This window comes from Vipera ursinii (assembly GCF_947247035.1).
Source record: "Vipera ursinii genome assembly, chromosome: 1".
Lineage (NCBI taxonomy): Eukaryota > Metazoa > Chordata > Lepidosauria > Squamata > Viperidae > Vipera > Vipera ursinii.
In genome coordinates this window covers 7,362,369-7,483,468 of record NC_139512.1, presented here as the reverse complement: position 1 = coordinate 7,483,468, position 121,100 = coordinate 7,362,369, and the positions used below count along the sequence as shown (strand labels likewise).

The window sequence follows — 121,100 nt, the reverse complement described above, 5'->3', positions numbered from 1 at the left end:
AAAGGAGATAACCTAATTTTGACAAAAATGAGGTCGACAAAAGTAAGAGGAACGAAATGAATCCTGCAGCGAGTTGTCCCATTCCGCTCCTTAGTGTGATATATGGATCCCACCACGATGAAGTTTTTCCTTAAGTTATATCTGGTTACAAATGATTATAGAGTCACTTGCTTTGTGATAAGAGCCGCAGTATCAATTTGAAAAAAATATAACAAAGAAAAATACTGTTGTGCTTTCCAGGTTCCCGACAATGCTCCTTATTAGTTTAGATTATTAGATCTTGACCTTCCTTCTGAGATCTGTTTGAAATCCTTATGCATGACTGCAAATGGAATTTCTGCCACGAAATCCAGCCAGCTCCCAGTCTTTCTCCAGAATTAGCAGGTGACCATCCTGGATCGCTTCTCTTTGGCGACCGTTTTGGCAAGACTTAACCCCGACATTTTTCTCAATGATTTTACTGTCCTTCAGCTTCCAAGACCTCATGAGATACAAAGTAAGCTGAACAGAATGCTCTGTTTTCACCCACGGATGTAAAAGAAATCAACCACTGATTCATTTTAGCTGAAATGCCTGGAATTTGCCGGTGCCTCTTCTTTAACCCTAAAATTTTAGGGTGCGCCAAAACACAATCATTGATGGATGTTCCATTTAATGACAGTGCAGAGCTGATATACAGGTAGTCCTGGACTTACGACCACAGTTGAGCCCAAAATTTCTGTGGATAAGCAAGACAGTGGTTATGTGAGTTTTGCACCATTTTATGACCTTCCTCACCACAGTTGTTAAGTGAATCACTGCAGCTGTTAAGTTAGTAACACGGTTGTAAACTGTATCTGGCTTCCCCATGGGCTTTGCTGGTCAGAAGGTCGCAAAAGGGGATCATGTGACCCCGGGACACTGCAACTGTCATAAGTACGAGTCAGTTGCCAAGCGTCTGAATTTTGATCACGTGACCCTGGGGAGGCTGCAACAGTCGCAAGTGCGAAAAAACAGTCATAAATAACTTTTTTCAGTGCCGTTGTAACTTTGAGTGGTCACTAAACAAACGGTTTTATCGCGAGGACTACCTGTAATGATCTGGTTAAACTTTGGGGCTTGGTCTAGGCCCGGGGTAGGCAACCTTGGCTCTTTTACGACTCGTGGACTTCAACTCCCAGAATTCCTGAGCCAGCATGGCTCAGCTTGGAAACCTCTCCCTTTCCCCTCAGCATGGCTGGCTCAGGAATTCTGGGAGTTGAAGTCCACGAGTCATAAAAGAGCGAAGGTTGCCTACCCCTGCCCCAGCCAGCCAGGAATTCTGGGAGTTGAAGTCCACGAGTCATAAAAGAGCCAAGGTTGCCTACCCCTGGCCTAGAGAGACTTGGGTTCAAGTCTTCTCTTGATCGTGGAGTTCATGGGCTGATTCCGGACCAATCTCCTACCTTATATGGATGTTGTTTTGAGGAAGGAAATGATGAGGGCACCACTTTTGAGATTTCATGGATCCGTACTATAATATGTTATTAGTCTTGTAATAGAGGAGGCAGGCAAGGGATAACAAAATTGTGCTTCCCCCCCCCACCTCCAGCCAAATGTCTTGTGGGAACAGTTCCAAAAGTCTGTTTCTCCATATTGTGTATTTTTTTAATTACGCTGTTTAAAAACAAGTTTTTACATATTTTTATAAGCTCTTGAGAAGTTTATTATCCTGGAAGTCAGGAAATGAATAATGTGCAATAAATTGCAATAACTTAGTGAGATAATAGGGTATGCTACTGAGTTTTGGATGTGTTTCATTCACAACTGCTATCTAAAAGGGCATCTTCACGAAAACACGGAATCATCAAAGCGGAAGAACTAGAGAGGCCTTTTAACCCAACCCCAAGTGGGAACTTGTAGACCTTCCCAGGTAAATGGCTTTGTTTAATATCTCCAGTAATGGACCCACCCACCCCCACGATACCCTGAGGCAGGTTACACCGCTTCATAGTATTCATAGTCAGAAAGTTCCTCCTTATTTTGAGGTTAAATCCACATCTCTGCGGCCCTGGGGCAACACTTTGAGGGTTATAAAGATAATAATAATAAAATTGAGAGGGACCTTGGAGGTCATCTAGTCCAACCCCCTGCTCAGGCAAGAAACCTTATGCCATTTCAGACAAATGGCTGTCCAGTCTCTTCTTAAAAACTTCCAGTGTTGGGGCATTCGCAACTTCTGGAGGCAGGTTGTTCCACTGGTTAATTGTTCTCACAAATTTCTCTGTCAGGAAATTTCTCCTTATTTCTAGGTTGCTTCTCTCCTTGATTAGTTTCCATCTGCTGTTTCTTGTCCTGCCTTCAGGCGCTTTGGAGAATAGCTTGACTCCCTCTTCATTGTGGCAGCCCCTGAGATATCGGAAGACTGCTATCATGTCCCCCCTCATCCTTCTCTTCATTAAACTAGACATACCCAATTCCAGCAGCCATTTCAACCTCCAGTCCCTTAATCATCTTTGTTGCTCTTCTCTGTACTCTTTCTAGAGTCTCAACATCTTTTTTACATTGTGGTGATCAAAACTGGATGCCGTATTCCAAGTGGGGCCTTACAAAGGCATTGTAAGAAAAAGACTGTGATCCTATTTTGCCTGCACCTTCTCTTCTTTAGGCCAAAGAGACCCTATTTAAGAAAGCAGGAGATAGTTCTAGTCTTGCCTCAGGCATGAATATTGGCTGGGTGAATTTCAGCCAATCACCTGGAGATTGTGAGTTCTAGTTCCATCCTAGACATGAAAGCCAGCTGGGTGACTTTGGTCCAATCACCTGGAGACTGTGAGTTCTAGTCCTGTCTTAGGCGTGAAAGCTGTTCCAGTCCCCCTCTCTCAGCCCAACTCACCTCATAGGGTTTTTGTTGTTGTGAGGAAAAATAGGAGGCGGAAGGAATATTAGGCATGTTCAACGTTAGGAATATTGAGGTATTTATAAAAATAATCAAAACTGGATAGCCCCTCACTATCTTCATTGCTCTTTTCGGCACTCTTAAAATTCCTCAGCACCCCTCTTGCATTGGGGGTGTCCCAAACTGGACACAGTATTCCAGGGACAGACTGATCAGTGCAACCAAGAACAGGACCATCCCTTCCCATGACTCGAGTCTACGGTATTGGTGAAGCGTGGAATTGCATTGGCTGTTTTGGCAGCTGCAGCACACTCCTGGCTCACACTTAATTTGTAGCCCATCGGGACATCTGATCTGAGGTAGAAAGAAGTTGCAAATTTGCGTCTCCATGCAAGAAACTGGAGAGCAAAGTAGCGGTGTTGACCCTGTTCAAGTTTTCCAGAAGCATCTGACTGGCTCCTGATGAAAGAGACACCCAGTTCAGGTCACTGAGGTTCCCCATGTGCCCTGTGTGTGGTCTCCTTTGAGGGATCTGACTTGGCCGCTGTTAAAAACAGGACTTTGCTTAAAGTGGACATTTGGTTGGCTCAGCTCAGCGAGGCATCTCCAAACTTCTGAAATGGTTACGTTCGCATGCAAAAATAGATGGGAGAATGGGAAATAGTGGGAAAGGTTGAAGATGTGGGTTGTTCTGCAGAGAAGGAAGGAAAATAGGACGGTTGTATAGTCGCCTTGTCTTTTGTAGCATCAGCACGTCAGTTTGAAAAAGGTCTTCCTGGTGCTATAAAATGGTCCAGCTGCCAGCAGGCACAACCGTTCAAAGAACCTCTGTGTAGCTCTTAAAGGGATGCTTGTTGTGTGTGTTTGGAGAAGGGAAGCCGTGACTATCAAGGTGACAAGAATAGTAGGAATGTAAGACAGGCTGTTTTTACGTGCACCTTTCCATCTAGATGTCCTGGGAATGCAACTCCCAGAATCCCACTGGGCTGGAGGGCACCCGGTTGGAGAAAACGCTAAAACGTTACAGAAAATAATACAATAGCAAAGTTGGAAGGGACCTTGGAGGTCATCTAGCCCAACCCCCTGCTCAAACAGGAAACCCTATACCATTTCAGAAAAAATGATTGTCTAATTTCTTCTTAAAAGCCTCCAGTGTTGGAGCATCCAACCTCTGAGGCATTAACCACCATTTATACAGGGCATCATGAAGAAACTTTAAAAATTGGAAACATGCGGTGCCATGCCAAAAAACAAACAAAAATGAGGCCTGGTGGAAAAAGTGGAATGTTATTTGTTTTTTCTCCAAGTATTAAAGGATTGCTGGAAAGCCCTGTCTCCTTAAATCTTGAAAGTACGACTTTTTGTAAAAAGGGAGGAAATGTTGTGGCTGCATTCTGTTATAGCCCTTAGCCGGAGACAGGAAGATGCAATATTGCTGCTCGAGTTGCCAAATGCTGACTCCATCTTTGCTCCTGTTCTCTGAGACATATTTTGGAGAAGAAGAAAAAAGACCACTCCAGATTAAAGTGTACTGTGCATAAGTTCCAAATTTAATTTGCTGAATATCTGTGGGCCAAGCTGAGGATAAAACCTTGTGGAAACGGTTAAACCTTATCCTCTAATATGTTCCAAGCTCTTTTCCTTAGAAAATTACTTTGATGATTTAACTCCAGTGGACACCCACAATTTTGAGAATTTTTTTTGCAATTCTGAGAATTGCCTTGTATCAGGTTGCTGAAAAATTGGTGACAAAGTTTCCTGTCACTTTGAGGCAGGAAATACATACGGTAGTTGTAATGTAAACCCTAAAATGGTTTGAGGTAATTAAAAACACACACAGACAGACATCCTCCTCCTATCCAGAGAGTAAAATCTGGACCTGGTGTTATGCATAAAATGGCCCAGTCAATTTTATACCATGCCTACTACATGTCATGTTTACACATACACACACACACACACACACACACACACACACACAAATGTTAAGGATGGCTTCCAGCCACCAACTGTTCACCTGTGAATGATATGTCTATTTTATTTTTTATCTTACCTTTATTAGTTTTATAAAGAACTTAAGGTGGTGAATATACCTAGAACTCCTTCGTCTTCCTATTTTCCCTACAACAACCCTGTGAGGTTGGTTGTGTGACTGGCCCAAAGTCACCCAGATGGCTTTCGTGGCTAAGGCGGGACTAGAACTCACAATCTCCTGGTGACTGGCCCAAAGTTACCCAGCCAGTTTTCAGGCCTAAGGTAGGACTAGAACTCTCAGTCTTCTGGTGATTGGCCCAAAGTTACCCAGCCAGTTTTCAGGCCTAAGGCGGGACTAGAACTCTCAGTCTCCTGGTAATTGGCCCAAAGTTACCCAGCCACCTTTCAGGCCTAAGGCAGGACTAGAACTCACAGTCTCCTAGTTTCTAGTCTGGTGCCTTAACCACTAGATCGAACTAGCTGTCCGTGTGGTGTTTTTTTCCAGGCGAGGACCCTGGTGCTGGATTCAAGAAAATGATTATTTATTTATTTATTTGTGTCTTGCTTTTATTGTTTTTATAAATAACTCAAGGTGGCCAAGATATCCAACATACCTTCCTCCTCTTATTTACTCACAACAGCAACCCTCCAGGTGTCCTGCTTGATGCCTTATTGTTGCTGTTGTTGTTAGCTGCGAAGTCGTGTCCGACCCATCGCGACCCTATGGACAACGTTCCTCCAGGCCTTCCTGTCCTCTACCATCTTCTGGAGTCCATTTAAGCTCACGCCTACTGCTTCAGTAACTCCATCCAGCCACCTCATTCTCTGTCATCCCCTTCTTCTATTGCCCTCGATCTTTCCCAGCATTAGGCTCTTCTCCAGTGAGTCCTTCCTTCTCATTAGGTGGCCAAAGTATTTGAGTTTTAGCTTCAGGATCTGGCCTTCTAAAGAGCAGTCAGGATTGATCTCCTCTAGGACTGACCGGTTTGATCGCCTTGCAGTCCAAGGGACTCGCAGGAGTCTTCTCCAGCACCATAGTTCAAAGGCCTCAATTCTTTGGCGCTCAGCCTTTCTTATGGTCCAACTTTCACTGCCATACATTGCAACTGGGAAGACCATAGCCTTGACTATACACACTTTTGTTGACAGGGTGATGTCTCTGCTTTTTAGTTTGCTGTCTAGATTTGCCATGGCTTTCCTCCCCAGGAGCAAGCGTCTTTATTTTCTTGGCTACAGTCCCCATCTGTGGTGATTTTGGAGCCCAGGAAAATAAAATCTGTCACTACCTCCATTTCTTCCCCATCTATTTGCCAGGAATTGAGAGGGCCAGATGCCATGATCTTGGTTTTCTTAATGTTAAGTTTCAACCCAAGTTTTGCACTCTCCTTCTTCACCCGCAACAAGAGGCTCTTTAGTTCTTCTTCACTTTCTGCCATTAGAGTGGTATCATCTGCATATCTTAGGTTGTTGATATTTCTTCCGGCAATCTTAATTCCAACTTTTGATTCATCTAGCCCTGCCTTTCTCATGATGTGCTCTGCATATAAGTTAAATAGGCAGGGCGACAGTATACAGCCTTGCCGGACTCCTTTCCCAATTTTGAACCAATCAGTGGTTCCATGTCCAGTTCTCACTGTTGCTTCTTGACCTGCATATAGGTTTCTCAAGAGACAAATAAGATGGTCTGGTACTCCCATGTCTTTAAGAACTTGCCACAGTTTGTTATGATCCACACAATCAAAGGCTTTAGCATAGTCAATGAAGCAGAAGTAGATGTTTTTCTGGAACTCCCTAGCTTTCTCCATGATCCAGCGTATGTTGGCAATTTGATCTCTAGTTCCTCTGCCTCTTCGAAATCCTGCCTGTACTTCTGGTAGTTCTCGATCCACATACTGCTGAAGTCTAGCTTGTAGGATTTTAAGCATGACTTTACTAGCATGAGAAATGAGTGCAATGGTGCGATAGTTTGAACATTCTTTGGCACTGCCTTTCTTTGGAATTGGAATGTAAACTGATCTTTTCCAATCCTGTGGCCACTGTTGAGTTTTCCAAATTTGCTGGCAAATTGAGTGTAGCACTTTTACTGCACTGTCTTTTAAGATTTTGAATAGCTCAGCTGGAATACTGTCACCTCCACTAGCTTTGTTGTTGCTCAGCTTTTCTAAGGCCCACTTCACTTCACATCTAGGATGTCTGGCTCGAGGTCAGTGACCACCTCATTGTGATTATCAGGGACGTTAAGCTCATTCTTATATAGTTCTTCTGTGTAATTTTGCCACCTCTTCTTAATCTCTTCTGCCTCTGTTAGGTCCCTGCCATTTTGGTCCTTTATCATGCCCATTTTTGCATTAAACGTTCCCTTCATCTCTCCAATTTTCTTGAAAAAATCTCTGGTCCTCCCTATTCTATTGTTTTCTTCTATTTCTTTGCACTGTTCATTTAAGAAGGCAAATTCTAGACAAATTTGGGTCTCTAGTTCATGGCACTACATATACAAAGGAGCTATGATTTAATCATACAGTCAGGGCATTTTTTATTAATTTGTTTTACCTCCCCAGATACCTTTTCCCAAATTCTGCATGATATCAAATTTATGCAATGCAACATAATAGAAGAAGCTTTTGCTACTTGCAACGACACTCTGACCAGCATGCCTACAATTTATTTAACCACAGTTTGCCGAATGTTTCTTGAGAATTCAGATATAACCGTAAGCCACGGCTTGTTTAAAATCAGTTAGCTAAATAGTTTCAGATATTAGACCAGGCTATAAATAACAGTTTACAAATCACAGTTGGCCAGGCACACCCAACACACAAAACTGAAACCAAAGCACCACAGAATGCTTAAGCATTCTTATGTCAAAACCCAACCAGCAATAACAAAATATGATTTTGCATCCAATGTTTTAGATCAGTGTTTCTCAAACCTGACAACTTTCAGATGTGTGGATTCAACTCCCAGAATTTCTGGCTGGCTGGAGAATTCTGGGAGTTGAAGTCCACACATCTGAAAGTTGTCAAGTCTGATAAGACTGGCTGGGGAATTCTGGGGAATTGAAGTCCACACATCTTATGGTTGCCAAGGCTGATAAGGCTGGCTGTGTGTGTGTGTGGGGGGGGGGGAATTCTGGGAATTGAAGTCCACCTCCCTTAGAGTAGCCAAGTTTGAAAAACATTGTTTTAGACTAAACATTTTAAAAAAAACTGAATTAGTTTTGCTTCTGTTTACATTGTTGCTTGATCTTGGTGAGCTGCTGTACCACAAGCTGGAAAGTATTTTAAGGACTTTTGTGGACTGACGGCGCTATCTTGAGGTGTCCTGCTCTGCCTTCTTAACTAAAGTTGGGATGGGAAATTTGCCAGACCCACTCGGCAGACCCCAGTGAAGTTCAACTTCACCTTACGTTCAGACCCTCACAGAACAGATCAGCTAATCAGGAAACAGGATGAGTGAAGTTTCAAGTCTAGGTAAAAGGGTGATGGTTCCCCTCCTGCCTCTTAAGAATGAATCTGGAAGTTATTTTCTACTCCTGAGTTTGTGGTATGAGGTTCCGCAGCGAGCAAGCCGGGCCCAGTAGCTGGTGCTTAGCCTCTGGTCATGTTTTTGCCGAGCACACAGCGTCCCTACAGTGTGAGATCACTTACTTCCTTTATTTTCCTTGGAAAAAGGAACGCATCGCTCTCCTGTTGGGTCAGGGAATGTGCTGATCTCTCTCCTGTGCTGCTATTTGAAAACCGACCCTATCCATACAGAAGCTAGAACAAGCAGACCGTTTGGGAGCCAGTGGTGACTCTGTTCTGATCCAAAAACAGAGCAAAACATGCAGAGTGAAGAAAAAAAAGTGGGTGGCTAGGGAATCCTGGGAGTTGAAGTCCACCCCTCTTAAAGTTGCCAAGTTTGAAAAACACGGCTGGAAATGACTGTTTTTAATTTTCTACGCTGCCCAGGCTCATGGCCATGAGATAGACAGCCCTATAAATCTCATAAAAAACAGACAAATGAGAAACCCAAACGCCAACCCACATTTAAAGTCAGGATCAGATGGCTGGAAAGAAAGAGCAGGCCGAATCTGTTGGAAAATGGGCAGAAAGGGACCTCTGCCATTGTTGGAGGGGGTGGGGTGGGGTGGAACTTGGCTTCTGGTAAGAGACAAGGGGTCCCAAAGGGCCAAAAGTCTGTTTTGCAACCCGGTCAGACGTCCAGCAGTCTGGGGGGTGGGTGGGAGGGCTGGATGAGGCATCAACCGCAACATAAGTGGGCGATGATGGTGTTTGGATCATTACGTCCGAATTCCTCCCCACCTGTTCCCGCTCAGCCTTTCTTGTTCCTACCATTCCCCCCCCTTCTTCTTTTAAACAGCCCTTGAGAGTCAGCAGGACTTGAGCCAGTGTTCTTAAGAAAAAAAGCAATTGTCCTTTTGTTGAAACTGAAGTGAGTCGCAAAGGAAAAAATGTCTAATGTTTTCTGCTAGGCCTCCCCACCAAGTCCTCTGGGTGGACAGCTACGCCTGGAGCAGCCTTGCTGGTGGTAAGAAAGGCACGTCGTGGCAGATCTGCGCTCCGCCGGCTGCAAATTTCATTACAAGAAGCCATTAGGAAAGTGGACCTGGAGAGAAGGCAGAGAACCACCCGCCAAAACAATCCAGCCGCGCCGCCAGGAAGTGTCCCAATCGGCTCCGAAAGTCTTCCAAAATGCTACCCAGATTGCGGGCTTCCTGGATGCCCCCGTTTTGACAATGCAAGAGATTTTGGTCCTTGGAGATTGGCAACCACAACGGAGGCCTGCTGTCTTGACTGGAAATCCAAGTTTCCATCCACAGCATCTGCAGTTCAAAAAGAATCACAGAGTCATAGGTCTGGAAGGGACCCTGGAGGTCTTCTAGTCCAACCCGCTGCCCAAGGTAGGAGTCCTGTTATCAGTGGTGGGATTCAGCCACTTCGCACCAGTTCGGCAGTTTTTGGTTGCCCAGGCCCAGAATGGACTTCTGGAAGCGGCATCCACACAGAGAACCGATTGTTCGCATATTTGAATCCCACCACTGCCTTATATCATCCCAGACAAATGGTTATCCAATCTTTTCTTGAAAATTTCCAGCCATGGAGCATTTACCACTCCAGGAGGGAAGCTATACCATTGATTGATTGTTCTCACTGTCAGAAAATTTCTCCTTATTTCCAAATTGGGTCTCCCTCTGACAAGCTTCCATCCATTACTTCTTGTCCTTTCCCCTGGTGTTTTGGAGAATAAATCAAAACCCTCTTCCCTGTGACAGGCCTTCAAGTTTTAGAAGACGGCTATCAGATCTCTCCTAAGCCTTCTTTTCATTAGGTTAAACATACCTAGTTCCCTTCACCATTCGTCCTATGAATTAGCTCCCAGACCACTGAGTCCTTCAGGAGAAGGGCGGTATATAAATCAAATAAATCAAATAAATAAATAAATAAATAAATATCTTTGCTGCTCTTCTTTGCACTCGGCATTTGTGTGTGTGTGTGTGTGTGTGTGTGTGTGTGTGTGTGTGTTGTGGTGACCAGAACCAGATGCAGTACTCCAAGTGTGGCCTCACTAGCACAGTGTAGAATATTTATCACTTCTCATGATCTTGATGCTAATTAAAAACAACAACAAGGGCATCGTGTTTTATTTTGATTTGTTTCAATAGGTTGAAAGAACGGCCGTTTCCCAATCACTCTGGGCACTTTTGATTATGAAAAAGCTGGTACAATTTTTTAAAAAAGGAAGAAAACAAGGAGAAGTGCATCTGTAAAAGAAGAAGAAGAAGAAGAAGAAGAAGAAGAAGAAGAAGAAGAAGAAGAAGAAGAAGAAGAAGAAGAAGAAGAAGAAGAAGAAGGAGAAGAAGAAATCAAAACCTAACCATTACTTAAAGGGCTCATACCCCTTCTCCCCCTTTCCAAGACCTGGGAAAATAACCACGTTTTCAGCAGGTGTTGGGAAAATTGTGTTTGGAGAGCTACCGTCAGAATGAACACCAGGATTGGGGGTTCTCCCACCTGGTGGCAAAAATTGGGGCAAACCAGCATTTTCTTTTATACTTGAATACTGAGAGTGATAATAGTCTTTATTATGACTGCAGCTTCATTCTCATTCCTGAGACCAACTTTGAACGTTAATTGTTGTAGCACTACAATCAAGTTTCCTCCTCCTCCTCCTCCTCCTCCTCCTCCTCCTCCTCCTCCTCCTCCTCTTCTTCTTCTTCTTCTTCTTCTTCTTCTTCTTCTTCCTCCTCCTCCTCCTCTTCTTCCTCCTCCTCCTCCTCCTCCTCCTCTTCCTCCTCCTCCTCCTCCTCCTCTTCTTCTTCTTCTTCTTCTTCTTCTTCTTCTTCTTCTTCTTCTTCTTCTTCTTCTTCTTCTTCTTCTTCTTCTTCTTCTCCTCCTCCTCCTCCTCCTCCTCCTCCTCCTCCTCCTCCTCCTCCTCCTCTTAGTTCCTGGCTTTTTCTCCTTCTTTCTTTTTGTCTGTTGAAGAATTCTGAGAAGCTTGGAAAGTTGTGTGCTCTTCTCCTTTACTTTGGTTGATCTTTTAAAAAAAGGCATTACTGTACCCAGTAAGGGAATATTTGATCTTAAAACCAAACTATTACCAATAAGGCAACTTTTCTCAGTCTTAAGAGCTTTAAGATGGGTGGACTTCAATTCCCAGAATTCCCCAGCCAGATAGGAACTGAAGTCCACACATCTTAAGGTTCCCGAGATGTGTAAAAGGGTTAAAGCTTTTTGGATTAAAATTTGGTGGCATATGCAAAAAATATTCAAGAAAAGGATAAAGTTCTGTCCGCAACTGTTTTTATTGGGTATTATCACAGATACTACCGTTGTGGACACTAAGTTGATGTTGAATCTAATTACGGCAGCGAGACTTTTAGTAGTGCAATATTGGAAGAAGGAAGAACTGCCGACTATAGAAGAATGGACTTTAAAAGTTTCCAACTTGGCGGAAATGGCAAAGATCTCAGCGTATTTGAAAGACCAATCGCAACAGAGATACATTGTGGAGTGGAGAAGATGGATTGATTATATCCAGAATAAATATGGGACTAAAAAGTTTCACTTAGCATTTGAATAAGTAGTGGAGTTATATGATGTATAATTAGCTTGTAGTTATTTTATTAAGAGTTAAAGTGCGATAGAATTTAATATTTTATTGTTGTTTGCATATTTTAGATTATGTTTGTTTGTATTTTTATACCCTGTATTTAGCTCTGGGAAGTCGGGGAGGGGGGGAGGGGAGGGGAGGGGAGAGTTGGGGAGGTTTGGGGAGAGGGGAGGGGGAGGGGAGGGGTTTTGTATTCAAAAATGTACTGTAAAACTTTACAATTTAAAAAAAAAGGTTCCTGAGATGAAACGCTGCAGTAAGGATTCTTGGATTTCTGAGGCTTTCTTGGGCTCTACTATGGCTGCATTTAGCAACAGGGCCTCACCAAGTCTTTTACGTGTGCCCAGGCAATAATTCAGGCTTTCTAAAGACATATTCAGCACCTCATAATCCAGGTTTAACTCTGCAGCACAACAATCATTCTACAGTATCGTTCGGTTTAGACGGATGCTAAGGTTGGGGATCTCTCTGAATTTTGCTAGCTTTTCTGTAGATCATCTCGTGTCCGGAGAGTCATCTTATACAAGGCAGGTCTTGTATAACTGTCTGCGGGAATGGGATGGTGCCCAGCTTAATTTTCCATCCCTCCTCACCTCCTGGCTGGGATTTTTTTTTCCTTTCAGGAATTTGCACTGGTTTGCTTTGTTACTATGGAAGAAAATCCGGACTGGGTTAGTGCCAAACCGTTGCATTCCAGCTGATGTTGTGATCTTCCCATAGCTTTCTATTCCTGTCCAGATCTGGTTAGTGACAATTTTGCCATGTAAGCCATCAAAGTGTGTCAAAACTCTGTTGATGATCTGGGGAAATTCCAGGACGTTAATTGGGGGGAAAAATGCCTCCCCGCCTTCCCCCAGGGCTAATCCAGATGACCCAAGAGGATGGCGCAATTTATGTAGGAGGAAAGATTTAAATATTAATGGATTTAACAGAAGAGACTATTTGTAGCTCAGGGCTGAAGTGAGGGGTCCTCGGTGCTCTCTGAACTGGGTTGTTTGTCTGCAGACATTTTATGTCCTCAACTAGATGCCCATGGAGAGTCATCCAGGCCATGTTTGTCCCAAAGGTGCTTTTTCAAAAGGCAGCTGGATTTTCTTTGTTTTTCCTTGAAGACGTTTTGCTTCTCATCCAAGAAGCGAACTGAACTGAACTGAAGATGCTTCTTGGATGAGAAGTGAAACATCTTGAAGCAAAAACAAAGGAAGTCCAGTTGCCTTTTGAAAAAAAAGCACCTTTGGGATTACTCAGCTAGGTAACAACATCAATGCTATAGAAGGGTTAATGGGTTTTTTTTGGAAGAGGCGGTGTCACAAGTTACAGAAGCACTTCAAAATTACATATGATATCCACCATTTGGAGAAGTTCGATAAGGGGACATTTTTGTCTTTCTCAGAACATGGGACACAGATACAGACCTACAAAGATTAGACTGCAAAATTGGGGAAGATTTCTACTTTTGGGTTTTGACAAACTAAGAAACTTTAGCTTCCAACGCATGTTATAGGTAGTCGTCAACTTATAACCATTTGTTTAGTGACTTTTCAGACTTACAGTGGCACTGAAAAAAAAGTGACTCACAACTGGTCCTTGCCATCACAGTGCTAGGCTGCATTAACAGAGGGATAGAATCAAGATCACGTGAAGTGTTCATACCACTTTACAAGGCCTTGGTAAGGCCACACTTGGAGTACTGCATCCAGTTTTGGTCACCACGATGTAAAAAAGATGTTGAGACTCTAAAAAGAGTGTAGAGAAGAATAACAAAGAGGATTAGGGAAAACATACGAAGAACGGTTGCAGGAATTGGGTATGTCTAGTTTAATGAGTCCTTCGGGAAAGGGCGGTATATAAATGTAATAAAATAAAAAATAAATAAATAATGAAAAAAGGACTTGGGTGACATGATAGCATTGTTCCAATATCTCAGGGGCTGCCACAAAGGAGACAAGCTATTATCCAAAGCACCTGAAGGCAGGACAAGAAGCAACGGATGGAAACTCATCAAGGAGAGAAGCAACCTAGAACTAAGGAGAAATTCCCTCATAGCGAGAACAATTAACCAGTGGAACAACCTGCCTCCAGAAGTTGTGAGTGCTCCAACACTGGAAGTTTTTAAGAAGAGATTGGACAGTTGTTTATTGGAAATGATATAGGGTTCCAACCTACTCTACTCTACTAAATAATTTTAAATATCTATTCCTACTCATTAGACTATTACATTATTAATGGTTAAGTCAGCTTATGTAACAATAGGCAAACTGCGAAAGTAAACATATAAATGAACACATGGAGTCAAGATTTTGAGATACCCTACCAACTGGGGCTCTTCACAGTAAAATGCTATTATGAATATAAAAAAAAGGTTGTTCAAACTCGATAGAAGGCATTACCAACCTTGCTTATCACTTCCTTGCCATTATAAAAGGCACAGAAACCATTTCTGCTGTTTTCCTAAGCCACCAAGCTGTTAGATGTACATGTAGTCCTCAGGTTATGACCACAGTTGGGACCAGCATTTCCATTGCTAAGCGAGGCGATTGTTACATGAGTCATGCCTAATTTTATGACCTTTTTTGGCCACGGTTCTTAAGCAAATCACTTGTTAAGTGAATTATGTGATCATTCAACGAATCCAGCTTTCCCCCACTGACTTTTCTTTTTGGGAAGGTTGCTATGGCAATTATGTGATGCTGTAACTGTCACAAAGTGACAGCCCAAAGTTACCTTATAGGAGAAAGGGTCAACATAGAAATTTAATGAATAAAATAATAATATAAAATAAAACAACATAAAATAAAAAAATAAATTAAATATAAAATAAAATAAAATAAATAAAGTAAAATAAACACGAGATGCCAAGCTCCTAAATTTTGATTATATGACCCCGGGATATGCTGTGATGATTGCAAGTGTGGGGGCACGGGTTGTAAATTATTTTTTCAATGTCATTGTAACTTGTAACTTCGAGCAGTTGCTAAATGAATGGTAAGTTGAGCCATTACAGATAGTTCTCGAGTTACAACTGTAATGGAGCCTGCCTATTATTGTCGTAAGTCGTAACAGTCATAAAACAAACCTTATTTTACAACATTTTTTGCAGCAGTCATTGACTTGGGCCAATCACCAGGAGACTGTGAGTTCTAGTCCTGGCTTAGCCATGAAAGCCAGTTGGGTGACTTTGGGCCAATCATGAATGAATGAATGAACCTTTATTGTCAAAGTACAACCATGTATACATTGAGATTGGCTGAGCCTCCCTTCGTGCCCCAACCCCCAACTTACAGTGACACAAACCCTCCATCTTATTACACCATGTGAGCTAATTGCACAACACACCGGCCTCGCAAGTCAATCCTGCATAAAGTTTATAAAATTATTTCCCGTTCAAAAGCCTAACAGTCCATGGATAAAAGCTGTTCTTCAGCCTGTTGGTACGGCTCGCTATACTCCTATATCTCCTACCCGATGGTAGGAGAGTAAAGAGATACCATCCAGGGTGTGAATCACCAGGAGACTGAGAGTTCTAGTCCCGCCTTAGGCACGAAAGCCCCTGGGAAACTCTGGGCCAGTCCCTCTTTCTCAGCCCAACCCATCTCACAGGGTTGTTGTGGGGAAAGTAGTAGTAGGAAGATATGCTGGATATGTTTGCCGCGTGGAATTATTTGTAAAAATAATAACAAAGGCAAGATATAAATAAACACAAACAAATATTGTATTCATGGTGTGGTCTGACCATTCAGCACACAGCTAAACTTTCTCTGAACTTGTAAACACCCCCCAAACATCCCCTTCAGCAGATAAGTTTAGCAAGTTACATTACTGTGTCCTTATTGAACTTCATCCCCCACAACCCCACATGTTAAGTGTGGGGGCAGTGCTGTCATCAAGAAAACCAAATGTTTGGTCAGCCTAGTGGTTAAGGCACCTGGCTAAAAAGCAGGAGACTGTGAGTTCTAGTCCTGCCTTAGGCATGAAAGCTGATTGGGTGACCTGGGCCAATCACTGATTGGCATAGATCTGATGTCCCACCCTCATCTCAAAACTACCCTTTTTCAGAATATACAGTAAACTGAAGGTCAACTTCCAGAACAATCCCGTCCATTTCCTGATAGAGCAGCAAACTTCTTGTCCCAAAAATTAAAATAAGAGGAAAGGATGTAGTATATGTTTGCTACCATGAGTTATTTGTAGAAATAAAGGTAGTCCTCAACTTACGACCACAATTGAGACCGACATTTCTCTTGTTAAGTGAGACATTTGTTAAGTGAGCTTTGTCCCATTTCTTGACCTTCCTTGCCACAGTGGTAAGTGAATCACTGCAGTTGTTAAGTTAGTAACATGGTTGCTAAGTTAATCAGGCTCCCCATCGACTTTTTCAGAAGGTCACAGAAGGTCACATGACCTTGGGACACAGCAATGGTCGTAAATACAAACCAGTTGCCAACTCTCTGAATTTTGATTACAAGATGATGGGGATGCTGGAAAGGTCACGTTGAAAGAAAAATCTTCATCGGGGTCTAGTCCAAGCTGGGAATAGACAAAATGGAGACTGCTTTAGAAAGAAGGTTGTAGTTTATGGAAGAGTAAGAGCCAGACTGAAAGATGGCTCTGGGAAAGCTACAGATATCGGTAGTAGTACATGAAGTAGTAGTACTAGTAGGGAGTGGTGGGTTTTTATACCTTCTTGAGCTTTTGTTTGGAGTTGTTCCTGTGGCATGAACTTTGACCTGAGTCTGAGTGTGCTTTTCTGGTATTCTGATGGTGGTGGCTTAATCCTATTATATCCCAAAGGTCACATCCTGCTTCCTTGGGGCTGTGGCTGATGGCTATGTCCTGTGTTGGATTTTTTGGTGTGAGGGATTGTTGATTCTAGGGATCTTTGACTTTCTAATTCAAGCTTCCTGGCTCCAATCTTTCTGACAAGATTAACACATCTGCATTTCTGCAGACCTGGTTTCTGTTTGGGGCGCAGAGACTGTGTGTGTGTGTGTGTGTGTGTGTGTGTGTGTCTGTGTGTTGATTTCTGCCCTTAAGATCCTTTGGGGAAATATATTCTGCCTTTTTAATATTTCCCAAAATATTCCTTTCTCTGGATTCTTCCCACAGTCATAACTGTGAAACACGGTCATAAGTGACATTTTTCAGTGCTGTTGTAACTTTGAATGGTCATTAAATGAACTGTTATAAGCAGAGGACTACCTGTAATGAAGGTGGGATAAAAAATTCTAAAAATAACCCCCCCTTTCTATTCTACAAAGTGCCAATTGCTGAACAACCCCTCCCCCTCCCCCAGCAATGATTTATGATGGAATATGTATTAGTAGAGATCTAATTAACATGGCTTCTTCATGGATCCTTCAGGTAAATGGGTTAAACATCTGGAACAGGTACTCCTTTGCTATGTCAGCCCTTCTGTCACAGGGTTTAAAGTTTCCTGCAAAGTGAAATTGCTTTGCTGCGTCCTACCAAAGGGAAGGGGAAGGGGGAGTGATAGAAAAGGTCGGAGGACAGTCAAAAACTTCTCTTATTTTTTTTTTGCCCCTTGTTGATTTTGGATGTGGTGCAGTGAGGGAAAAAAGGAAAGTACACAGAGAAGAAAATAAAATGAAGGTCTGTTTATGGTCCTTCCAGGCATCTGGGCAGAAAAATTCTGCTTACAATAGTTTCAGTGCGCCCTCTAGTGGAAGAAAGATGAAGGTTGTTGCCTCACCATCCCTGAAAATGTTCACAGGGGGTGGGGACAAAAAAAAGTCAAGATGCAGTCTCCTATTGTGTGGTCACAGCCAACATCTTGACTTTGTTGTCCCATGCTGTGGATACCGCTGAATGCTGAAGTCCATTTTTCACAGGACTTGCAACTGATCCCGCTCCCATTGGGCAAGGAAGACATCAATTAGTCTTGTGAATGACCAACTCCAACTCCCCCCCCCCCCGTGGCCAACTGGAAGCCTTTCTATCAGGCTACAGCAAAAACATCTGGGAAGCAGCTTGATTGAAAAATCACGTCTGATGCAGCTCTCCAAAGTGTATCTGTTCCAGCTTTTTAGAACAATTACTCATTGTCAGAAATTAAAGAGTGGACTAAAATTGCAGGAAGGGTATTCCCAGCTAAATGTTAGGAATGTTTCCTTAATCCTGATGCTGAGACTCCGAAAAGAGTGTAGAAGAGAATAACAAAGATGATTAGGGGACTGGAGGCTAAAACATAGGAAGAACATTTGCATGAATTGGGTATGTCTACTTTTAGGAAAAGAAGGACTAAGTATAACATGAAAGCAGTGTTCCAATATCGGAGGGGCTGCCACAAAGAAGGGGGGTGGAGTCAAGCTATTCCCCAAAGCACCAGAAGGCAGGCTAAGAAGCAACGGATGGAAACTAATCAAGGAGAGAAGCAACCTAGAATTAAGGAGAAATTTCCTGACAGAACAATTAATCAGTGGAACAAGCTGCCTCTAAAAAGCTTTCAATGCTCCAACACTGGAGGCTTTTACAGTAAGAAGAAATTGGACTACCATTTGTCTAGAATGGCATGGGGTCTTCTGCTTGATCAGAGGGTTGGACTAGAAGACCTCCAAGGTCCCTTCCAATTCTGTTGTTCTGCTCTGTTCTGTAGCCAATTATTAAGAAAGGTGGTATGGTTCTTTTCGATGGATACAGAATCATGAAAACTGAAGTAATACAAAAAGATATACAGTACATGAAATAAATCAAGACCTTTAGTTAAGACAATGAGTGGAACTAAAACATTTTATTTCTTGTTCTGATTGAAATCATTTTCCCACTGTGGAACTAGACCCATTTGCAAATGGGGGGAAAAGTGGGTTTTGGCATCACACAGCTTCAGCACCTTAGACAGCAACCTCGGCTTGCTGGCTACAAAAGGGGGAGGGGATATCCTTTACAAAAATTGAATCATTAGCACAATGACAAAATTTGGCCTGGGTGGGTAAAAACAATGCACCACCCCCAGCCATTCCTGCTGAATGAAAAACAAAACAAAACTTACGACATCACTTATACCACACATCTACATAGAGCACTGTTTTTATTTTTATTTATTTTATTTTATTATATTTATATACCACCCTTTCCCGAAGGACTCAGGGCGGTTTACAGGGTGATTAAAACAAAAAATACAAAAGTAAAAAACAGATTAAAAAAAATTATATCTGTCCCTGAACAAATAAAACCCCAGTTAAAATTAAAATTAAAATTCTCAGCCTGGGCCAGAGAGCTCGAAGAGCCAGGTCTTCAGGTCCCGGTGGAACGAACGGAGGTTGGGGGCAGTCCTCAGCTCCACGGGCAGCTGGTTCCAAAGGGCAGGCGCACCCACTGAGAAGGCCCTATCCCTGGGTGTTGTCTCTTACCGGCGGTACCCTGAGAAGACCCTCCCTGTGGGAGCGCACTGGACGAAGGGCAAACTGGGCAACTTTATAATGAATACCCAGAATTCCCCAAGCACCAAACAGGTATCCAATATCAGTGCCCAGAGGCTAGCCAGGTTTTGATAGGTAGGACTCAATCCTACCAATTACACTGATGATGTTACCTAGTTTGGTAATGAAATGTCTGCAAGAAAACCACCAGCTCAGAGAGCACTAAGGATCCCACACATCTGGGGATATTCCAACATGGATCTTGAATAGGGTTGTACTTTCCCTTTCAAGCATAGTGCCCAATTTGGGAGTTAATATCCATCCATCAAGTGTACACAGTGTCAGTATACTCCTATCTTTGTCTAATTTTCTTGGAATCAGTTACAGGTAGGCCTAGACTTACAACCATTTGTTTTAAGAATTCAGAGTTATAACAGGGCTGAAAAAAGTGACACAACCTGTCCTCAAAGTTATGACCATTGCTCCACCAGCACAGTCCAGTGATCACAGTTTGGGCACTTGACAATCTGCTTGCATTTTAATGATTGCAGCGTCTTATGATCATGATTTGCAGCCTTCCCAGACAGCTTCCAACAAGCAAAGTCAATAGGGGAAGTCAGATTTGCTTAATGCCAGTATAATTTGCTTAATGCCTGCAGTAAAAATAAAATTGGATCTGGTCATACAATGAGCCTTGGTGGAGCAGTGGGCTAATGCCTCCTTAAGTAACACCAGCTGCCTGCAATTATTGCAGGTTCGCATCCCACCAGGCTCAAGGTTGACTCAGCCTTCCATCCTTCCCAGGTAGGTAAAATGAGGACCCAGATTGTTGGGGGCAATAAGCTGACTTTGTAATAATGCCGCTTGGGGTGTGTGTGAAAGCCCTAACAAGCAGGCATATACATAGAATGAAGGCTACTGCTAAGCTTGTAAGCCGCCCTGAGTCTTCGGAGAAGGCCGGGATATAAATGTAATAAAAATAAAATAAATAAATAAATAAAGACTCACTTAATGACCACATCACTTAGCAACTGAAATGCCGGTGCCAACTGTGGTCGTAAATCAAAAACTGCCTTATTAACATTTATTTTAATTTTCTTTTTACAACAGAGCAGCGGGAGCAACCATCAAACGTGTATTAAACGTTGATAAGCGTTTCTCAACTTTAGCAAACTTTTAACGTGCTGGCTGTGGAATTCTGGGAGTTGCAGTCCACCTATTTCAGGTGGCCAAAGTTGGGAAACGCAGCTATAAGCGTTCAAACTCTTTAGCCAATCACATTTCAGCTCGTGTCGTTTTGTGTTTTTTTTCTCCTCCCAACCGCGTTTGGTTCTTCAGAGAAGGGGCGTGGCTTCCACGAAGTTTTTTTCTATCTGATGAAATTTCAGCTTCCCGCCGCCGCGTGATCTAGCGCATGCGCGTTGTCGGGCTTCCGTTTCACTGGCCGTTGCGTTGAAAGTCACGGCTTTTATTTTTTTTTCCCCCGTCAATTTGTCGGTCAACTTCTCTGCTAAGTTTAACGTGGCGACAAAGCCAGTAGTAGTAGTAAAGTTGTAGTAAATCCATCTGGCGAGATTCCAAAACCGTTCGGCACGTTGGCTTTTCGCCGTGAAAAATACGTTATGATAGACGAGGAGCGGGGACAAAATAAAGTGGTGCAGAGTTTATTGGCGTGTCGGGAGGATCTCCCTCTATATCGCCTCATACGCACGCTTCCAGGGTTCGCGCGTCCTCATTAGCTGGCCGCGTGTTTACTCTCCCGCTTTTCTCCCTTTTCCGCGTGGATCGATTTCAACCCGCTTCCCTTCGATTCTCGACTTCTATTCTGATTGGTCTCCTGAGGCACCGCCTCCTTCCTAAGTGGGAGTTCGATTGGAGAGTCGGCTTGTGCGTCAATGCCCCGGGGCGGAGCCACAAAGCGTGTCCCTCCCTTTCTCCCTCCCCCTCGTCCCGCTGCTTCTACCTGCGCGGCCGTCACCTCTCCGAGCCTCCCTTCTCCTGCTGCGCTCGACAGCCTTCTCAAGACAGTTGAGTTGGCGCAGGCGCGGAGCGCAAGACGCGTGCGCGCTAAGGGGCTATTCTTTTTTTTTCCCCCCTTCCCTCATCTCGGCTCGCGGCTCTCGGGCGTACGGTCAGCCGCCTCCTCATTGGCTTGTTCCCTTGTTAGAGCGTCTGGCTCGGTCGACGGTTGAGGCCTAAAGTTCTGCGCAGGCGCAGAACGCGACCAAGGCAGTAAGAAGCCTCGCGCTCGTTCTGACGGGCCTGAAGAAAAGAAAAAAAAAGAAGGAAACCCGCCCGCTCGCGGTTGCCAACACCGCCGCCGCCGCCTCTCCTCCTCCGTGAGGGGAACAGAGAAAGAAGGCCGGGAAAGACCTGGAACGGCCGCCGCCATCATGAGCGTGGAAGCGTACGGGCCCAGCTCGCAGACGCTGACTTTCCTCGACACCGAGGAGGCCGAGCTGCTGGGCGCTGACACGCAAGGCTCCGAGTTCGAGTTCACCGACTTCACCTTGCCCAGCCAGACTCAAACGCCGCCCGGGGGAGGCTCCGGTAGCGGAGCAGGCGTCGCCGGGCCGGGCACCCCGGGACTCCCGGGAGGTGGCGTCGGACCAGGCGCGGGGGGCCCGCCTTCCCTCATCGTGCCGGGGCAGCTGGACGCCCAGGTGAGGCCCGCGAAGAGAAGAGCGAACCGTCAGGCTGGGAGGGTGTTTTTTTTTTTAAGTTCAAAGACTTAAGGGTGTCTGTTTGTGTGTGTGTGTGTGGGGGGGAAATGAGTGGGAGGCGAACTTTTTAAGTCCACGTCTTGTATGTGTGGCACTTGGCGCGGGATGAAAAGGCAGCTTGCAGGTCCCCGAGTGGGAGAGTCGAAAAGGCCTGAGTGCTTCTAATAAACTTGGATTCTAGGATTGTTTAAAAATTGCCCGAAGAAGCCATACAGAGCCTCGTAGGAAAGCCTGTAACCGGAAAGCGTCTGCACGCGAGAGAGATTCCTTGTAGGTGTGTACATACTTTGTTTGTTTGTTTGTTTGTTTGTTTATTTATTTATTTATTATTTTTGGGACTTCTATGCCGCCCTATCTCCCAAAGGACTCAGGGCGGCTTACAACAATAAAAAACAACAGTACAAAAATTAAAAAACGAATTAAATAGCCCCAAAATAAATTAACTACAGTTAAAAATTAAAACATATTTAAAAACCCATCATCAATCCAGGTCAGCCTGATGGAAGAGAAAAGTTTTGTTGCTCAAAGTGGCCTTTTCTAGGAAGGAGACAAGATGATGGGGACGTGGACGAAGCGTCTACTCGTTTATCTTCAATATGCATGACGGAATTACAGCGTCTGTGCGTGATACGATTAAATATTATTATTATTATTATTATTATTATTATTATTATTATTATTATTATTATTATTTAGATTTCTATACCGCCCTATTCCCGAAGGACTCAGGGCGGTTTACAGGGCAAGGTTAAAAACAGTTGTTGTTGTTAGTTGCGAAGTCGTGTCCGACCCATCGCGACCCTATGGACAATGTTCCTCCAGGCTTTCCTGTCCTCTGCCATCTTCTGGGCTCCATTTAAGCTCACGCCTACTGCTTCAGTGACTCCATCCAGCCACCTCATTCTCTGTCGTCCCCTTCTTCTATTGCCCTCAATCTTTCCCAGCATTAGGCTCTTCTCCAGTGAGTAAAAAACAGTTAAAACAGTACAAAAATTAAGATAAAATTAAGATTAAAATAGGATTAAATAACAATAGCCCAAATATAAAATTGTGGTGAATTGCTTTCAAACATCGGTAATGTTTATGTTTACTGGTTGTGAGTGTCTGCGTGTTTTGGTTGGGTAACTATTTTTTTTTAATCCCATTTATATCCCGCCCTTCTCCGAAGACTCAGGGCGGCTTACAAGCTTAGCAGTAGCCTTCATTCTATGTATATGCCTGCTTATTAGGGCTTTCGCCCCCCCCTCCCAAGCGGCATTATTACAAAGTCAGCTTAATTGCCCCCAACAATCTGGGTCCTCATTTTACCTACCTGGGAAGGATGGAAGGCTGAGTCAACCTTGAGCCTGGTGGGATGCGAACCTGCACTAATTGTGGGCAGCTGGTGTTACTGTGACTTGACTTCATCAGAAGAAAAGGGCCCAATGGTACCTTGAACCTGTTTGCTGTGCCAGTGACTTTCGAACTTTTTTCAGGCTGCGGAAGTTGCTAAATAATAATAATTAAAAAAACCCTGATTAAGGGGCAAAGCTTGGTGAGAGAAAATTGACTGTGTTCGGGCTATCTGGAATAGTTTGGTTAGATTCTGGAATTATGGCTTTTCAATGAGTCTTTAGTGGCAGCTAAGTTTGATTTGAGGCTGATGTGTGTTGTTAGTCATTCCTCTTCAAGCTGTGATTAATCTGTACCTTTGTACACTTGGAAGTAGAATTGTGTGCACCTGTTTGACAGAAGATTAAATTGAGGTTAGTACTGGTTTCCAAGAAAGCGATTTGAAAATTCTCCGTTTCTGTGACTTTCTTGCATGGTCTTTTAAAAGTTTTTGTAGAGGTGACTTGGTGAATCATCTTTAAGAGCAGAATGTGAGCTGTGTGTGTTACTCTTTAAACTCTTACTGCTTAAAGCAGTAGAAACACAACTGTATGTGTTTGGAAAGTGGAAAAAGATTGTATATGTATTGTGATAAAAGCAGTATTTTATCATTGTGAGGGAAATAGTATAGAGTGTGCTTATTGCCTGGGGTTGACCAAATTTTTAAAAAGGCAGGAGAAAAATCTAATTTTAGAGAAAGGGCAGTAGAATTTCTGCACAAAAGCTCTTCCTAAATCTAGATTAAGGAAAGATTTATCCCTCAGTTAGGGATAAGGTGTTCTATCATAGCAAGTAATGTGGCTAGAACAACATAAGATGGTACTTTAACTTCTGAGTAATTGGGTGAGGCCTAAGGGGGGGGGAAGGTGTATACATGTATAATTAACAGCTTTTCCAAGGAAATGCCACCCTGTTAAAGAGATGATTACTAATCTGCACTTTTGTCTAATACTACTCAGTTTTGCATCTTCGATCAGATTTCCACCAATGTGAGTCTCTAGGTGGTTTAATCATCTTGTTCTGAAGAAGTCATTTGAAAAATTTTGTGAATGTCTCGAAGGATAGAATTCCATTTAGTACATATGTGAGTTTTCAGAATATGCCATACGTTTGTGGTGCTTTTCTAAGAATTTTCTGTAGTTTCATTGCTGTAATGGACATTGCATTATTTTCTTCACCATATTTTATTCCCAAATAGGAATGAAGTAGGAATGACATTCAAAACATAATATGGTTGCTGCTTAATTCCCCAAAAAAGGGTTTTCTTTCAAATATGTTGGAGACTTCAGAGTCAGGAAGAGTGGAGCACATTACTTTTCCTTACCCTTGATTAATTTTCTTTGTCTCTGTTTCATTATTTAAATTTAACCCATAAACCTAAAGGAGTTATATGCGGTTTGTGGAAACACTGTTGCTCTATTAATAAAAAGGGTCTTCAGGTTGGCAATTGGGGAAAGACACTAAGGATAGATGTAGCTTTAAAATGTTAGCAACCCAAGATGTGGTGTTGTACTGTTTCCTGTGAAAAGGAAAACCACCTTTAAGTCTTCATTAAAGTTTTCTTGGCAGTCATGCAGAAGTGGCTTGTCATTGCTTTCTTCCAGGATGTTTGTTTTATTTCCGAGACTTGCCCTAGAGGCCCGAGAGATGCTAGCCAAGCCTGACGCTGCTTAGTTTCTGTGTTGCCTCTCACCAAAACAAGAATGTTTGTGAATTGGATGAAGGTATTATATATATATATATATATATATATATATATATATATATATATATATATATATATATATATATATATGTATATATATTTAGATTGCTAACAAATAATTAAAGGGAGACTGATATGCATTTCAAACTTATTTGTTTTCATTAGTCAGCCATACCCTTCTGAGATTCGAACCTGGGCTAAGTGCACATTAGGCAGTTGTTTTTACCTCTAGGCCACAAGCTGTATCTCACTTTGTTAGCTGAGAAGCAAGGGAGATATGTGTTAAATGCTTGTTAACTATTTAGATTACCTTGCTAGGCACCAAAGTGAGATAGAGCTTGTGGCCTGGAGGTAAAAACAACTGCCTAATGTGCACTTAGCCCAGGTTCGAATCTCAGAAGGGTATGGCTGACTGATGAAAACAAATAAGTTTGAAATGCATATCAGTCTCCCTTTAATTCTTTGTTAGCAATCTAAAAAAAAAATTACACAAATATGAGCTGTCACTGTCACTACTGCCTGTCGATGGCCTTCAGTTAGGCTGAAACAGGAAATAAAGATTTGTCCCATGTTTGGGGCCTAGCAAGGTAATCTAAATAGTTAACAAGCATTTTATTTTTATATATATATGTGTGTGTGTGTGTGTGTGTGTACACACACTACATACATCAATCTTTTTTTTAAAGGATTTTATTGAATTTTATAGGGTTAGAGATAAAATAGGATCGGATTAGGGTTTAGGGTGGAGTTGGGATCAGGCTTGGGGTTGGGATTAGGACAGGGTTGGGATCAACATTGGGGTTATCCCCCAATAACACTTTTATTCTTTAGCAAACGCGCTTGTCCAGGTACGTACAGGTGAAACTCAAAAAATTAGAATATCGTGCAAAAGTTTATTTATTTCAGTAATGCAACTTAAAAAGGGAAACTAATATATGAGATAGACTCATTACATGCAAAGCAAGATAGTTCAAGCCGTGATTTGTCATAATTGTGATGATTATGGCTTACAGCTCATGAAAACCCCAAATCCACAATCTCAGTAAATTAGAATATTGTGAAAAGGTGCAATATTCTAGGCTCAAAGTGTCCCACTCTAATCAGCTAATTAAGCCATAACACCTGCAAAGGGTTCCTGAGCCTTTAAATGGTCTCTCAGTCTGGTTCAGTAGGAATCACAATCATGGGGAAGACTGTTGACCTGACAGTTGTGCAGAAAACCATCATTGACACCCTCCATAAGGAGGGAAAGCCTCAAAAGGTAATTGCAAAAGAAGTTGGATGTTCCCAAAGTGCTGTATCAAAGCACGTTAATAGAAAGTTGTGTGGAAGGGAAAAGTGTGGAAGAAAAAGGTGCACAAGCAGCAGGGATGACCGCAGCCTGGAGAGGATTGTCAGGAAAAGGCCATTCAAAAGTGTTGGGGACTTTCACAAGGAGTGGACTGAGGCTGGAGTCAGTGCATCAAGAGCCACCACACACAGACGGATCCTGGACATGGGCTTCAAATGTCGTATTCCTCTTGTCAAGCTGCTCCTGAACAACAAACAACGTCAGAAGCGTCTTACCTGGGCTAAAGAAAAACAGACCTCCTCTGTTGCTCAGTGGTCCAAAGTCCTCTTTTCTGATGAGAGCAACTTTTGCATCTCATTTGGAAACCAAGGACCCAGAGTCTGGAGGAAGAATGGAGAGGCACACACTGCAAGATGCTTGAAGTCCAGTGTGAAGTTTCCACAGTCTGTATTGATTTGGGGAGCCATGTCATCTGCTGGTGTTGGTCCACTGTGCTTCATTAAGTCCAGGGTCAACGCAGCCGTCTACCAGGAGATTTTGGAGCACTTCATGCTTTCTTCCGTAGATGAGCTTTATGGGGATGCTGACTTCATTTTCCAGCAGGACTTGGCACCTGCCCACACTGCCAAAAGCACCAAAACCTGGTTCAATGACCGTGGGATTACTGTGCTTGATTGGCCAGCAAACCCGCCTGACCTGAACCCCATAGAGAACCTATGGGGCATTGCCAAGAGAAAGATGGGAGACATGACACCGAACAATGCAGAAGAGCTGAAGGCCGCTATTGAAGCATCCTGGTCTTCCATAACACCTCAGCAGTGCCACAGGCTGATAGCTTCCGTGCCACGCCGCATTGAGGCAGTAATTGCTGCAAAAGGGGCCCAAACCAAGTACTGAGTACATATGCATGCTTATACTTTTCAGAGGTCCGATATTGTTCTATGTACACTCCTTGTTTTATTGATTGCATGTAATATTCTAATTTTCTGAGATTGTGGATTTGGGGTTTTCATGAGTTTTCATCACAATTATGACAAATCATGGCTTGAACTATCTTGCTTTGCATGTAATGAGTCTATCTCATATATTAGTTTCCCCTTTTAAGTTGCATCACTGAAATAAATGAACCTTTGCATGATATTCTAATTTTTTGAGTTTCACCTGTATATTCAATTGTCAATAGTTAATATAGTAATAGATAACTGTAGAGAATGTAATAATAATCAAAAACAGTATCAGTTAATCAATACATGTCATTCTTCATCCCAATCTTAATATCTCCACCTACATACAGAATAGCTGAATATGGAAATAATGAGATCCCCCTGCCTGGGCTATCAGAACATTTGAAATGTGGAATTTGATGGAACTTTTTGTCCTCGTTTAAGTAATTTTTCAGTCATTCATTCTGGGAAAGAGATTTTCTCAAAAGATCCTTTTGGAAAAAAGATTTCTGTGAAGAATGAGAATTGGGTTATTTCTGCTTTTGAAAGCCTTCAGTCTTTTCCTGCATTTTTCAATATGAGTATCCCAGAGTAAGCTAGGAATGGTTGGGCCATGAATAATCTGAAATCATTAAAAAAAATTTAGAACCTGGTTACTTTAGGGTGATAAAACATACTGGTGTTTGATTTATCCAGTAACAGCTGTTTCTGTCTGCAAGATTCAGACACTTAAAACTTCTGCTATTTTCTGTACTACATCTGTGTAAGAAACATTGCTTCCACATCTCCTCTGCCTTAACATGGAAAGAATTAAACATATTGTTATATTTGCTGGCTCAGAAAAAATGTGAATGGAAAACCCAACAAGTAAAATACTTGAGCACAAAAATTTCTATTCACCGTATTATGTCTATTCTCTTTTGGTATTCTCCAGAATTGTTCACAACTGGAAAATAGAGTAACTACTTCTGCGGCTTTCTTATACTAAAAGGTTAATATTTATGGTTATTGGTAGGTTGATGTACGTCACTTCACATGCTGAAGCTTTAAGGGATGATTTTGATCAATTGGCTGTGTACTAAAGGCATCTGAGAGATGTAATCCTTTAAAAATCAGATGGGGCAATATTTTTTACAAAAGATATTTTTCTGTGTATGTCTTATTTTAAACTGAAATTACCCTCAATTACATATAATACAAAACTGCAATATGTGTATGAACAAGAAGATATCCTTTGAACTCTAATAACATTGCTCTCCACTCTCCTTACCTAACATAACAGAGAAGGAAAAATAACTTGGTTTTCAAGTTCGCACATTTTTTCTTTTAGGTTTACATAAGATTTAAAAAACTCTTTTAAAGATAATTATGGCTTTTTTAAACAGATGGGGGGAAGCAGGAAGTGTTTATAGCCGCCTGTTCATCACTGTGAAGGAAATAGGCAATCTGTGATTCCAAATCCCATTTTTTGTGTCCTGAAGAGCCCAATCTATTCTACTATTTTGATGAGAAATTCAGACAATCTATAATATGAACCTTAAAATAGGCTTAATTATACATCCAAAAAATGAAAGAAAAAATTCCGGAACGTCCTGTCCACCATGTTTGTTAATATACTATCCAAAAAATGTTAATTGCAGTCTATGATCACCAAAAAGTGTTCATCAGCTATATACAGCAGCACATTGGGAACCTGCTCACCAAAAAACTAGATTTTAGTTTATTATTTGTATGGAAGGAAAAGAGTGAGCCCCATGTTTGAGCAGGTCCCTTCTTGCCCATGCATGTAATTATGGCTTACTTATGTAAATTGTAGTTACATATGCTTACATTTGTATTCCTCAAAATGGATTTGTCAGATTGCTGTGTCTTCTGACTAAAGATTGGACGGGTTTGAGACATAATTTTGAACTTATGAGTTACCTAGTAAAGCAGTGAAATATCACCTATTAAAAGGTATATTTCACAATATTTTAATTGTGTTTTGTGCCTGCAGACTTGTAGCTATTGCAATTACTAGAAACAGAGATGTCATTCTGAATCTCTCCTTTGTCTCCATGTATCTGATTATGTGTACTGTATTTATATCTTAGGACTCCCTGAGTTTTATAGTGTTGTCTCTTAAATTTGCCTGCCCAAGGAGCAATGATGGGTTGCTCTATAAACAGTCTTGCTTCTTGAAAACTTCATATGCTGTGGTGTTTAAGGTGCATATTTGTTTAGAAAATAGGTTGATTCTTTCCTAAGTATGTGTTAACTTGCAGCATTAACTTTTCAGGAATTACTGTTCTCTAACTTATTGTAGTTTTATTCATAATGACATGCTTTTCTCCTAACTTAGTTGAAGTAGTCTGAAAAATATTGGTTAAATTTGGAAACTGCCAGATCTACATAATAATGTATTTGTATTTGACAGCCATTTATTATTGCTGATTTTTAAAACATTTTTTCCTGAACTGAGAGAGCTTTGTGAAAACATTGTACAATTTTCCTTGCTACAGTGTTTTATGCACACGCCAGCTTGTCCAGAATGGTAGTCCATGTTGGTTTAAAAAATTTCAGTAATCACAATGTTTCTTGGGGAAGGTATTAGAAAGTTTAATGGGGGGTGGATTGGAGTTGTATATGTAATAAAATAAAATGATAAAGTTCATGTAATTTGGTACTACTGCTGCAGCATTGGTTCTTAAAATGGTACTGTGCGGTGCTGAGTTTTTTGGCTTTTTTTGAAGAACACATTTAAATGGTTTGCAAGACCATTAAGGAATATATGTAGATTTGATCTTGCCCACCTTAGTGTGACTTCATCTAATTGGCATTTCCAAACAAAATTGGTGACCATCAGTTTTTAAAATTAATAATGCTTATATAGCCTATGTGATACCTAGGCATATGGTAGCCTATAAAGATGATACTAACACTTGTTTAATTTCTTAATGGTAGATAAATATATAGGGAGGGCTTTTGGCATCAAGGATGGCATGTATTGGCTTCACATTCTCTTCCCCCTCCTATAATCCTAGTGGTTGATTGTTTTGATGATTATTCCTTTATTAGCTTGTTGAAATATTGTATTCTCTAAGGCTATAATCCTTTAAAAGATCTGACCCAATCTCTTGTTGAAGGTATAACAAGGTTTTTTTAAATATATAATACTGAGATTCCTCCTTTTAGTGATAGCTACTGTTTATTTGACTTCCAAGACCACCCACTCATTGAATCAGAATGACTTATAAGAGCTGAAAGCAGAAATCAAACCTTTCATTTAAGAATAAGGTGAAACATTGGTAGCAGCCACTTAATTTGAGAGCTATTGAAGGAAATCATTATTACGCACAGGGAAAATTTGTAAAATGAGGAACTTCAGCGTTCCTAAATTGGGGCTTTTCCCCAAGGGTTAACCTTCATGTACTGGGGTGGGAATGGGGGGGGGGGTTAAAGAATTTGGGAAGAGTAAGTCACTATTGTGAACCCTGTAGCCATTGCTTCAGTTCTGTTTATGCTGACTAACCAGATAAAACAAATTAAAGACCAAAATAGAGCACATAGAGAGTATACAATGCTTTAGTAGAATTGGACTCTGAAATGGAATTAGTTAAAGATTGTATGGTGAAGTGGGCTCAAAATATTCAAGAACCAATCTTATTGGATACATGGGAGGTAATTTGAGTTAGAAATGTAAAATTTACCCAGGCTCAGAATTTAAGAGAAAATTTCTATAAAATGTTTTATAGATGGCATTTGGATCCTAAAAAATTGTCTTGCATGTATCCTAATTTACAGCCCAAATGTTGGAGATGTGGTAGCTTGGATGCTACCTATTATCATATATGGTGGACTTGTAGGATCAAAATTTGGTGGAATGTTCAAAAGATTTTTAAGAGAAAGATAAAATTTTCTCCACAATTGTTCTTATTGGGTATTATTATAGATTGTGATACTAAAGAAACTAATTTGATGTTGAACTTGATAACAGCTGCAAGGTTATTGATAGGGCTATATTGGAAGAAGGATAGTTTGCCTACTATTGAAGAATGGACGCTTAAAGTGTCAAATTTAGCAGAAATGGCTAAGATTTCTGCTTACTTGAAGGATCATTCACAAGTAAGATACATTTCGGTTTGGAGAAGATGGATAGATTATATTCAGAATAAATATGGGACTAAAAAGTTTCATTTAGCTTACGAATAGATTTCATATTGTTATTTTTATTAGTAGTTTATTATAGTGAAATTTTTGATTAGTTTAATAATAAGGATGTTATTTGTTTATGTTATTGGTATGTATATTCTAACTTGGTTTGTATTTTTAGTTTAAAGGGAGTTAAAGTGCATTAAGAACTTGGTTACTTACATAGTTGGTTAATGTTAGTTAGATTATGTTTATTTTATTTGTAACCCTGTATTCAACTCTGGAAAGCGAGGGAGGTGGAGGGTGGGGTGGGCTGGGTTTATATTGTAACTTTTATAAAAATTTTAATAAAAAAACATATTGTTTAAAGAATTGCAGATGTTCCCATGCTTGTTTAGCAGGCAAAAGTGTTCCGGTCTACAAAATCTTATGGGTTGATTTCAAAATTTCCAGTGATGCTATATCATTGCTTAGGAAACTTGTGAATTGGGGCTTTCTGGGTAGCCTTGTGACTGGGGTAGATCAAAGCAACAGAATTAGGGAAGAATCTGGTATACTCTATTCCTGTGAATAGAGGAGGATAGATGTTTGAAGAGACACTGGTTTGTTTTTTTTAGGTGACATAGCTCTTAAAGTGTCTTGTGGATACTTTAGGAAAAGGTCTGATTTGAAACTGCTGACAGAAGAGGAAATGCAACAAAGGCAGTAATCAGAAGCAAGCATTACTACTGTACAGAAAACTGTTTTTTCTACTGTTTAAAAAAATAGAGCTTTATTTCTTAAAAGGCCATCGTAGTGTTTATTGAACATAATGAATTAAAGATTCTGTATGTGTGCTTGTAAATTGGCATTGATGTATGATGTATACTTTTTTTAAAAAAGCCTTAAATTGTATGACTTGCTTTTCTTTTAATAAATCACAGTTGCATATGTGATTATTTTTTTTTAACTCCAGGTAAATGGACCAGATGGCATCCTCCAAAATGGGGCAGTGGATGATAATGTGCCTAAAACCAGCCAACTTCTTGCAGAGCTCAATTTTGAAGAAGATGAGGAAGACACTTACTACACCAAGGACCTTCCTGTACATGCCTGCAGGTGAGGTAGTAGAGCCTGGTGTTATGAGAGCAGGGCATCAATTTAATGCACTGGGAAAGCTTTGTCCCTGTGGCTAGTGAATGATTTCCTTTTTCATTTCCCACACCATTTTGCCATTGTAACCTGGAAGTAGTATCTAGTGACTCTCTCCTTAAGCTTCTGGGGTGTATTTATGCCCTCACATAGAATCTTCTGGGATTGAGAATATGATTTTTATCCGTCCATTAAAGGCTTTACAATAGGCTCCTGTTAGGTTATATTAAAATAAATGATCTTGTGTGAGGCCCAGTCCTTTATCAGGCGGGATTGCTGTTGTTATACCATGTTTTATGTAGTTTATATCTGACCCTTTAAGGTGCCTCAGTGCATCAGATCATTTTCTAACACGTTGCTTCTGGCTCTCTAAGAATATTGCACTTATGCTTCCTGCCTCCAGAGGTTGTGAGTGCTCTAACACTGGTGGTTTTTAAGAAGAGATTGGACAACCATTTGTCTGAAATGGTTTCCTGCTTGAGCAAGAGGTTGGACTAGAAGACCTCCAAGGTCCCTTCCCACTCTGTTATTTTCTGAAGCTCAGAAGATTAAATAGGTTTGGTATTATGCCATACTCTTCAGTGTTTAGCTGAATAAGTGGCATTCTCTAACAATGCATTTTGAATGTCTGAACATACTTTATAAGTTGCAGCGCTTACGTTCAGTGTGATGATGTTTGACATTGATCACAAGAGGCTATATTGCCAGAAAGGCCGTGTTGTGATAGCATAAAGTTCAGAAGGTTAGTAATGCCTCTGCCAGCTTCCAGCTTTCAGTGGTATAGTAGTCTTTGATTCTTAGTCAGTTTGTATTGGTGAGTGTCTTTGATTTCCTCTCCTTGAAGTAAAATTGATTTACAGCAATGGTCCCTCCATGTTTTCCTTAGCTATTGTGGCATCCACGACCCGGCTTGCGTTGTTTATTGTAACACCAGCAAGAAGTGGTTCTGCAATGGACGTGGGAATACTTCTGGCAGGTAAATATTCACATTCACAAATAGAACATAATTCACTTCTGTTAAATGCATGAACATAGAAAGCTTTCAGGTGCTATTAATTCAAATAATTGGTCCACTTTCCCTGTTAGCAACTATCCAAAATCTTGGAGGAGAACTTGAGCCAATTGAGCTAGGTCCCTGTTGGGTATAAGTACTTGTAGTCTATTGTTTAATTATGGGACTTCACAGTTTCTGCAAAAATTCAGTCTTACTGGAAACTGCTTTCTACAATGTGGCTTAAACCTTACCAACATTTTAACAGAGCACTTTTTAGAGCTAAGTCCCCATAAGCTGTTTTCTGTTACTTACACAAAAGTCTTTTAGTATTTCATAAAACACAATCCCTTAATGTATTATGAATACAGTATAAGGAAATACAACAATAGCAGTAAGAATCTGTAATGAATACTATTTGACTTAAATAGATGTAGTCCTTGACTTATGACAATTCATTTAGCGACTGAAGTTAAAGTGGCCATTGAAAAAAGTGACATGACTGCTCCTCGTACTTATAACCACTGCGGTGTCCCGTGGTCACTTGATCAAAATTTGGGCAACTGGCATATAGTTACGAAAGTTGCAGCATCTCGAGTCAGGTTGCCATTTGCGGCTTTCTCAGCGGGCTTCTTGACAAGCAAAACCAATGGGGGGAAGCTGGATTTACTTAACTGTGATTCACTTAATGACCATAGCAAAATGGCGGTAAAATTGGGCACGACCCACTTAACAGTTGCCTTGCTTAGTAATAAAATTGCAGACCCATTTGTGATCAAGGCTACCTGTGCCATCAAACAAGTTAAAATTAGCAACTTAACAGACTATGTGCATCATGTCGTAGTCAAGAAACAACACAAAGTAAATAGGTTTTTGCTGCTGTTAAAAGTTCACAGAGATGGGGACCTACCAATTTGTATTAGAACATGGGAATTGTACTGAAAGCCCCTTTTTTCCCTAACACTTATCAAATTGCTGGCACTAGCACTCTTCAGTAGTAGGGGCCTTGTTCTTAAGAGCAAGACTGTTGATAACAAATGCGGATGGCCTGAGTAAGCTGGGTCCAGGCAGTTAATGATTTTAAAGATCAAAAACTGCACTTTGAATTGGGTCTGAAGATACATCAACAACCAATGCAATTAATACTGTATTAACGTCACATGTTTTAGCTGCTAGTTTTCCACGAAAAGCTGAGTCAATTGCATTATGCACTGGCTCACTCTTCCAAAGGGATTTGCGAGTACATTCTGTTAAATAATCTAACTTGAATGGGGCAAGTGCATAAGCACCCAAGGAAAAGTATTATCTCAGGAAGGTTTCACCTGCCATATTTTATTTATTTTCCTTCTTTATTTTTTATAAATAACTCAAGGTGTTGAACACCCACTATACTCCTTCCTGTTCCTGGTTTCCCCACAATAACAACTCTGTGAGGTGGGTTGGTCTGAGAGTTAATGGCCTAAAGTCACTCAGCTGGCTTTCATGGGTAAGGCAGAACATGGAGTATCAGCTGGTTGATATATCTTGCTAGTCAACACTGTCTGCAAGGAAGTCCAGTAAGACCTTCAAATTGTTCCTTGTGTTACCAAGAATGGATAGTTTACCTAACCCCACTATTTATTCACTGCCTTCAGTTAATTTGTAAAAATAATTACCGTATTTTTCAGACCATAAGACACACTTTTTTCCCCAAAAGTGGGGGGGGGGAAATGAGGGTGCGTCTTATGGTCCGAAGGTGATCCGTATGGCCAGCCCCAGCCTCTGCAAGTGGAAAGCAAGGGAGATTGCCAGGAGCACGAATCGGCACGTGCTGAGAAACGCCGATCTCACACTCCTGCAATCTTCCTCGCTCGGTTTCAGCTTCCCTTGCTACAAGAGAAAGCAGGCTGAGACGGAGTGAGGGAGATTGCCAGGAATGTGAATCGGCTGATCTCGCGCTGCTGCAATCTCCCTCGTTTCAGCCTGCTTTCTCTTGTAGCAAGGGAAGCTGAAACCGAGCGAGGCAGATTGCAGGAGCGCGAGATCGGCCGATTCGCATTTCTGGCAATCTCCCTCACTCCGTTTCAGCTTGCTTTCTGCAAGAGAAAGCCGGGCTGCCTCTGCGGGTACTGCTCTAATGCAGAGAGGGAAGGACAAAGAGGGAAGGAAGGAAGGAAGGAAGGAAGGAAGGAAGGAAGGAAGGAAGGAAGGAAGGAAGGAAGGAAGGGACAATGGGAGAGAGAGGGAGAGAGAGAAGGAGAAAGAAATAGGGAGGGAGAGAAAAGGAGAGAGAGAAGAGAAAGAAAGGGAGAGAAAAAGAGGGAGAGGAAAAGAGAGGGAGAGAAAGAAAGGGAGAGAGAAGGAGAAAGAAAGAGGGAGGGAAATAAAGGGAGAGAGAGAAAGGGAGAAAGAGGGAAAGAGAAAAATAGGGAGAGAAAGGGAGAGAGAGAGAAGGAGAAAGGGAGGGAAATAGAGGGGGAGAGAGAGAAAGGGAGAGATAGAGGGAAAAATAGGGAGAGAAAGAGGGAGATGGAGAGAAAGGGAGAGAGAGAGAGGAGAGAAAGAAAGAGGGAGGGGGAGAGAGGGAGAGAAAGAGAAGGAGAGAGAGAAATTAAATTAGTAACATGATTGTTAAGTGAATCTGATTTCCCCACTAACTTTGCTTCTCAGAAGGTTGCAAAAGGCAATCACATGACCCTGGAACAATGTGACCATCATAAATATGAATCGATTGCCAAGCATCCGAATATAAATCACATGACCCTGGGGATGCTGCAAGGGTCATAAGCGTGAAAAATGGTCATAAGTCACTTTTTTCAGTGCCGTCGTAACTTTGAACAGTCACTAAGTGAATCATTGTAAGTCAAGGACTACCTGTACTTTATCATTTTTTTTCCTTTTTTGGGGGGGGGTCAAGTTTTTGACACCTTGCTGGGTGACTGGTGGTCCTCGGACATTGCCTTGTCCTAAAAGTGGTACAATGGATGAAAAGGTTGAAAAGCCCTCTTTTAGTATACCAGTACTATTTGGTTCAGAATTTTTTTTTCTTGTTTGCCTGCTCTAAAAACTGGGTGCGTCTTATGGTCAGGTGCGTCTTATGGTCCGAAAAACACGGTAAGACAGGATATAAAATAAATGCCCTCTTTACTTGAATTCTAGTGAAAAGAAGAAAATCTAGTGAAAAGAAGGACTAGGGGTGCCATGATAGCAGTCTTCCAATATTTGAGAGACTGCCACAAAAGGAGAGGGGGGCCAACCTGTTTTCCAAAGTACCAGAAGGCAAGACAAGAAACAATGGAAACTAATCTAGGAGAGAAGCAACCCAGAACTAAGGAGAAATTTGCTAACCTAACAATCAGTGGAACAGCTTGCCTGCAGAAGTTGTGGGTGCGCCGTCGCTGAAGGCTTTTAAGAGAAGACCGGACAGCTGTTTGTCTGAAATGGTATAGGGTCTAGAAGACCTCCAAGGTCCCTTCCAACTCTGTTATTCCGAATTGAACTTCATTTTGTTTTTCCAATATAAATTAAGTTTTCTGTTTGCATTTGAAAGAAAACTTTCGTTTTGCGATCAAGCATGTATTTTTCTGTCTTTTGTTAGCCACATTGTGAACCATCTTGTGAGAGCCAAGTGCAAAGAAGTGACTCTTCATAAGGATGGTCCTTTGGGCGAGACTGTCTTGGAATGTTACAATTGTGGCTGTCGTAATGTGTTTCTTCTTGGTTTCATCCCGGCAAAAGCTGACTCTGTGGTTGTTTTGTTATGCAGGTAAGAGGATTTTTGTTTTGTAGAAAGAAATTACTTGAACAATGATCACGAGAAACTATTAAGTGTGTGTTTTAATGTACTGAGGTTTTTTTTTTTTTACTGACTAAGACTTTTTGTGTTTGACCAATTTGTTTCTCTCATATCCTGATTGTGCAGGCAGCCTTGTGCCAGCCAGAGCAGCTTAAAGGACATCAATTGGGACAGCTCACAGTGGCAGCCTTTGATTCAGGATCGCTGCTTCCTTTCCTGGCTAGTCAAAATTCCTTCAGAACAGGAACAACTGAGGGCCCGGCAGATCACCGCTCAGCAAATTAACAAACTAGAAGAACTCTGGAAGGTATGTTTGAGAGATTCTGTCCATGGAGAGGAAAAAGGAGCTATAAGATGTCATCTAAGACAGGGGTCCTCCACCTTGGCAACTTTTAAGACTTGTGGACTTCCACACGTCTTAAAGTTGCCAAGGTTGAGGACCCCTCATCTAAGACAAGCAGGTATAGTTGTAGGTAGGTAGATAGATACATAGATAGGTGGGTGGATGGAGAGAGAGAGAGAGTACTGGGTTCAGAATTCAGCTTCCTAAGTATCCTTGGTTTCTTTCTAAATCAAGTTTCTGGACTGTGAAGATGCTGTTGAAGTTTTGAATACTAAAAGCAGAAAGATGGTTGAATAGGAAGACCAGTTGTTGGGGCTTGAAAGCTTTCTCTAGATTCATGCCTTCATCCTAATCAGCAAAAGATATAATTCTGCAAATTGAGCAGAATTTGCACAATTCTGTACAACTCATACAGTACTCTTTCCCATAGTACATAATTAGGATTTCTGGGTGATTTCAATCCAAGGCAGATATGGCTTATATTTGCAGTATCCTTACATTTAGTACTTTAAATGGGCATGCTTGGTATTTCATTGTTTTGTGACCTAAAGTATGTGATAATCCATATATTCATAGTATTTAGTTACCTCACTTTGGAAGGATTCCCATACACCAGCTGGAAAAGTTGGGTTTAGTGTCCTGTTGTCTGTGGTTACAGGAGAACCCATCTGCCACTTTGGAGGACCTGGAAAAGCCTGGTGTTGATGAAGAGCCACAGCATGTCCTCCTTAGATATGAAGATGCTTATCAATACCAGAACATCTTTGGTCCTCTGGTCAAGCTTGAAGCAGACTATGACAAGAAATTGAAGGAATCTCAGGTAAAATGCCCAAAAGGAGGCAGCCACTTGAAATAGTTTGGATTGGTGACACTGAACTGTATGGTCACTTGGGGAGGGGTGATTTAAGTGAGGGTAAGACTTCTGAAAGACTATAATTCATAAGTGTGGGAGGCATTTGAAATATAGTTGATATGAATATTTTGAAGCATTTTCCCCACTAAGGAATGGTGGAAGCTCCACGTATTTTCTGCTTTGAACTGTATTCATAGTTTCATTACTCATTGAGGGCTGGAGTTGGTGTTGGGTACTTACTACTATATTTCTCTGATAAAATTTTTAAGCAGTAAACTAGTTCTTGGGTTGCTAAATTGTGTCCAACTTTTCATGACCCCAATGGACCATAGAATGCCAGGCTTCCCTGTCTCCCAGAATTTGCCCACATTCGTGTTCATTGTATTGATGACACTAACCATCTTATCCTCTGCTGTCCTCTTCTCCTTTTGCCACTATACAGCAGGTTGTTCCAGTTATTTATTGTTCTAACTGTCAGGAAGTTTCTCCTTAGTTCTAGGTTGCTTCTCTCCTTGATTAATTTCCATCCGTTGCTTCTTGTCCTGCCTTCGGGCGCTTTGGAGAATAGCTTGACTCCGTCTTCTTTGTGGCAGCCCCTGAGATATTGGAACACTGCTATCATGTCACCCCTCATCCTTCTCTTCATTAAACTAGACCCACCCAATTCCAGCAACCGTTCCTTATATGTTTTAGCCTCCAGTCCCCTGATCATCTTTTGTTGCTCTTCTCTGTACCCTTTCTAGAGTCTCAACATCTTTTTTACACCGTGGTGACCAAAACTGGATGCCGTATTCCAAGTGTGGCCTTCCGGAGGCATTGTAAAGTGGTATTAATACTTCACATGATCCTGATTCTATCCCTCTGTTAATGCAGCCTAGCACTGTGTTGGCTTTTTTGGCAGCTGCAGCACACTGCTGGCTCATATTTAAGTGATTGCCCACTAGGACTCTGAGATCCCTCTCACAGTTACTACTATTGAGCAAGGTACCACCTATACTATACCTGTGGATTTGGTTTTTCTTGCCTAAGTGTAGAACCTTACTTTTTTCACCACTGAATTTCATTTTGTTAGATAGCGCCCAATATTCAAGTCTGTCAAGATTCTTCTGTATCTTAAGCCTATCTTCTGGAGTGTCAGCTATTCCTGCCAGCTTGGTGTCATCTGCAAATTTGATGAGTTTCCCATCTATCCCCTCGTCCAAATCATTGATGAAGATTTTGAAGAGCACTGGGCCCAGAACAGAGCCCTGGGGCACCCCACTACACACTTCCCTCCAGGTAGATGCAGTTCCATTGAGGACCACATGCTGAGTATGGCCGGTCAGCCAGCTATGAATCACATTTTTCTATCTTACCAAGTAGTAGGTTGTGGTCTACTTTTATCAAATGCCTTACTGAAGTCCAAGTAAATTATATCCACAGCATTCCTCTCGTCCACTAATTTTGTCACCTGGTCAAAGAATGCAATAAGATTTGTCTGGCATGATCTGTTTTTGACAAACCCATGTTGGCTTTTGGAAATGTCAGCTTCTGTAATGCAACCCTATCTGCTTGCACTGGGCATTGTAAATGGTTACATGTTCGTTTCAGCATCATAAATTCATGGGCCTCTATTATACTTTCTACAAATTGTTTTTGTTATAGTTGAGCTGCTTTTGATAAGTGCTTTGTTGGGACAATGGCTCTGTATTCCTTGAAATTTTTCTGAACTATTTTAATTTCTTTTCTATTCTATCTTAAAGTCTCTGGGTACAGACAGAGTGATCTGCTATATACATGTATTGTTCTTCAGTAGAAAGCAAAAGGCATTGCAGCAAATATAATCTGGCAAAAAAGGTGGGCTATTAATAGATTAGATGAGGGCAGTCTGATAATTCCAAAGCTGCATGTGTATTCAGTGCTAATTTCAAAAAGCATTTGCAAATAATTAAGTGAGAAGACAACTAGACGGTGAGTAGGAAAAGAACTTCAGTTGTCTATGAATGAGAAGCAGCTCCACTGAATTAATCAGATTAATCATTCCTCTTAATATTGATGCATTTGAAATCTTCCAGCAAGGACTGAATCGAGCATATTTCTAAAACATCATCAAAGATTACAAACCTGTTTATAGAAGGATTCGCCCAGGAGTGCTGGAATAAAATAGGAGATAAAAGGCCAGAACAGCTTTGATTCTAATTAAAGAATCATAAAATGAAGAATTATCTTTCTTTATTTTAGACTCAAGACAACATTACTGTGAGATGGGATCTTGGTTTGAACAAGAAAAGGATTGCCTACTTCACCTTGCCAAAGACAGATTCAGGTCAGGCTGGAAATTAGCAATATTGATAAGCTTAAAAAGTGAATTGGGTTAATAAAAATCAGTGGGCAGATGAGACTATATACAGTGCTATCTTCAAAAAGTATTAAAATTATTTACTGTGTCCTCAGATATGCGTTTGATGCAAGGCGATGAGATTTGCCTGAGATACAAAGGGGATTTGGCACCACTGTGGAAAGGAATTGGCCATGTGATTAAAGTTCCTGATAGTATCCTTTTTAATTTCACAAGATGGAGGAAGACGCAGAGTGAGAATGCACTAGTTGGCAAATGGATTTATGGCCAGATTTTTATGGTAGAATTATGAATGACGTGTCATTTTCCTGCATTGTCTTAGAACTCTTGATGGTCATACAGGAAATTGAAAAAATACTAAAGTAATATTTCAGTTTTGCCTCCGTTAACATTCAATTCAACTCACCTATAATTCTCTGCCTGGTTACCTTTCCAGGCCCTCAAATAGGGGTAGTATACTGTAAGCCTTCATGTTATTTTGGTTCTATAAGGTTAGGTGTCACTCTGTGTGCAGCAACGAGAGACCCATTTAGAAGATTTTTCTGAAATTGCTGCTTAACAAGCTTTTGTAGATTATGGTGATGAAATCGCAATTGAGTTGAGAAGTAGTGTTGGCGCTCCTGTGGAAGTGACTCACAATTTCCAAGTGGATTTTGTATGGAAATCAACATCCTTTGATAGGTTGGTGCAGTTTTATTTGGGGGGGGGCAGCTCTTGATTTTGCTTTTTGGGGGGAGAGTGAGTGTCAAAGTGTACACTTGTGCCTCTCTCTTTCAGAATGCAGAGTGCCCTAAAAACATTTGCTGTGGATGAAACATCAGTTTCTGGCTACATCTATCACAAACTTCTAGGTCATGAAGTGGAAGATGTCATTATTAAATGTCAGTTGCCAAAGCGCTTCACAGCACAAGGACTTCCGGACCTCAACCATTCTCAGGTTTGTCCTGTTCCACAGCAAACCCAGAAATTGGAATTAAAGTTTCAGGTGTCGGTTTCATAGCCTGTTTGACTTCACAGCCTTCTTTACTTTTACTGTCAGGTGTATGCAGTGAAGACTGTCTTGCAGCGTCCCTTGAGTCTTATCCAGGGGCCCCCTGGCACAGGCAAGACTGTGACATCAGCCACAATTGTGTATCACCTGGCAAGGCAAGGAAATGGGTAAGAGAGAAAAGGACACACTTATCTCACAACCTAGAGGGCAGAAGAGATTTAATTTATGATTAAAGCTCTGTGCTTTGGGATGTGGATGTGATGCTCGTAAAAGGAGATGGGACTTTGAGCATGCAGATGCCATCTCCCGACACCCCGGCAAAACTTGCTAAAGTTTAAATGCTTCTCTCCAGATTCTAGCAACTTTTAAGAGGTCCAGGATGGGCTAAGGCTCATCGCTCAACCATAAATCTGTTATCTTCATTGACTACACTTGTGCTGTCCTTAATAAGAGAGCCAGTTTGGTGTAGCGGTTAAGGTGCTAGCTTAGAAACCAGGAAATTATGAATTCTAGTCCCAGGACAACTTGAATTTTGTACAGCAGACATGTCAAACACAAGGCCCAGGGGTCAGATCTGGCCCGCGAAGTGGTTTCATGTGGCCCACGAAGCCATCCTGTAAACAGTGAGGGAACGGCCCCCACTGCCTTGGCCCCGGCCCATAGACCCTCCTTCTGCCAGAGATCCTCAGATCTGTCCCACTCCTTCCCGGGCACCCTTGATGTGAATGATGTAGAGCTGGCCACACCCACCCAGTAGGCCATACACTAGCCACACCCACCCAGTAGGCCACGCCCACCCAGGCCACACCCACCTGGCCCCCTGAGGGCAACTGCAATGCTGATGCGGCCCTCAATGAAATTGAGTTTGACACCCCTGTTGTACAGCATGATTGTTGGCTGGGTGACTATGGGCCACTCACTCTCTCGGTTCACCTCACAGGGGTGGTTGTTTTGGGGGGAAAATAGGAAGAGGAAGAAGTATTACGTACTTTTGTTGCCTTGTTACTTATAAAGTAACAGAAGGTAGGATAAAAATCTAATATTGGCAGGTCTGGTTTTGTAATCCCTGTTACCCCTTAGTTTGCATTAAAATGATAATTTTGCCAATGCTGTCCTAAATGTAATAAAAAAAATGGTACAGGTTTTGGTTGGATGGAATTGTTTGCTCCCAGTTTTCACCTGATCTTGAGTTCCATGCTGTTTTCAAAGGCCTGTGCTGGTTTGTGCCCCAAGTAACATTGCTGTGGACCAGTTGACAGAAAAAATACATCAGACGGGGCTGAAGGTGGTGCGCCTGTGTGCAAAGAGCCGCGAGGCCATTGATTCGCCTGTCTCTTTCTTAGCACTGCATAACCAAATCAGGAATATGGATAGGTAAGACGTTAATGAAAAATGGTCTCACCGGTAAATTTTTCCTGGCATTTGTTCAGGTGATCATAATTTCATATTTTCCACAACTGTTAAACTTTAGGCATTATGCTACGAGTTCCTTGCTCTAGTTTTGCATTTGTAAAAAGTAATGAATTTCTTTGTATCTGCAGATTAACCTGAGGCAGAAGTTTACATTTATTGTCCAGTCCTGCCTTTTTTTTCCTTATTAAGTGGTTAATGCCTCAGTGGTTTGTTCTGGTTGCCTTTGAACTGAAAGCAGGATGTATGAAACAAGGATAGTTATAACATTTCCTGCACTTACAGCATCCTAAGTAATGCGTATTTCGTTTCCCAGCATGCCAGAGCTCCAGAAACTGCAGCAACTGAAAGATGAGACTGGGGAGCTGTCATCGGCGGATGAGAAGCGCTACCGAGCACTTAAACGAACAGCTGAGCGGGAATTGCTGATGGTAATTGTTTCCTTCTACTTAGCCTACCGTCCTTGTTTCTCACAGGGCTAGTGCTCTGTACTCAAGATTGCTCCGAGGCAGGTAGGTGAGCTGTGTCCTTGTTCATCCTCAGCGCTGCAGAAGCAAAGAGTAATCAGATACTCTTGGATAACAAAATCCTGGTGGGCACAGCGTGAAATGCAAGGAAGCCGTATAATAGCCTGGTACACAGTCAGGAGAGCAGTTGGTAACAGCGTCATACGGACGACAATCCTGAAATTCTGCGCTTTTATCCCCCTTAGAATGCAGATGTCATTTGCTGCACCTGCGTCGGAGCTGGTGACCCAAGGCTTGCAAAAATGCAGTTTCGTTCCATTTTGATTGATGAAAGCACACAAGCCACTGAGCCGGAGTGCATGGTGCCTGTTGTTCTTGGGGCAAAACAGGTAAAGCTGGGGGCTGCTTTAAAAAAAAATAACGTTTTTTTTAAAAAAAAAATTTAAATCTTAAAATTATTCAGTTTTTTAAAATGTTATTACATCAATTAGATTGGCCGAAACAGCTGAACGGTTCACTTAGTAGGGCGATTTGCTTAATACTGTAACAGAAAAGCCATAAAATCGACTGTGACTCACTTCGCCAACCGCCTTGCTTAGCAGCAGAAAACTCTGGTCTCAGTTGTGGACATAAGCCAAGGACTACCTGTAAAACAAAGGTGGATGAAAAGGAACTCTCTTCCTTTTCCCAGTTAACCGCTTGGGAACATGGACCATCCGAAGCTGCTTTCGCTCGTTGCCTTTAGATTGCCAGCTGATATTCAGCATCGGGCGGGGGAGCAGGTGTGTGCGTTGCATTGACCAGATCTCTCTTTGTCTTCTTAGTTGATCCTCGTGGGCGACCATTGCCAGCTGGGCCCCGTCGTAATGTGCAAGAAGGCCGCTAAAGCGGGTCTGTCGCAATCCCTCTTTGAGCGACTGGTGGTGCTGGGCATTCGGCCCATCCGTCTGCAAGTCCAGTACCGCATGCACCCAGCCCTGAGTGCTTTTCCCTCCAACATCTTTTACGAAGGGTCCCTCCAGAATGGTGTCACTGCAGGTAAATGGGGCTTGGATATGTGTGCAGAGGGGATTTAGATTCCAGGGAATTTTGGCGTATCAGCCAGTCTTTAGCATCCAAGAAGCATCTCTTGTCAGTTGTATTGAGCAGCGTTTCTCAGCTGTGCGGGAAATGTTAAGAGGGATGGACACCAGCTGCCTGCAATTAGTGCAGATTCGAGTCCCACCAGGCTCAAGGTTGACTCAGCCTTCCATCCTTCCGAGGTAGGTAAAATGAGGACCCAGATTGTTGGGGGCAATAAGCTGACTTTGTAATAATGCCGCTTGGGGGGCGGGGGAAAGCCCTAATAAGCAGGCATATACATAGAATGAAGGCTATTGCTAAGCACATTGATTTGTGCTTAGATTGTAAGCCGCCCTGAGTCTTCGGAGAAGGGTGGGATATAAATGGGATTAAAATAAAAAAAACTTCAATTCCCAGCATTCCCCAGCCAGCCATGCTGGCTAGGGAATGCTGGGAGTTGAAGTTCATCCTCTTAAAAGTTTCCCCCAGAGTTGAGAAGCACAGTGATTGACTTTGGGACACGGTTGATTATTGGGGGGGGGGTGCTGCTGAGGTACCTCTTTGAGATTGAAAAACCTCCATTTTAATCAGATAAAATAGGGTTCACTGAAGACCTTTATACTGACGAATGAGTCTCATCTTTCCTGCAGCAGACCGTGTCAAGAAGGGGTTTGACTTCCAGTGGCCTCAGCCAGACAAGCCCATGTTTTTCTACGTGACCCAAGGGCAAGAAGAAATTGCAAGTTCTGGCACTTCTTATTTGAACAGGTAAAAAAAAGATCAGTGGCAACCGATACCTGAGAAAGAAGGGGGAGGTTCAGTTGATTTCTTCTGTAGGCCCAGTGAGGCATCTCTCCTTTTAAACTTTATACGGTCCCTTTATCCAAAAACAGGAGAATGTGATTAAATCCATAAATCAAGATTAACATTATTTGGTCTCGTGGTTAAGGTGCTAGATTAGTCAATCAAAGTTCTAGTTCCGCCTTAGCCATGAAAGCTGGCTGGGTGACTTTTAGCCAATCACTAAGAGACTGTGCGTTCTAGTCACGCCTTAGCCCTGAAAGCTGGCTGGGTGACTTTGGGCCAATCACCAGGAGACTGTGAGTTCTAATCCCGCCTTAGCCATGAAAGCTGATTGGGTGACTTTGGGCCAGTCACCAAGAGACTGTGAGTTCTAGTCCCGCCTTAGCCGTGAAAGCTGATTGGGTGACTTTGGGCCAATCATCAGGAGAATGTGAGTTTTAGTCCCACTTTAGGCATGAAAGTCAATGACTTTGGGCCTATTCCTCTCTCTTATTCCACCTTACGTCACAGGGTGGTTTTGGGGAAAATAGGAGGAAAGCATGTTAGATATGTCCACCGCCTTGAGTTACTTACAAAGTGAGGGAAAATGTAATAAGTAAAATCTTGTCCCTTGCTCATTTTAATATTTGGGAAAATGCTTTGCATATTTGAATAAACATACAAACTTTATACGAGCTTAGATAAGAAGAAATTGAGTGTACCCTTCTTTCCTCTCCTGCCTTACAGAACAGAGGCAGCCAATGTGGAGAAAATAACCACGAAGCTACTAAAGGCTGGTGCAAAGCCAGATCAAATTGGTATCATCACACCCTACGAGGGCCAGCGTTCATACTTGGTGCAGTACATGCAGTTTAGTGGGTCTTTGCATACCAAGCTTTATCAGGTATACAGTTGAACCTTTTTTCTTTCTTGATCCTTCATGTTCCCAGGTTTGCAGAAACCCAGTTGGTCTTCGCATCCGTTTCAAAGTATTTCTACTGTATTTACAAATATTTTACTTGAGGTGGCATAGTTAGGAACTTCCAGAAAAAGAAACTTGTCGTAGTTTAACTTCCAACCTAGAGAAGACAGCTACTGAAGTCTGTAATTTTTTATTTGCTTTGGAGAAAGGATTGTGACGTATGGCTTGTAATTTCATCTAGTGCAGGGGTGTCAAACTCAATTTCATTGAGGGCCGCATCAGCATTGCAATTGCCCTCAAGAGGCCAGGTAGGTATGGCCAGGGTGGGCGTGGCCTACTGGGTGGGTGTGGCTAGAGTGCGTATGGCCTGGGTGGGCGTGGCCAGCTCTACATCGTTCGCATCAAGGGTGCCTATGGGGGCCTGGGCAGGAGTGGGACAGATCTGAGGGTCTCTGGCAGGAGGAGGGTCTCTGGGCAAGGGCCAAGGCAGTGGGGGCCGTTCCCTCACTGTTTCCAGGATGGCTTCGCGGGCCGCATGAAACCACTTTGCAGGCCGGATCCGGCCCCCGGGCCTTGTGTTTGACATGTCTGATCTAGTGAGAGAAAACCTGCCCCTCCCCTCCATTTCGGGTTTGTTTATTGAAATAAAACATTTTGCAATGTGTGGGTGCGCTAACTCCCCCCCCCCGTCCCCAAAGGACAAAACGGGATTCCGTTGTGTCTTGAAATACTGAAATTTGCTTTAAGAAGTCATTCTCTCTTCCCTCCCCCCACCCCTTTACAGGAAGTTGAAATCGCTAGTGTTGATGCTTTCCAAGGGCGAGAAAAGGACTTCATTATCCTCTCCTGTGTTAGAGCCAATGAACATCAAGGTATTGGCTTCCTGAACGACCCCCGGCGTCTCAATGTGGCTCTGACCAGAGCAAGGTATTGGACTTTCCAGAATGACACGGGATAGAACCTCTGCTTTCAGAATCGCCTCATTGCGCATTTGGGGTGGAGTCAGAGCCTTCACTGGCTCAGACAGCTATTAACTGTACTTGTACTGCTGTTTTTAAAAAGTGCTAGGGAATTTGTTTTTTTTTTTGTTTTTTTTTTTGAAACTTCAAACGTATTATTTATTTCATTTGATAATTCGTTTTAAATACATCGTTTAGCTAAGAAATGCCGAGAGGCATTTGCAGAATCAAAGATGAAAAGATAAAGATGTGTGATGTTTCTTTGGTTTTCTCCGATGTTTATGGGCCAATGTATAAGAAAAGCTTGTGATTTTTACTTGCCAAATTTATTTGGCCACCCGTCTCGCAATTCAAGGCAGCTCTTGAGCGGCTTACAACAAGATAAAAACACACAAACGTTTGACAATTGCAAATATAAAAACTGATTAAAATGACAAAAAACTTTTTAAAATGAAGTGTTTGGAGGTGAGAGGTAGAGGTACCTTTTTCTATATGTCAGAAGTCTGGGTTGGGATGGCAGATGTGTATTTTTGTAAGTAAATGGTGCCGTGTTGATTGTTGAGAACCTGAATGATTTGAACCCAGTATCAGATTATATGAAAATTAATGCATCTTAGGCCACAAGATTTGAAAAGTTGTATGCATGACGGTTCTTAGTTTCCCAAGGACTGGACATACCAGTAGTATAGAAGACAACCGTATAAAATAAGTTCATTGTAGCACACATCTTTCCTAAAAATAGGCTGTTGCCCTGAGCTAATTCCATCCTCCTACACTTTGCAAGACGATGCAGCCAGGTAAATAAGTCGTAATGGTTAGTCCTTTTAACAAATACATCTGGTCCTCACCTTACAATCATTGGTTCAATGACCTTTCAAAGTTTTGATGGTACTGAGTAAGTGGTGGCTATCACTGGTCCTTGGAATTCTAGCCATCCCAGGACATCTTTTGGTCACTTGATAATGATCTGGGTGCTTGGCAGCTGTCTTGCACTTAAGAGCAGTTGCAATGCCCTGTAACCACATATTCGCCATTTGCAATCTTTCCTGCTGGCTTCCCCGTAAAGTCATTGGGAAAGCCAGCAGGGCAGGTTGCAGGTCACTAAGTAAATCTCCCCCAACCGTGTATCCTTCCCCAGCCCCTCCATGCTCACGCTGGCCTTTGCACAGTTCCTTGGGCTTCCTGGTGCACCTTCCTTGACCCTGACCCTCACCTGCCTCTGCCTCATGTGACCCCATACACCCTCCTTGATCCTTGCCACACCTCCCTCACATACTCTCCTCAACCTTCGCTGTGCCTTCTACGCACACTCCCTCCACCTCCCAGCAGCAGCCACTTAACCTGCCAGGTGGCTTGCTTGTAAATTACATTGGACTTGCAACTTCTTGCCGGCTTCCCCACTGACTTAGGTGTGGGAATCTGGCGGGAAGCTGCTTTGTCTAATGACTGAGGGATTCAGATAACAACGGCAACAGAGGCTGCAGGGATTTCCATCACTAAGCGATGGCGGTCGCGCTTTACGACTGCATTCCCTAGCAATGAGAATTCTGGTCCCCGTGACTGTCAAAAATTGAGAACTACTGCTATAGAAGTCTTACAAATTTGTAAAGTAGCGTACAACCTTTGCCTCCCTCTGAATTCCTTACACTTAAATGGATAAGGTGCGACCTCAGCATAGTTGCTCCTCTTAGAGGCTGCCGAGCTCCAGGTAGGAATGGCCACAATGTGCTGCTTACTGTGGTTTGTGGACCTCACATTTGGCTGATAACCCTCTTGCTTGCCTGTAACAATTTTAAGCTCCCAGACATCACTTCCTGCTTCCTTGTTTGCTTGCTGTCTTCTCTTCCACCTTTTCTTTGGCATGCACACACATTTGTAGGCTTAGGGCCTGGGTGGATTGGGGTTGCGTATGGACATTGGCATGTTCCTAAAAAAATCAGAGTGCGTGGCTGGTTCCAAACTGCTGGAATAGTGGCACGATGCATTTAAGTAAACACTGTAATTTGGGGAATGAACGAACAAGCCCATTTCCTCTAAGGTTTATGGGCTGTAAACTTTGACTGGTCCTTGGGAGAAGGAATAAGCTAAGCCTATCCTTGGGAAACTTTTTTGCCTTGTTGCAGCTGCTTTTCCCAAGCGCAGAAGCAACCTCAGCTGTTTCCCCTAGACAGGAAAAACAGAAAAATAAGTTGAATGGAGTACTTAAGATTTGTGAGTTAAAACAAGATGAAAGACAGGGAGTCCTTGACTTACGATGGCAATTGAACCCCATATTTATGTTGCTAAGCAAGATAAGTGAGTTTTGCTCCATTTTACAACCTTTCTTGTTAAGTAATACACTGCTGTTGTTAAGTTAGTCCCGTGATGGTTAAGTGAACTTGGCTTCCCCATTGATTTTGGCTTGTCAGAAGGTTGCAAAAGGTGACTGCATGACCCCGGGACGCTGCAGCCGTCATAAATGTGAGCCAGTTGTCAAGCATCCAGATTTTGATCACGTGTATGGGGATGTTGCAAGTCGTAATTATGAAAAACGGTCGTAAGTTGCTTGTGTGTGTGTGCCTTTGTAACTTTGAATGGTCGCTAAACGAACGGTTGTAAATCGAGGACAACCTGTACTGTTAATAAATCTGAATAAGTCTCAATTGAATATACAAAGAAAATAGTACGAGAGGCATATAAAAATAACAGAATCAAAGTACATACTAAAACTAGCAGAAACAATACAGCCATTAAATTAAAAACAGCTTGGGTGATCTTTCTGGAAGGCCAAGAAAGGACACTAATGTGGACACTGTGAAGGCATTTTCCATTCACCACACATCAAAGGGTTTTCTCTGCAGTCATCAGCTGCCTGACTTCAAAGAAATACCAAGGGCAATTGATTCAAGAGTGTGTCATCCTTGCAGCGATATTAATAACAAGTAGCTTGAAGTAGGAATGAGTTGGTGAGCAAGTAACCCTTCATAGTGTCTTACTGTTGTCTTTTTTAGATACGGGGTCATTATTGTTGGGAATCCAAAGGCCCTCTCCAAGCAACCTCTCTGGAATCACCTCCTGAATTACTACAAGGAGCAAAAGGTCCTGGTGGAGGGACCATTGAACAATCTCCGTGAGAGCCTCATGCAGTTCAGTAAGCCTAGAAAACTGGTCAACACTATCAATCCGGTAAGCTCCATGCAAAGCAGTCTTCTCTTTTGGGGCTTACACAAAAAAAAAAAAATAGCAACGGGTTTTGGTCTTAGTTGTGTTTGTAAGTCGAGGACTACCCATTTTATTCTAGAGGCCCTTTACGATAATGAATAAACTGCCGTAAGAACTGAATTTGGAGAAAGCGACTAAGAGCCTTGGTGGAGCAGTGGGCTAATGCCTCCTTAAGTAACACCAGCTGCCTGCAATTAGTGCAGGTTCGCATCCCACCAGGCTCAAGGTTGACTCAGCCTTCCATCCTTCCGAGGTAGGTAAAATGAGGACCCAGATTGTTGGGGGCAATTAAGCTGACTTTGTAATAATGCCGCTTGGGGTGTGTGTGTGAAAGCCCTAATAAGCAGGCATATACATAGAATGAAGGCTACTGCTAAGCTTGTAAGCCGCCCTGAGTCTTCGGAGAAGGGCGGGATATAAATGGAATTTAAAAAAAATAATAATAAGAGTAGGACAATATTATCTCTGTATTTATTTTTCCTGTGTGGTGAATTTATTACAAGAGGTAGGGTTGAAAAAGGTGATAGCTAGAATCAGAGTAGGAGTTCATACGCAGCTGCATGGACGATCCCACTGGATTGAAAGTGAGGAATGCATATGAACTCATTATGAAAGTAAACACTGGAAGGTGAACATCTGGAATCAGGTTAAATGTTAAGGCAAAAATAATTTCAACCGGTAGTCTCTGATTGTAAAACTGAGAGCAAACAAGTCAAAGTGACGTAGGCTTATTTTTTTTAGGCTTAAGAATATAGGTAGTCCTCATTTACTGACCACTGTTGGGACTGGCAACTGTCACTAAGTTGCTTGTCTTAAAATGAAAAGTCATGTGACCGTGCCTGACTTAGGACAGCAGTTCTGGCTGTGGTCATTAAGAGAATCACCTGTGATCATTAAGTACAATGTCCCATGAATACGAATTGTGACTTCTAACTGGCTTCACCTTTGACTTTGGCTGTTGAAGGCAACCTGTGAAGATCACAAATGGCCATCCATTTGTAAATACCGGTATGTCCTGGTTGCCAAGTGACTGAATCGCAATCTTGTAACCACAGGAAAGCTGTGATAGCTGTAACTTTAAGGAGGACCGGTCCTAACTCTTTTTTCAGCGCTGTTGTGATTTTGAACAGTCACTGAATGAGTGGTCAAAAAGTGAGGGCTACCTGTTTATAAAAGTTGGAAAGTATGCTGGAGAAATAAGGGAAAGGTGATAATAAATAAGATTATTAAAGAGTGATAATATTTCAGTGACAAAAAAAATAGAATAAGTAATCCTCCTTCCAGTAATAGCATATAGTTGTGAAAATGGGGGTGGGGTTTTTGCTTAGTGACCCAGAGTCACTAAGAGTGAGTGGGAAGCTGTGCAAATTTTCTAAATAAATAACAATCAAACCCTGAGGGGGAAAAAAAACAAGCGGGAAGAGAGAGATCAAGAATACTGAGTCGATAGAATCGCCAGGCGTTAGGCTCAAAGCGAGGGAGTCTCTACCTTTGCTAAAAGTACCATGGACTGCAAGTCACTGAGCCCCAGATCAAATGTGAAGGACGATGCCTCTCTTGTGGTGGTGTCCTTAGACCAGGGGTCTTCAAACCTGGCAACTTTTAAGACTTGTGGACTTCAACTTCCCAGAATTCTTCAGCCAGGGCTGGCTGAGGAATTCTGGGAAGCTGAAATCCACAAGTCTTAAAAGTTGCCAGGTTTGAAGACCCCCTGCCTTAGGCCATGCAGTTAACGAACAAAACTCACACGCACTCCTCCAGTGTCAAGCGACAGGAGAGCAGTTGAAACGTAAAACGCAGCCAAAATCCCTCCAGAGCCACGTGCAGATTTGTGTATTTTGAAATGCACCCTGAAGCTCTGTTCCTACAAGATACACGAGGCCGTACAGAGGAGGGGTACAGACAACCTAAGGCTCACCAGCAATACTGCGCCGACGGCATTTGCTTTTGTACCACCTCACCGGTGCTAGACGTAAGCATGGGCATGTTTCATAATCATCTGCGTGCCCAAAGCAGGATCTAGGCATGTGACCCGGCAACCCTCCAAAGCTTATCAAGTCTGCTGACCGTTATCCCTCCCTATTAATCCACGTGAGGCGCGCAGTGCTACAAAGAAAAGGTCCTGCTCAGTGCTTTTTTTGTAAAAGAAAAAGGTGCCGGAACTCACACATGTCATACAACCCGCCTTGCCTATCCTACAAGGTTCCATCCAAAAACGGTCCCGGAACTCCGTTCTGAGCGTTCTGTGAGAAGAAAAGCCCTGGTCCTGCTAGAACTCTGAAGATGGACACTCAAGGCCCGGGCAGCATGGGTTGCCATCTCCTCTTCCCTTCCCAGTCAAACGGAAAGGGAATGTTTGCAAATGAATGACTGGCGCTAGGCAGCTGAGAAAAGAGGGTTTGCCCCAACACTGGCAACTTTTAAGAGCCATGGGCTTCATTTCCCAGAATTCCCCGGTGTTAAAAGATGCCAAATTTGGGGGGAAACCTGCAGTAGACGTTGGGTTACATCGCACAAATCAAAACTGATCACCTTGAAGCCCAGCAAACTTGATTGAGAAGATTTTAAAACTAGCTGGTCTGGCTTGAAGATGAAAGTCTTGAAATAAGGAACTCGGATAAAACTTGCGCAGGTTAGAAAGAAGCTCTTTTAACGAGGCTTACTAAAATTTAGCTCTGAACGATGGAAATTGCTTATGAGTTAGAGAGCCGATAGATTGAATTCCCCCAATGGGATCTAGCAGTTAAGAAATAGAAAGGCAGAACTGGAATGTGTGTTAAAATAACCGGTCTTGCCCAGAAATCTAAGTAAATAGGGGTAAAGAGAACATCTGGGCTACAACAAGAAGCAAATATAAGCCAGTCTGCTCTTAATATTATTATTATTATTATTATTATTATTATTATTATTATTATTATTATTATTATTATTATTATTTATTAATTAATTAATTAATTTTTTATACTGCCCTTCTCCCGAAGGACTCAGGGTGGTGTACAGGGCAATAAATATCAAAATATAAATACAAAAGTTAAAAAGAGTTAAAAAGAATTAAATAATTATGCCCAATATAATACAATAATAAAACTGTGTTAAAACTAAATCCAACCCCAAACCCATCAGACCAGGCCAGATTGTTCAAATAAATAAGTTTTTAAATTGCACCGGAAGGAGCGAAGGTCTTACACGCACTATATACTAAGGAGAGGTTCTAGGTAGTGTTCTCCAATTTTTTAAAAGATTAAAAAGTACAGATTTTTTCAAACAAACATGAATAGCAGTGAGGAAGAGGTCAAGTGGGTAAAGGTACTCTGGATCTGATTCTAACTTAATTAGAAGACTTGGCTGAAATAAAAAAATATACAAAGAGTGGGGGAAAAAAACCACCATTTAATATATATTAAGGATTGTTAAAGCTGCCCATAATCAGTTGCAAGATTTCATGACAGATGAAACAAGCGGGGGAAAAGACTCAGCTTGGGACGGAGACCCTATAAAAGAACATAATTTACACGATGATGATTCCAGTGGGTGGGGGAAGGAAAGACACCTGAAAGTGCAAATGTGGTTATGCAAAAAGCTTTGTGAAGGTCTCACAGAGAAGGCTGCTGATGCAGGAAGAATAGAAGGACAGGTTACCAGCAAGATTGCTTACCTGAAAGAGTCAACATTGTTTCAAGTAAGCTAAAAATCAGAATTGGCTGAGATTGCCAAAAGGTGCCAAGGACAACCTAAAGAGATTTTTGAGATACTGTATGTTTAAGCTGCTGACAATCCTCAACCACTACAAGCGATTACAAAAAGCAAGATCAAGGACTAGAATTGAACATTGGATGGAAAGAAACAGGCCGTGTTTGTTTTCTTCGAATAAGTTTAAATTTCCAGGCTTGGGTGATTTGTATTCTAAGGCAGTGTTTCTCAACCTTAGCTATTTTAAGATATCTGGACTTCAGCTCCCAGAATTCTCGCTGGGGAGTTGAGAAACACTGTTCTAGGGCATTCTAACCCAGTGGGATATTTTAAAATCAAGGAAATTAAAGCCAACGTTACCATACAGAAACCCTACTTTTGAAAGAGAAAACTCTCATAATTACATAAGCAGGGAGTTAAAATTATATATTTTTTAATCCAAGAAACATTTTACAAGAAATAGAATGTATGTACCTCAAGATTAAACTGTGGAGTGTTGGGGAGGTGTAATTTTCTCCTTAGTAATTCCTTGATTAGGAGACTACTATCTTCTTCTTGATCACTCAACGCAGTGTAGCACAACAAACACAAGGTATGAAAAGGATGACATGACAATACATCAAACACCTCAGAAATAACCAACAGACTGTTACAAACAGATGGCATCGCCGTAGCATGCAAACCAACAAAAGCCCTTGAAAACATCTTCAGTAAATCAAAAGAAGCAGTAGCCCAAGAAGAAAAATAAACAGGGATCATCTGCATCGTACATTGTGAGGACTGTAACAATTGCTATCTAAGACAGACCAGCAGAAGACCAGCAGAGTGCAGTCAGTAGATAGGGCAAAAATTCCACACAGATTCAACCGTAGTTTCAACTGGGAAATTATGAACATCTTGAATAGCTAAATACAAAAATGCTAGGAAGTTCAGGAAGTTTGGCATTCAGACAAATCATTAGACTACACAGAGATAAATAACATTTACGTGCTATTCAAAAGAGACGATTAAAAAAACAACCAAGAATGAAACAAAAATACCAGAATACATCCTGTCCATCAGGGAATACCCAGATAATCTGGGATTAACACCAGAAAAGCAATCAAGCGAAAAACTGTACTTTAATGAAGGAACTGCCAGGGAGAAAATCACATCCCCACCAACATTGGCAGGACAAGCTACCGTATGTAAACAGGGAGTGAATTTACTAGCACTGATGATGCCATCTAGTCGGCTAATGAAACATTTCTAAAAAAAAAAAAAAACCAAGCTCAGAGAGCATCAAGGACTCCACATATTCACACAGATGAATTCGGGCTCCGTGGCTTGGAAGAGCACCTTCCATTTCTGTTATACGATAAGTTTCCGCACAATCAGTACATTGGTTAACAAGTAAACATCTGCCTTAAGCTGATTCAGATCATGAGTCATCTTGCACAAAGCAGCAGGATGCATTTCCCATGTATCTTTACTAGCAAAATTCTAGCCCTTTGCAGAGCTGGGAGGCAAGCTGTATAGCAAGCAGTACATTGTAAATGTGTTCAGCAGTCCTGTAACGAAAGTTGTTTTTGTGTGTTTGTTTCTTTATTAGGCTTATATGCCGCCCATCTCACCTAGAGGCAAGAAGTTAGTCTTCTGTCAGTAGCTATCCCAGATGTTTGTAACAGAGCAAAAATAGTTCTCGTTTCTTCTTCTTCTTCATACATTTTAACTTTGCATTCTGTTTTAGGGAGCCCGGTTTATGACAACGGCTATGTATGATGCCCGTGAAGCTATTATCCCTGGATCAGTTTATGATCGCAGCAGCCAAGGTAAGATGTTTTAGCACTTTCTGTAATCCAGATAAGTGATACGTTGGCTCCTGAGCAAAAAAAAAAAAAAAAAAGCTAAATTCCTAAACTAGCCACAGCCTGCCTTACATTGTTGTGGTTGTTAATTGTTCTGATTTGTTTGGGTTTTTTTTTTAGCGAGGTTGCTTGCGAAGAGCAATTCACCTTTGCCCAGTGGATTCGGGGGGTGGGGATACATGCCATGGATTTTCCATGTGCCATTCCAAATCAAAACCTCAGAGGCAAACAGTCCCTTATCCCATTTTGCGCCAGGAGAAAAGGACCTGGGTAAAGGAAACATAATCGCAGTAGCTATCTTATCTTAAAACCGCTCAACTTTCTCCCCACGTTCTTAGGCCGGCCATCCAACATGTATTTCCAAACACACGATCAGATCGGGATGATCAGTGCTGGGCCCAGCCACGTCACCACCATGAACATTCCTATCCCCTTCAACTTGGTGATGCCGCCCATGCCTCCACCGGGGTACTTCGGACAGGCCAATGGACCGGCTGCAGGTGGGATGTTTGCAGGTGCAAATCATTTTGCTATGTGGCCACTAAGAAAAGGTGTGCAGGGTGGGAGGGGAATGAGGGGGTGGGGAGGGGGAAAAAAAGGATTGCAATTTGCAGCCTGTGGCAGATGTCATTAAGAAGTAGCATGTCTCTAGGCTGGTGTCTGTTCATCTTCTCCAGTATGCATGTGTATATTGGATCAATTGACTGGATTTTTTTTTAAATTCCACTTCAATCTGTGAACACTTGGCAGTATGCGAATACAAAAATTAAATACGAAACAGAAATATAAGAAAAGACAAACGCCATAAAATGAGGTCTCCAGCCTTGTCAAGTTTAATGGCTGGCTGGGGAACTCTGGGAACCAAAGTTCACAAGTCTTAAAAGTTGCCAACGTTGGATACCCCTTCCATAAATCACTGAAGGGCATCGCAACTCCCAATTCCCTCCAAGACGTAGTGGAACAATATGACATGTATGAAATAAAATATATCGTCAATGAAAGAGGTTTACTCCAAAATTGCACCATGCTCCATCAGCAGGCCCTTGTAAATGAGGCAGACTCTTAAATTTCTGGGCATCTGACTTGTTCTGATCTTGCTTATTTTCACAGCCAGAAAGCAACTCCTTTTATGTATTTGTCAAACAGCGGATAAGATTATCGTTGACAATTAGCCTTGAAATTGCCGTATTTGGGAGGGAGGTTAACAGTAGCATATTCTACTTAAGATCTTTGTATGTAACTTTGTTAAGGGGGAAAGGTAGATTTCTAGTTGGGAGTTTCTAGCACAAGGATGGGCAATTAATTTTCCCAAACTGAGACTGTTGTGGAGGGCTGAGCCAATAGGCTGATGAAGGTGCATTGGCATGCACACCTACACATAGGTAAATTTTAAAAAAATAGTTGCCTTCAAAATAAAAGCCATCCACGCGGGATGAACAGGGACAGTCAAAGGGCCAGAGGTGGCCAGGTCTGTTGTAGCATGACTAAGAGTTCCTTCACATTACATGTTTAATAGTTTCACGCGCACAGAATGGGATCTGTCCCAGATGTAGATATCACCTGCCTATTTGGAGGTCCAGTCTTGCCAAACAAAAGTTTTGTGTCTGTCTGTGTGTACAGGTAGCCCTCGACTTACAACAGTTCATTTAGTGACCATTCAGAGTTACAACGGCAGTGGAAAAAAAGTGACTTGGGACTGCTTTTCACACTTAACAACTGTGGCCGCAGCGTCCCCATGGTCACCTGGATCAAAATTCAGGCGCTTGGCAACCCGACTCATACTTAACGACGGTTGCTGCGTCCCTGGATCGCGTGATCACTTTTTTGCAACTGTCTGGCGAGCCGTCGGTGGATTCGCTTAACGGCTGTCTCACTAACGTCAGAGCTGCATTGATTCACTTAGCAACCAGGGCAAGAAACCAGGGCAAAATCTCAGCTAGAACCCAGAAACGTTGGGCTCAACTGGGGTCGGACGTCGAGGACTTGCAGTGTTGAGATTTGGTTGCCCTTGCAGGACGTGGGAACCTGAAAGGCAAAGCTGGCCGTGGGGGGCGACAGAAGAACCGGTTTGGGATCCCGGGGGCCGGCCAGTCGAACCTGCCCAACAGCCAGGCCAGCCAGGATGTGGCCTCCCAGCCTTTCTCGCAGGGCCCTCTGACCCAGGGCTACATCTCCATGAGCCAGCCGTCGCAGATGAGCCAGCCCGGCCTCTCCCAGCCAGAACTGTCACAGGTAACACAAAAGTGTGCTTCTCAGTTGCCGCTTGGGGGGGGGAAGGGATTCTGAGCCGGTTCCTCCGAGACGTAAGCACTCTTTGGGGAGGTGGCGGCACAAGTCTTCTTCGTTGAAGGCCTTTAGAGAGGTTCCCTCGAAAGGCAAAAAAACCATCTTTGCTTCCTGTGGCTGTGTGCGAGAAGTGTTCAGACTATTTACCACCCCCGTGAATGCTAGCTGTCCTCGTAACCTGACGTCTGAAGAGTACAGGATTGGGAGGACTGCCTCAGATTGTCTTGTGCCGAGTCATTAGGAACCTCCTCTGATCAATCGTTCATTTGAGAAATGTATTTACTGTCCGGCACAAGTGAGCTAAAGACTATAAGCCAGTGGTCCTCAACCGTGGCAACTTTTACGACTTGTGGACTTCAACTCCCAGAATTCCTCAGCCAGCTTTGCTGGCTGAGGAATTCTGGGAATTGAAGTCCACAAGTCTTAGAAGTTGCCACGGTTGAGGACCCCTGCTGTAAGGGGTCAGAATTGTGAAATATCCTTCTAGTCATCTGCTAAGCTGGTTCCTAAAACAGTTTTGAATCATCTCTTAGCCGTTTTAATCTCGAATTCTGCCGCTCTTCAGTCGCTTGTTTCCTCATTGTTTCTGTAAAATGGCCACTTGGGAAAAGGAACCTAAGTATGTCTTAGTTTGATCAGTATCTCTCACCTCGTGGCTCAATAGATCTTTCTGCGTGGGGGAAAAAAAAATGCTGATTTGGAATTTTGTTTTGTTTTTTCTCTCTCTCTCTTCAGGATAGTTACCTTGGTGATGAGTTTAAATCTCAGATTGACGTGGCCCTGTCGCAGGATTCAACTTACCAGGGGGAACGTGCATATCAACATGGAGTGACGGGGCTGTCACAGTATTAGAGTGTAAGGTGGTTTAAGGGGCGAAAATAACTTGATAGTTTCATCTCTTGCCTTCTCAGCTGCTCTGAATAGTCAAGCAAGTTGGCAGATTGGTATTTTCCTGGATTGTTTTGCTTCTTTTTGCTTATTTAAGATTGCTAACCTAGGTTGTAATACTCAACTAGAGAAGCTAGAAAGAGGCTGAGGGCTGTGAGAGAATAGCAGAATAATGGAGGTGGGAGGGACCTTGGAGGTCTTCTAGACCAACCCCCTGCTCAGGCAGGAAACCCTATATCATTTCAGAGAAATGGTTGTCCGATCTCTTCTTAAAAACTTCCAGTGATGGGGAGCACCCACAACGTTTTGAGGGAAGCTGTTCCACCGATTGATTGTTCTGTCAGGAAATTTCTCCTCAGTTGTAGATTGGTCCTCTCTTTGGTTAGTTTCCAATTCGCTTTGAGTTTTAGTCCCAAACTCAGGGGAAAAAAATTCCAAGATCACACAAAATTCCATTCCCCTTTTTTTCTTCAGATGAAATGCAACCCCGAGATTAGGTTCTGCTGAGAAAAACATCTTGCTTTTATAATATTTTTGAGATTTGAAAAAACAAAAACAAAATGTCTTTCTCTGTCTCCTAAGTCTCCATTTGGGAATCCCCCTTTGAATACGAATGGGTAAATTTATGTCTAATCAAATGAAGCATTTCGTATGAGGCATCATTCTGTAGTGAAGCTTCCTGTCACAACGTATATTCCATTGGAGCTGGACAGCCAATAAATTGACATAAATAAATAAATAAATATAGACAGTCTTTGAAACATTGAAAACCTTAATAAATGGGCAATTACCAATGTCTGTTGATCAGGCTATCTCAATGGAATTGCCATGGAGAGGCAGTTGCTTTTTCCAAATTAAGTGCAGGCAAGACCCACGTATCAATTGTTTCTATCATTTTGGACGTTTTTTATTAGGTAAAGTCCTTGCCCAGTTCTTTACAACTGTGAAAACAAAGAAACCTTCTACTAACAGCCTAGTTAGTAGATTCACTTCAGCATAGTTTGATTCACATATTTGGGCCTCTTGGAAGAAAAAAAAATCGAGTAATATGAATGCCAGCATATGAGAAAGTGCTACTTTGGAAGTGGTGGCATTGTCTTCTTGGGTTAAGATTTAACTCTAGTTTTACTAATTCATTTATATTAACAATTTATATGTTGTCCCAACCCATTACGGCTCTGGGCAGCGTTATGCCAGTGACAACATATTGTTATGGATCAGTTACGCTCGTTCATTGGAAGTACCTCCCATGAGAAAACTTTTCAGGAATTTAACCCAAACCTTCAGATGTTGATGACATTCTTCTTCTCTCCTTTAGGTTGAAGGAGAAGAGCTAAGCTGACGTGGAGCTTAGTTCAACAGCAATTTATTCAGGGTAATAAAAATAAAATAAAATGGATACCTGTTTTCCACTGCTAAAACTGAAGCGACTCTGTGAGAGCAACAGGAGAGAGAGAGAGGGATAAAAAGAGAGTAACCAACGGAGAGGAGAAAGAAGAGCAAGAGAGCGAAAGAGAAAGAAGAGAGCCCACTGCTAGGTCACTGAGGCAAGGAGACTGACCGGAGAGATGGGAAGAGAAGCACCGGAAGACCCGACTGGCACCTCAACTGGGAGGGAGAACTAACTCGCCCTGGAAGAACTGAGTGGCCAGCGACGTTCCCCGTCCCCTGCCACCAACACACCCACTGGGAAAAGAGAGGAAGGGTCTTAGAAGAATCATTTCGTTCCGTTTGCACTGCGAGCAGGGTTTCACAGTTAGAACAGGTGGGGAGAGGAAAACACCCATCTCAGAGTTGTTCATGTACCAATCTCCGGGTTTTTTGTTTTATTTTGTTGGGAAGGAAGGAAGGAAAGAAGACCTGTTGGCCTTTTTTTTTTTTTTTTTTTTTTTAGGAACAAGCGCACCATCCAAGAGAAAAAAAAAACACGTCCTGAAGCTTGTGGGGAAGCCAGCTGTGACTGGGTACCCGACTCTGAGATGCGTGGGTTTTGCTGTCCAAAAACCTGGCTTTTGAGCCTCGTGCGGCTTCGCCCACAGTCCGAATGGGCTTCTTAACGGCAAGATGGGATGGTTCTTTTTTTTTTTAAAGAAAAAAGAAATTAATTCAAAGAAGCACTGGATATATATTTTTTTTTTTTGAAGTTTTGTCTCCGAAATTTAGTAGTGGACCTGGAGGAAAATCCTTGTTTTGAGATGCTTAAAAAACAACAACAACAACCCCATAAAAGATACACATACACACACATATATATGTATCTATATCTGTATGTTTTAACGCAAGTTAGAATACCGATCTCTTCTGTGTGATTTCAGTCAGTCAAACTCTTCTTCTTGGGGGAGGCGCATCTTTGCAAGGAAGCCGATGCATCCTGCCAGTGCAGTGGAGAAATCAGAATGGTGGTGTCAGTTTTAATTGGTTCCTGCCTGGGCTCTTCTCTGGGCTGTTGGTTTAAGCTGCGTACGCTTTACAAAAGGGAGATGTGTATCTTGTGCCCTTTGGCCCCTGAGAAAGAAGAACGCTGGGATTGACCTGCTTTTTTTTAAAAAATTAGTTGCTGCCGACATTGGGAAAACTGTAGTGGAAACAGGGGATTATATTGGTTTTGAAGTAAAGCTTCTCTGATGATATATTGAGATAGTTTGGGGAGGAAAAGCAGGCAGATATTTTAAGGGTGGCCACTCTGGGGCAAATCCAATCTTTGGCATGGAGGGTATTTTTCTTGACGTTTTATATAGGGAGCTATGGAATGAGCATCAGAAGTTTAAACGAAGCTGGAGACCAGGTGAAGGTGCAAGACCCTCAGTCAGGCTCCTTTGATTTATCATTTCAAATCCCAACTGGAAAAGGACAATTTATTATTATTATTATTATTTTTTAAAAAACCACAAAAAAGTCACCTTGGCTCACCGCAGAAAGCATGCATTTCTGCATTTAAAAATGTGGAGAACGCCTGGCCTGTTAGCCTACAATTGGTTTGATTTTTTTCTCGCCACCAAAGGTGGAATTCCTTTATCCGAGACAAGTTTCACCAATTGCCCAGTTGTGTGATTTTTTTTTTTAAAAAATCATTTTCCAATTAAAGGGCTCTAAGCATCCGTTTTTAACTTTTTGTACATGTTGAGGACTCCCCCACCCTAGCTTTACATGAATGAACTTTAGAGCCCCTACTTTAAAAAAAATAAAAAATTGGACATTTGTAATGTTCATTCCCAATTTTGCCCTACTGCCCTGCCACCCCCCCCAAAAAAAACCCCTCAACGTTATGCAAGAAAGCCTATTTGGCGCCTTTTGCCCGTTTAGCATTCCCTGGGCCTTCCTTTATATTGCAGGTTTTGGAAGGGGGGGGGCACATGCATTGAAAATCTGCAATTGTTTTTATGAATTGAAAAGGTCTCCAGAGTTTAGACTTCTACCATGTGTATGGGAAAGGCCACCTGCCTGCCTGAAATGTGGAATCTTTATTCCAACTGTTGGAGAACTGCTTGTTAATTTCTTTTCTTCTACCATCCCCTTAGCTGTGTCGCTGTGTAGATTTTTGAGCTAGACTAAACGCTTAAACCTCTTTGTGCAATGTGATCCATTAAGTAAATGTAGCTCCCTGCTCCCACTATCTTCCTTACTCCTTCCCCTTCCCTCCTCACATTTCACTAGGTAGCAATGCTTGCCTCTTCGTGATTATTTTTTCCCCTTTTGTAGCGGTTATAAAAATGCTGAGTTTCAATGCAAAACCCCACCAGAACATCAGTGCTAACGCGGTGCTGATTTTTTTTCTGTCTGTTTTAAAACCTGTTTCTCATCAAATTAATAAAAAAAACGCTTGCATTCTGTGCCTGGGGACTCGAAATTCTGATGTTATTAACAAGTATAGCTATAAACCTTTCAGCCAGAACACTTCAATATTATGCACAGACACATTCATCTTACATCTTGTAAATTGTACTGGCTTTTGCTGATTACCCTCTTAAGAAAGATTTAATAGTGTACTGTATTCCTGCAACCAGCACACGGGAGCAAATGAACAAGTTTATCTTGCAATTGTGCTGGAAGCTGGGACAGTATTTCTTTAATCTGTATCAAATGTGGCCACATCTAATCAATTTTTTTTTGTTAACTAGGGACAACTACAGCATATGCCATGCCTCGTTTTATATTTTAAAATCCAATCCAGTCTCATTTCCAGCAAGATGCTTGTCCGTGCTATGTTTTAGGTAAATGTAAAGGTTCCCCCGCACATGCGTGCTAGTCATTTCCGACTCTAGGGGCCGGTGCTCATCTCCGTTTCAAAGCCGAAGAGCCAGCGCTTGTCCGAGGACGTCTCCATGGTCATGTGGCCAGCATGACTAGACGCCAAAGGCGCACAGAACGCTGTTACCTTCCCACCGTAGTGGTCCCTATTTTTCTACTTGCATTTTTACGTACTTTCGAACTGCTAGGTTGGCAGAAGCTGGGACGAGTAACAGGCGCTCACTCTGCTACGCGGCACTCGGGATTCGACCTGCCAAACTGCCGACCTTCTGAGTGACAAGCTCAGCGTCTTAACCCTCTGAGCTATGTTTAGTGGTTTGTAAAAGGTGGTGATTCTGAATCCAAAAACGTACCTCTGCATTTCTTGGTGGCCCTCCACAGCTAGCATTGATATTTCAGACGTATGCTCAGTGTTCCATGCAGAATTAAAATCAGATTATGATGACTGCTAGCTTTAAAAAATGTATGCAGAAGAAGCCCTTGATATGCTGATATCAAATACTAAGGATGTGCCCAACACAGAAAGCTTTGACTTATCAGCTGTATAAGAGCAACTGGTTGGCTAATTTATTAGATTATTTGTCTGGTCTAGCAAATTCTTCCCACATTCTTTTGATAGGCATAGTCCATAGTCTTATTTTAGAAATCAAGCAATTTGGTTTGAACAAACAGCACAAGATTCACAACCATTGTTTGTTTATTTAATCACCAAGATCATTGATAAAAGTTTTTAAATCAATCGTACAAGGATTTAAAATATATTATTTTTGTAAAAACCAATTTTGTTCATTTTGGCCCTAGGAATAATTAACAAATTACTTCGCTTACATTTAAAAGTAGATAAAAAGTAAGAAATAGCCTCCCTGTAAATTCTACACAACTCCAGCTATTTTTGACAAAAGCATTTTGCATCCCACTTGAAGACCCCACAACTAGCCACTCATAAGCAAGGAGATCATGAACTACATGACCACAACTGAACTGGTGACTCAAAGATACAGCAGGGAGAGGTTGGTGAAACAGCAATTGACCAAGGAGAATCTGGTGAATCAACTCACCGACAGCCACACTCATCCACCACCATATCCTCATAATGTCTCAGCACCACATTGTCACTGTTGTCATAGTATAGAACGGAGATTGGGGAAAGGCGGACTGGGACACAGCAAGGCTGAGGGGTCTTTTTGGGGTCAAGCGAATGCACGATGGTTTGCAAGATGGCGTGGTTAGTGCTGTTGAGTTCCTCGGTCAGAGGGAAAGGGCATTCGCCAAGGCAGTAGTTGGCCATGTAACCCTGAGGAGCAATGATCCAATTCCCCCAACCGACTTCAGTGAAGCTGATGTACAACCGGCGGGGTTTGCAAATGTTGCTGGCAGAGACTGGCACATAGTAAGTGCTACGCCTCTTCCTGGGGCTTTTGCACTGCCCGGGAGTGAGGGAAACCACCAACAGTGAAGTGCTGACCATGGAATCAAGACTGGAACATAAGCTGCTCTCGGTCAACGTCGGGAGGCTAATTTCAAGGAACAAGCCCAAATTCATAGATGGAGTCTGCCATTCCTTTGCCACTTTGGTCAGGTTGAAGACAAAGGACTTGTGCAGGTGGACGAAGGATTGCTCCACCAGGAGTTGGCGGCTGTAAGGATGGGTAGACATGCCACGCAAGGTCATCTGGGGAGCCCGATACAGGCTTAACTCAAAGGGATGAACTGAGCTGGAACTCTGGTACTGGTTGTGGCTGAACTGAATCTCCAGCTGGGCCAGCATCAACTGTTCTCCTTCTTCCAGAGCAGAGAAATTAAAATATAGCCGTTTTTGCAGACATATCCAACTCTGGGGCTCTTCTTGGTGGATCAAATGTCCTAGAACGGGTGTAGAAAATCAAAAGCACTTTAGGACCATCAGAATGTTACCAGACAGGAAGCATTTGGGCTAAGGGGAAAAGGGAACAACAATGCCATTCACTAAACATTTAGGACCAGAATTTTATTTATTTTTAGCGCCTTAACATTTGTAATCAGTTTTCTATCTATCCCAGCCTACCACAGAGATGCAAAGTCATTCCTGGGAGGAAGAAGAAAAAAAAAGAAAAAGGAAGAGATCCATTGTAAATATACAGATAATCCTTGTTTAGTGACTGCCTTGTTTATTTATAAAATTTATAGGCCACCCTTCTTACCTCAAGGTAACAATGGTTTAGCAACCATTTGCAGCTACAATGGTGATGAAAAAGCAACAGGAAGGTCAGAAATGGCAATAATATTGACTGCAGGAGGCTGCAATGGCCAGGACTTTGACCACTCATTTAGCACTGTTGCAAGTTTGAACTGGCACAGGGCAAGGTTATCTGTCCTACCAGGTTGGATAAGGTGGGCATGTTCCTAGTCCCTTTTGAGGGGAGCTAGTAAGCTTACCTTTTCCTTGACAACCTACAGTATGAAACACCCACTGTTTTTTTAGCCTTCCATAAAGTTTTGAAGACCTGGCTGGTCCTCCCAACGCTCGGATAAGAGATTATATGACTTGGCCCCAGGCCCAGGTTTTAGTTGCTTCTTCCTCTTTTTAATGTGCTTAGTTTCATAATTTTACCATGATTTTTAAAAATGTTTTTAATTTTGATTGGGAGCCGCCCAAGCCTGATTATAAAATGGGGGGTCTATATAAATGTTTTAAATCAGTAAGTCTGAGGAAACTCCTTAGGCCAAGGGGTCTTGAAACTTGGCCCTTTTATGACTTGTGGACTTCAACTCCCAGAATTCCTCAGCCAGGCACGCGTGCCTGGCTGAGGAATTCTGGGAGTTGAAGTCCACAAGTCATAAAAGGGCCAAGTTTCAAGACCCCCGCCTCAGGCAGAAATACATTTGACTGGCATACCCCAATAGCCCCTACAGCTAAAATAACCTTCAGGTGGTGGTGGGGGGAAACATATGTAAAATAAGGTTTCAAAATGTTGGAAAATTAAAATACTGCCCAGAATTCATGAGCTTGTGAATCTTCAGTCATAGCATGCACCTCTCCTCTGTGCTACACATAAACAGACAAACTTCTACAGTTTTTCCAGGAGGGAGGCAGCTCATCGGATCTCCAGTGGGTGGGATTTCTAAAGTGTGTGTGTGTGGGGGGGGATTCCTGAAAAAGCCCACTTCCAAGATTTAATTTGTGGCAGGCGATCTCACAGCAGGGCTGGCTGGGGAATTCTGGGAGTTGAAGTCCACACCCGTGAAAGCTGCCAAGGTTGAGAAATGCTATCACAGCCACCAGGTATAGTAGCCTTCAACCACCATTGCTTGCCCTGCTACAATTTGTTACCAGCTGCAGCTTGCAAAGGGTTGGACTAGAAGACCTCTGGGGTCCCCCTTCCAGTGCTATGATTCTATGTTCTGTGTCAGGGATTTCAAACTTGGCAACTTTTCAGATTTCTGGACTTCAATTCCCAGAATTCTCCAGTCAGCATGGGGAAGTTGCCAAATTTGGAGGCCCCATTCTATGTACATCACAGGACAATAATCCAACTGGGATGTGACTTAACATGTCAGAGACCTTATTACTCAAGTACAGGTAGTCCTCGACTTATAAGCATTTGGGGTCACATGATCCCCTTTCGCGACCTTCTGGCAAGCACGGCAAGCTCTACTCCGCGAGCTGCATTGGCTGCCAGTTGCCCTCCGGGTGAAATTCAAGGTGCTGGTGATGACCTATAAAACCCTACATGGCTTGGGTCCGGGGTATTTGAGGGAACACTTGCTGCCGGCATCAAACGCCCTTCGCCCAGTGCGCTCCCACAGGGAGGGTCTGCTATGGGTTCCGCCGGTGAGAGATTGCCGGCGGGTGACACCCAGGGATAGGGCCTTCTCAGTGGGAGCGCCTGCCCTCTGGAACCAGCTGCCGGTGGAGCTGAGGACTGCCCCCGACCTCCGATCATTCCGCCGGGGCCTGAAGACCTGGCTTTTTCAGCTCTCGGGCCCAGACTGAGGAAGAATTTTTAATTTGGGGTTTTTTAACTGACTACAGGGTTAATTTAATACTTTTTAATTTGTTCTTAATTTTTGTATTTTGGATTTTTAATTCCCTGTAAACCGCCCTGAGTCCTCAGGGAATAGGGCGGTATATAAATATAACTAAATAAATAAATAAATAAATAAATAAATAAATAAATAAATAAATAATTCCCGCAGATGCTCTAAAGCAGGGGTGGGCAATTATTTTCCCAAGGGGCCACATCCAAAATTGGGACTGTTGTGGAGGGCCGAACTAATATGGCCACCACTACCACAGATCAGACAGGGACAATCAAAGGGCTGGATGTGGTCTGCTCTAAAGGGCATAAACCAGGGGTAGGCAACCTCGGCTCTTTTATGACTCATGGACTTCAACTCCCAGAATTCCTGAGCCAGCCATGCTGAGGGGAAAGGGAGAAGTTTCCAAGCTGAGCCATGCTGGCTCAGGAATTCTGGGAGTTGAAGTCCACGAGTCATAAAAGAGCCAAGGTTGCCTACCCCTGCATCTAGAGGCTTACCACCAAATAAAAGCAACACAATAAAACATTAACATTATAAATATTAATGTTAAAATTGACTTTTAAAAAGATGGCAAGGAAAGGAGGGAGCAAGATGCACCCAGGGAGGAGGTGACTGTGGGGATTTTTTTACTCTTTGGGATCTCAAAATGATAATGTTGGGGGAATAGAGAAATAGTGCCTCTTCCAAGTATGCAATATTTCTCTATATTTTTTAAAAAAATACCTTACTGGTAGGAATCCTATTTGGAAGACTATTTTGAAATGTAGATTAATTCAGTTTAGTTTAATTTTCCATCCCCCTCCCCATTTTCTCCTTCTTGTTAAGTAAAATGGTTCAAAAGATTAGCAATTCGATTGTATTACAAGGCATTATTTTGTCACGTAGAGAAATATATTGTTGTGGGGTGGTTTTTTTTTGTCCACTTCTTCCCCACCCCCACCCTTTGTTTTCCTCTGTGTTAATTCTTTACACAATCGCCCGTTTTTCTTAAATGCCACGGCCGCTTCATTCAACACCCACACAAGTTGCAATCAAGTAAGCATTCGAACTGTAACTTTTCCAAATGCAATCATTTTTTCCCCCCGTACCCAGTAATTTTCTCGGAAATAACTGCTCCAACCCCAACTCAGGAACAGCTGAGATGCTGCCCCGCTATTTCTAAGGGCGATTGACCCTCATTATTTTGCTGGGCATTGATTTTCACGAAGCGCATTGCTCGTCAAGACAAGGAGGAACTAGCCGGAGAGAGAGAGAGAGAGAGAGAGAGAGAGAGAGAGAGAGAGAGAGAGAGAGAGAGAGAGAGAGAGGGAGGGAGGGAGGGAGGGAGGAAGGAAGGAAGGAAGGAAGGAAAGAAAGAAAAAAACGGGGGACATGTAAATTTAATAAATAAGGAGCTATCTTTCTCCAAACGCGCGCCTGGGCTGCCTCTAAATAAAACCTCAGAAAGAAAAGATCCAGCGGTTCCAAGTTGTAGTGATCGTACTCGGGGTTAACCCTGGGTCAGTTTCTGGTTGATCCGTGCACGGATTCGGAGTTGAATGAGATTTAAAACCAAACCAAACCAAAAAAAAAAGATTCACACGTTCCGGCTTAGGAACGAAGACGCATTGCGCGCGCGCGCGCCCTCTCCAAACGCTTCAGCTGCTCCTTGGAGTAAAAAATAAAAGCCGGCGGAGAGTCGAGGAGGAGTTTAAAGCGCGCTCGCACGTTTCGCAAATCCTCTCCGATTCCGGTTGCCCCGATCTTTACCTTGGTCGGGGAATAGCCGAATGACGTTCCCGGGGACTTGAAATTCCTCCACCCAACACGGGTTCCGGGACTCCTTGGACGCCTCGCTTCTTTTCTGGAACATCTTCCAAAGCCAAGGCGGCACCGGGGCGGGCGATCTGGGGCTGGGCCTGGCCTTCAGGCCCAGGGATCTCAGGAGCACCGTTTCCTGGGGGTGCAACGCCGCCCCGACCCCCGGGAAGATCCAGAGCAGCACGCCGAGCCCCACGAGGATTCCCAAGCTCAGAGATCCCATGGGAGAAGCGAGGGTCTTTCTAGTCCGGAGAGGAAAAGCCCGGGGCGCGCTGGTTGCCTAGGCAGGGAAGGACCTTCCTGGGGACTGGAGGGAAGCCGACCTGAGAAAGGGGAGGGGAAGATCCAGCCTTTTGAGCTTTGGAGGTGGGACACCCACCCCCCACCCACCCCACCCCCGTGGTCCAAAGGGCCTCTGGGGAGGAGCAGAAGCGACCCTGAGGCAATAATGGGCAGACCTCCCCCCTCAGCAGGGATGGCTTTCAGGTAAGAGTGGGGAGGAGGCTTCCTCTGATGCCCTCAGGCCACGAGCCACCAACAGATAACTCTTTAGCTACCAAGGTCCATGGAGATTCTCAGTCATCCAGGTCATGGTTATCCCAAGGGTGCTTTTTCAGGAGGCAACTGGACTTGGAAGATGTTTCGCTTCTCATCCAAGAAGCTTCTTCAGCTCTGACCGGGTGGTCAGTCTTTAACTATCAATGTAAAAAAACACACGAAACAAACCTTAATCTTTGAAGATGGGGTTTCGAGTTGGAAGGGACCTTGGAGGTCTTCTAGTCCAACCCCCTGCTCACACCGGAAGCCCTATACTATTTCAGACAAATGGTCCTCCAAGCTCTTTCTTAAAAACCTCCAGTGTTGGAGCACCCACAAGTTCTAGTGGAAAGCCATTCCATGAATTGTTCTCACTGTCAGGAAAATTTCTCTTTAGTTTTAGGTTGATTCCCTCCTTGATTAGGTTGCACCCGTGGCTTCAGAACAAGAAGCAATGGATAGAAACGAATCAGGGAGAGAAACAACCTCAATTAAACCACCATTAACCCATCAATCATAGTACCTATTTAAAAATGCTTTCCGTAGGGTTGGCCCGTGGCTATGTGCTGACACCACATGGGCCCTTTCCTTGGCAAAAAGAGTGTTGGCTGGGACCCTGGTGTTGTCCCAGCCAGTTACAAAAGCAGATTAGGAAAGCATGTAACCAGGATGCAAGGCTTGGATTTAACCTTGGTGCATTACGTCCATGGGGATTCTCAATCATCCAGGTCATGGTTGTCCCAAAGGTGCTTTTTCCAAATGGAAACTGGACTTCCTTGGTTGTTTTTTCTTTGAAACTGTTTCACTTCTCATCCAAGAAGCTTCTTCAGTGCAGAAGAGATGTGAAACTTTTCAAAGAAAAAAAAAACAAACCCTAAGAAAACTTGGTTATTTGAGCTTGCCGGCTTGGACTGAGGGATTGGGATCTTTTTAAATTTTTAGAATGTGTTTTACTTGTTAGGGCTATTATTTAATTTAATTTAAACTTTGCATGTTGTATATTGTATATTGTGTTTTAATTGCCCTGTACACCACCCCGAGTCTTTTGGGAGAAGGGCGGTATATAAATCCAAACAAACAAACAAACAATAAATAATAAATAAATAAATTAAGTAAGTAAGTCCAGATGATTGACAATCTCCGTTTAGACATAATACACCAAGGTTAAAGCCAAGCTTTGCCTCCTGGTCACATGCTTTCCTAACCAAGAGACCCCAATATACGTTTGGGACTTCTTAATTTTCTTTATGGCTTGGCCAGTTTGTGACCAGTGCATCCTGTGAAGAGTCTGGTCTAATGATTAAGGCACCAGGCTAGAAACTGGGAAGCTGTTAGCCCCACCTTAGGCATGAAAGCCAGCTGGGTGACTTTAAACTAGTCCCTTTCTCAGCCCAAACCACCTTACAAGCTTATGGGGAAAATAGGAGCAAAGAGTACCAAGTATGTTTTGCCACCTTGGGTTACCTAATAAAAATAAGGTGGGAGGAAAATGAACCTGGGTCCAGTGTCTGATGTGAAAATAAAGCCTTTAAAATGCTGATGAAACCTTTGAAGAACTTTGAAGCTGGTTTGTTTTTTTGTTTTTGGAAATGCAGAGTGTGCTTGAGGCTGTTGCTTTACTTTGCAAGTTGCTGGCTTCCTGCATTTATCTTTCATTCAGATAATCTTAAAAAGAGATTAGATAGGTTACATTGAGGATCCTGGAGGGATAATAAGATCTTGTGGAAACTTTACACCCTAATAATGCTATGATTGGATTAAGCGTTTGCAAATCGCAGTCCATTTAGATATACAGAACATCATCCTGAAGAAGGAATAATTTACATACGTACAGTTGTGGCAGAAGTGTGCTGCAGTGAACGTTGATTTATTGACTAGCTAGAAGATCATTGCCATTTCTATACAGGCCTTTCTTCCTCTTTTTCACAACAACAACCACAGTAGTTTCTTTACAACCCTGACCTTGCCTGAAGGGGGAAGTACATCCATTTGCATTAGAAAGGCCGTTTTTGCCTTCCATTTAGCTTTTGCTGAACAAGGATTAGAGACATTAACAAATAGAAAGGGTTTAACCCACAGCAGTCCTAATTTTTATATTTCTATTTTTTTTATCATATTGTTAAGCCAAACCTGGCCCTTTTATGACTTGTGGTTTTCAACTCTGGGGATTTCAATTCTGGGAATTGAAGTCAAGTCATAAAAGGCCCAAGTTTGAAGACCCCTGTTATAAGCTGTCCAGAGATGCCCCAGATAACGAAATGGGCGGTATATAAATTAATTAATAATTATTAGTCCTACGGCAGGAAGTGGTAACCTGAGATTGCATCGTAGCTCTCTTGCAATATTGCTTCCAGCTATATTTTTCTTCAAAGGCTTGACATCATGAAAAGTGAAAACTTAACCTCTAAAAATGGATCACCCCAAACTCAAGAGAAAAATAAAGTCTCCCGTTTCATCTGGCCATGTTTATCATTCCTCCCCCCCTCCCCCATCTTTCTAAAAAGAAATTAAAACATCCCTCTGCCCCCAGATGTTCGCCCAAACCGGCCAGTGACTTTCAGAAACTTGGCTGGTGTCTAAATCACATGTAGTTTAAGATTTCAAGTAAGGAAATATTGCATCTGGTCCTCCATTTTCCCCCCTCACAAGTATCCTATGAGGTAAGTTGGAGGAGGAGGGAAGGAGGCAGGTAGCTGAAGTTTCTGCAGCCTCTAGGGTTGAGGACAGATTGCAACGTGCACCTCCCATTTCCTAGTCCAGCATCTTTTCTGATCCACCTCACAGCCTCTGAAAGGAATTCTTGCCCACCTTGATGTCTCCGGAAATGCCATTTTGAGGCCTCCCCCTTTCTGGGGCCATGAATCTTCACATCCCCCTGATGCAACCCGTTCCCATGCAAAAAAAGTGCCCTAGTTATGCACTTCAAAGCCCTTTGCTGCCGTAATCTTGCAGACTGCGAATTTGCTACTCCTCCACCCTTTTTCATCTAATCTATCTTACCTAACCTTTGCAGACATCAAAGTCAGGATTTTTTTTCCATCCTGTGGAAGTCTCACCCCACCCCCAAAAAATCCTGTTAACCTCTGCCCTTGGGGCCCTTGTGTGGTTCTGCCCCCAAAGCGTAGTTGCAGCCAGCTGCACCAGTATTTTGGGTTGGTTGAAGGGGCTGTGGAGGGATGCCAGTTTTGTGGGGTTACAGATGTTCCTACCAAGTCACAGAGCTTATGTGATCTATTGGTGAAGTAAGAATGCTTTTGAAAAGTCTTGTGTTCAGGCATGAAACTCTTTGGGCCACTTCACAGGGCTGATGTGAAGATAAAGGCAGAGCAGGAAAGAACTTTGTGCCTGAGCAGTGTGATATATCCAAGCATCAGCTGGATCCAGCGGCGAAGATGCTCCAGTATGGTAGAAATGAGGAGATCCAGGTTGAAGTCCCTCCTCCAACCTCAGGTGTTCATTGGCTGATTTTGGGACAGTCCCTCCTTCTCATCCAATCAGATGTAGTAGGGAAGAGGGCAGAGGATTCAAATCCTTCTCAAGTACAGGTTAAACTCACACATTCAGCACAGCCTACCTCACAAAACTGTTGCGATAAAACACACACACACACACACACAATCTGCCTTGAGCTCTTTTTAAAAAAAATCTAGGATATGAATCGTCTATGGAGATTCTCAAGTCATCCAGGTCATGGTTGTTCCAAAGGTGCTTTTTCCAAAAGACAACTGGACTTCCTTGGAGCGGTTTTTTCCTTTGAAAATGTCTCGCTTCTCGTCCAAGGAGCTTCTTTAGTTAAGAACTTTAAAACTGAAAAAGCTTCTTTGGATGAGAAGCAACACGCCCCCCCCCAAAGAAATCCAGTTGCCTTTTGGAAAAAAACAAATTTGGGATAGCATGTGAATTGAATAATTGTATCACTTGCAAATGTTGCCTATGATGGGTGCAGAGATGCAGCTTTGGTTGCACCATATTGCACTTGTTTCAGCCTTTGGAAACATTCCAAAATTTTATTCATTTCCCCCCCCCCCCATCATTTTCCAAGTGTAACACTAACATTCTGCCATTTTAACCTCTTAGCAGCCCTGTAATGGGGAGAAACTGGGAGAAATTCCATAGCTGTGGGTAAACAAATGTTCATCTTTAAGCACAACTCAATGCCTTCATGCTGACAAGAGCATTCTGGTGTGAAAGGGGAAATTCTAAATTCTAAGTATGGCTTAAATCACAGCAGATGGCAGCAATTTCATTGGTTGCAAAAAAAAAACCAACCCAAATGTAACTATCTAGGTTAAAAACCTAGCTGTTTGAAGAAAAAAACCCCCAGAAAAGCAATGGTAAACCACTGCTAAAAAACTTTGTATTTTGGCAAGCGTGATCTTAGAGTCTTTCCCTTTTAAAAATCATACTGAACTATATATACTTGATTCATTTTAACTGCGTGTATATTCAGTGGAAGCAGTTAATTCTTGGCCTTGCTGCGCCCACGACTTTTTATCTGTCCCCTTCCTACCTGCCTTTGCATTAAATGTGGGTCATAGCCCGTTATGTATCGGGAGTCCTCGACTTATGACCATAATGGAGCCTGACCATTACAGTTGGAAGTCATGATGACTGTTAACTGAAGCATCCGTGTAATCACCTCAATTACGATCCTTCCATCTCTATACTCTCCCTGATGAGGTCATTAAATGAATGTGTGGGTCATTAAGTGGAGTATGGGGTACCTTGGGGAGGCCTAGTGCAGGCCTTGCTCTGGGCTTCCTCCATCCCCAAAAATCCCGTGCTCCGCTTCCCTTGATCCTTCCCTTTGGCGGTCATCACAGACCCGTTGGGCCTGCTTCTCATGCCACTGGGCCCCATACCCAATTCAATGTGGCTGCCTCAGAAATGGCAGTCACTTTCAGGATCACGTCATGAGGCCCAGCAACGGAACCGCCTGTCCTCCTTCCTTAAGCCCAGCTCTGGAGCTCTTTAAGTTAAGCAAGGGAGAGGGTGTGGGGCCTAGTAGGATGGGAAGCAGGCCCAAGGCCTGTAGGGATCTGGTGTGGGGGGAATAACGGGTAGGCAGGAAGGTGCTGTGTAGCATCTGCTACGGGCAGTTGTAAGAGAAAAGAACTGTGTGAATGCTGCAGTGGCTATTAACATTGGGACCAGCTTTTAAGTCACTTTTTTATTGGGGGGGGTGTCCATTGTAACTTCGATGGTTGCTAACCGACTGGTTGCAAATCAAGGACTATCTGTATGTCTGCATGTAAATTATATATACCTATTATATATAAATGGTGTAATTTACAAAAAAGTAAAAAAAAAGGAATGCGAACTATCTGTCCCTGTTGTTGTTGTTAGCTGCAAAGTCGTGTCCGACCCATCGTGACCCCATGGACGACGTTCCTCCAGGCCTTCCTGTCCTCTACCATCTTCTGGAGTCCATTTAAGCTCACTCCTCCTGCTTCAGTGACTCCATCCAGCCACCTCATTCTCTGCCGTCCCCTTCTTCTCTTGCCCTCAACCTTTCCCAGCATTAGGCTCTTCTCCAGTGAGTCCTTCTTTCTTATCGGTGGCCAAAGGATTTGAGTTTCAACTTCAGGATCTGGCCTTCTAAAGAGCAGTCAGGGTTGATCTCTAGGATTGACCGGTTTGATCGCCTTGCAGTCCAAGGGACTCGCAGTCTTCTTCTCCAGCACCATAGTTCAAAGGCCTCAATTCTTTGGCGCTCGGCCTTTCTTATGGTCCAACTTTCAGAGCCATACATTGCAACTGGGAAGACCATGGCCTTGACTATTCACACTTTTGTTGACAGGTTGATGTCTCTGCTTTTTAGTGTGCTGTCTAGATTTGCCATGGCTTTCCTTCCCAGGAGCAAGTGTCTTTTAATTTCTTGGCTGCAGTCCCCATCTGCAGAGATCTTGGAGCCCAGGAAAATAAAATCTGTCACTACCTCCATTTCTTCCCCATCTATTTGCCAGGAATTGAGAGGGCCGGATGCCATGATCTTGGTTTTCTTAATGTTGAGTTTCAACATTCTATGACACTGGAAGATGAGCCCCTCACTCCCTGGCCTATACTTTTATTTCCTAGAATTCCCTATGGACCTTCTTGAAAGGTAAAATGGCGTAGGTGATTGCAGTCCTGTCTGGAAATGTTCCTCCAGGAACAGCCAGAAGAGGGTGGCCAGGGTCAGCCTCACTCGTTTGCCTTCTAGAAAATGGGCGGGATGAGAAAGGCAAATCTTGGCAGCTTTTTTTTAATGAATCGGCAAGGCCATTTTGTGAGGGGTCTATGACAATTCACCACGGCCAACTTGCTGCGGGACAAAAGTTACACTAATATCGAAGAAATGGTGGAATAGAATCATTAAAAGAAAGGATGGAAAAGGAGGCACAGAATGAAATGTGAATGGCAAAAAATTATTTTTTAATTTTTTAAAAAATAATTAAATAGAATTGTTAAATTGTTCCGCAGTGAGTGGATTATGGCAAGTTGTCCCATTCACTTTGTGAGAGCAGCCACAGCATGCTCCAAATGGTATTTCTCAACCTTGGCAACTTTAAGATGTGTGGACTTCATCTCCCAGATTTCCACAGCCAGTATGACTGGCTGTGGAATTCTGGGAGTTGAAGTCCACACATCTTAAAGTTGCTAAGTTTGAGAAACATTGCTCTAAACCTTCTGGATATAGTAGTTCATTATAAAAAAGTAGATTCTATCTAAGACTGGGATGTCCAGGGAGAAAAGTGCCAAAAATTACAAATGTCCACAATCATGCAATTGAAACCTGTTATATTATGGTTTGGATAAAATAATAAAAAAGGTGGTGGTGGTAGAACTTCAATCACATGATTATAGCCGCCCTGAGTTTTGTGACATATATCTTCCATCACCAGCACACATTTTTCCCTGTTTCTCCATCTTGGCAAGTTTAAAATGTGTGGACTTCAACTCCCAGAATTCCTCAGCCAGCATGGTTAAAAAACACAACCCAACCCAACATTTTAAATGGCACCAAGGAAAAATCACCCAGGAGTGAGATATCAGCTCTGCCTGCTTGCAGTTTCCTGTTCTCTCACATTCCAAGTTATCTCTCAATTTTGAGAGATAGACTGCCTCTGACAAGAGAGGAACCACTCTGCCTGAAATGAACGGTACTGATAAGAGGGGATTCTGGGAATCGGGGGTTGTCCAATGGAAGGACGGGCAAAACTGAAAGTAGACTGGTGCGTCACCCATCATGTAACTATAAATATTTCTATATTTTTTTTTAAAAAACCCTCTTTTCAAACACAATTCAGAAAACATCACCGTCTTGTGAATCCAAGCCTTATTTTATATACAACCTATCCAATACACAGGTTAGACAAAACACCATCACTGCCATTTTCCTCTTCCAACTGTAACCAAGGGCAGGGAAGCAAACAAACAAACATGGTTTAGAAAAGGGATGAAAGTGCCGCAGGGCATTGTGGGATACTCCTTTTCAAGCCCTATTTGCAAGGCTGAAAATTCATCGATTCGCACATGTGCTTTTCACTCTTCCACCATCGCTTTGGCCAGCTGGACATTCTGAAGGGTTTTCCCCCCCACTTATTTCCTCTTAACCAATTAGGAATCCTTAACCCATGGGGGGGGAACAGTTCTGCCTTTTAGGGGGCACCACAGAGAAGGCCCTGCTGGGAAGAAGCCACAGAAAACTATGACAGTTCCTCATCCCCTCCACCCTGGTGGGAGCTTTTCATACTACTAGGCGCTATTGAGCCACCAGAAGGGGGAAGCAGCTACTCTTGTGTGTGAATGCCCTGTTCCAACCTGACCGGGCCAAATGACGCATGGTGGGCCACCTCCTACTTCCAGCGCCATCACTGTTAATGGAAATTCAGCTTGAACTCCCCAACTCCAAGGGGCTTCAAAAAGAAAATGTGTAAAATGCTCCCCAATTAGCGCTTAGTTGTCAACTCCGGGCGGGAAAGTGTGGCAGCTCTGTAATTCTTCGGTTCACCCCTGAACAGGCTGGAGTTTGAATGAAGGGGTCCTGGCAGCTTCGGCTCTGCGCAAGTGTGGTCCCGCGAGTGCCTCTACAACCGCTTGTCTTTCACAACGCCATTCATCAGATGGTTTCTGCAGAGGAGAAACAAAGGGACAACTAGTGGGAACCCCCCCCCCCCAGCTTTTTCTATTCTGTTGGGCCACCAGACCATTGGCCTTGGGTGTGGCTATGCAGATGAGCGGGCGTGGCCCTGCACTCCCCTAATCCAAGCAGTCCTTGACTTACGACCACAGCTGAAACCAGAAAGTCAGTCACTAAGCAATGCAGTTGTTGAGTCATGCCTGATTTAATACCTTTTTCTGCCATCGTCCTAAAGCCAATTTGGCCTCTCCCACTGAGCTGTTTGTTGGAGGCCCCCTTGGAAAGTTGTATGTAGCAATAGCAATAGCACTTAGACTTATATACCGCTTCACAGTGTTTGCAGCCCTCTCTAAGCGGTTTACTGAGTCAGCTTATTGTCTCCCAGCAGTCTTCATTTTGCCAATTTCGGAAGGATGGAAGGCCGAAGTCGACCTTGAGCCGGTGATCACATGACTTTGGGATGCTCCAAATGTCGTAAGTACATGCCCATTGCCAAGTGCCTGAATTTTGATTATAGGACGACTGGAACACTCTGATGGTCGTAAGTGCAAGGAATGGTCATAAGTCACTTTTTTCAGTGCCATATTAATTTCAGTTGTTATATGAATGGTCATAAGTCGAGGACTACCTGTTAATGATGGCAGCTGGGACCAGGAACGCTATAAGTGAGGCAGAGATAAAACACAACCTCATACAACTGTGCTGCTTAGCGATGGCAGTTCCAGCACTTCACGCTGCTGTCCTTAAGCAAATTCCATGCCGTCGTTAAGCGCAACATCCTGTTGCCTGCTACCAGCTTCCCCACTGATTTTGCTTATTGGAAGCTGGCAGTTAAAAGTCTCAAATGGCAATCATGTGACCTCGGGGATGCTATGACTTAAATACATTTGAGGACTGATAGTAAGTCCCATTCATTCAGTGCCACTGTTAAGTCTGAACAGTCACTGAACAAGTGATTGTTAAGCAAGGACTCTCTGTAAGGACTTTATTCCCCAAAAGTGCTTCAGGCCCAGGACAGAAACTAAAACAGGCTTTATTAAATCTGAGATTTAATTACTAAATTAAATAAGTACTTGGCATATATTTTAAAATGCTCCCCCCCTTCTACCACCTCAGCCTCAATATTTTAGAAAGGCGTTTATTTAATCGAAACCTTGCAATAAGATGGTTTTAAAGAAACACATTTCAAATTGTAATGAAACCTTGAACTCATGGATTGCTGATGCTACACAGGACACTGTTTTCAATTTCCTTGCAGATGGCATTTAATGAATGATTATGAATAATGGACACCCCTTCCCCACTTATCTGCACAAGTAATCCTCAACTTCCTGACAGTTAGAACAATTAACCAGTGGAACAACCTGCCTGCAGAAGTTGTGGGTGCCCCCATCACTGGAGGTTTTTAAGAAGACACTGGACCGCCATTTGTCCGAAATCGTATAGGGTTTCCTACCTGAGCAGGGGGTTGGACTAGATGACCTCCAAGATCCCTTCCAACTTTATTATTATTGTTGTTACTACTACTACTACTTTGTAAAAGGTAAAGGTTGCCCCACACATGCATGCTAGTCGTTTCCAACTCTAGGGGCTGGTGCTCATCTCCGTTTCATAGCCGAAGAGCCAGCGCTTGTCCGAGGACGTCTCCGTGGTCATGTGGCCAGCATGAATAAGATGCCAAAGGCGCACGGAACGCTGTTACCTTCCCACCGTAGTGGTCCCTATTTTTCTACTTGCATTTTTACGTGCTTTCGAACTGCTAGGTTGGCAGAAGCTGGGACGAGTAACAGGCGCTCACTCTGTTACGCGGCACTCAGGATTCGACCCTCCAAACTGCCGACCTTCTGATCAACAAGCTCAGTGTCGTAACCCACTGAGCCACTGCGTCCCTACTTTACAACCATTCAGTGACCGCTGGAAATTAGAACAGCACTGAAAAGTGACTTACAACTGTTTTTCACACTCACAACTGTTGCAGCATCCCGATGGTCACAGGATCAAAATTCAGATGCTTGGCAACTGGCATTATGACGGCTGCAGTGTCCCTGGGGTCATGTGATCCCCTTTTGCAACCTTCTGACAAGCAAAGTCAATGGGGAATCCAGATTCACTAAACAACTATGTTACTGAGTTAACAACTGCACTGATTCACTTAACAATTGCGGCAAGAAAGGTTGTTAATGGGGGAAAACCCAATTTAGCAATGGAAATCTTGGGTTCACTTGTGGTCTTGAGTCGAGGGCTACCTATATATCGTAGCTGTACACGTGTATCCATAAATGTAAGTATATAACCGAGTATTTTTTAAAATGGAGATATATATTTATTTCTTACCATTGGTTGGAATGGGTGGATGAGATGTAGCTAATTTGCAATATGTTTAACAGCAGAAGGTTTATTAAATCTAGGAACTGGCGCTATTAGGAAAAGCAACTGATTTGTTGATGATACACCCCAACATCCATCAAACGGGTACCAACATAGAACTAAGCACCCACCTAGAGAGGACCAATCAAGAACTAAGGAGAAACTTCCTAACAGTGAGAACAATTAACCATTGGAACAGCTTGCCTCCAGAAGTCGTGGGCGCTCCATCACTGGAGGCTTTTAAGAGGAGAATGGACAGCCGTCTGTCTGAAATGGAATAGGGTCTCCTGCTTGAGCAGGGGGTTGGACTAGAAGACCTCCAGGGTCCCTTACAACTCTGTTATTGTTATTCTGGTCCCTTGGATGCAGAATCTCCCGCAGGCAGCAGACGGAGAGATAAGGGAAGGGCATTAGTAACATGAATGGAACAGAAGGGAAGTTCATAATTCATAAGGTCCATGCCTGAAATACATAAGGCCTCAATCCAAGGCATGTGCGGTGTATTTGGATCCTGAAATAGCTGTTGATGTACGTCAATTCTGCCTTTCAGGAAAAGCGTAAAGAGGGCTGAGTCTTTGGCTCCGAGTTACAGGCTTTCCACCATTTGGCATTTCTCCTACATGTGCTTAATCCTCTCTGTTGCCCAATTCTCCATTCCATTCTGCAAGTCTGTCTGTGGCTAGGTCACTCAGAGAGATTTCTGCTCATATTATTTTAGGCTTTCCTGCTTAGCCTAATAGACCCAATGACTGGTTTCCCCCAACTGCTTTTATTTACGGCAGAGCGAAATTGAATCTCTGGTTTTTAATTTTGAGGTTGCGCACGGTACTATTAAATTTTACCGTTTTGTTTTTTTAATTACTTTCTGAGTAAGAGATGCCGACAGCATTTGCTTCCCTCTTCACCTGCTCCATTATTTGCAGCAACTCTGTCACTAAAAAAACTTCGCAGGCTGTTTTCTATTAAGTGCCTGCCTGAGAAAGAGAAAGACAAAGGGCACTCGAAACTGATTCTATTCTTGGTCCTCCCTCCAAGAAGTTAAAAGCGTCAAATAAGATTGTGAAGTCCATTGCTCTTAAGTCAGTGTTTCTCAGCCTCAGCAACTTCAAAGCGATGTGGACTTCAATTCCCAGAATTCCCCAGACAGCCTTAAAGTTACAGAGGTTGAAAAACACTATCTTTCTCCCCCTCCCCCCTCAAAAAAAGGGACCTAAAGTATTGGAGGGAATCTGGGCAGAGCTAGATTGTAATTCGCAATGGAAGGGATGCTTTTTATGGAGCTTTATCAGTCTATATAGATTCACTCTTCCTCGCTATTTCTTCTTTCTGTGCAGAAAGAACCGTATTTGCAACTAAGTTTGGAGAACTTTTAGTTGTATTGAACCTGGGGTGTTGCTAAGGGCATTATCTGGAGGAACTGAGAAAGTACTGGCATTCCTGATATTAAGGACAGGATTCAAGTCGTAACTTAGCTGTTTCTGTATGCCACTCAGAAGCAACTGACTGGCCGTTGTTAGGAGGAGGAAACCGAGGGAAAAGAACAGAAACCCATCGCTTCTACACATCCTTACCCTTCCTTCCAAGAGTTGTGGAGATGAAGCTCCCTGCCTGTCTTCTTAGAGGTAGCATCAGCGTCATATTCCCGTACATCCTTCACCTCCTGCACTTCTCCCAGCAAAACCTTGGCCACAAAAAGGACGATGTACTGCCGAGAGGAGAAGGGGAGAACCAATCAGCTGGCTGGATCACAGATTTTCCCATCAGGCTTTTTGGCCTCTTACCTGCTTCAACAGCCTGCCGGATCAACTTAGCCTATGGGGATATCCACTCCCAGATTCAGATCTACATTCAATGGTACGGAGATTCTCTTAGCCTAGCCCAGGGGTAGGCAACCTTGGCTCTTTTATGAGACTCGTGGACTTCAACTCCCAGAATTCCTGAGCCAGCTACGCTGAGGGGAAAGGGAGAGGTTTCCAAGCTGAGCCATGCTGGCTCAGGAATTCTGGGAGTTGAAGTCCATGAGTCATAAAAGAGCCAAGGTTGCCTTCCTCTGGCCTAGCTAATTTCACAGGGCTGAAGCGAGGATAATGTGTGATCCGGAGAAAACTGGATCAAAGGCCAGACACATGTCAGGTTTCTTTCTCTGGGAACAGTAGTTCTATGTAAAACCATGTGAATTTAAAACAACTGACCGATGAAATAAAAACAGTATACTACAGGTAGCCCTCAACTTACAACAATTCTTTTAGTGACTAGTCAAAAGTTACAACGGCACTGAAAAAAAAGTGAGTTAGGACCATTTTTTTCACACTGACGACCGCTATAACATCCCCATGGTCACCTGAACAAAATTTGGATGCTTGGACACTGCTTCATATTTATGATGGTTGCAGTGTCCTGGGATTGTGTTGATCCCCTTTCGAGACCTTCTGACAAGCAAAGTCAAAGGGGAAGCCAGATGCACTTAACAACCAGGTTAACTTAACAAGTGCAGTGATTCACTTAACAACTGTGGCGAGGAAGGTCATAAAATGGGGCAAAAACTCACTTAACAACTGTCTCGCTTGGCAACAGAAATGGGCTCAATTGTGGCTGTAGGTCAAGGACTACCTGTAAAAGGCCCATGAAGAGCACAATTATATTTAATAGGACTACACCACGCACACAAAAGCACACACACAAGCTCTCTCTCAGGACCTTGGAAGCACGCCTTCTCTGTGGCAGTGCCTACCCTCTGGAAAAAGGTTCCCGCCAAAATCTGTGTCATTTAGAACAGCCAAAAAGCCATAAGTTCTTCACCCAGGCTGTAGAGCAGGGCGGGAAACTTATCTATTTCTTGTTAATTTTATAGTACTTTCTTGGTTCACTTCTGTAAGCCACCCCGAATCATTGAGAGTTGGGTAGCATACAAGTTAATAAATATTTTTTTTATTATTACTGGAGTTCAGCAGATGTGTAGGATCTCGGCCCCAAGAGGGGTAAAATGAATATAGAGTTTATAGCAGATATTCTCAATAGTGGTCCCAAAGTGCTGGAACAACTGGCTCCTAATGATGCACCTTGTGCTGGACCAGATTGTAGCTAGCTTAGGAATTAAGAACTGTGTTAGAGCATTTAGCATTTAAAGGGTTAACGCTCTTTGCTTAAGAGATGGCTTCTGGGAAATGTAGTCTAGTTGTTAGTTAGTCCTATATCTTAGCTAGTCAGTGGGAAGAGCCTCAAAGTTTATTACAGGACATCCTGGCTACTGTGCCAGGGTTTTTTGTCATCTCTGCATGAATCCTAGCCACGAGCTCCATATCAGCATGTAACATTTACACAGGATGGGGAAATCCATTATTCTTTTACCTATGCGATGGGTCAAGATTACAACCTGTATTCCAGAAGAACCTCTGCTGTAACCGTGAGTTATTGATTTGAGGATGCCTGAGAATAAAAGTAATTTGCATGATCTATCCACTGAGTTAATTTTTGCCTGTTTCACATGGAACCCAGCAACACTCTCTGCATGGGACAGGACACACCTGATTCCTTTGCTAATAACCTTCCACACAATGGATAAAATGATTATGTTTAGTTGAATTTTTGCATGTTTAGCAGTGACTTTTGTCTGGAAGTCTACTTTGCTGACCTGGATTTATCAATGCAGATAGCTTTGGATGTTATTGCATTTTCTGCTTGTAAATCACTCAGAATCTTTAGAAAGGAGAAGATGTATAAAGCCATGCATATCCCCTCCTTTATTTGAGGAATCAAATTAGTGTGTGTGTGTGTGTGTGTATTTATTTTTTCCTACAACAATCCCTCTGAAGTAGGCTGGACTGAGGCCCCAATTATCTCAGGAGCTTCCCTGGCTGAAGGGAGTTCAAACCTGAGTCTTCCCAATCTTAATCGGCACCTTCACCACTACAAGTAGTCCTCAACTTACAACAATTGAGCCATGGTTGTTAAGCAAATCACTACAGTTGTTAAGTGAATCATCCCAGCACTGACTTTGCTTGTCAGAAGCTCCCTAGGTGTTGTGATTCAGTGTCAGCCTGTGCTCCCAGCAGCTGAGTCTGATGAATCTGAGGAGGAGGAGGAGGGCTTTGGAGAGCCTTTGGTGTCAGAGGGAGGCTCTGATGCACTGCAGGACTCTCAGCCTGGCCCCTCCAGTCATGTTCCTCATGAGGCTCAGCTGTGTGAGTACGAGGTGTTGGACTCAGAAGAGTCACAGCTGAATCTGTTCAGAGACGCTAGAAGCAGAAGGCAATCCAGCAGAGCAGAGCAGAGCAGAGAAAATCAATGAGGCAACTCAGTGAGAGGAGGAGAAGGCAGTGAGAAGCCACGCCTTGGGACTGATAATAAAAGGGGAAGGTGTGGACGGGGCTGGTTGCTGAAGGCAACCATTTGGAGACATTCTAAGGGAATCCTGGTCTGTTCTTGCTAATCTGTTTGACTCGTGTTTGTTAACTCGTTTCATATTTTGAATCATTTATTGAAGGAAATATTCTGTTGCCTTTTTGTTTGAACTATAAATAAATTTGGGTTGGTTTTTTCAGCCTATTGATTGTTTAAAGGAAGAAGGGGTTGTCCCTGACACACAAACAGGGCCGGTCGTAGGCTGGAACAGAACACTAGGAAACATATAAGGAACGGTTGCTAGAATTGGGTATATCTAGTTTAATGAAGAGAAGGACGAGGGGGGACATAATAGCAGTGTTCCAATATCCCAGGCGCTGCCAGAAAGAAGAGTCAAGCTATTCTCCAAAGGACCTGAAGGCAGGAGAAGAAGCAATGGGTGGAAACTAGTCAAGGAGAGAAGCAACTAAGGAGAAATTACCTGACAGTGAGAACAATTAATCAGTGGAACTACCGGCCTCCAGAAGCTGTGAATGCTCCAACACTGGAAATTTTTAAGAAGAGAATGGACAGCCGTTTGTCTGAAATGGTATAGGCTTTTCTGCCTTAGCAGGGGGTTGGACTAGATGACTTCCAAGGTCCCTTCCAACAAGAACATCAATCACCATCACCACCATTACCACCACCATCATCATACCAAGCATCCTGGAATGTTGCAACAGTCATACATATGAGAACTGGTCGTAAGTCACTTTTTTAGTGCTGTTGTAACTTTGAATGGCCATTAAATGAATGGTAATAAGTCAGGGACTACCTGTACTTCACGTTGCTTGGAGCAGAGCTGGTAAATGCTGGACCAGCCACTGACAGGAGCCCTTTACTTACCAGGAACCAATAGATATTCATCAGCGTGAGGATAAACAGCAGCACGTTGAAGAAGAAGTAAAATGGGATATTGGGGACAGACTGGAGGCTGGTGTGGCAGGTCGCATAAAGCACCTTCAAGGGGAACCAGTACAAACGGAACCAGAACCTGGAAAAGGACAGCAGAGTAGCAGAAGCAAATTTAGACCAGGACGGGGACGTCTCTGCACACATGCCTGTTGCTAATTAAAATAAGCAATCTTGCAGGTAAAAGCCTGCCAAGGTGATAGGAGTCCAGGTTTTATTCGGTTAAAAGGCAAGAGGTGGATCAAACCTACATTGCATATGGTGGTTTGCCAAATTTAAGAAGAAAGCTGTAACATTCAGGCAGAGATTTAAACCAGGAGTGTCCAAACCTGAGCAACTTGAAGACTTGTGGACTTCAAGTCTCAGAAATTGCTAGCCAGTCATGCTGGCTAGGGAAATTCTGGGAGTTGAATTTCCACAAGCCTTCAAGTTGCCAAGGTTGGACACCCCTGATTTAAACCATAAAGAGGTTTTAATTTTGGAACAGGACTTAGGTTTTTCTCTGGCTACTATTTATTGAGAGGGGTCGTAGCTTGATCCAAGCGGCCAACGAGCTGAACTTGTGGAGTCAAGATTTCCTTACCTGACCTACCCCGAAGGGCTGACATCAATTATAAAAGCCTATTTTCCTTCATCTCCTTACTATAAAGGCAAAGGTAACAATTTCCCTTGCTCAGTGGTGTCCAATCCTAGGGAACGGTGCTCATCTGTTTCTTAGCCAAGAGAGCCAGTGTTGTCCGAAAATGCTTCTGTAGTTATGAAGTGCACTGAATACGGTTAACTTTTCACCGAACTGGTACCTATTTATCTACTTGCGTTTGCATGCTTTCAAACTGTTAGGTGGGCAGGAGCTGGGACCAGAGTGGGTGGTCACCCTGTTGCATGGCGCTCGGATCTTGAGCCTGGGCTGTCGACTTTCCAGCCCACAAGCCCACTTGTCTTAACCATAAAGCCATCACATCCCCTCCTTGCTGTATACCCCAGCAAATTCCCAGCTTCCTTCTCATGCATTCTCTATTTACTTGGCTTAATTAACGTTCTTGTTTCAACAACCGCTGTTGCATTGTCACGTCTGTGACTTTCTGCTCTATTCTTCTTCCCAAACATTCACAGGCAGGTTTGGGCTTTTGATGGAATTAAAGACTGGTGACAGTTGCAGCTACCAGAAAGCTTTTTCCTTAAGAGCAGTCTATCTTAAAAGGGGCAGAAGATGGGGCCACCATGCTCCACAGAAGAGTCAACAGCCAAATACAGGTAGTCCTTGACTTACAACCATTCATTTAGTGACCATTCAAAGTTACTATAGCACTGAAAAAAAATTGACCGATAACCGTTTTTCACGCTTACAACCATTGCGACATCCCCCTGGTAATAGGATCAAAATTCAGATGCTTGGCAACTGGCTCGTATTTATGACGGTTGCCGTGTCCCAGAGTCACATTATCATCTGCTGCGACCTTCTGACAAGCAGAAGTCAATGGGGAAGCCAGATTCACTTAACAACCGTGTTACTAAGTTAACAACTGGAGTGATTCACTTCAACAACTGTGGCAAGAAAGGGGGTAAAATGGGACAAAACTCACTTAATAACTCTCTTGCCGAGCAACAGAAAATTGGGGTTCAATTGTGGTCGTAAATCAAGGACTACCTGCAATAATTTATTTATTTATTTATTTACTATTGGGACTTATATGCCGCCCTATCTCCTGAAGGACTCAGGGCGGATAACAACAACAACGTACAATAAATACAGAAGTTAAAATAAAAATAAAAATTAAAGGCCCCTGTAGAATAAATAAAAATTAAAATTAAAGAGTTAAAAATTAAAAACATAATTAAAGTCCCTGTCAGTCCAGGTCAGCCAGGTGGAAAAGAGGCCACGGGGAAAGGACTGGAGATCTGGGGCCATTCGAAGCTCAGGGCTGGCACTCCCACAGAGAAGGCCCTCCCCCTGGGGGTCACCAGCCGACATTGTCTAGCCGACGGTACACTGAGGAGGGTACCACATATTCCACTCCAATTCCAGGCTGGGTCCCTGTAGATCTGAGGATCAGCCCTCAAATGAGGGCTGACAGAACCAGACTCACCAACTAAGGCTGAAGGAGACGCAGCCGGCATTAGAAATGGTGTCGTTTAAACGGTGGTAAACACCACCCCGGTACTTGAAGTAAACATTGAGTTTGGTAAACTCCAGCTGGATGTCACTAAAGTCATGAAGGAAGAGTACAAGAATCCCAACGTTGTGGAATCTGTGAGCAAGAGTAAAGCGTCATTATTATCCACGCAAAAGATCCAAGCATTTCAGTTCAGCTGGCCCTGGATGCGAGAGGCACGCTGTTTCTTTTCTTCCTCCAGCGATCCAGATAAAAATCATGTCAGCGCATCTTATTGGACAGGTTTTAAAAAGAACAATATAACTGTTGCAGTGTTGGTCATGCTAGAACTGGCCTCGGCAAATGGGAGTTTTGCATTAGAATACAGGTAGTCCTCGACTTACAACTGATTGGGTTTACTCTGCAAAAAACGCCCACTGAATACAATGAGTTTGCTTAATGACCCTGGTGTCTGCGTAACGACCACACAACATAAGGTCACGAAATTGAAAACACTGTGGGGTAACCTGCTTAATGACAAGCATGCCTTATGACTGTAATTCTGGGCTCAGTTAAGGTTATAAGTTGAGGACTATAGTCTGTCCTGGTTACAAAATGAGGGGATGCCCTACGTCCCTGGTGCAGTCACACCTGGGCAATTAATTGTCTTGATCTCCTCTGAGCTACAATCTTGTTTAAATAAAGGGGGGGCTGGAATTATCTCCCCTATACACGTAGTCCTTGACTTACAACCATTCGTTTAGTGATCATTCAAAGTTACAACAGTACTGGGGGGGGGAAACCGGACCTATGACCATTTTTTCCCCACATTTATGACGGTTGCAGCTTCCCCACGATCACGATCAAAATCCAGACATTTAGCAACAGGCTCATATTTTGGGAAAAATTTGGGCCTCACTTGTGGTTGTAAGTCGAGGTCTACCTGTACTGTGAACATCCTGTGACATCACCGAAGCTCAGCCAATGAAGACAGTCAGCTGGCAGCAGAGCAGCCAATGGATGAAAGCCTTGAGAATTACCTGAAAATATAGGAGAACACGATGAGTGTCAGGGTAACCACGTGGTGAATGAGCATGACGACTGAATCCTTGCGCCAGGCATCCATGTAAAGGGTGGCATAGATAGAATGGGCATAAAAGCCGCCTTGTATCAGGTAGGTGAGTGCAATATCCAAGGGCACCTCCATTCCCTTTTCCCAATCTGGAACACCGGGCAGAAAAAGAAGAAAAGGTGAGGTCCAGACAGCTGCAGCATCCAAAAAGTTCAGAATTACACAACAGAGCAAGGAGCTGAGCTGGCGCGATGGGTGTGAGCAGGCCCGACAGGCTGTCGTTCGACAGCAAAGTCTCCTGTCAGACAATTGCTTTGATCAGGACCAAACAAATAGTTTGCGAATGTAGGTACAGATAGTCCTCAACTTACGACCGATTTGCTGAGTGACCATTCGAAGTTAGGACGGACCTACCTTGGGGCTACTTACAACCTGGATTTGAAGTTCTAACTGTTGCCCCTCACTGAAGTCAGATGACCACACTTTGGTTTTGCTAAAAACCAGCATTTGCTTTTGATTTTTGGCAAAACTGTTGCTAATAGCGAACAATGTGGGTCGCTTAATGACCACTCCTGTCTAAATGACCACGGCAAAAAAGGTAGCAAAATCACATCAATCACAGTCCCGACTGACCCGTTCTACAACTGTGATGATCAGGCTCTGTTTACGGTCATAAGTCAGGGTCTACAGGTAGAAGCTTTTGAGCTTGTCAGACCAGCTAATCCATAAAAGCTGAGTCCAGCATTGTGGTCAAGAGGTCTGCAATTAAGATCTAGTGACAGGAGAGATGAAAATTACAAGAATTCAGTCATATTTTGGATTCTGGGGAGGAAAAAAAATCAATGGATGATGTCACTGTCTGAAAACATAAACCCACAGCTTTTTTAAAGGAAAAAAAACTATTTAAGACAACAACAGATCCCTTATTCACCTCAGAAATGTGTTAGATTTCTTTTTTATGACTTCAGGCAAAGCTTTCTTTACTATTACAATAAATAGTTATTTTAATTCATTATGCAAAGAAACTTATAGTAAGTAATAGGACTCTAGGGAGTATTAGCTTTTAAAATTGATGTCCACAAATTTATTACAGCATCAAACATACAGCATTGGTACTGAGATTATCTTCAGAAATGTCAATTTTATTAATTTGTTTATCAAACTTCTACATTAAATGAATAGTTTTTTCCTGAACAAAGGACATTTGGTTTCATTCCTTTCAGACTCACAGGCCACTTCCAAACTGTACTACAAATCCCATCCTCAACTAAGCAGCCTCATCTCACTGGAAACCTAACATTTCTAGAAGGCGACTCGTATAAAATCCTATATTAACCCTCCTTTGTCTACTCTTAAGCAAAAGAATGGCATTGCCAACTTTAAAAAAAAACACCTTTGTGAAATATTTATCTAATTTGTATCTCTGCAAATCTTTAGCAGTTTACAGTTAAAAAGAGACGGTTGGTTTTTTTTTTTAAAGAAATCAAGCACCTTGCCCTGGCAAAAACGTCACTTTAAAAATGTTTGACCTCCAAAGACTAAATTGCAAACTTTTTTTTTTTTAAAAAAAACACAATTATGTTTCTGCTTCAAAATCTTGCTGCAAAGCGCCTAAAATGAAAGAACTCTCCTGAAGCACGTCAGATGAAATACACAAGGTTTCTGAAGCTATCCTTCCAGATTCCTGGGTTACATTATACGGGGAGGCAGCACTAGGCTCATTTACCATGTAAATGAACCAACATCACATTTGCTAAATCAAGGATGTCCAACCTTGGAACTTTAAGACTCGTGGACTTCAATTCCCAGAATTCCCCAGCCAGCATGGCTGGCTGAGGAATTCTGGGAGTTGAAGTCCACAAGTCTTAAAGTTCCAAGGTTGGACATCCCTGCTCTAAATAAAAGCTTTCCCACCCACCCCCAATATGGCCACAATGCTTACCATACCATAAAAGACCGAAGGTGGATCATGGAAAAAGGGGTATCCAGCAAAGAAGAGCAAGTAAGTGCCATACAACCAGGAGATGCAATAGAAAGACAGTTTCCAGGCACTTTCAGGCATCTTAGCAGCATCCTTGGGGGGTAAGTGACACCACTCAGCGATGGGCTAAAAGAGAGAACAAGATCAGTGGGACCAGGTGATCTCTGATCTTCAACTCTTCATTTACAACTGGGGGCTCCCATTGGCTCCCACCTGAGAGAGCATTACACCTGTTGATATAGGTAAGTCCTCGAGGTCCGACCACAATTGAGCCCAAAATTTCTGTTGCTAAGCAAGACAGTTGCAAAGAGAGCTTTGCCCCATTTTACAACGCTGTTAAGTGAATCACGGCAAGTGCTAAGTTAGTCATGGGGCTGCCCTTGAGGACCACTCGGAGGCTTCAGCTGGTGCAGAATGCAGCCGCACGAGTTGTGTTGGGGGCCTCCCGATACTCCCATGTTACACCTCTGCTCCGTGAGCTGCATTGGCTTCCAGTTGCCCTCCGGGTGAGATTCAAGGTGCTGGTGATGACCTATAAAGCCCTAAATGGCATGGGTCCGGATTACTTACGGGAGCACCTGCTGCCAGCGTCAACTTTCCTTCGTCCAGTGCGCTCCCACAGAGAGGGCCTCCTCAGGGTGCCGCCGGTCAGAGAATGTCGACTGGCGACCCCCAGGGGGAGGGCGTTCTCTGTGGGCATGCCAGACCTTTGGAACCGCCTACCGGTTGAGCTCTGGATGGCTCCCGACCTTCGCTTCTTCTGCCGTGATCTGAAAACTTATTTATTTGAACAAGCCGGCCTGGTCTGATGGGTTGGGGTTTTTTAATATTGATTTTAATTAATTTTATTGTATCGGGCACAATATTTAATTTTTCTTAACTTTTGTATCTTGTATTTTTAATATATTTATTGCCCTGTACACCGCCCTAAGTCCTTCGGGAGAAGGGCGGTATATAAATCAAATTAATAATAATAATAATAATAATAATAATAATAATAATAATAATAATAATAATAATAGTAACACGGTTGTTAAGTGAATCTGGCTTCCCCATTGACTTCTGCTTGTCAGGAGGTTGCAGAAGGGGATCACATAAAACCAGGACACTGCAACCATCATAAATACATGCCGGTTGCCAGGCATCCGAATTCTGATCACATGACCATGCTCGTAAGTGCAAAAAACGGTTATGTGCCAGTTTTTTCAGTGACGTAACGTCAAACTGTTACTAAATCAATGGTTGTAAATCAAAGATTTCCTGCATATCGTAATAATAGCAAAGTCTACGGAGATTCTCAGTCACCCAGGTCACGGTTGTCCCAAAGGGGCTTTTTCAAGAGGCAACTGGATTTTCTTTGTTTTTCTTTGAAGACATTTCGCTTCTCCTCCAAGAAACTTCATCCAGGGCTGAAGCTCATCCAGAGTTGAAGAAACTTCTTGGATGAGAAGCAAAACATCTTCAAAGAAAAACAAGAAAGTCCAGTTGCCTCTTGAAAAAGCCCCTTTGGGACAATAGCAGTGGTAATAAAAGGAATTAATTGTTCCAATCGAAAAGAATCTCTAGATCAGGTTGAACTGTGGAATCCCCGGTGCTCTCACAGCTGTTTGCCTGCAGATGTTTCATTATCTAACTACAGGTAGTCCTCGACTTACAATCACAAGCGAGCCGAAAACGTATGTTGCTAAGTGAGACATTTGCTAAGTGAGTTTTGCCCCATTTTGTGAGCTCTCGTGCCAGAGTTGTTAAGTGAATCGCTGCAGTTAAGTTAGCAACCCGGTTGTTAAGTGAATCTGGCTTCCCCATTGACTTAGCTTGTCAGGTCACAAAAGGCAATCACATGACCGCTCCCACCCCCGGGGGGGGGGCACTGCAAACGTCATAAATACCAATCAGTTGCCAAGTGTCTGAATTTGGATCACGTGATCGTGGGGATGCTGCAAGGGTCGTGTCAAAAGTGGTAGTAAGTCGCTTTTTTCAGTGCCTTTGTAATTTTGAGCGGTCACTAAATGAACTGTTGTAAGTCGAGGACTACCTGTAAGTAGCGCCATCAGCTAACAACCAAGCTCAGAGAGCACCAGGGACTCCAGAGGAATAAATGCCTGTGCTGAATATAAGCAATGCATTCATGCAACAGTTGTTGTTAGCTGCGAAGTCGTGTCCGACCCATCGCGACCCCATGGACAACGTTCCTCCAGGCCTTCCTGTCCTCTACCATCTTCTGGAGTCCATTTAAGCTCACGCCTCCTGCTTCAGTGACTCCATCCAGCCACCTCATTCTCGGTCGTCCCCTTCTTCTCTTGCCCTCAATCTTTCCCAGCATTAGGCTCTTCTCCAGTGAGTCCTTCCTTCTCATTAGGTGGCCAAAGGATTTGAGTTTCAACATGCAACAGTAGCTCAGTTATATTTAACAGGAAACTTTTCCTTATAAAACAGCCTAAGCTCAGGAGGCAGCACGGAGGCAACTTTGATTCAAAAAGACTCAACACAGGGTTGAACCCCAATTCATTCTCGCATGGAAGACACCTGTGGCTTTAGGCTAAACTGGGAAGTAAAAAAAAATCAACCAGGAATATAATATAACCACAAAGCACTTTGTACTTTGGCCAAGAAAATGACACGGATGCTCCCATAGAATTACCAGCAATATTTGCCTTCTTTGAAAAAAAAAACCCCTAAATGCTTAAAATCAGCATGTCTTACCTTGCATGCGTGGAATTATTATTATTTTTTGCCAGTGCAAACAGAATCTGTAGATGTCATTTTATGCCTTAATGATACTGCTTGCACTACCGAAAAAGGAAAGGGGAAAAAATACACAAGCTGAGACATGCTGATTTTATTGCAATTACTGCATTACTTCTATGTTCTCCCAAAAGCTTCTCTTGGAGGTCAGGATCAGAGCAGGCTGCCCCAAATGAAGATTTTTGGACAGTGATCTTACGCCTACAGGAAAGATAGATTAATTAGGATTGCTAGTAGTCCTTGACTTACAACCGTTCACTTAGTGAATATTTGAATTTGCAACACAACTGAAAAAAGTGATCTACAACTGGTCCTCACACTTACAACCACTGCAGCCTTCCCATGGCCATGTGATCCAAAGTCAAGTGCTTGGCAACTGGCATGTATTTATGCCGGCTGCAGCAACCCAGAGTCATTTGATCACCATTTGTAACCTTCCCACCCAGCTTCTGACAAGCCAAGTCAATGGAGGAAACCTGGATTTGCTTAACCATGTTAGTTCACTAACAGCTGCAGTGATTTGCTTAACAATCACAGCAAAACAGATTGCGAAATCGGGCAGAATTCATTTAACAGCTACCTTGCTTAGCAGCAGAAATTCTGGTCCCAATTGTGTTGTAACACATGCGTTGTTAAGTGGAAGACTGCCTGTATATAGGAGATCTCCATCTCTGAACTTTTTCTTTTTAGGACAATTTCCTTTTTCGGCTTAATATGTCACCCATCTCTCCAACGTACGCCCTTTTCGTATTTTATTTAATCCCGGAACTGGCTTTCCGGCAGCCAACAAGCAGTGTGTTGTCTTCATTGCTAATGCTACTCCGCTGCTTTATAATGTTACGTAAAGAATTAAATTGGAATACCAGCTTGGATTATTAGATAAGTGAGAATATATTAAAAAAAGACATTTGCTGCAGGAAGCCTCTGATGCCTTGAAGCGTCTCTGAAATTGCTGGAGCCAATTGTCCAGAATACTGGAACTGGACCAAGAGATTCAAAGCAGGCTTTGCCACAAAGGTCACCGCTCAACTAATCGCCCTGAAGTATTTTGGGAGTGAGAGAGCTGCAATTGGTTATTTACTCTGTTTTGACTGCTTTTGTATTTACAACCCTTTGTTTAGTGACCGTTCGAAGTTACAACGGCACTGAAAAAGTGACACATATCCATTTTTCACACTAATGACCACTGCAGCATCCCTAATGATCAAAATTCAGATGCTTGGCAACTGACTCATATTTATGATGATTGCAGTGTCCCGGAGTCACAACAAAAGTCAATGGGGAAGCCAGATTCATTTAACAACCATCTTAGTAACGTTAACAACTGCAGTGATTTCCCCTAACAACTGTGGCAAGATAGGTTGCAAAATAGGGCAAAACTCACTTAACAACTGCCTCACGTAGCAATATATATTTTGGGCTGAAACTGTGATCATACGTTGAGGACTACCTGGACTATAGGCTATTGTAGAAGAGAGGCCACGACAAGCTGCCGAAATCACACAAAATCTGGCAATCTCAAAAGATTTGGGTCAATTTTGTTTGCCTCAGGTTGTACAAACTGCCAATCTTAATAAAACACATTAATAAAACTCATCAAAATGAGAAAAGCCTTAAAGAAACCTCCTTACTCTAGGAGTTGAGTTTGACCTCGGAAAACCTTTAAACAAACTTCTTTAAACAAGCGTTAGTTGCTTATTAGTGTAATGCAGGGGTCTTCAAACTTGGCCCTTTTATTGACTTGTGGACTTCAACTCCCAGAATTCCTCAGCCAGGAATTCTGGGAGTTGAAGTCCACAAGTCATAAAAGGGCCAAGTTTGAAGACCCCTGGTGTAATACAACTGCTGTGTTTAGGGTTAGGATGGGATATGCATCTAGGCACGCTGTCTTGTATGCACCCCTACCCCAACGTCTTTCTTTTTCTTCGCTTTGTTGTCCCTTTCAATACAAATAATAAAAGGATAGATTTAAAAGCCAGGAGCAATGTTGAACGGATTAATTGTATACAGTAGTCCCAATCCTGTTTACAGAATCCAGAACTTGATAGGAGCTACTGGACTCTCTTTTATGTCAAATATCACCCTTTTTCCAATGCACATTATCTCAGCCTATTAGATGAACAATCACATTCTTTCCCCCAGCCTAAGCAAGACAAGCATTGGGGGGGGGGTTATTTCTCTATCCCCGCTTTGCCCTCCTTTCCAGTTCACCCCATCATCTGGTCCTGCCTTGTTGTAAATTCCTCTCCTGAAGCAAAATGAAAATGTTTACAGGACTGAGAGTGAAACTTGAGGAGCAGGAAATTTTAAAAAAGCAGCCGCATCCCCAGCTGGCTCCCTCTTGCAAGGCTATATTAAGATCCCAGCTGCTTAAGCACAGGGATGGCTACAACCTGAGCATGGCTGAGGTTCATGGTAATTCTCCACCGGTTCATTCAGGTTTTGCTGGTATGTCCCCAAGTCTGCCACGGATCTGAACCAGAATTGTTCCTGTTGCTACAAGAAGATAGCTAAACGGTGCTAAATCGACCGCTTTGCTTAAAGAAAAGAACACCGTTAATTTTGTTTCTACTTGGGAACCGCTTTTGGACTTTGTGCTTGAGCTGGGGAAAAAAATAATTGATTTTGGGTTTTGCTGATTACATTGGTTTGTTATAGAAATGGCTAGTATAGATCAGTGATGGCGAACCTTTTAGAGACCGAGTGCCCAAACTGCAACCCAAAACCTACTTCTTTATCGCAAAGTGCCAACACGGCAATTTAATCCGAATACTGAGGTTTTAGTTTAGAAAAAAAAACAACTCATACATTAACATCTTTTGTCTTAAAAAGAAAAATACAGTATCAAAGCTTTCAATGATACAAACCATTTTTTACTGAAAGGTAAAAGTTTGCCTTTGTTATGCTTTGGAACAATTAACGTGATTTTTGCTGTTGTACGCATGCTGATAATTTGTCTAACCTTGGCTTATACTTTGTAAGTTTGAGAGCAACACGTGCAGCACTCAGGTCATCTGTTAGTCTGTTTCTGGTGTCAGATTTGATATGATTCAAAGCTGAAAACAGCGCGCTCGCTCCAGAAGCTTGTTTTAGCTAGGAAGGGGGCTTGAGAAATGGCTTTTTCCTGCAAAAACATAGCCAAAGAGCGAGGTGTGTGCACCCACAGAGGGCTCAGAGTGCCCCCTCTGGCACGTGTGCCATAGGTTCGCCACCACTGGTATAGATTATTGTATAAAAGTAAAAAGTTGAGGTTTTATGTTACTACCTTCTTCTACTGCACCAACAGCAGTTGGAAGCCAATGCTTCTCATTTTCTTTCCCCCTTTTCCCTACACATTTATCTCTTCCCCTCTTCTTCCCTTATTTTCATTTTTCTTTGTACTTTGCATTTTATATTTTGATAAACTAATAGGATGTTTGAGAAAGCAAGAACATAGCTGAACGGTCTGTAAGGTAAGGATGGATACATACCAAAGGGAAATATCCAAGTCTTTCTGTAGGAGTTTACTACTCTCGGTTAGACAAAAAGAGTACAGGTAGTTCCTGACTTATGACCAGTCACTTAGCACTCAGTGGATCCCCAAGAAGCTACTTATGACCTGGTTCCAAAGTTACCTTCCCACGCAGTCATGGGAACACATTTGGGTGCTTGGCAATGCCCTGCATTAACAGCCGTTTCCAGCACCCTGTGGTTACATGACTGCGATTTATGAAGCTTTTGTCAGAAACTGATGTTTACTTCTGGTTTCCAGCAAAAACCAGCCAATAGCAAACTGTGGATTCACTTAATGACCTCCACAAAAAAGGAAGTGCTCTAACAAATGCCATATAAGGATGACAATGACAGATGAAAGCAAGGAGACCTCATTTCAGAAGAGCAATAGCACGTAAGACCTATATGCCACTTCACAGTGCTTCACAGCACTCTCTAAGCAGTTAATAGAGTCAGCCTACTGCCTACAACAACCTGGGTCCTCATTTTACGGACTTCGGAAGGATGGAAACCTGAGTCAACCTTGAGCCAGTCAGGATCGAACTGCTGGCAGTCGGCAGAATTAGCCTGCAATGCTGCATTCTAACCCCTGCACCACCACGGCTCATAACAGAGTTGGAAAGGACCTTGGAGGTCTTCTAGTCCAATCCCCTGCTCAAACAGGAAACCATATACAGGTAGTCCTCTATTTACAACAGTTCATTTAGTGACCAAACTTACAACAGCACTGGAAAAAGGGACTGATGACCATTTTTCACACTTACGACCACTGCAGCATCCCCATGGTCAAATTTCAGCTCCTTGGTAACTGGCATGTATTTATCACGGTTGCAGCGTCCCAGGGTCATGCGATTCCCTTTTGCGGCCTTCTGACAAGCAAAGTCAATGGGGAAGGCAGATTCACTTAACAACCGTGTTACTAACTTAACAACTCGGGTGATTCACCTAACAACTGTGGGAAGAAAGGTTGTAAAACTCACGTTAACAACTGCCTCACTCAGCAACAGAAATTTAAGGCTCAATTGTGGACGTAAGTCGAGGACTACCTGTACTATTTCAGACAAATGGTTGTCCAGTCTCTTCTTAAAAGTGCTCCGGTATTGGAGCACTTGCTCAACAATTTTATTGGTGACTTCGCATAAGCAACTTGAAACCTTTTCCTGCACAATTAACTTTGAAGGAGGGGGGCATGTGTTGGAAAAACTCAGCTAAGGGATTAAGAAGTTGGGAAGATTAACACTGTTTTATTAAAGTTAGCAAGTTACAATGAGCCAGTGGTCTTCTGCTGGCAAGAACAAGCGGCACCAGAGACTTTTCAACGAAGTTCTTTCATAGAGCTACAGAGACTGAAGATCACCACACCTATATTTTATTTTTATTTAGCATTTATTTATATCGTTCCTTTATCTCCCCCCCCCATAAATGACTCAAGGTGAACATACCTAATGCACCTCTCCCCTCCAATTTTCCCCACAAAAACCCTTTAAGGTGAGTTGGGCTGAGAGACACTGACTGGCCTAAGGTCATCCAGACAGCTTTGATTTGATCATTGGCTATCCATTGTTTAACCCTGATAACAAGCTGTAGGAATCTTGTGTCCCTTTGTCTGGAAAATAACACTGTGTTATGCTAGGTAATCAGACTTTTAAATGTGAATGCAGATCCAACTGATTGTAATTCTAACAATGGGACTCTGCATTTCATTTTGAACAGAGAGTTGTGAAGTACCGATCATCAGTGCTTTGGAAAATGGTATGAAGACACACTGTTTGTGAATCAAAGACCATTCTTTTACTTTTTAATGCTACAACACCAGGTGTAATGTCACGGGGGAACATGGCTTAAGCTATTGTGGCTCAATACACAGATTTTTACAAGCAAAGGTAGAGATATTTAGGGGCTTTCAATGTCCTTGGCATAAGCATTTACAAGGCACATAAAAAAATTAAATTCCCTCCACAGACATCATGGGCATCTTTAGTTAAGCAAGCATTATAGTATTTCTTGACACTGTAGGAGAAATGTGTTAGCGTATAGTGCCCAAAATCCGAAATCTTGTAGCACCTGTTCCAGGTAACAAATTCTATTAAAAGGCTTTGCAGAAATCTTTGCCAAAAATGTGAACAATGCTAACGGACATGTTATCATATTTAGTGGACATGCCAAAAAGCTTAAAAAATTGTATAGAAAGACATATTAATGCAAAGGTTTTTAAAAGTTAAAGTCCAACTGAAATCAGAGGCTTTTCTTTTGGTCCTAATGGACAAGCATCTAGAAAAAAAAGTCATGGAATTTTGTTTTTATATATGTTAACTGTAGCAAGACTATTATAGGCTCAAAACTGGAAAGGCTCAGCGCTACCAACAACGGAGGGATGGCTAATGAAGATGGTGGAACTTGTGGAGATGGTTAAACTAACTTCTGACTAGGGAAAAAAATTATACGTTCTTATGTTTATGGCTGACTAGGAACCCTTATGGACTTGTTGCCTGAAATGGGGAAAAATGCACTCATGATCTGTGGTTTTGATGATTAGAAAAAAAAACCTTAGGGTTGGGATTTGGATTAGAGTTAGGGTAGGGGTAGGCCACCTTGGCTCTTTTATGACTCATGGACTTCAACTCCCAGAATTCCTGAGCCAGCTGGCTCAGGAATTCTGGGAGTTGAAGTCCACGAGTCATAAAAGAGCCAAGGTGGCCTAGCCTTGGGTTAGGGTTAGGATTAGGGTTGGGGTTTTTCCAAATAACATTCTCAATATTTAGCAAACAGCATAATGTCTGGGTTCATGTGTTTAACAAACAATGATAGATAACAGAATTATCATAAACAATATCTTAATTAATCACTCAAAAGCCTTCTTGCTAATATATATTCAAAATTACACATCACATTCCTTTCTCTCTAACTCGTTTTTCTAGCCCAGGGGTAGGCAACCTTGGCTCTTTTATATGACTCATGGACTTCAACTCCCAGAATTCCTGAGCCAGCCATGCTGAGGGAAAAGAGAGGTTTCCAAGCTAAGCCATGCTGGCTCAGGAATTCTGGGAGTTGAGGTCCACGAGTCATAAAAGAGCCAAGGTTGCCTACCCCTGTTCTAGCCATTGATAGAAATTATCCCATGTTCTAAAGTACACTGAGTCTTCTTTCTCTTTAACCTTTAAAGTCAATCTATCCATTTCTGCACACTCTAAAATTTTCTTAAATTAGTACTTCTTCAGCTGGTAAGTTTTCACTTTTCCAATGTTGGGCAAATACAATTCTTGCTGCCATTAGTACGTGTAGTATTAAATATCCCATAATTAGCTCTTATTATTCATAACAAAAATAATTCTCGTTTAAAGTCTATTTGGTTTTTAGTCATTTTCTCCAGCCATAAATGTATTTGAACCCAAAATCTTTTTGCTTTAGGGTATGATGATTGCTATGATTGTTTTTCCAGACTGTTGTAGCATCTCCATGGTCAAGTGATCAAAATTGAAGCACTTGGCAACTGGCATGAATTTATGACGGTTGCATTGTCCTGGGTCATGTGACCAGCATTTGTAACCTTCCCAGCCGGTTTCTGACAAGCAAAATCAATGGAGAAGCCAGATTCACTTAATGACCGCATGATTCACTTAACCACAGTGTTTTGCTTAACGGTGTCAAAAAATTCTGTCTGGGTGAGTTTGGCAATTTTGAGCAAGTAAATTGACACCCCAAGCTGCTGAAAAAAAAGAGAGGCTATAAATCTCATAGACAAACTAACTGTTCACTCCATTTTCTGTGCCAAACATGACAAATCTTGCTTATTTTGGCAACACATCTCTTCAGGAAGGAAGGAAATGTTGAATTTTTATTTTGAATTTATATTGAATTCTATTGAAATTTTATGATCTTTGTGTATTTCTTATCCTTCCTTCAACATAACTGATGGATTCTGAGCATAGAAGGGTTAAATTTGCAAAGTTAGCATTCTTAAGATGGCAGACAAAGGGTGTTTCCAATTCACAGGAATCTTATCACCCCTTAAATTTCTGCACTTGCTTGCAAGAAAGAAGCCATCGAAACCTGCCTCTCCCACTGCAGTCTGGGTTGCCACGGCAACAGAGGTCTTCCTGTGCTTCCGTACTATGCTGGCATCCAAGGGGGAACCCACTGCTGTCATTCCAGTTTGAGAAACCCTATCCTATATTTAAAGGGAGTGAGATTTCTGAGGAAGTTGCACCATGTAGGAGTATCTGGGTTTGTGTGTGGATAGAAAGAAATGACATCCATGGCAGCAAGATGGCTTCCTTTCCCCTGCTGAGAGGCTCACCCTTGTTTCTGCATTTCAGAGGCAAATCAAGGAAGTGTTGGATGTCACACCTAAGTGGACCCAAGTCTTTTGTCTTTGCTCACTCTTTTCTCTCTCAGAAACATTTCTGTACGGCAGGTCAGAGAATGGAGAGTACCCCCCTTCACCACCAGATGGAGTGCCAACCTTTGTCAACAATTTGATGGGACACCACCAAGAGATCTAGAGTTCTGGGCTAAACTAGGAAATATCTTGGGAGATGGTCAAGGGGAAGAACTTCTGTATTATTGCAGGTGAAACAAAGCAGGTTTCGCCCAACAAATCCCCAGGAACTTGGAGATTCACTTTTTAGCTTAGCAAACAATCTTGTGGACTAGAAACCTCTGCACAGATTCATTACTAATTTGACCTGTAACACACATGCTGTCTGGGTCTCTCAACTTCTTTTCCCATTTCCAGAGCCTTGCCCATTTCTCTCAGGAAACAACTTCCCAAAATGTTCCGCAAGCCATTTTCTGCCTTACTTTGAGTCTTTGCAATGGAAAAGAGAAGGTACAAAACTTGTCCAAGTTGTTGCCAATTGTCACTTCAAGAAGGGAAGGCAAGACAAATTCAGATTGCCATTCTTGCAGTCCATTGCTTTATCAGTGGCAGCCACAGATACAAACTTTAAGCAGAGTTAGCTTTGGTTAATATTTGGATGAAAGACCACCAGGAGACCCCAGAATTGGAGGTTAGACTGGGATTTGGGAAAATGTCCCAGAGGGCAGTGGCAAACCTTTTCTATACAGGTAGTCCTCGACTTATTATCACAGTTAAGACCAGAATTTCCATTGCTAATCCAGGCAGTCGTTCAGTTAGTCGTGCCTGATTTTATGACCTTTTTTGCCAAGGTTGTTAAACAAATCACTGTAGTTGATAAGTGAATCATGCGGTTGTTAAAAATGAATCTGGCTTTTCCCATTGACTTTGCTTGTCGGAAGCCAGATGGGAAGGTCGCAAATGGCGATTACGTGACCCTGGGACACTGCAATCGTCATAAAGACCCAGCAGACGCCAATCACCCCAATTTTGATCTCATGACCATGGGGACTGTACAATGGCTGTAAGTGTGAGGAGCAGTTGCAAGTCACTTTTTCCAGTGCTATGGTAACTTCCAACAATTGCTAAATGAATGGCTTTGAGTCAAGGACTATCTGAGCAAATTGCAAGGCCCCAATTCCTGCAATCACTAAGAATCAACCTTTAGTAAAGAGAGACTGCAATTTTTAGAGAAGGGGTCCCCAACCCCTAGGCTAGGGGTAGGCAACCTTGGCTCTTTTATGACTCGTGGACTTCAACTCCCAGAATTCCTGAGCCAGCATGGCTCAGCTTGGAAACCTCTCCTTTTCCCCTCAGCGTGGCTGGCTCAGGAATTCTGGGAGTTGAAGTTCACGAGTCACAAAAGAGCCAAGGTTGACTACCCCTGCCCTAAGCCATGGGCCAGTACTAGTCAGTGGCCTGTTAGGAACCTGGCCACACAGCTAGAGGTGAGCAGCAGGCAAGCAAGCAAAGCTTCATTTGTATTTCCAGCTGCTCCCCAGCACCAGGCCCACCACCTCAGCTACCCCTGGCCTAGTTCTTGCAAAGTCATTTCTGAAGCACGGTTTGGTTTTTCTTAATGCCACCATTTTTTACACGCTGTGCAGGCAGAAAGCAAACTGAAGTAGCCACGAGAAAAAGGTTAACCACAGTGATCACAAAATCATTCCAAACTCCCCCTTGTTACAATGTGTGACATCAGCTCCTTTCTCTGTTAGAGAGAAAAATTCATGTCTGGCTTAGCCAGTGCCTGAGATCTATTAAGTTTATTAGAAAGGCGAGAGCAAAATGAAAACAGCAATTAGCAAATTACTGAGCACGGTCCTGCTGGGTATTTGATCCTTGGAAAAAGTGTTCCTAGACTGTTACATGTTTTGTGCCAGCCCATGGCAGTTCCCCAAATAGGTCATCAGATGGAGCAAAGAGGCTTCTTTGCTCCCCTGCAGCAGCCCCATTGGCGAGAGAGTTTTATGGCTAGGGAGGGGCCGAGACCCCCCATAAATACCTCTGCCCAGGGGCTGCTTCTTTGTTCTAGTTCTGCTTCTCTTTTTCTACTCTCTCTCTTGCATGCATTCTCTATCATACAAGCATGGATGCTTCCATGCCATATAGCTCTTTTTATATAACCTATCGATGAATAAAGCTTCATAATGACTGCATTTCTGCATTCTGCCTATTTCACTTGGAAGCACCTTAACGTCCCATCGATCTCTTGTGAAAGCTGCTTCACATAGACTCCCGGCGTTTTGCTCCCATAGACTAACCCAGCTCTCCTCCTACCACACCTGCACTCTTGTTATTTCACTACTAAGAGGATGGAGGGAAACAAAGTGCAAGTAAGCGAAGTGTGGCATCTCCCCCCTTGCCCCTTGCTGTTTCTCAGCATCCTTTATCACTTTGCACAGAAACTGGAAGGTGATCTTCACAAAACCAGCCACAAAGAGGGAAAAAAAAGAAAAGAAAAAAAAAGCCAGCAATCTACAGTCCAGGGCTATTCGCAAAAAGGGTTTTTTTTTAAATAAGAAAAAAGATTACACTTTTGTTTTTACAAGGGGATATGAGGTTCTAGTCCTTAGGTACAGCTGCACTTAAAACATGAGGTCAGAGAATAAGTTATGCGCAATGCTGGAAGAATGAACGGATACCTTCAGAAGAAGAAGTGATAAAAAAGATACTGGAATGCGCGGAGATGGACAGATTAACTATGAGGCTGAAAGATAAAGAAGAAACTGGAATTTATTCTACAAATGGTTAGAAGAGAGAACCAAAGAGTAGGACTTGATTATGTATTAGCGTTTTATGAACCCAGATCACATGCTGTTTGAAAAACTAACGTATGTATGTAGAGAGAAAAAAAAACAATAAAAAGCTTATAAAAATAAAAAATGAGGTCAGAAAACAAGTACCTTTTCATACCAGTAGAGATTTTTTTATTTAAAAAAATGTGTTACTTGCCATATTTATACATTAAAATAAGTGAGACGATACAGTCTGCTACGCAACCTGCTTATTGGGGTACAATACAGAATGACTTCTTTTAAAGTTCCTTTTCCATGCATCTATTTAAAATCATCATTTTTAAGGCCTTACGTCAGCTTTCAAATCCAGCCTCCATCATGGCTGCTATAACTTGATTCAGTTTTTAACATGAAAAAAGACATAGCCAGAAAACATTGCACATAGAAAATTAGTCCCATAAACTCTCATCCCATCTCGGAGAAAACTAGAGAGGATGTGGTATAAAACCACCTTTGTTTACCACAGACACTTGTAATAAAGGAAGTACTAAACACACCAAACAACTCCATTTGAAAAGGAAGGCCTAGATATTTTAAAAAAATTATTTTAGTAGATGTTTAAAAACACTATCAAGAGAAAGTGCAGGGGAAAAAACCATACAAGTGAATTGCAAGTTGTATAACATTGGATAAAAATGTCAAAGTTTCAAACCCATTATGAAGCCAATATTCAATATTAATCAAAATTCAGAATTAGCCTATAAATGTATTATAAATCTGAATAACTATTAACAAGAGTATCTAGTTTAAAAATTCTATTCTTATTCAATGGATCAAAAAATAGCAAATTTATTAAAGCCCTGTATTAAGAAAAATAAAACTATAGAAAATGTAGAATTATACACCATGAATAATTCCTCAGTTGAAATAATGCAAACTGCTTTTTGCTTTTATTTTTCTTGAAACACTAGGAACTCAGTAATCTTTTAAATAAACTGTTTGCTTCATTAAATTAGTGAAATAAAATAAAAATAAAATAAGGTAACAGTGATATTAGTGGAAAAAAATTATACCACGCAATTATCGTTCAGGATTTTAAATCTTGAGTTTTAGAATTTAAGCTTTTAAAAAAATCATAACATTAGAACTGAACTACCTCAATCTCTTAACATAGTATTGAATCTAAATCAGGGGTAGGAAACCTTGGCTCTTTTATGACTCACTCCCAGAAGCATGGCTGACTCAGGAATTCTGGGAGTTGAAGTCCACGAGTCAAAACAGAACCAAGGTTGCTTACCCCTGATCTAAATCAAATACTATTCCATCCTTGTTTTTACAAAATAAAGACATTTACTTGGTAATGTAAAGCAATTTTCTCTAACATTCCTCCCAAGTAGGTTTCTATTACAGTTGTGCAATTACAGTTCAAATTATTTAGTCCAATAGCTGTCCCTTCTTAAAAAAAGATCATGAAAATACTGGCATCTTTCACATTAATTTGATTTTATGCACATGTACCGATTCTCTCTCTCTCTGGCCAGGACAGGTAACCCTTGACTTGCAACCATTCATTTAGACATCTTTGGGAAGGGTCTATGACAACTTGCCACGGCCAACTTGCTACAGCCAACTCGCTGCAGGACAAGAATTATACTAATATTAAAGAAATAGAGCAGGGGTAGGCAACCTTGGCTCTTTTATGACTCGTGGACTTCAACTCCCAGAATTCCTGAGCCGGCATGGCTCAGCTTGGAAACCTTTCCCTTTCCCCTCAGCATGGCTGGCTCAGGAATTCTGGGAGTTGAAGTCCACAAGTCATAAAAGAGCCAAGGTTGCCTACCCCTCAAACAGAGGAATAAAATCATTAAAGACAGCATGAAAAAGGAGGGGCAGAATGAAATGTGAATGGCAAAAATTAAAATAATTAAATACAATAGTTAAATTGTCCTTCAGCGAGTTGTCCCATGGTGAGTTGTCACATTCCACCTTTTGAAGTTACAACAGCACTGCACAAAATGGCTTTCGACTGTCATAGCATCCCCGCAATTACATGATTAAGACTGGCGTGCTTGGCAACCAGCACATCTTACAGTGTCCTGAGGTCATGCGATTGCCATTTGTGACCTCCTCAGGCGGCTTCTGACAAGCAATAGGGTAGGGGTAGGCAACCTTGGCTCTTTCATGACTTGTGGACTTCAACTCCCAGAATTCCTGAGCCAGCATGGCTCAGCTTGGAAACTTTCCCTTTCCCCTCAGCATGGCTGGCTCAGGAGTTCTGGGAGTTGAATTCCACGAGTCATAAAAGAGCCAAAGTTGCCTACCCCTGCAATAGGGGAAGCTGGATTCATTTAACAACTGCTTAACAAGCATGGCAAAAAGGTCGTTAAATCGGGCACAACTCATTTAACAAACACCTCGTTTAGCACCTGAAATTCTGTTCCGAGTCGTAAGTTGAGGACTCCCCGCACTTTCACACCAATGGTCTCATTGGCTTCCTTTTTTCCAGAAGCAGACAGAAGCTTTCATGATGCTGCTGAACATCTTCTATGACATCAGAGGAGATTAAGCAATAATTCAGCGGCAGAAGCTTCAGTGCCAGCTCTTCTATACTATACCAAAGCGTTTATTTCAAGCATCACTAATCTTATTATACTGAAAGTGACCTATGAGGATTTCAGCTTTCTTTCAAGGCCATATAAGCAGAGATGTGGCCCTGGAAATTTTGCAGGTCCAAATTCTCCACGGAAAGCTTTCCGTTTCAATCTACTTGGGTGGTTTCTTTGAATATGATATCTTATTCTTCCTCTGTCTGTTAGCCAACATTTTCAACGTTCCCATTTTTAACCACATAAATAATTTCTTTAAAAGCTTCAAATCTCGTAAACTAGGCTGGATGGAATTTTGGTTTCCACTTCCAATAATGCAGCCCACGTTCTTGTGCCTGATAATGAATTGAATAGGCTTATAGGAATGATATTGGTTTGCAAAAAAAAAATATCTGGATTTTTCCTTTGCAAATAAATTTGTGAAACCCTGGCTTGGTAATCAAATACATCTGAATTTAGGATATAATAGCAGCATTCCAATATCTACGGGGCTGCCACAAAGAAGAGAGGGTCAAGCTATTCTCCAAAGCACCTGAAGGCAGAATACGAAGCAACGGATGGAAACTAACCAAGGTGAGAAGCAACCTGGAATTAAGGAGAAACTTCATAACAGTGAGGACAGTTCACCAGTGGAATAACCTGCCTCCAGAAGTTGTGAATTATGGGATTGGTAGCCTGAAAGACAGCAACACGCAGTAACCAGGCTTTTCAACCTTGTCAACTTTCAGATATGTGGACTTCAATTCCCAAAATTCCCCATGCTGGCTACGGAATTCTGGGAAGTGAAGAATAAGTCACTTCCTCCATCCTGGGCCTGCAGCATCAAACAGTGAAAGCTATCATTGTTTCCGGTTTTCCCCCACTTAACTAGTTTAAGAAAAATCTACCTGTGTTCTCTCACTAATACGGTAATTAGTGTCAAGCTCTTTTGCAGACGTTTAAAAGTGAAAGTGATTCTTTCCCAAACCTCATAGAGGTTGGGGTTTTTTTTTTGCACAGGATGCATTGAACAGGGGTCTTCAAACCTGGCCCTTTTATGACTTGTGGACTTCAACTCCCAGAATTCCTCAGCCAGGCACGCTGGCTGAGGAATTCTGGGTATTGGAAGTCCACAGGTCATAAAAGGGCCAAGTGTGAAGAGCCCTGGTTTAGAAGAATTCAAGCTGCTGGACTGTTTCCCCTTTAAGTACCATATAGCCCATGTATTTTAGGGTGGAAATTTTCTCGTTGTCTTCCTAACCTGTGATCCAGCAAAGAGCCAAGACTTTTCACTGGTTAACAAGGTAGCTTGCTGGTGGTTTTTTGCCTGAAGGACTTCCCAAATCTTTATCAGTCTGAGAACCTACTGCTACCGTATAATCAGTAAGAAAGACCCTACATTTACCTTTATGTCATTATTATGGTTCATTGCAGTTAGCCAGATGTGTAGACGGGATTTGGCATTTTTATCCATCTACTGAGTCCTTTCCAAGTACCTGGAATAGGCAGGAGTTGTTCAATGGTAGCACTGATGTCAGTTGTTCCAAAGGAAGCTGCCTTTTGCAATTGACTAATGGTCAATATGTCAATGTCCACGGTGTCCAAGTGGTGTTCTGATTATTTTGGGAGTGCACCCAAGGCACCTATTACCATTATTATCATTGAAATGTATTACAGCCACCCACCGTGAAAGTCTCTGAGCAGCTTACAACATCCAAACAGTCAAAACAGTTAAAAGCAAGGAACAAAACAAGAGTTGTCCAACTATCTTAAAAAACAAAAACGCAACAGGGGCTTCAGACATACGAAAACCAGGCCTTGGAACATATTAGACTTCCATAACCCTCCGGGGTCAACACTGACAGTAGGTTATATGCTAGCAGGTACCCACCCCTAAAATTGTAAAGGCACAACCTTTTAATTTCTTCCAATTAAATTTAAATTCAACGAAATTATTCCAAAATCATTCTACACACTATTATTCTTTGCTGCTACTACCTTGCAAATTAAAATTAAAATTAAAATTCTGTTTCAATGTTTAAGTGGGACTCAAGAGGATCGAACCCAATGTCCTGGACAGAGATCACAGCGAGGATCGGTAGAGGATCAAAGGGATTTAAAACAATCCTCCCCCCCCCAAAAAAACCAGGAGGACCTCAAACTCCAACTTTTTGATTTTACCCATGGTGACCAGTCATTCTCCAAATTTTATCCAGGTTTGTGAATAAGCCATGATAGAAAGTACTTGGAGCTCTGTTGCAGTGGTGGCTAGGTGATATCTGAGGAACAGAAAGCAAACACTGTTTTTTTTCTTTAAAGATGCAGAGAAGTTCATTCTCCCTAGTCCAGGGGTCTTCAAACTTGGCCCTTTTATGACTTGTGGACTTCAAATCCCAGAATTCCTCAGCCAGCGTGCCTGGCTGAGGAATTCTGGAAGTTGAAGTCCACAAGTCATAAAAGGGCCATGTTTGAAGACCCCTGCCCTAGTCCCTTGAATCATTCAGAGACAGAGGCTGAAGCCAAAACAGAGAGGTCTGGAGCCACAGCTGCCCAACCCAATAACTTCCTTGAGGATTCAGACTGGAGGGTCTATCCAAGGACAACATCTGGCGGCAGCAATTAGAGCAGGCACGTCAAACCTGCGACGTCACGTGATGTATCACGACTTTCCCCCCATTGCCGGCAATGGGGTGGGCGCGGTTTCAGGACGACGCCTCTGGCCCGTGGGCCGGCAGTTTGACATGCCTGAATTAGAGGCTTGCTTTTCCACCCATGCTCTCACTAAACATCCCAGGCTTAGTTGTGAGCATATAAGAAACTCCATACTTTCGATAGTCTCTGCCCCCCTTCCCCTAAGTAAGGCTTTCCACCTTAAAGAGCCAGCTGTCTTCTCTGCCTGGGCAAAGAGTTGAGTCCCAGTCAGGCAGCATAGAAGGATGAGGGGAGTCTGACTAGCTGCTTCCTCTGCAATTTCTCTCTGTCATGCTTTGTCATCCAAAAGGCATGTTTCGCTTCCCTTAGCCTTCTTCTCCAATTCCCCACATCTGCCCTTCATCAGAACAGTCTTTGTGCTCAGCAGGGACTCATCACATACTCTGTTATGTTTTGGGGAGGCAAAGAACTAGGGATCTGGTACCACCTTTTCCACTGAAGAAATTACCATTAATGTGAATCAGAAAAGATGTCACCATCAACCATAGTCTGTGTTTGAGTGTGTGTGTGTATGAGGGAGGGAGGGAGGAATTGGTGACAATGGGGACCACTATTATCACCAATGTAGACTATACTCCTGGGATTTCTTAGCGGTCTCCTGTCCTATCAAATCCAATTCTGGTTAATCTTTTAATTCAACCAAAGTCAACTCTGCCTGCTGGGATAGCTGCTTTTAATTATAATACTCGTTTAATGAGTCCTCCATTTATATTCATAAGGACTGGAAATGGGTTTCTAGGCTGAAGGTCTAGTAGTGGTTAAGGCACCAGGCTAGAAAGCGGGAGTGAGTTCAAGTCCCTGTCTTGGCCATGAAAGCCAGCTGGGTGACCTTTGGCCAGTCACTCTCTCTTAGTCCAACTCACCTCACAGGGTTGTTGTTAGGAGCAAAATAGGAGGAGGAAGGTGTGTTGGATGTGTTTGCTTGCTTTAAATTATTTGTAAAAATAATAAAGATGAGAAATAAATAAATTTATATATCTATATCTATTTACTATATTACTACTTACAGAATCAAGCATGAAACCGTGGCTTCATGATCAAGTAAATCTGAACTGGGGTACAGGTTGTCCTTGTTTAGTGATCACAACTGGGATCCTCAACTTGGTCACGAAGCAAAGCACGAAAGTGAAGCCACAACTGTTTACAATCTTACTTAAGCTTTTCTCTGCTTTACAGACCTGTGAAGGTTGTGAACGCAAGGATTGTTGCAAACTTTCTCTTTTATCACTACCGAACAATCACTAAATGAGGACTACCTGAATATCCAGGTCGTCTGATCCAGCACATCTCATCCAGGAGGTAGGTCTTCTGCAATGAAGGATCAGATTTCAAGTGGTTGTCAAAATACATGACATTAGATTTTTGTTTGGGTGTGTATGTCTTTCAGATAGTTTTTGACGCTTGGCGACTGCCCGGACAAGTCCATGCGGTTTTCCTGAAAAGGTTTTTTGGAAGTGATTTGCCACTGTCTCCTTTCCAGGCCTGAGAGAGAATTGACTGACAGGACTAGAAGTCACTATCTCCTGGTTTCTAGCCTGGTGCCTTAAAATACTACTGGCCTGGATAAAAATCGTAACAGGCTTGAGCAAAACTCTCGAAATTCCGTCAGTCACCATTTCATCTACAGGCCCCAGTTCTGCACACTAGAAGTTTCACAAGGGTATGTTAAACCAGTGTTGCTATTTTCTGACAGTTTTTATTTTTATTTTTTTAAAAAAAGTATATTGAGGGAAATATGGGAAGTATATTGAGGGAAATCCGCTACAGTAGTGGTTTCCCCATGTTGGACAGGGAATTCTGGGAGTTGAAGTCCAGACATCTTAAAGTTGCCAAGATTGGAAAACATTGCTATAAATGATCCCTCCTGACAGATTAAAACCCCAACTCATTTAAACTTACTGACACTGGGGGAGAAATGGCTTATTTCAATCCTGATCGAGAAATGCTAAAAGCCAAAGGTTTTTGGGTGAAGGATACAGCACTTCACACGCATCCAGCATCCAAGACTCTTCTAGAAGACCATGGCAAAAAAAGATCTCCGATTTTTTTCTCTGCCCTCTCTCTACCGCTTCCCCAACACAAGGCAATGAAATACGGTGACCAGCTGGGCCCACTCCATGTGTGCAAAGGCATTCTCTCCCTTACACGCGCATACTGGCAGGTTGCTTAATGTTAATTCATTTCTTCTCAAGCCATGCAAAACTGGATTTCGGCCCACTGCTTCCCCTTCCCGCAATTCTGAATATATATATATATATATATATATAATATATATATAATGGGCCATTGTATATAATAATGGGCCATTGAATTGATATTTCTTCCTCGCCAAGGCCCACCGCTTCCCCCTTCCTGTGTGTGTGTGTGTGTGTGTGTGTGTGTGTATGTATGTATGTATGTATGTGTGTGTGTATGTATGTATGTATATATATATATATACACACACACACACACACACACACACACATACATATATATATTGTTGTTGTTAGTTGCGAAGTCATGTCTGACCCATCGCAACCCCATGGACAACATTCCTCCAGGCCTTCCTGTCCTCTACCATCTCCTGGAGTCCATTTAAGCTCACGCCTCCTGCTTCAGTGACTCCATCCAGCCACCTCATTCTCCGTCGTCCCCTTCTTCTCTTGCCCTCAATCTTTCCCAGCATGAGGCTCTTCTCCAGTGAGTCCTTCCTTCTCGTTAGGTGGCCAAAGGATTTGAGTTTTAGCTTCAGGATCTGGCCTTCTAAAGAGCAGTCAGGGTTGATCTCCTCTCTCTCTCTCTTCTCTCTCTCTCTATATATATATATGGGAAGGGGAAGCGGTAGGCATATATATGCCAAAGCCTAGTCGGTGGCTCGTTGCGCAGCCTCGCACGTACTCCGTCCGCCCCATCTTGAAATGCAGTGACACGGTCAATTTGGATCCCCCCCCACCTCATTTCGCCCCGTATTCACAGGCATGCAGACATGCACGCCCGCCCACAAGGCTAATTTCCTCCGAGTAAAACAACGCAAGGACCAATGCCCTTCCTACCCGGTCTCTTGTACACACACGCGCGCGCGCGCACACACCACACACACACAAACCCCCCGCCCGGCTCTCAGTTAATAATCCGTTTTCGTTCGTCCCAAAAGAATTCTCTTAACATGGTGCAGTGACGGATTTCATCCTCCCCCCCCCACAAATTTTTTTTTTGGGGGGAAGGCAGCCTTTTCTTCCCCAAAGTAATTCCCTAAATAATGCAATACATAATTCCCCCGGGCAATTGCAAGAATGGGTCATCTTGGCTCCCTTGCAGTGTCCCCCCCCACAAGGCAATGTAATGCAGCGAGCACTCCGGACATCCCACCCCCCCGGATAAAAATTCCTCTTTTGCCTTCCTCGATCTGGATTCTACTGACCCGAAAGAAGTAGCGAGCGGCTACGCGGCGCGCTAGAGTCCAACCGACGGCGCAAAGGAGAAAAAGCAGCGCCTCCGTCCAGGCCAAGCGGGCGTTCTCGGCCCACGTCCGGCGGGACAGTTCCCAGCCGCAATCCGTGCAGCTCCGCAGCGCTCCGACCAGGCTCCGGTAACTACGCCGCACCAATTGCTCGTAGCTCGGCATAGGCTCGGGCGCCTGCATACTCACACCGGCCGCTCACGGCTCCGCCGCGCAAGCACAAGCGCGAGGCTGCCTCTTTTGCCGCAGCCGCCTATCAGCGCGCGCGCCGGCCCCGCACCAGCTGTTTGCAGCTGGAACAGCGGCAGAGCCGCTGCGCGCAGGCGCGCCGCGCGGCTCTGAAGAGCCAAAAGGCAAAGCCGCCGCCGCTGCAGCCCCGTCGTGCGACCCTCGCCAGCTGCTAGGGGGCGCCCGTTGCGAACGACCCAGCCAGGCTGGCTGTCGAGGAAAGGCGCGGGGGATCGCAGCCACCTGCAGCGCCAGGCTGGTCGCCGTTTCCTCTGAAGATCCTCCTGGATTTAAGGAGACTTGTTCGTGAGCATGCAAGGCGTGCGTGCATTTGGACTGCTCCTTCGGAAGCTGCTGGTTCACTCCAGCGCAATAGGAAAATCCGTGATTAAATCGGATTTAGGTTATTTTACTCTGCCTGCTTCTCCCAAGATTTCCCGGCGGCTGCACTGGGAGCTTTCTGGGAACCACTTCGCGAAGTAGGTGGCGTTGAAAGACACTATCCGGCCCCGGGATCCTCCCGAGAGATGCGAAACCGGCGGAGGGGTTCAGGTAACAGCGCCTGCGAGCCAACCTGAGACCGATTATAGAGCTACGTGTGAACGGAGAGCGGAGGGACGCGTCGGGTTTGCTAACTGCCCTCTTTAGCTTAGACTCGAGCTTTGTGCGAATGCATTGCGTCGCCTTCAACGCTGAACGGAAATCCAGCCATCAGTTGTACAGGTAGTCCTCGATTTACAACAGATCATTTAGTGACCGATCGAAGTTACAAGGGCACTGGAAAAAATGACTCATGACCATTTCTCACATTAACCATTGCTGCATCCCCCTGTTCCTGGGATCAAAAATCAGACACTTGGCATCGCGTATTGAAACTGAATTTGGAAAGTGAAATGTAAAACACTGTTATGATTCAGTGGGCAAGCAACTTTGGATGTAACGTGATGCTGGAACAATGGGAGAATATGTGGTTGAAAAACTTAAAATTCACGTTAAATTATAATTTAAAAGAAAACTTTTATAAGATGTACCGCTGGTTAAGTTATCTAGAATGTATAAGGGTATTTCAAATGAATGTTGGAAATGTAAGTGTAAAGAAGAGATAATAATGTTGGAAGGGACCTTGGAGGTCATCTAGTCCAACTCAGGCAGGAAACCCTATACCATTTCAGGCAAATGGCTGTCCAGTCTCTTCTTAAAAACTTCCAGTGTTGGAGCATTCACCACTTCTGGAGGCAGGTTGTTCCACTGGTTAATTGTTCTAACTGTCAGGAAGTTTCTCCTTAGTTCTAGGTTGCTTCTCTCCTTGACTAGTTTCCATCCATTGCTTCTTGTCCTGCCTTCAGGTGCTTTGGAGAATAGCTTGACTCCCTCTTCTTTGTGGCAGCCCCTGAGATATTGGAACAATGCTATCATGTCACCCCTGACCCTTCTTTTTGTTAAACTACACATACCCAATTCCAGCAACCCTTCCCTATATGTTTTAGCCTCCAGTCCCCCAGTCATCTTTGTTGCCCTTCTCTGTACCCTTTCTAGAGTCTCAACATCTTTTTTACATCGTGGTGACCAAAACTGGATGCAGTATTCCAGGTGTGGCCTTACCAAGGCATTGTAAAGTGGTATTAGTACTTCACATGATCTTGATTCTATCTCTCTGTTAATGCAGCCTTAGCACTGTGTTGGCTTTTTTGGCAGTTGCAGCACACTGCTGGCTCATATTTAAGTGATTGTCCACTAGGACTCCGAGATCCCTCTCACAGTTACTGCTATTGAGCAAGGTACCATCTATACTATACCTGTGCATTTGATTTTTCCTGCCTAAATGTAGAACCTTACTTTTTTCACCATTGAATTTCATTTTGTTAGATAGCGCCCAGTGTTCTAGGCTGTCCAGATCCTCCTGTATTTTAAGCTTATCTTCTGGAGTATTGGCTATTCCTGCCAGCTTGGTGTCGTCTGCAAATTTGATGAGTTCCCCATCTATCCCCTCATCCAAATCGTTGATGAAGATGTTGAAGAGCCCTGGGCCACTCCACTACACACTTCCCTCCATGTAGATGCGGTTCCATTGAGGACCACACGCTGAGTACGGACTGTCAACCAGCTACGAATCCATCTGGTGGTGATGCTATCTAACCCACATTTTTCTATCTTATCAAGTAGTAGGTTGTGATCTACTTTAGGCTCTTCTCCAGTGAGTCCTTCCTTCTCGTTAGGTGGCCAAAGTATTTGAGGTTTAGCTTCAGGATCTGGCCTTCTAAAGAGCAGTCAGGGTTGATCTCCTCTAGGACTGACCGGTTTGATCGCCTTGCAGTCCAAGGGACTCGCAGGAGTCTTCTTCAGCACCATAGTTCAAAGGCCTCAATTCTTTGGCGCTCAGCCTTTCTTATGGTCCAACTTTCACAGCCACACATTGCAACTGGGAAGACCATAGCCTTGACTATACGCACTTTTGTTGACAGGGTGATGTCTCTGCTTTTTAGTGTGCCGTCTAGATTTGCCATGGCTTTCCTCCCCAGGAGCAAGCGTCTTTTAATTTCTTGGCTGCAGTCCCCGTCTGCAGTGATCTTGGAGCCCAGGAAAATAAAATCTGTCACTACCTCCATTTCTTCCCTTAGCGTTCAAGAAATTCCCCTCATTTGGCAGCCCACGTTTAAGGGAACCATGCCTCCAATTTGTATAATGAGAATAATTGGATAACTCAGTCTGGATGTGGCGGTTTGAACTACTTCAAAAGAAACCAAAAAGATTGATTTCTGAGTCAAAAGGTTAAAAAAAAAGAAAGAAAAGCCACACTGAACATTTCCAAAACAGTTCTTTCATTTGAGGGAATATAAACTGAAATCAAGAAAATGGTTCTAATTTTCCTTTGTTATTTGAGTAAAGATCTTTGTATATGCACCAGCAACTTTTTTTTTCTACCAGTGAAAAAAAGATGTGTGGGCTGATGTAAGCCCACGTATCTTTTAAGTACATAAAGGCTTGTTAGTAAATTAGTTCTCTGAGTAACTTTCCTAAATTAGAAAACAGATCAACCTAACCTTGACAACACAGCTTTTCAAATGCAAGTTTAAAGGTTTGCATTGTTCGTTTCATGTGCTCTTATATTTTTACAATATATGGTAAATTAGGGGGGAAAAGTCCCCTCTCTCGACATTTTAATTTCCAAATATTTCAAAACAGCATGAGATAGGCTGTTCCTGATATAGAGACTTGGGGGCGGGGTGTACTGTGCTATCTTTTAAGCACTATTCATCCATTTTCAACCCACCAGGAAGGATTTAAATTGCGTAAGAGAAAATCCACAAAAAGGCAGGAAGGTAGAGCTACATGTTTTTGTCCTATGTTGTCCAATTTTTGTACAGTAAACTCTTGATTTACTGAAGTCCCATGCAATAGATGTTGGAGGCAACAGGAATAATAATAAAAGAAATCCCTTTGGCATTTTACATACCCCATTCACATTTAGGTCTAATGCAGTGTTTTTCAAACTGTGGCCGCTTTTAAGATGTATGGACTTCAATTCCCAGAATTCCCTTGCCAGCCAATCTTAAAAACGGCCGTGTTTGGGGGAAAAACCCCCACTGGTCTAATGGAATCCTCCTGCTGCTATTCCATCAAATCGATCCTTTACTTGTCATTTGCAAGTCGATTTCTTTGAATGACCCGGTAAAAAACCCAAATTCATTCCGCATCTGAATTCAGATTCCCTTTTCAAGCTTCGGTCTCTAGCTAGGAAGTGACCCTCAAAGATCTCCATGCGGGCTGAAAAACACCCATTTCCAACTTCCAGCAGGCCGGAGAGCTGAGGCTAGTGACTTGTTTGCTGGGAGCATGAAACCGTCTTGTTCATCCAGAAAAAAGGAAAAAAAACAACAACTTGCCAACGCCTTTGAGTTATTTCTGGTGGCTCCAGGAGACTTCTTCCCAAACCAGGCAGAATTTTGGCCTCCTCCACTGTCACCCAGCAGGAAGAGAAGACAGGCGGCATCCCCATTGTTTCCTCGGTTTTAAAACTTCATTCATTCCTTGCAGGCCGTCAACCAAGGGCCAGAGGCCTGGCAGACAAAGGAAACATTCATTCCTCACACCCACCACCCCACACCCACACCCTGGATCTACCAGCAATTCTAGCCCAGAACAGCTAGGCTCCCCTTTCCACCCAAAACCAAACCAGGGAACATGACAATGGAAGCCATTCAGAAATCTGCAAGTGAGCCAGGTACAAAAGCATGTGTGTGGGAGGGGGGGTTAAACCTCCCCCTCCCTTCACGTCCCCCTCCTCTTCTCCCCCCCCCCCGCCTGCTTTGGAGGCCAGGGGAAAAGAGGCAGGCTACTACGTTCCCACAGCATCTTTTTGTCCAGCCACCCGCCCCTTTTTAACTAAGCGCCAACAAGGGCCTTAGTTAAGAGATGCAACGATGTTGATTTGGTTTGCCTTGGGAACCTGGGACGTTTTTTTGGGGGGTGGGTGGGTGGGTTGTTTCTGCCCTATCTCTCGATTTGAATTTTGCTTGGCGGGATTGAGGTGGCGGCTTTGCAGGCAGAGGTGTAAGACAGGCAGAAAACCTCACTCAGCCCATCTCCTTGTGGCATTCCGGCTTAACGGTGTGTTTCGTGTGGTGTTCTGCACCTCAAACCCATTTTTAGGCTTAGCCCCGGTTTGGGGGGGGGGGCGGGGGAAGGGGAGGAATGCATGGATCAGTATATAGGTAGTTCCTTTAGTGACCGGTTACCACAGCACTGAAAAAAAGTGACTTATTACAGTTTTTCGCGTGACCCTTGCACCATCCCCATGGTCACATGGTCAAAATTCAGACGCTTGGCAAGTGACTCGTATTTATGACGGTTGCCGTGTCCCAGGGCCGTGTGACCCTTCTGCGACCTGAGAAGCAAAGTCAATGGGGAAGCCAGATTCACTTAACAACCGTTTTACTAATGACTGCAATGAGTCACTTACCAACTTTGACAAGGAAGTTGTCGTGAAACGGGGTAGAATTCACTTAACTGTCTCCCTTAGCAACATAAAGGTTGGGGTCAATTGTGGTCGTAAGTCGAGGGCCACCTGTAAAGGAACCCAAGGTGCTTTCCTCTCATTCCCTTTAAAAATCCAAGGCCAGTCCTCGGAGGGATTGGGGAGAAAAAGAGCTCTTCTGTGCCAGGAAACAAAGGCTGTTCTCTTTTATGATTTGCTGCTGGATTCGAATTCCTTACCTTGCTCCGTACAGAAATTCTATTCTGAAATGGCTGCATTTGCTCATTAGGGGAAGTGTCCAAGCTGAACCTGAAGCCAAATATTCTCAGGGATGTTCCGCAGCATTTTCGTGGCAGCAAAAGGGGAGCGGTTGGCCATGGCCTTCTTCAGAGGTTTTTTTTTTTCTCCATTTCCTAATCTAGTTCATAGCTCTGAGATTTCCTGAAGGTCTTCTGAGGACTAAGTAAATTCTTTTATCGTCGATCTATGTCCATCTATCTCTGTCTATCATCTATCTCTATTTATCATCCATCTCTGTCATCTACCTCTATCGTCTATATCAGGGCTCTTCAAACTTGGCCCTTTTATGACTTGTGGACTTCAACTCCCAGAATTCCTCAGCCAGGCACGCTGGGAATTGAACTCTGGGAGTTGAAGTCCACAAGTCATAAAAGGGCCAAGTTTGAAGAGCCCTGATCTATATCAATCTATCTGTATCAATTTGTCATCTATCCTGTCTCTCTCTCTCTCTCTTCCCATCTTTATTATTGTTTATAAATAACATAAGGCAGTGAATATACCTAATACTCCTTCCTCCTCCTATTTTGCCCACAACAACCCTGTGAGGCGAGCTGGACTGAGAAATACCACAGAGTTTGGATTTTTTAATTTTTTGCAACCAATTGAGCGTTTGTGAAGCCTCTTTCAGGTCACGCTCGACTCCAGGTGCCTTCAAGGGCAAGAGTAGAGAAATCCTTTCCCAGTGACTCTTTCTAAACTTGCCAATCTGCCCACATTCCTGGTTTGGCAGTTCTCCATTAAAGTATTAGCCAAGACAGGCCCTGATTAGCTTTTTAAGGTAAGCCAAGGTTGGTTAGAAGTTGCCACCTAATTGGGCCATGATTTTTATGTAACCATTTTACTGAGTAAACCCCGATTGGCTGAAATCACAAATTAAGCTGTAAACCAGGGCTTACAAGCCAAACGGGCAGAATGCACTTACTCCATCAATCCAAATTAACCATATTGTGGACTAGCAGAATGTGTGAAGTGGGTAGCTAGGTTTGTACAAATATATCAAGTTGTAAAGCAGCCAGCCAGAGTTTAGTGCAGTGTGTCACGTGAATCAAACCTGTGTGAGCTGTTTATATCACACAGCCCCCACCCTCCCAAAGTAGTCCTGGCGAGGACGCTTCTACGCTTTAATAAAGAAATGATAAATTGCATTATTTGTATAGAAGGTGTTCCTTATTCAACCGAGTCTTTGTCTATTAATAGAAATTTAGATCGTGTTGTGAATCCAGGTGCTGCAGGATGTTAGGTAGTTCAAAACTTTCTCTCATCATGGTTCAACTAACCAGGATTATCATGGAAGCCCAGCCACCCTTAAATTTTAACGCTGTATACGCCATTACCTAGCCTACAAGAGGAAATTGAACACAAATATCCCCAAGCTTTGCAGACAACGTGGACTACAACTTCCATCATCTTGGGAAAATGAGAGCAAGTTTCATCTAACGGATAAGGCCCCACACTAGGAACCAGGAGACTGTCAGTTCTAGTCCCACTTTAGACATGAAAGCCAGCTGAGCGCTTCTGAGCCAACCCACAGGAGACTTGAGTTCTAGTCCTACCACAGGCATGAAACCTGGCTGGATGACTTTGGGCTAGTCCCCCTCTCAGCCCAACCCACCTCACAGGGGGGTTGTGGGGAAAACAGGAGGAGGAAGAAGTATTCTGCTGCCTTGACTTTATTATAAAAATAATAAAGATGCGATATAAATAAATCTTAAAAGATGTCTGCAAAGTCACGCTTTTTCCACCCTAAAGGAAGCAACTACTGGTTAACTCTGTGCTTCAATTACAAATGAAAGAAAAAGAACTTAAAATACCCCGGGGGAAGAATCAAGCACGTCCTGAAAAGGCCCCACCCTTAACTCGCAGCTTTGTCTGTGGAAAGCCTGCCAGAAACCACTGGAGGAGCCACCTGGAAGAGGAACAGGCCCAATGGATCAATTTGATGCAAAAAGAGTTCATACTTTCAACTTGGAAACGGTCTCACAAGCAAACCTAATGGGGGATTTATTGGGAATGTTGAAAGGTTTGGCATTTCCAAGTCTCTATTCCGCCCCCCCCACCCGGCCCGGCCCGGTGTCTGCTTAAAACAGGAGTCCGAAAACACTGGAGAAACGGCATCGGAAAACCTGGATTGTTTTGCTGCCTGCGGCCAACGTGGAAAAATGTCCAGTTTCTTCTAGGGCAGAGAGGGTGATTCCTGCGAGACATTTGGGCAGAATCCAACTTCTCAGGATGCTGTAGAGTTGATGCATCACGCACATGGAGTGTACTGTAAGGCCAGGCGGTCAAAGTCATTCTCCTTTATAACCCAAAATGAATGAAAGAAAGAAAGAAAGAAAGAAGAAAGAGAGAAAGAAAGAAAGAGAGAAAGAAAGAAAGAAAGAAAGAAAGGAGAAAGGAAGGAAAAAGAAAGAAAGAAAAAGAAAGAAAGAAAGAAAAAGAAAGAAAAAGAAAAGAAGTTACATTTGAGAATCAAATCCGCGGTGCAACAGCTAAAAAGGCCAATACAGGTAGTCCTCGACTTAACAACAGTTCATTTAGTGACCGTCCAAAGTGACAGTGGCACTGAAAAAAG

The 121,100-nt window shown here is 42.9% G+C and overlaps 4 protein-coding genes across 8 annotated transcripts in view; 1 reads left to right on the top strand and 3 right to left on the bottom strand.

Moving 5' to 3' along the window:
- Positions 1-21,469: 21,469 nt before the first annotated feature.
- On the top strand, positions 21,470-63,254 carry UPF1 (UPF1 RNA helicase and ATPase). Of its 4 annotated transcripts, XR_014492590.1 has the most exons (25): positions 21,470-21,983; positions 32,441-32,583; positions 33,503-33,592; positions 37,185-37,352; positions 37,509-37,689; positions 38,384-38,545; positions 40,799-40,883; positions 41,012-41,110; positions 41,489-41,597; positions 41,694-41,853; positions 41,956-42,074; positions 43,117-43,281; positions 43,634-43,748; positions 44,030-44,173; positions 44,609-44,822; positions 45,497-45,614; positions 46,377-46,533; positions 47,336-47,478; positions 50,501-50,675; positions 56,131-56,212; positions 56,587-56,799; positions 58,263-58,480; positions 59,270-59,389; positions 60,741-61,187; positions 61,317-63,254. XR_014492590.1 is itself a non-coding variant. In XM_083363186.1 (24 exons), the coding sequence occupies exons 1-23, from the start codon at positions 21,714-21,716 to the stop codon at positions 59,384-59,386; spliced, it is 3,447 nt and encodes a 1,148-aa protein (XP_083219312.1). In that variant the 5' UTR covers positions 21,470-21,713; the 3' UTR covers positions 59,387-59,389; positions 60,741-63,254. The 4 variants fall into 4 exon arrangements, 3 of the variants coding, with proteins under 3 accessions (XP_083219312.1, XP_083219313.1, XP_083219314.1); XM_083363186.1 differs by having other exon boundaries at positions 60,741-63,254; XM_083363187.1 differs by having other exon boundaries at positions 21,472-21,983; positions 56,587-56,763; positions 60,741-63,254.
- A 1,264-nt stretch (positions 63,255-64,518) lies between these two features.
- Positions 64,519-69,713, bottom strand: GDF1 (growth differentiation factor 1; the record flags this gene model as incomplete). The annotated part of the gene is made up of 2 exons (XM_083350330.1): positions 64,519-65,533; positions 69,440-69,713. 2 exons carry the CDS (start codon positions 69,711-69,713, stop codon positions 64,725-64,727), a joined length of 1,083 nt encoding a protein of 360 aa, XP_083206456.1. The 3' UTR covers positions 64,519-64,724.
- A 7,617-nt stretch (positions 69,714-77,330) lies between these two features.
- On the bottom strand, positions 77,331-113,208 carry CERS1 (ceramide synthase 1; the record flags this gene model as incomplete). Its single annotated transcript, XM_083364454.1, has 7 exons — positions 77,331-78,139; positions 82,088-82,221; positions 85,743-85,890; positions 87,896-88,057; positions 88,942-89,122; positions 90,921-91,080; positions 112,987-113,208. 7 exons carry the CDS (start codon positions 113,206-113,208, stop codon positions 78,097-78,099), a joined length of 1,050 nt encoding a protein of 349 aa, XP_083220580.1. The 3' UTR covers positions 77,331-78,096.
- Positions 113,209-120,169: 6,961 nt separating this feature from the next.
- Positions 120,170-121,100, bottom strand: part of COPE (COPI coat complex subunit epsilon) — a 25,546-nt gene continuing 24,615 nt past the window's right edge. For both annotated transcript variants that reach the window (XM_083364607.1, XM_083364608.1), the window contains exon 10: positions 120,170-120,824. In XM_083364607.1, the coding sequence (XP_083220733.1) occupies positions 120,777-120,824 (48 nt within the window). In that variant the 3' untranslated portion in view covers positions 120,170-120,776. The remainder of the gene's footprint in view (positions 120,825-121,100) is intronic.

Excerpts from the sequence above, each read along its gene's own strand:
- UPF1 (XM_083363186.1), top strand. The coding sequence starts at position 21,714 with ATGAGCGTGGAAGCGTACGGGCCCAGCTCGCAGACGCTGACTTTCCTC. Across the intron at positions 41,111-41,488 it reads TGTGATTAAAGTTCCTGATA|ATTATGGTGATGAAATCGCA; the intron begins GTATCCTTTTTA and ends AAGCTTTTGTAG. Across the intron at positions 58,481-59,269 it reads CCCAGCCAGAACTGTCACAG|GATAGTTACCTTGGTGATGA; the intron begins GTAACACAAAAG and ends CTCTCTCTTCAG.